Source organism: Empidonax traillii, unplaced genomic scaffold, assembly GCF_003031625.1.
Source record: "Empidonax traillii isolate 1590-97213 ecotype Southwest subspecies unplaced genomic scaffold, ASM303162v1 scaffold177:size1754471, whole genome shotgun sequence".
NCBI lineage: Eukaryota > Metazoa > Chordata > Aves > Passeriformes > Tyrannidae > Empidonax > Empidonax traillii.
Window position 1 is genome coordinate 283,101 of NW_020955370.1, and position 138,533 is coordinate 421,633.

At 49.8% G+C, this 138,533-nt stretch overlaps 5 protein-coding genes across 13 annotated transcripts; 3 read left to right on the top strand and 2 right to left on the bottom strand.

Annotated features, from left to right (window-relative positions):
• Positions 1-305: 305 nt before the first annotated feature.
• On the bottom strand, positions 306-8,955 carry JMJD6 (jumonji domain containing 6, arginine demethylase and lysine hydroxylase). Its single transcript, XM_027886076.1, has 7 exons — positions 8,692-8,955; positions 7,649-8,037; positions 4,487-4,773; positions 3,068-3,203; positions 2,812-2,950; positions 2,109-2,236; positions 306-514 (listed from the first exon to the last, which is right to left on the bottom strand). The coding sequence occupies exons 1-7, from the start codon at positions 8,818-8,820 to the stop codon at positions 478-480; spliced, it is 1,245 nt and encodes a 414-aa protein (XP_027741877.1). The 5' UTR covers positions 8,821-8,955; the 3' UTR covers positions 306-477.
• Positions 8,956-9,409: 454 nt separating this feature from the next.
• On the top strand, positions 9,410-11,078 carry METTL23 (methyltransferase like 23). The gene is made up of 5 exons (XM_027886082.1): positions 9,410-9,490; positions 9,606-9,710; positions 9,787-10,024; positions 10,352-10,436; positions 10,756-11,078. The coding sequence occupies exons 1-5, from the start codon at positions 9,413-9,415 to the stop codon at positions 10,955-10,957; spliced, it is 708 nt and encodes a 235-aa protein (XP_027741883.1). The 5' UTR covers positions 9,410-9,412; the 3' UTR covers positions 10,958-11,078.
• A 295-nt stretch (positions 11,079-11,373) lies between these two features.
• Positions 11,374-15,813, bottom strand: SRSF2 (serine and arginine rich splicing factor 2). 8 transcript variants are annotated; one of them, XR_003571491.1, is made up of 6 exons: positions 15,427-15,813; positions 14,857-15,265; positions 14,047-14,357; positions 13,582-13,685; positions 12,814-12,923; positions 11,374-12,296 (listed from the first exon to the last, which is right to left on the bottom strand). XR_003571491.1 is itself a non-coding variant. In XM_027886085.1 (4 exons), the coding sequence occupies exons 2-3, from the start codon at positions 15,216-15,218 to the stop codon at positions 14,054-14,056; spliced, it is 666 nt and encodes a 221-aa protein (XP_027741886.1). In that variant the 5' UTR covers positions 15,219-15,265; positions 15,427-15,813; the 3' UTR covers positions 11,374-13,685; positions 14,047-14,053. The 8 variants fall into 8 exon arrangements, 3 of the variants coding, with proteins under 3 accessions (XP_027741886.1, XP_027741887.1, XP_027741885.1); XR_003571489.1 differs by having other exon boundaries at positions 11,374-12,923; XR_003571490.1 differs by lacking the exon at positions 13,582-13,685 and having other exon boundaries at positions 15,427-15,809.
• A 2,284-nt stretch (positions 15,814-18,097) lies between these two features.
• MFSD11 (major facilitator superfamily domain containing 11) lies at positions 18,098-35,940 on the top strand. Its single transcript, XM_027886102.1, has 14 exons — positions 18,098-18,334; positions 18,534-18,695; positions 20,160-20,215; positions 21,228-21,335; positions 21,760-21,839; positions 21,938-22,034; positions 22,984-23,042; positions 25,287-25,428; positions 26,243-26,283; positions 27,401-27,466; positions 29,328-29,453; positions 30,408-30,582; positions 31,592-31,727; positions 32,227-35,940. Exons 2-14 carry the CDS (start codon positions 18,600-18,602, stop codon positions 32,392-32,394), a joined length of 1,350 nt encoding a protein of 449 aa, XP_027741903.1. The 5' UTR covers positions 18,098-18,334; positions 18,534-18,599; the 3' UTR covers positions 32,395-35,940.
• Positions 35,941-57,356: 21,416 nt separating this feature from the next.
• Positions 57,357-117,115, top strand: MGAT5B (alpha-1,6-mannosylglycoprotein 6-beta-N-acetylglucosaminyltransferase B). 2 transcript variants are annotated; one of them, XM_027886106.1, is made up of 18 exons: positions 57,357-57,581; positions 63,883-63,995; positions 78,164-78,308; positions 88,102-88,214; positions 89,209-89,282; positions 90,632-90,802; positions 91,614-91,778; positions 92,439-92,608; positions 101,613-101,744; positions 102,629-102,762; positions 103,456-103,586; positions 104,186-104,191; positions 105,728-105,883; positions 106,605-106,751; positions 108,327-108,443; positions 114,635-114,709; positions 115,146-115,420; positions 116,497-117,115. In XM_027886106.1, the coding sequence occupies exons 1-18, from the start codon at positions 57,514-57,516 to the stop codon at positions 116,693-116,695; spliced, it is 2,391 nt and encodes a 796-aa protein (XP_027741907.1). In that variant the 5' UTR covers positions 57,357-57,513; the 3' UTR covers positions 116,696-117,115. The 2 variants fall into 2 exon arrangements, with proteins under 2 accessions (XP_027741907.1, XP_027741908.1); XM_027886107.1 differs by lacking the exon at positions 104,186-104,191.
• The last annotated feature ends 21,418 nt before the right edge of the window (positions 117,116-138,533 follow it).

A 138,533-nucleotide genomic window follows, 5' to 3' on the forward strand; every position in this document is an offset into this window, starting at 1 on the left:
CCTTTCTCCTTCTTCCCAGAATTCCGGTGCCAGATCCGCCGGATAGTCCCATTAGGCCAACAGGGCTGGTGTTCCTTTCCTCAAGTGTACAGGAAAACATGTAAACATATGACAGTGTCAAAGCAAGGCAGGCTTTTATTTACCTGCTGGTTTTAAAAAGAGTTCTTTAAAAACTGACCGTTGTCTTCCTTGCCAGTTACGTGACCCATTAAATACTCGGCGTGTCCTCACCCACAGCTGGGTTATAGTGCACTCACCCGGGGCAGGGGGGACAAAGCATTGCACAAGGACGTGGTGGGGCATTCCCCTACAAGCTACTCAGGAGCCAACCTTGGACAGCACATAACGAAGACAGATGTCCGGATCGAGGAAGAGTGACAAAAAAAAAACCGTAAGGACTGTGAGAAACAGAAGCAGGAAGGGGTAGAACAGAGCTGGCTGGCTGCTAACGGAGCTTCGATCGGGTGGTGTTATCTCTCAGGGGTAGCTGCGGCCTCCACAAGATTCCCTAATCCTGTCAAAAAAAGGTACAACTGCCTTTGAGCATTCCCCTCATGTCAGGGCACGAGATCGCAGCATGCAGATTAATTTCAGGCTTATTTCTTCCTCCAGAATTGTACAAGCAGGGTAAGGTTTCACGTTTGGAAGCGTTTCTATCAACTAATCCATCACACAGCTGGAACAGAACGCCCACCCACCCTCACAATCAACACACAGGAGGAAGAACAGTGAAAACCCAGAATGCAAATGTTCTAGACAAGGTGCTAATTTTTAATATTTAAGGTATTCAGTTTAAAATTTGAACTGCAAACAATTTAAAAATGCACAGGGTTTTCAGAAGAACAGATCTGCATTTTTACAGGTTTTTTTCTAACCCCGGGTCTGCAGTAGGGTTTGTTCTCTCCTGCTGCTTGTTCCCTGCCTGGAGTCACACTGGCTGCTGAAACGGGATTTGACAATGTCGTAACAAACAAATTGTGAAAATCTCCAGGGCAAAAAAAGCAGTCAGTACAGTTCTCCCCAACGTTTAATGATGCTCTGTACTTGTAAATCAATTGTATTCAGTTATGAGCAACTCCTGAGAACCAGAGAGCAGTACAGGAGCACACAGCACTTCAGGCAGTGCCCTACACTGGGAATTTGGGCATAATGCTGGGAATATGGAATTCCGCAGCTAAATTACTGCTGCACACCACCTTTAGCAGGCCACACAGTAAGCCACCACAGCACTTGCATCCATGCCAAACCTGCAGCATCCAACAGCTCAGGAATTAGCCAACACCCCACTGCAGGCAGGCAGCCAGTCCAGCAACCAAGCCGCAAGGAATTTGATTAAGAATTTTGGCAAGCCTTGGCTACACGAGAAAAATGCTTCATTCAGCAGAGAATGTCTAAGTTCCTCCCTGAAGCATAGCCCCAGATTCCCAGTGTCCCACTGTTTCTTAACCTGGCAAGTCCAGAGAATGCTTTCCTCAGCAACTTTACCCTTAAGCATATCTATTCTTGGTTCTGCAATATTAATGATCCCTCCTTGCAGACTGACTGAAATTTGCTTGTTATTTATTTATTTATTTGAAATATAAACACAGACATTTGGAATTTTGGATGAGTTTTGCCTTTAACAGATAAAACAGTGGATCAAATTGAAATAATCAAAGCAACAATAAGAAAAACCATACAACTACTTGAAGGTTTTCTGTTTGAACAAGGCATGGAAACCTGAGTCGTGCCTGACCATTCCTCATCTTGAACTGTTCACTGTTCATTTCTGAAGAACACAGTTAAAACGTTCCAACTCTCAGACCATTAAGCAAAAATAAAATCAAATCCTTACCCTCTATTAAAACAGACAACTAGGAAAAGAAATAAACTGTTTATTAAATAAAACCCCCAGTTTTAAAAAATATTAAGAATATTAGGTTTTCCATTTGAAGCAATTAAAATAACTCATGGAGGGAATATATCACCACTGGCCAACTGCTTTATGTCCTGTAAGGAATCCCTTGCTCCCCATCCCTCTGTCTTGAGGAATCACCTATCTGAAGTCTGCCAGCTCTGCCTCGTATTGTCCTGTGCTTGTTTAAAAACAACAGATGCCATCGGGTCACCTGGAGGAGCTGCGCTCTTTGCTCACGCAGTCATCCTGGGAGGTTGTGTCCCCGTTCCCCATCATGCCGCACGTCCTCCGCTTTTTCCTCCGGTGCATCATCCCCTCTGTCTCGGAGCCAGAGTCACACTGAAGAGTGGAAAGATGAAACCAGAATTCAGAGGAACCTCCCGAGCTGTTTGTGCTGTGGAATTCACCCCCAGAGCTGCCTCGGCAACCCCGAATAACCCAGGTTCAAAGAACGTGCTGTTTGAGGTTGGACAACACAATGTGAATGTGTTCCTTTTGGATCCTTGAAGGATCTCATCTTCCAAGAGCAGACTCAGTGACTCCTGATGGATTTACGTGCCTAGAAGAGTCCCCTGTCATAACTGATCTCTTTTGGATCTTGTTCCTCCTCCCCATTTTTAGAACATTCACTTTGCAGCCGTTTTTTACAAAGCATGGCTTAGCTAAATGAGTGACAGATTCATATATAATATAGACACAGATCAAACAAACCAAATCCATTTAGCAATGCAGAGAGGCTTCAGCAAACAGAACCTGCTAAGACCACAGGCTCCTCCACCATGTGGATTTGCTTAGCTGCTTTCCATTAATTTCTTCCACAAGACAGGAAAATTAGGATTAGGACACATGATCAGTTATGGAAAAAGCAATATAACTTCAGAATATGGATCACTTATTGCAGTAAAAAGCATTACCTCTGAATCAGAGTCTGAGGAGCTGGAACTTGAGGAACTGGAAGAATCGCTTGAACTGTCAGAAGCAATACCAGTAGATTCCTGCAGGTCAACTGAATCAGCCAAGGCTGCCAAGTCAGGATGTTCCTGCTTCAGGATCCTAAACACAGTTCAAATTTCATGGTTAGTCTTCAAACTGTAACACTGAGTGTAAATGGGTATTTTTAGGTTTTGTTTTAAACAAAGAACATGAAAGGAAAGCTACTAAACCTCTCACCTGTACCATTTCCGTGACAGTTTGGGTCTCCCTCTCACTGTCTTGTGCCACACCACGGGGAAGTTGGTACAGCTGGCAAAGTTTTGTGTGATGGCAATAGTCGTGTCAAGGTTTAGAACGACGTGCCACCAGCCACCTGAAACACAACACCAATGACCACTGCTGGCTACGTGGCAGACAGCAAGTTCAACAACACTTTTCCCACAGTGCAGGTGGAAACTGGACATTATTTCCCCCCACCCAGAAGAGTTTGCCACCACATCATCTTTCCCCAGGCTAATTTCAGCTCTCACTCCAGTGCTTGACAGGTTTTGTTACAGAAGGCTGCTCCACACTCTGACCAAATTACCCAGCCCACAAAAAGATCTGACTTGACAGCAACACACTGGCTACTGATGGTTTATTTAACAGCAACAGAGGCCCTTTCTGTCCAGCTGGAGAGCACTTTCCACGCTGATTTTGTAAGGTTCTTATGACTACAGACTAACCTTTCATTTAAAAATAGATGCAAAATCGTTTCCCCACACAGGATAAAAATAGACAGTGAAGTTCTTACAACCCACTTCAAGCCTCATAAAAGACTAAGGTGAACAGTTTAATGGAACCCGACAGCTACAAACTCTTAACAGAAGGTACACTGAGGAGTCACTAATAAGTGCCAAGACAATCACAAGGCACTCTTCACACATGAAGTCAGCTGTATGTTAGAGACAAGCAGTGTGGACACGAGCTATGGGCTGTGCTGCACTAAAATGATGCAAGACTCAGAGGTCAGAATTTGGCACTGAACTCACAAGTTCATCCACCACCACCTCACTCCCCAGTTACAAGAGGCACACAGTGTGCAGCCACTCAAAGAGAAGGGCATCTTTAGCAGAGCTTTCTTTAGCTTTTGATTTCAAATGGAAGATGAAACATAACCACAGAGAGGTGGGTGGAAGGTGTCAGTGCCTTTAAGTAGTTCATTTCCCACAGCTAAGAAAAACTCATATGCAGTCAAACTAACCAGGCTACAAAATTCAGTCATGTATGAATTCAAACATTTTTGTCTAACAGTTACTCGTACTCAAATACCTTTATTTTATGCCCAGACAGTTTCCTGTTACTGCAATTTAGTCCAGGATCACATTCTTGTGATGCTGCCACTCAAGCCCCACTTGTTTTGTCATCATGTGGTACAGATGACAAAAGGCAACAATACAGGCCATAAATGTTTTAGGATATCCAGAAAATAACTGGATAGTCTCAAAACAATCATTGCACTATGTATCCCTTCTAAAAGAGCTCAAGACAGTTTACTTGTAAGAGATAGGGTGTGTAAGGAAGCTGAAATACTCTCTTCACCTCTATAACATATAAATATATTAAAAATATGGCTTTTCTCTCCCAGATTTCCCTGCTGGAGAGATTTGAACATACCTGGCACAAAGACTGTCTCTCCTGGTTTCTGTAAGACTTCCAGGGGTTTGAATTCGGGGGGCCAGGTGGGAAGCTGTGTCCGAGGATAGATGACGTTGAACCAAGTGATTGCCTCATCCTGCTGGTTCCCTCCCTCTTCTCGAGTCACTTTGATCAGCTCTCTGGGAGTGCTGGTTGGGAACAGGCACCAACGCTTATGTCCCTGCACTAAGGCATTCCATGCACTCGTTCCCAAGGGATCGATGTGAATTCCTGTTCCAGATCGAGGTGGGCCCATCACAAACCATCTGCATGGGAATGAAAAAAAAAAAGTCCTTTAGTCACAGAGCCAGCAAGTAGCTCCCTTCCTTCACATTAGACAGAGAATATTCAGTTAGAAATCAAAAACAGTTACAATTCTTTCATTTACATTGCTGATTTTGTTAGATTCACACTACAGCAAAAACGTACCACAGGAGTTTAACCTAAAAGCCAACCTGAATGACTGCAGGATAAGAAAGGGAAGACAACTTTTTATATTTTATAGCTGTATTTGTTTTAAGCAGTTCTTCAGTAAAACATATAGTGATTTCAAGGTTTATGAATGCTGCTAGGTCACAACAGCCTGTGTTAGGATCTAGGCAGGGGGATTCTCCCACAGTTTTCTAAAATTTGCTGCTCAAGCAGATCCAGAACTGCAGAACAATGAGGAACAAACAAAAGGCAACACAAGGAGCAGAGCAAGTTACGCAACCCTGGCCTCTTTCTGCGCCTTCTGCTCACAACAGGCTTTTCATTCCAACATTTAACTACATGGAGCTTGTTCTCCAGTGATCATTCAGGCTTTGAGGTGTATATTCCCATTCCCCACTTTTAAGGTTTATTTCTCCCAACAGAGAACTTTATCTACTCTGTGAGTTCAACTGCAGCAGCACCTTCAACTGCTCATTTCCTCTTAACAGAGCAGTAAGATCTACTCCAGAAAAAGCCGCGTGAGATGACTTAATACCAGGCAACAGCACGAAAAAATGCTTGATTGGTAGCAGGGAGCACAGAAATTGGAGCAACAAGAGCCCTCCATGGTGTGGCTGACAGGCAGGTGATGCCCAGTAACAGGAGTGCAGAGTTCAAAAAATATTGGAATTCAGCAAGTTCTCCATCTCCCCTTTCCAGCGCAGCAGGTGTAAATCAAGCTGGTCTTCAAGTATCATTTGCCAGCACCAATTGTAGGACTGTGAGTTTGACTATCAAGCTGCTTTCTTCCTTCTTCTTCACAATGCAGCTGTAAATGAGCAGGTGTTCATAATTTCTATTGTCAGTTCACTCTTGAGATTCATATTAGCCTTGGAAAGCTGGTTAAATCACAAGCAGAACAGTCAAGGCTTTCACTAAGAAGACAGAAGACATTAAACTCGTGGAGATCTGACTGGCACAGTCAGAAATGCACTGTTCAATACCATTTTTCTGACAATAACCTGAATTTATACATGCAGGTTTTAAAACCCTTACTTAGCAACACTGCCATTTACCAGCATCTTCCTCCAGGCAATTAACTTACAAAGAACAAAACCCAATTTGCCACAAGACATCAAATTTGCCGTTAAAATCTTCTCAACTCCTAAATTCAATTGGAAAGCAAACCCCAAGCCCCCTCCCCAAACTAAAAGAGCTGCTTCAGCAAATGGCTTCCAAAAATTACTGTCTTTACCTCAGAGAGGAACAACCCCAATAAAAATGCTCTGAACAGCACCAACTCTTACTTTAAGGTCTAGACACTGTCACACACCTCTCGATCCAGAGGCCAACTTATACAGGTCATATCCTCATCCTATGATTTGCACCATTTCCTGTCAAATTTTCAATTATGCTCTGAAAGTCCTGGACACTCTTCATCCTTTTCTGTACCCAGATGAACCCTCTAATTGCAGGAGGCATCAGTGAGCTCTCGTGCACCACTCATCTCTCAAAAAAACCCATTAACAGCCTGAAACAAACCCATATTTTCCTGAACAAAGTACAAGAAATGTGAACACCAAGATCACAAAGAGGCTCAGCCTGTGCTTGTAGGTGGGGACAGTGTGGGGGAGAGAGACACCAATATAAGTGAGTCACAACCAGATTATCTTGTTTACCTGTAACTTGGATAAATTATTCCCAGTTCTGTGTGTCCAGCTTCTACTACAGACTACACCTGCTGTGCTTTTGTGTTCGATCACAGTTGTGTGTTCTTAGAAGAGCACTATAAAAAGCATCTGCTACAACACTGTAAAAACACCCACTTCAGTGATCTTAAATGGAATTAAGTTCCTGCTTCACTCCTGCAAAAGCACAACTGGACTACAGACATGTAAGGGAGTGCAGAGGGAAGTATCTTTATTCATGACTTGTTCTATTTTATTTAAATAAACCACATCACAGCCTCGTGTCACTCAGAGGGCAAAAGGCATTGTCTGACAATTATATTGTCGCTGTAAAGACTTTAATTACTTGGGAGGGTTCAGCTCATGCTCATACTGCTATGAACTGTTGCATTAACATAGAGAGAAATGGCTTTTATATCTAACAACCATAATACAAGGTTGTTGCATTTGAATTCATGAACAAAGAGTCCTTTCAATCCTTTTCCAATCTGAAGAAAAAACAAGAGTTGAAAAGATAACGTAAATGTAAAATATTGTTCTCTCAAAATCATCTGAAGGAGAGCTAAGAACCAGTTTCCATAGTAGATCCTAATTTAGCTTAAGATCTTTACCTTAAAAGGACTGACTCGTAATTAAACAAAATTCCACACTGTACATAAGCCACTGGTGCAAAACCCAGGAGCCACTCTAGAGGTGCTTAAAATTTGAGAGCCAGAAGGCACACAGAGCAAGAAAACAATCTTCATATCTGTCAGTAACTATGTAAATTTTAAAATGATGCAAACTGACTTAACAGGAAGAGAAAAAAAAAAAAAGGAAAAAACACCATAAACTTGTAGCAGCTCTGGTGGGAGAAGGAGAATTTGTTACAAACAAATCTCTCCCTCTGGATTACAGATGTACACTCATTTTAAGAGACATCATAAAGCTGTTTCGGGGGTTTTTTTTGGGTTTTTTTTGAAATGTGAAACAATCACAGCTATTTGGGAATAGCCAAGGAGATGAGAAATACCCCTTTTGTCTTGCTGTCCCTGCACCGTACCTGTAAGGTGGCCGCCGTTTCTCTCCTGCGTACTGAAAGAGATCATCCGTGAAGAATTTGGGTACTTTGTAGTCCTCCAGGAGTTTCCTGCGCTTGGGGTGCTCCCCATAACTGCTGTCAAAGATGTACAGGGGGCTGTCATCCCGTGTGGTTTCCATGTACTCTATGTAGTACTTCATCTTCATCTTCACAGAGTAACCGTCATTGTCCTCCCCACACTTGAACTTCTGGTTCCTGTACTTGCGTTTCAGCCTCTCCAGCGTCCACTTCTCCTGGGCAGACCAGCCCACCTGGGCGTTCAGCAACACCACGGGCTTGTACGGCTTTTCATAGCGCTCGACGAACTCCTCCACCGTCAGCTGGAGCGCGTCTGCCCTCTCCACGTTATCCTGGGAGACCGGGGAGGGAAGCAGCACAGATATGAGGACAGGCTGACGTCCTAGGGCCGAGCTTCCCAGTGGGGGAGCCTCACACACCGCCAAGGCGTGTTATTTTAAGCTCCCCGAGGCTGCAGCCCTGCTCCTCCTGGCCCGTTCCCCGCACTGGCAGCCCGAAGCCTTTGGCTCTGCTCGCCACCGAGGCCGCGCCGCCCTCTCGGCTGACACATCCCCTGCCGCATTCCACCCCCTGGGGACTACGGGGAGGGCTCCCGGGAATTACACGGGTGCCGGTCCCACCCCGTACCCCTCGCCACGTGGAGGGAGGAAAAAACGTGGGTGCTGCTCGTCCTCCCCCTGCCCGCACCTCTCCCTCTCAGCGGAGAGCCCCGCCAGCTCTGGGGCAACCCCGGCCTCGGGAAAGGGCCCCTTCCCTTTAGGCTCCCCCTTCCGGCATCCATAATCTTTTCATCTCCCCTCTGACCCTCGATCCTCTCAGGCCACCCCAGTCCCCCTCAGGAGGGTCCCTTCCCCTCCCCGTTCCCTTAGGACCTCCCTATCCCCCTCAGGACTCCCCCAATCCCCTCACTCGTGCCCTCAGGACCCCCCTAGTCCTACCCCATTCCCCATTCTCCCCCATTCCCCCCGCTCTCCCTCTCCTCAGACCTTGCAAGCAGCGGGGTTCAGGGGGAAGGTCTCGCAGTAGTTGTGGCGAGTCCAGTCCAGCGAGTCCTTCAGCTCCGGGCGGGCGCTGCGCTTCGCCTCGCGGATCCGCTTCTTGCTCTTGTGGTTCATGACGGCGGCGGCGCTGGGGGCCGTCACCGCCCGCCGTCACCTTCCCCGGATCCGGATCCCGATCCCAGCCCCGTTCCCAGCCCCGCTCCGGCCGCACCTTCCAGAAATTTCAGCCGGTGCCGCCGCTGTGGCCGCGGCCCCGCCCCCGCCGCGCTCCCATTGGCTGGTTGGGCCGCGGTTTCCGCCACGCCCTGACGCTGATTGGCTGGGACCGGGGAAGAGGCGCCCCCGCGCCGCCATGTTGAGGAAGGGCAGCGCGGAGGGAGCGCGGGCGCCCTTGGCAGCCCCAGGGATCCTCCCCGCAGCCGCCGCCGCCGCTCGCCTTCCCTCGGCGGCCCCGCGCTTGCTGCTCTGCTGACAGCAGCGAGCCGGCCTCGCATCACCCGGCGTCCTCCGCTCTCCCGGCCCGCGGCGGTGCCGGCAGCGCCCCGGCGGGGCGGGCGAGCGGGCGCGGCCCCGTGTCACCACGGCGGCCAGGACAGGCGCCGCCATCGGCACGCGCGGCGGTGCTCCGCGTGACGCCACTGCGGCAGGAGGCCCCGATTGGCTGGCGCGGCCCGGCGCCCACACGTGGCCGCCCGCCATTGGTCCCATGGAGGAGCCGCGGCGGCGCGCGCGGCGGTTCCGCTTCGAGGAGGGCCCGGCGGCGCTGGCCGTGCGCGTGCCCGAGGTACGGGGACCCCCGGGGCACACCGGGACACACTGGGGACAGCCGGGACATCGGGGATACCCGGGCACCAGGGATCCCCGGCACACCGGCCCAGCGCCCCCCCCATGTATTGCAGGTGCCGGACTCGCAGTACGGGCTGTACGCGTGGCCCAGCGCCGTGGTCCTGGCGCAGTACGTGTGGTCGCACCGGCGGAGCCTGCTCGGCAGGCGAGTTCTGGAGGTACGGCCCTGCCCGCACCCCCGACACCCCCGCGGGTGCCCGCGGGCCCGACCCCACGAACGTGCTGTGGTTGCAGATCGGAGCCGGGGTGAGCCTGCCGGGCGTGGTGGCCGCCCGGTGCGGCGCGCAGGTGACGCTGTCGGACAGCGAGGAGCTGCCCCGCTGCCTGCAGAGCTGCCGCCGCACCTGCCTCACGAACCGCCTGGCACACGTGCCCGTCGTCGGGCTCACCTGGGGCCGGGTGTCGCCGGAGCTCCTCTCCCTTGCTCCTCTAGACGTTATTTTAGGCTCAGATGTCTTTTTTGACCCCAAAGGTATGTTAATGCTCTCTCAGGTATCTTTGGTTTGTGACAAGCGGTGGGGAGCTGGTGGCCAAGTAGTGGTGGGAACACCGTGGAGGGATCAGGTGACACTGTGCTACTGACCTTGTTATTCCAGTTCTGAGCTGTCAGGAATACAACCGAGGGGGAACAGAAAATGGAGTAATAACTGAAGTGCTTCAGGCCCCGTTTCTCAGTTCTCCCATACAGATGTAATCTGCTTGTTTAGATTTTTACTTCCCATTTCACAGAACCAGGGAGATTTCTCTATACCTGGAATCCAGAGACTAACCCAGACTGCTTTCTCTCAAAACTGCACAGATTTTGAAGATATTTTAACTACAATTTACTTCTTGCTGGAGAAGAATCCACATGCTCAGTTCTGGACTACTTATCAAGTCCGAAGGTAAAATCTTTTCCATATTTAGGACTCAAACCTTAATTCCTGTCTCAGCTTTTGATGAGTGTTAACTTCTCAGAGGCACCTCTGCTCTCAGAAAAGCTCCTTATTGTGCATCAGGCTGCTATTAGCCCAGTAAATCCTGGGGGTATCAGGCAAAAGCAGCCAAACCTGCAGGTAATGCAAGAAGCCTCAATTTGCTGTTGCCTAGAAAACCCTTACAAACCCATCTGTGCTGTACTGAAGTTTGGTGACAGCCTGTTAAGACACTGCGGCAGTTGTAACCTTGGGTTACATTTTCACATGCTGTCTCTCCTCCCCTCAGTGCTGACTGGTCTATCGAGGCTCTGCTCTGCAAATGGAACCTGAGGAGCACCAACGTTCCCCTGCACTCCTTCGGTGCAGACAAGGAGCACTTGGCCAGCTCATCTCTCCCAGGAAGGCACACAATCGAAATGATGATCATCTCACTGGCACAGTCAGAGGGCACTTCAGTTTATTCCACTTTAGGTTCCAGTACAAGGTGATACTCAGCTGTTCTGATCTGCGGAAAACAGTCCTGTTTACAGCAAACCTCGTGTATATTTCTGGGAAGCAGTTAATTCTTAAAACATGCATTGTAAAAATAAAGCTGTTTGTTTTTTTCCAGCTATGGCTTATGAGAAATTTTTGCTCCTCCCCAAAGCCCATGAAATAGTTCAGAGACTGAATTCCATCAAGTCAAGCCACTACAACAACACAGCTTAACCTGGAAATCCACAAGATCCAACCTAAATCCCCAACTTCAGCAATGGAAAGGTAACTGCACATAAAAAACAGCCCCATAAGATCAGTTTCCCAGGACTGAGAATCCTTCCCAAAGATCCATGTACAAAAACCAGCCCCTTTGTTTGTAAATGAGTGTGTGCAGACTGTGCTAACCTGGAACATACGAACTCCCCAGTTTGTAGAAAAGTACTTTTAATCCTCAACAAAGCCATACTGCCAGCGTTCAGATGTTTCCATTCCCATTTAACATACATGCATAAAATTAACAAGGCATTACAATGACCCTGGACACAGGATGATTGAAGTTACAAATCATTTGGTACCAAATCAAGAAAAATCATCACTGTAAGATCAGCCCCCGTCAAGCAGCAGCCTGGGCAAGCACACAGCAATGCAATTAGTACTGCTCAGTGTGGACCTTCCACAACACCCCAGGACCTGGCTGGGCCAGTGTTCACAGCCTGGTGTGCAACACTTGCCACACAGCATTGGGTTAGTCACAATACTAATTAAAGTCTGCCCACAGTAATTCAAAAGCAACCCCAGTGGATAAAATTTATAAGAAGTAGAATGCATTCAGTTACTATATAGAAGTTAAACATAGACAGTATAATTGCAGAAATCTTTTCAAGCTAAAAATAAGCTGACCCAAGACATTAAGTTGAGAAAAGTTAACACAGAAAAATGTTTAATATTAACTACAGAGACAGTGGGTATAGTACAGAATGTCTTAAGCAAAAAAGATACACCAATCAGTACTTACAAAGGAATGAACCATTTCTTTTCTTAACATTACATTTCTCATATGTAAGTTCGTATATGTAGGTTGGTAAGTTTTACCATTCTGGAAATAATAAGGTGTGTAAATCATCAGCTAGATGTGCTCACTGTATGCTCCATATTTTTTACGCAAGGCCCGGGTGACTGGAAGTGCAGTTGTCAGGCATTTTAATTAACTGGACAGCCATTTGTTTCTGCACGACAAGGCATCGTTACACAGGAGCAATCAGGAGACAACAGGAAACAGCCAAGCACTCTGCACTGCAACACGCCACCTTAACAGCTAACCAGCATTACTCAACTGCTACACAACTGCGCCTAGTGCACAAAAATACATAAGAGAAGAGATTAGAATTGAGTCTGATAAAACAATCCTTTCAAATATCAACTGTCACCTGAAAAGATTTCTACCAATTTTGAATTTGAAGATACTATCTTAATGCAAAGTTGTTTTTTTTCTTTAAAAAAAAAAAAGCATTTACAGTAAGTTTCAAATTGAAGTTCTGTAGAACTTTATTTAAGGAATGAAAACAAAATTGAGAATACTTTCTGACAGTTAGCTACTCGGTATATAATGGCTGCATGATTCCTCAGTATGAAACTGGAGGCAGCAAGTTACCATCAGTTTTAGTTTCCAATAGAAGTCAGCACTATATAAACAGAAATGAAGTTTTACCTCAAATATCCAAGCCAATAATGAAATCGGTAGTCGTTCACTTCACTAAATTACAAGAAATTTGAATAACAGCAACAAAATGGCACATAAAAATGTAAAATCTGCCACTTGAGGCGCAACTTAAACAAGTAAAAAGTAGACAAAATGTTACAAAATAACCTTTTCAACAGCTGGTTGCTCGGCCAGGGTCTCTCCAGTGGGCTGAAGACTCAAGCGATCTTTTCCCCCCAAAGGCGTCCTTTATGTGGGTTCTCATTTAGCTGAAGCATCTAGGTTTGAAGAAAAAAAAGTTCAGCCAGGTCTCTACCTTGTCTGTTTTGGGTGTGGATGACTTCAGGGATACTTCTAGTAGTGTTTCAACTGGCTTTGCCTAAGTTAATTAAGTTTTAGGAATTTCCACAGTGTTCCACCTCCCCCCCTTGTGTCGCTTTACTTCAGAGGCCAAATGTAAGGTTCTGTCAGAGTATTTAGTTACAAAGGAGAACAAGCAGCAGGCTGTAGATCAAGCCACCATTAACTTCAATTCAGCCTGTTCAACAATCGATTATTAAAAGTTATATAAAAGTTAACAAAGCTATTACTTCTTCATAAAGACTTAACTAAACTCTAGATAGCATTCAAAACAGAAAACGTGACTAATTTTGCTACAATTATCTAACTCCAGAGCTAGCTTAGGCCCTTTCCTTTTAAAAAACAGGACCAAACAGTTTGAAGGGTTAAAGACACACTATCCTTTCCCCACCCGGTGTATCCTTAGATGCCTCTTCCAAGATGTCGACTTGAGGAAAAACTAGTTTCCGTGGTTTTCTCGTTGCCAAGGAATTTGCCCCTTTTCTAGGACACTTATTACCTCCAGTCAGTACAACGGCCACTGAACCGATCTTCCGTTCTAAAAGGATAGTGTATCTTTAACAGTGTAAGACAAACCTGCTCCAACACACGCCCACAGAAACTGGTCCCTGGAGGATCAGCCAAATCAGTTAAAATCTGCAATACTGGCCAATATTCTTTTAGCAAACAGGAGACCGCAGCTTTAAAGGGGAAAATGCAGATGTTGGATAAATACAGTAAGAAATAGTCATTTTCATCATAGGTTGCGTCTCATACAATATTTTAATAAAACCAAGGCATTAATCTTGCAATAAAACATTTTCTCTGTAAAAAAAAAAAAAAATGTCCGTAGAAAACCCTTCAGTAATAATTTCCCTATACCAATAACCAAAAAGCACTGCTCAAGAAAAAAAAAAACAAAAACCAAAGCCAACAACTAACAGTGTGCCCCGTTAGGATTCACTTGGTTCAGGCTATTAATGCTCTAAGAACTACCCAACACCCCACCTAAGTGCTCTAATAAAGTAACATGCAACATGTGCTGATCCCGAGGTACATTACCATGTTCCTAAGAGGATACAGCTCCTTCTTCTTCCGGGGACTTGGGAGGGCTCTTAGACCTGGATCTAGAGTTGGATTCCCTCTTTGAAGCAGGGGGAGGGCTTCTAGATCTGGACCGGGATCTTGACCTGGACCGGGATCTGGAGACAGACGAGGACTTTGACTTGGATCTCCTGGCAGACCTGGACTTAGAGGTGGAGCGAGACCGAGAGCGTGTGCGAGACCGGGATTTGGATCGGCTGTAGCGGGACCGACTGCGGGATCTAGAGCGGCTCCTGCTTCTAGATCGGCTGCGACGGCGTCTTCTAGGGCTAAAACATACCAAGAAGGGGAAGGAAAAAAAAAAAAAAAAAAAAAAAAAGGCACGTTAAAAGTTGCTCACGGGCGGCGCAGATTCCAGCGAGTGCTGCGGGACAGGGAGGGAGGGACAGGACGCACGTGGGCAAGAAAATGAGGGTTACGAGGGCGCCATTGTTCAGAGCGAGTGGCCGGGGGCTAAATCTACTACAGGGCAAAACCCTTCCACTCCCAAGGGGTTTACACGTGCTTTTGCTACTAAACCCCTACTCCCCCCGCGAAACTCACCGGGAAAAGGATACAGAATCACAGAACCGGTGAGGTTGGCAGGGACTACAGTGGGTCATCTGGTCTTCACTCCCCGCTTAAGCAGGGTCATCCCGGAGCACACGATTATGTCATGTAGTCGGCTGCCCAAGTATCCCCAATACCGGAGACTCCACCACTTCTCTAAGCAACCAATACACAATCCCGCTACGCCCGCCAATCTACTGCCCTAAGTTCATTGCTCACCTGCGGCTGCGGCGGCCGTAGCCGCTGCTGCTGTACCGGCGGGGCGGCGGCCCGCGGCGGCTGTGGTGCGAGTCGGGCGGGCGGCCGTAGCGGGCCATCTGCACGCGGAGCTCCCGCCCGTCCAGCACCGCCCCGTCCATCGCGTCCATCGCGTCCTCCGCGTCCCGCTTGTCGTGGAAGCGCACGAAGGCGAAGCCGCGGCTCTCCTTGGTGTAGCGGTCCCGCGGGATGTAGACGTCGCCCACCCGGCCGTACTTCTCGAAGACCCTCCGCAGGGTGTCCGGCGAGGTGCGGTAGGTCAGGTTGTCCACCTTGAGGGACGTCATGCCCTCCACGTCGGGCGGCGGGCGGCCGTAACTCATGGCGGGCTGGAGCCCCTGAGGGGCGGCGGCGGCCGGCGAGAATAAACCTGAGGGCGATGAGGGGGGTCAGCAGCCGGCGCGGCCCTGAGGGCGACGCGCCTCACGCCGCGGGGCGAGCGCCGAGGCGGCGGCGCGGCAGAGCCCAGAAACGAGGAGAAGCGCAGCGCATAGGGGAAAAGCCGCGGGGCCCGCAGGGTGCAGCACCCACCTCAGGGTCCGAGGGGCGGCCCGAGGCCGGAGAAAAGTGCCAGGAGCGGCCGCCCCGTCCCGTCCGGTCCCGCCGCGGCGAGGAAATGAGGGGGAACCGCCCGCGCGCGCGGCTTAACGCCACAAAATGGCGGGCAAGGCCCCGGAAGGGAAACGCGGAGCCCCCTCCCTCCCGCGGCACCGCCGCCCCGACCCCCGAACCCTTTTTCCCTCTTTTCCCCGGGGTGGTCCCGCTGGGAGCGCGAGGAATCCGCCCCTAAATTAATAATTTGCCCCTGCGTTGGAAAGCGGCCGTTAAAACGGCGCCGCCGTGACCCGGAAGAGCTCGGGGGGAGGCGGGGATTTTTTTTTTTTTTGAACAATGTGTGTTGAAAACCGCAAGAAAAACAATAATAAAAACAAAAGGAAATAACAGCGGGGCTGTGCGTATGTGTGTGGTGAGGGAGGTGGGAAATCGGCGCGGCGGGAAAAAAAAAAAAGCGATGGTGAAGGGAGTCGGTTGTGGCGCGGGCGGGAGGGGACGGTTTAAAATGGCGGACGGGGAGAGCTGTGGGTGCAGAGTTGTGAGGGGCGGTGGCGGGTCGGGGCTCGGCTCTGTGAGGGGAGCCGGGTCAGGGCGCTGGTCCCGGGTTCTGTGAGCGCCGTTCTCCCGGGATCACTGCTGTGGGAGCTCCATGCCCTTCCTGCTCCCGCTCTGCTGTGCTCCGGTAGCCGCCGTGAGGGACCAGGCGGGCCGCTGCGGGCTCTTCTTCACCTCCTGCCGGCAGCGGTGCCCGGGGAAGCCTCCTCGGTCCCTCCAGCTCTGGATGTGCCTCCATGGACACGCAGCTTATCGGTGCCTGGGGGAGCCCAGCGAGGAAATATCAAAATCCTCCTTACACCAGCCTGCTCTGCAAACTCGTGCTGTGGCAGCGTGTGGTGGAAATTGGAGCAAAGGAGGACACTTGCACACCCCTTGTATGAGGATGACAAGCAGGTTCCCAGCCTTTTGCCCAGGGAATTCTGTGAAAGCTCTTCCCCTGCCTCAAAAGTTCTTGCTGTGTCACTTCAGGCACCAAATAAAATGCCCAAACCCCTTATATAAACTGTAATACCTAGTTCTCATTACACAACAGTGTTAAAAGTTTCTAGCCGTCTGTTTCATGATACTATGTAAAAAAAAGAGTAAAGAAATAAGACGGTTTTCTGCTGATTTGTTCAGTCACAGTATCAATGTGAGAAACCAATTTCTGTATTAGGATTTAAAGTCTTAGTCTTACTGTAACTGTGTTTAATCTTTTTTTTGCAGTGAAAAAGTATAAAAGTAACCAGTGACACTGATACAGAACCAGAAGCAACTGTTTGTTTGCTGCTAAAATGACTTAAGAAATCAAATAAACTAGTTCTAGTTTCACATTTAGTATTACTTCATACTTGTCTCTTTTTTTCCTCCAGAGACTTCTGATTAAAAACTTTGTGATTCATCTGCTGAAACCCTTTTTCAAATGAGGAATTTGAAGTTTACAGTGATTTCCCTATAATGACAGTGTGAGTTTCCTGTGTCCCTTTCTCCCAGTTCTTTTCCCCCCGACCCAGGCACTGTTGACTCAGGGACTCAGGTCCACCAGGACCCCCTACTCTGTCTCCAGAGTTGCTTTTCCAGCTGGTCAGTCCTAGCCTGTGCTGGAGTCTGAGGTTATTCCTTCCCAGAGGCAGGACCCTGAACTTCAGACAGTTCTTCTCTGCCCACCTCTCCCACCTGTCAAGGTGTCGCCTTTCAAATTTTAAAGTTTAAAGCTCTCCCAATGAGCCCTTTTCCCCCTTTGAGACCTGTTTGTTTAAATTTTTACTGCAGACAGCAGAGGTAAAATGTGGTGATTTGTTATTTACTTCAATCAGTTCTGCATTTTCCCCCGTCTTTTTGGTCAGCACTAAAGTGTAGCTGATTTAGCTGAATGCTCCAGTCCTGACCCGGGGGCCCAACAGAATGGACAGGAGATGTTAGGAGGAAAAAGCAGCTGTTCAGTCGAGCTGATCCTCTATTGGTTTAGCTGATGTGCTAACAGAGATCACCTCAACCTAAAGATCTTAAATTTGTTGTTTAGGAATCCTGTGAAGTAAAAGATCAAGGGCATCACTTCCATCCCTGGAATTGTTCAAGGCCAGGTTGGACGGAGCTTGGAGCAACCTGAGACAGGGGAATGGAACAAGATGGGCTTTAAGGTCCCTTCCAGCCCAAACCAGTCTGTGATTCCATGATTCTATAATTCTATGTAATTGCTAAACCCAAAAGCTTTTCTTTGAGACAAAGCAGGGAAAGATTATGAAGACTCTCTCCTCTCCTGAGTCACTGAGACAAGGAAAGGCAGGAGCAGCAGCAGCGAGTGTGTGTGTCGGTGGCATTGAGGTACACAGTTTCTCCAAGATGGGATTCATTTGCCCTTTGAAAATGACTTTGTGTGTTTGAGTTCAGCTAATTAAAGTTTTCTTAGATGAATTCCCCCCCTTTTTTTTAATCTTCCCAGACCTTATTTAGTGGATTAAGATCATAATTTTTAAAAAATGTAGTACAAATCTTTTTTATTTTAAGGACTGGGAGATTTTCACTATTTTAAGTAGGAAAAAAAAAAGTGCTTTCATAAAACTGCATTTCCCATAGTGCACAAGGGCTCTCAGGGCCGGGTCAGCTGATCGAGAGGGTGAAATGTGCTTTATTTCCTGTCCAGTGCATGGAAATGACTCGTGTGTGCGAGTGGCTCATCTTTCCTTCGTCAGGTGATTGAAGGGCCGTGGACCAGATTCCGATTTCAACAATGCCAAGGAGCTGAGCCGATTAACCTGCTCGATATTGGGAAAACTGCTTCGCGTGTGGGAAGATGATGTCATGAAATAACACCCTGCAGGCAGCTCTGTTAACTTGATGGGAACAGGTAGAGGGAATCTTGGTCTTTACCCTTCGTACTAGACCTTTCTATTTTTTTTTTCCAAGTTACCAATTTTGCCGTACATTATTGAAGTTACTAGATTTCTTAATTAATTGAGGGTTGTTTTCTAGCAGCTAAGAAGTAGCCCTAAGTAATCATAATTTTCAAAGCTTTTTTTTTAATTTTTTTTTTTTTTTTTTAATAGAGGTTAAGAGGAAACTTTTAAAAGAAAAAAAAAGTGTTTCCAGACTGAAGCTAAGGACCTGGCAAAATGTCTTCTGAAGGAAAAAAACTTTTCAACATCATTATTTTGGGAGTCTCGTTTATGTTTATATTCACTGCTTTCCAGACATGTGGAAATATTGCGGTAGGTGTGAATTTCTAAATGTGCCACATTTCTATTACAGTTATTTATCCTGTCTTGTCTTTTGTCTATTGTAATGTTGTTTAACTTGTGATTTTCTAATGTGCAAGGTACTGTGGCATTTTGTCTTCCTTTGGTTTAGTGTTAAGTAGATTAACTTCTTTAACTAAATTAGGCAGATTTTTCTTTAAGATAGCATAGCTACACAGTCATATAACTGTGCCAGAGTGCTTAGAAAACAGAAAATTAATCTTATCAAATGTTTGAACTTTAAAATAGTGTCTCCTTTGACACTTGCAATATTAAACAACTGAATTACATTGAACCTTCCATAGTCTATATTCCATATTCTGTACAGTTCCTTTCAAAATATTTACCTTAGTTTTTATTAACCACACAATTATCAACTGTTTTTTCCTAATCTAACATGTTTTTCTGTTCTAACAAACTTGATACTGAGAGGGAATGTGGGGATAACACCTGACAAACAGTCAGACCTGCACAACTGCTAAACTGCCAAGACACCTTGCAGCTGAAGAAGTTATTTCCTGCTTTAGTATCGTGTATCTCTTTGTCTGCAGAAGCAAAATTGAGCATAACATAATCCAAATTTACTGTTACTACTTAAATTTTTAGACTCCTGCTACCAACAGACACAGCCCTTTAACTTCCTGAGTGTTGACATTGCTTTCAGTATTAATTCTGTGCCTGAAGGCAGTCAGATTTCAACATCCTTCTTGACCCTACAGGTCTTACAGCTCTTTCCTTGCGTGGAAGGAGAATCCTTTCTGGGTTCAGACACATAAATGTCCTTTAATACAATATAAATAACTACTTGGGATAGTTTTGGTAAGTCAGAGAGCAGTGTGATGGTGTCTGTGAGCACATAAGTACAGCCCAGTGATCTTAGAAAGGTCTGTGATGAATTCAGCACCTCACTGAACTGGACTTTGTGATCATGCAGTCATGTAGTCTATTGTCATAAAAGTCTTTACAGGTTGCTTTCAACCAGATCTGCCTGCCAGTCCGACTAATTACATGGTCTCATGATCACTAAAGCTGATTCAAGGGGAAAAAAAAAAGGAACAGGGAAATAACGTGAAGCCAGAAAGAATGGAAACTCTTACCAGAAATTCATAGTTAGGTCAAGTTAAGAGTATTTTGAAACTTCTCCTTCCCCCCCCACCCCACTTACTAAATTAAGATAGGTCTTTAGTGAAACAAAAGTTCTGTGAAGTATTTTAAGGTCTCTGGTGAAATAACAATTTAATAGTAAAGTACTACTTACTGCATCTTTGTTGTGGAGGTGGTGTGAGTTGTAGCTAACATTTTCAATTCTTTTAAGTACTTTATAGAGTCTATTAATGATTAATTCTGACGTTTGTTACTGACTTCAAACTGATGCAAGTGTTTTCAAACTATAACATAGATTCTGACAAATTACAATGTATGGTTTTCTCCTCACAGCAAACAGTTATCACAAATTTAAACAACACCGACTTCCATGGCAGTGGCTACACAAGGTAATTTACACAGATTGTAAATTATAACTTATTACTTTGCGCCTTGCAGGGAGATGTTGGTTACAGTTTCATCCAGTAGAGATACACTCTTGAGAGGTTGGAGTGTTCTGCTGACTTCACAATTTATTGACATACTTAAAGCACTTTAAATAAAACGGGCTTCTCACAGCCCCGCTCTGAATTATTTCTAGTTGAATTACACATCTGCTTTGCATGTTTTCCTAGCAGGGGGAAAAACCACCACCATCACGTTGTCAAGCATTTTGTCTTAGGAGATGAAGAAGTTGGAAGTTTAAAAATAAAAGAACCTGCTCAGTCAGGCCGTGGTTGTTTGCCCTTGTACACACCTCTGTGTGTTTGTGTAGAACAGGTGGTGTGGATCAGCTCCCAGGAAACACTGCAATGTAGATGTGAAAGGAGAAGTCAGAGAGACAGAAGCAAAGCCACAAAAAGCCATTCTCTTTGTTGCACTGGCACAGCCAAACCTGCCAGGCACGATCAGGAGCCTTTTGTATGCCAAATGAATTCTGTCATGTAGAAAAACCTGATTGCTGCTTTGAAGGGTTTGCTGTCTTAGTTTAAACTGAAAATACAACTGGCACGAAATATATCTGCAGAAATTCTGTGGTGTGTTTGGCAGAAAATGCAAACCTCAGTCTTAGACAAATGAGGCTCTGAAACATTCTCCTCTAGAAGTACAGGATATAAAATACAGTAAGTGTGTTGTTAAGGCAGTTTGACAAATGCATGTTTTAAATTACCAGACCTGCTTGCCTGCAATAGTTTGGGACTCAACTCAGCCATCCAGGAAACACTCCTGTATTGCCATGTGGAGTACAGTGGGTGAAGGGAACAGAAAAAAGGGAGGAAAGGTTTGACCATGGAAGTTTTATGGAGTCACTTGACTTGTGTATGTGCTTAACTGGATATTTTGAAATCCACTGATCACTCTTAAATGCAGTGATACCCTATATTTTAAGTACTTAATCATCTTTGTTGTTTATTTATACAGCATGTCCATTATTTATGGAGTATTATCTGCATCAAATCTTATATCACCTTCAGTGGTTGCAATAGTAGGACCTCAATTCTCCATGGTTGTTAGTGGCATATTTTATAGGTAAGTATTAATTTTGAATTTTGGGCTGCTTCTTTTGAAATATTTTTCTTTAATTTTTTTTCTCACACCTAGGGCTACTGTGCCATACATGAAATTGTACTGGCTAAGAAAAGCATCTCACAGAGGTACTGTAGATCTGTAACTGCAGAGTACTTCAGCCTACTGAAAACAGCACATTTTATTCCACAGCACTACCAGACATTGCTGACTGTGGAGTTCAGGTTGTGGTCTCAGATTAATGACCACATAAGAAAAGCTCTGTGTGCTTAGTAGAGTAAGATTTTTCATATACAACCTAACCTGTTTTCCAGTGCCTCTTAGGAGAGAGTGGTTGATTTAGAAGCAGTTCAGTGAGATATCTGATTGTGGAAGAGCACTGTCCACTTTAAGTCTGTATTCAATAAACTGCTTTGTTCTGTTCTAGCCTATACATTGCAGTCTTTATCCAACCTACTACCTGGGCTTTCTACACTGCTTCTGTTTTTATTGGCATTGCAGCTGCTGGTAAGCATTGTTCTTACTCTGCTGACTATTTTTTATGATATTTGAATATACCTCTAAAATATTTTTATTTCCTGAGCAATATATTCTGTCTGTTCCAGTCCTCTGGACAGCACAGGGAAATTGCCTGACTGTAAATTCTGATGAAAACACCATTGGAAGGAACAGTGGAGTATTTTGGGCACTTCTACAGTTCAGGTAAGGTTTATTTGTTAATTTTTTTTTTTTTTTGGTTGTGTACACATTCTACTTTTTACATCTTTTTATAAGTGGGAGACTGCATGCAGAAGTACTCCACTGGTACCTTGCAGTCAGTGAACTGAAAGTTTTTACTGCTGTTGTGCATTACAGAGCAGTGAATGAGAGTTGGATACTGGAAATCTCTGCTCTTGAGGTGCTAAAAAGATCCATCTCTGTTAGGAGAGCATTTGACATCTGTAACAGCAATCCTGTTGATTGTGGAGAGCTGTGTTAATTTGTGACAGGTTCCTGAGTTCACTAATGAGCCCTAATGGTCCTGAGCAGCCTCACCTGGCACCTCCACCCCACCCTTCCCATGGGCTCAGGAGCCCTAATTTAAACTCAGCCTGGGGGCCTTCACTCTTCTAGAGCTGGGATGGAGGAGTGGGGGGATCTTCAGCTCAGTTGTAGCTGTGCCTTTGCTTTGGTGAGGTTAAAGAGGATTGGTTTGAAACAGATAAAGTGCTTCTTTATGCAATGGGTGATTAAACTTCTGGAGCTTGCTGCCCCAGGAGGGTGTGCAGTTGGATGGTGTCAGCAAGATCAAAAAGAAACCTAGCAACTTCATGGGAGACAGGTCCACCAGTGGTTCCTGAAGAGGAATCTCTCTTACCCACCCCACTGTGATCCAGCAGTTCTGGATATTGGGAGGTAACAAGGGGAATGAATTTCAGGAATGCTTAGGCTGGTGAGCCTGCCCTAAATGGCATTGCTAATGCTGCTGTGGGGGCAGAATCCTGGATTCTAAAACATCAGCCTGAACCAGGGGCATGCTGGTTCTGTTCCTTAAGTTTTCTTTTCCAGAATTAACACATTCCTATGTTCTCAGAGTAGCAATTTCCACAAACCCAACCTTAATCTTACTACAAAAAACGCACCTCATCTTTGTTGTTCTTTTTGTTTACAGCTTGTTTTTTGGAAACCTCTATATATACTTTGCCTGGCGAGGAAAAACTCACATATCAGGTGAGTACTGCTTGTTTATATGGGAGGCCATCCTTTAAAATATGATAGCAGGAATAAACAGATGAAATGATGATCTAGAAAGTGGCACAAAGCTTTTACAATAGCAGGCATTTCTTTCCCTCAGTTTATTGTTAGGTAGTCTCTTTTTGGAGTACAATTTTGATACAGTGTTTCTTGGCACTCACAGCCCTTGTACTGTGTGTGTTGTTTTCCTGCTGAAATGCAATTTGAGTACCTTTTTTTTTTAGGGTATTGTTTACGAAATTCTTCGGAATGCATGCTGATAATAAGATTTTCCACAACAGCCACTCTGGGATTTTCCCTGTGCAGGCACACTTAGGCCAAAACACACCTATTTGGGAGGAAAGCTCCTCTGGCTGTATATTTAATATTACACATACTATCCCTATCTAAAGTAAGTTCCTTGTGTGGGGAGTCCTTCTAAATCATGTTGGAGACTGATTAACCTGTGAAATAAAGGCAAACTATCCCAGTTTGCTTCACTGTGCTGGCACAAAGCAGTGAGGGAAGACAGAGGCTGAGATGTGCAGCTGGGCTGAGAAGGGGCTGCTGGTGTCTAAACTGGCAGCATTGCTGGCAGAGGGAATAAAGAACTCTCTCTTCCTTTCTTGGCATAGTTTACGAAGACCAACTTCCTAATGGGATTGTAATTAATACTTCGCCTTTTCCATTTGTTACTGTGCTAGACTGGTAAAGAGCAGTAATTGGGGAACAGGGGTCTTAAGTAATACTATTAAGAAGCTCGACAGTGGTTGAGACTCAGTGTTTTTAAAGCAAAGATTTCTGGCAACTATTTAAGCCAGGCGTGTGTGGATATTCACTAAGAAAATTGCAGCGGTGAAAATAGAGCAAAGGCTAAGATTTTAATTACCAGAGATGAGGTCTTCGAGGAAAACAATGTTCTGTAAACAAAGAAGTTTGATTGTCCTGTTCCATAACAACGCAGAATTTTCCTTATTGCAGTCCTAAAGTAAAATGTCTACTAGAATGGTCAGTTCTTTCAACAGATGAGGATGCTTCTGCTCTAGTCAATCAGGAATAAAATGTTGGCTTTAAAGTGATAATTATTAGGCCCTGAAAATACTGCCCCGTTGAGATGAACAGCCCACTTCTTTCTTATGTTAGATCCATCTTTTCAGGTTCTCCTGAAAAGTAGCACAGCAAAGGTTAATTTTACAGGTCATCTTCTGCATTCCCTCACCTTTAGCACAAAGGTTTAAGTGTTATTGAAAGTATGTGAGACACTTTGAACCTGGAGGCCCTGAAATTCTGTGCATTCTAAATTTCATTGCTCTTGCCAACCACAGAATAGGGCAATTAACTGTTACATTTTCCTCTGTCTTTAAATGCCTTGAGATCCCCCTTTATTGAAAAAATTGATATCAAAAGGTTTAACAGCATTTAAAAATCAATTCTTCCTTTTACTACCTATATACAAATATTACAGACGGTTCAGAAGCACTTTTTCTTTTTGTTCTGTAATCACACACAAGTTATTTTTTGATCCATTTTGCATTTGCCATTAAGCTAAGGGGGAAATAAATACAAGCACAGGCAATACCTTCAGAGTCTTCAGTTGTTAAATCACAAGTATTTGCTGGGTTTTTTTGTTTTGTTTTTGGTTTTTTTTTCCCCCTGCTCAATATTGGTAAATGGGAGTAACTTCTGTATTAAATGTGTCTGTGCCAAGCAAGTTGGTTGGTGCAGCAGAGCTGGTGCACAGGGCAGCAGTTGCCACCCTGCAGCTGCTGTGGCAGTTACTGAGGTTTTGGTGGCTTTGAGGCCTTTGTAGTTTCCAAACCCACCAGTTCATGGTGCCGATATTTCTGATGTTGGTAAAGACTTTTTTTTTTTTTTTTTTGGAGAGATCTGAAGGGTTTTAGGTTGTTTATGTCCACTCTGAATTATGTAAGTCTTCAAAGATGTGCTTTCTTCTGCTAATAATTGATGCACTTCCTTTAATTGGCTCCTGCTCGGTCATAGCCTTTGCATGGCAGAAAATGCGAGGGACGCTTTAAAATGCTGATACTTTATTAGCACCATAAAACTTGAGACAGGAATTTGCCAGCAGCTGGGTACCTTTTGCTCCATGTTGAAGGTAAGTTAGAAAATGGGTGTGTGTTAAACACTGTAGTTTGTCTGTATTAGTTGTTTGGAGGTAGCTGGATTGGTTTGATTTGCTTTCTGCACATCTGGTTACGACTCTTGTTTGTTTCCCCACAGAGAGCGATCGCAGAACTGTCTTCATTGCTCTGACTGTTATCAGTCTTGTGGGCACAGTTCTGTTCTTTCTGATTAGGAAACAAGAGGACACAAAAGCTCCAGGGGATGAAGATTCTACTAATGAAATCCTGGGGGAGAGCTCGTGAGTGCTTATGGCAATAACATGTTGTCACATCTCTTTGTTTGTGCTCCTGCTCCGCAGTGGAACGTTGTGCAGTGACTTCCCCCTCTGTGCTGGCAACATGAATGTTATCATCAACCTGTAGAATGTACAGATTTATTAGGAAAGTGCCTGTTCTTTAACAAGTGAGAATTATTGTTCTTTAGATGGCACGTTCTCCAGGGTGGAGTACTGCACGTTAAGTTTTTCCTTTAATAAGTAAGTGCCTTGGGAAAGATACCTTTCACTTCTCAACTGATTATTGTTAAACACTTACCTGCCTTTCATGGTCTGTCTTGCCCTCATCAGTCCCGTTTAAATGCTGGAATAAGCAGAAATTACTGCTTTTTTATGGGTTTTTACAAACTGGAACATGTTTTTCCTGTCTTCTCTATATATGCCACCCTAATAAATACATTAAAAATGACAAGTACACAGACAGATTCTGTGGAGTTTTGCCTGAGGCATCAGCTTAAATATTTTTGCTGTATTTAAAGAACAAGGTAAAAGTTAGAAAAAACCATCAATAATTATGCCCTTGGAAAAAATGTTGGAAGCTAAAAATGCTCAGAAGAAATGCCTGTTAAGCAGGCATTCACCAGTGCAGACAGCAAATAAATTTTGTGATTAGTAGTTTGGATCTCAGAAACTTTTAAGGATATATTGGTATATTCCAGTATATAGTGCTGGGCTAGAAAATGGACAGAAGGTTTAAAAAAAATGAAGGTGCCTTCCAGCATAGGAGCACAATGTGGTTATTCTTTTTCCATCTTGACCAAGTCATTTGTTTACCCAGGTCTGCACGAAACAAAATGATGAGAGCAGTGGCTGCCTTCAGTAAGTACATTTCCACATAAAATACTGGGATATCCTTCCCAACTGCTGATAATGTGGTCATGGAAAAATCACTTGGAACAAAAATTTGTGAACAAGGAACGTTTCGAGAGTGTGTTTCAGTTATTCTACTTTGAATATAGACCTTCAGGGATGGTCTGCTTGGGAAAAGGACTCCCAGATGGCAATGGGTTCCAGCCCAGGGATGACAGGTCACACAGGGGCACAGGACTGAGTTCTGAGCCTGACAAATTCAGATGTCTGTGTGAGCGTCTTGTCAATTTGAACCTTTCCAAAATGGAGCTTGGAAGTGGAAAAGCTTGGGAACCACTGTGTGGAAATTAGTGTGGATGTGGAGCTGGTGTAAGTTGGCTCCCTGCACCTCAGCAAAGCTCCTTTCAGGTGACCATGGGACAAACAAAGCTTGACTGAAAGCAAAAAAAAAAAAAGACTTCAATCATGTACTGGTATAGTCCAGGAAAAATTTGAAGTGTTCCTTTGATGGAGGTTCAGATCCAAGCTGCTTTCCAACAGCTTCCTTCCATAGATGAAGACAAAAAGAACAGATCACCACTGGGAAAGGCACTGTGTGAAAGATTAAAAAAAAAAAAAAAACAAACCAACAAACACAACAAGATAAAAAGTTACAGATTGTTTTATTTTGTCACTGATTGATACCAGTTAACAATTTAGAACTAGAGCATCTGTAGTTTCCTTTGAAGTTTGATGTTCTGCCTGGGACTGTTAAGTTTGTTTGGAGAACGTGGGGATGTTCACTGAGGATTTATTTCAGGAGACAATTGCCATGAGCTGGGAGAGAATACAAAAATACAATGAGCGGAAAATTGCCTGTTAATTGAAAACTGTATCTCCTCTTTAATGTTTCCCCAGTTGCATTTCTTACAAAAATGACTTTTGGATGACACATTTCTTCTAGATGGCATGTCAGGGTTGGTTTATTTAGCACTCTCATTACTGTAATAAACAGTAAATAAAGCTGTAATGTACAGTTTATATAATTCTAACCTCTTTTTGTTTAAGCAAAGGTCAAGAGAAAGTGTAGATTATCTCAGTAGTATTACCACAAGTTAATCTAATTTCCATCATTGTTTCTTTACAGAGAAATCTATTACACTGAGCTTCACCAAAGAGATGCTGCTTCTCAGTGTCACAACAGCCTACACAGGTATGAAGGCATCAGTGTATCATCATGGAGCAGTCAGGGCATTGGCTGGAATTTTAGGGAAAATTTACACAGCTGGCTTTTATGTGATTTGATATTACACTACCAGTAGTTTGTGGGTTGTTTAATACAAATGTTTTAACATAATGTTTGTACATCATGCCGTCATTAAGATGTGATTCTTCATTGCTGATGGCCTTCATTTTAGTCTTGGTTTTATTGGGAACAAGCTTAGCCATTTTCAACCATTTTTGTCATTGTGATTGCTGTGACAAGAGTTTTCCTTCTTTTTAGCAACTTTTAGTTAAACTTGGTCTGCCATTATTAGACCAAGGTATGAGTTGTAAATGAAAAATGAAATTATTTTTGCCATAAACTAAAGCAATTCTTCTGCAAAAATACCATCAAATGTTCAGAATTGTTTCTGAGATCCTTGAATCGATTTTTGTGGGGTTTCTTGCTCCTTAATTGGCCTCAGGTATAGTTTTGTTCATGATCAAATTAAGTTTTTGGAGGAATAAATGCATTTTCAGAACCTCAGCTCTGAGTCACCATTATGCAAAATTGTCAGATCTTGTAGGTGAAAAGAAAAACTTAGAAAAACTTAGATGTGAGCAAACTATAAACAGTGCCCAAAAATCTGCTGAAGTTTCCACTCAGCTCCTGGAAGAGAAATAGCAATAGCAGCTCTGGAGTTGGGTTGTTCCAACCACTAATCTGAGTAACAAGTTACTTCACACAGTTGTGTTCAGCCAGATTAACACTGGAATTCCTCTTGGGTGTTGAGTGCAGTGGGAATGTGGAGCAGGATGACAAGGGGAGGGAGTCACTCAGGTTTTCCCTGAGCGTTCTGAAATTCAGTTTTACAGGTGGCATAAAAATAAATCACTCCAGATTGGGGGAAAAAAAAATGGCTGCTGCCATCTGGTGGCTCAATATTGCCAAGATTGCCACTTTTTGTAGCAAAATACAAAATCCCACAAGGCCAAAAAAAGGCTTTTGTTCCAGAACTGATGGCTGGGTTAAGACTGCTCCAGGTCCACACGAATTTTGAAGCTGTGCAGTTCATCTGCTGTCTCGGCTGGCTTGGAAATGCACACCAGGATATGCTGGGGCCATAATTTTGCTGTAGCAAAAGGCCAAGGAGATAAATTAGAAACAGCTTTTTAATTTTGAGCTGTTTTGCTCTGTTTAGGCAGAACACTTTGCATTGTTTTAAATACACTTCTTTTATTAAGGGGCTGGTATTTTTATGCTGATGGTTGCTTATAGTCATGTTAGTTGGACTGTGCTGTGTCACCTTCCCTCACATTAATGGCAATAGAAAGAAAAAGGAATTTTAAACAAATAGCAGTTCTTTCTCAGTTTAAATTCATTATGTGTGTGTAGAAAAGCCAATTTTTAAGAATCTTAGCATCTCATTAGTTTTTGGGGTTGCAGGGTCTTTCTTAGGAATGTCATAATTTGGGAGAAAAAGATCTTATACTGAAATTGTGCTTTATCTCTGAAGTGTTATTTCACATGGCACTTCTCACTTGGATGAAATTCCAAAGTTCTTGAAAAGTTTTCAGGAACTTTGCTGTTTATAAGCTGTTTAGAGGGATTGTGTCAACAGCACTGGGAACTGAGCCTGAGTGACACCAATTAGTGAAACTGGTTTTCCTAATGTGGTTTTTGTAAGCTGCTGTTGGAGAATATAATAATCACAAGGTTTAAAATTCCCTGTTCGCTTCTGTTACACAGACTTCATTTAAGTTTATTATTTGAAAGATACCTGAGGGCAAAAAGAGCCTTTAGACGTAAAGAATTTTGTCATGACTTTCATAATATTTCATCTATCAATTCTGTTTGGTTTCCTTCAAAGGTTTGGAACTAACATTCTTTTCTGGAGTGTATGGAACATGCATTGGTGCTGTGAATAGATTTGGCAGTGAAGAGAAAAGCCTTATTGGTCTGTCTGGTATTTTTATTGGTGTTGGAGAAATCTTGGGTGAGTCTAAATTTGCTACTTTTTGACCAAAAAAAAATAAAAGGATTAGAGTGATGTAATTATTCAAATTGGCTTTTTTGTATTTAACTGAATAGTGTATCTTCAAGCTTCCAGCCATGATTATGTGAACAAAAAATGAAATAGTAGAAATGTCATTGGCAATGTGGTCCCTTATTGCACTGTGAATTATACCTTGCACTGTGTAAAGTGGGTGCAGACCAGCATGTGAAATCCTGCTGCCTATGAATCCTAACATTCTGCATTCTCTTTGGATTAGTATGGAGAAATACACAAGACTTAACATGCAAGAAACAATAGGCTGCAGTGTTATTAGGGAGCTGACACCGTTTTGCTATTTAAATGTTGTTTTTAAATAGTATTATGTTTACATTTTTATTGCTTTGAGTGATACAGTAACTTCTAATTTTTTAAATAAATTGCTGCCCTAAGGATTTCTTTGTTGTAAAAAATGAACTTGTGTTAAATAAGATGTGATTGGATACAGGGAAGACTTGTTAAGTAAATATTTCTCTTTTTTTCTGTGAACTCAAGAACTGTGATGTTTGACAAAAAAACCACTGTCGGTTCATCAGCAGCTTTAGGTCCATAGAGCTGCAGGCTTTTGCAATTAGGAGCTAAGCACAAGGTTCTCCCATTTCACTTAGTACTGTTGCAGTGCTGGAGTAAAGTAATTGTTAAAAGGCAAACTGTTTTCATCAGCAACCATCTGATAAATCTCCTGCCCCCATTTCTCAGACACCTGTGACAGCCCTGAGCTCATCCCATGTGGCAAGCAGGCCTTGGGAGATCCTTGGGGCTCTTTTCATGTTCGATCTTTTCAGTTCTCCAGTATGATCACATTTATAATTCAAACTGTCAGTGTTTCAAGTGTTGTTCTGTTCTCTAAATCTCCAGTTCTCTGATCCAGTTATCCAATCTCTCCTGCTCCTGCAGGTGGAGGGATCTTTGGTCTGCTGAGCAAGAACAGTCGCTTTGGCAGGAACCCAGTGGTGATGCTGGGCATCCTTGTCCACTTCATAGCCTTCTATTTAATTTTTTTCAACATGCCAAATGATGCCCCTATTGCTCCCATGGAAGGAACAGATCAAGTTGCTTATATGATTCCAAGGTATGTGAGCTTTCTTCTCTGGCTGGTTGTATATAAACAGCTTGTTTCTCCACAGACAATCCCTTGAAGTTGCTGGTTTTTTCTGTGCAGTGACTAACTCCACAGAAAAAGCTTCCAGGAAATTTGGGGTTTGGTAAAGATAGGTATCCTACCAGCCTGCACCCAATTTAGGAACTTAAATAGCATAAGAATAAAAAGCCTGAGGATGACTGGCAGCAGTTCTGTCACTTGACAGCTGATGTTTGACATGCAGCACAATAGTGAGACCAGCAGCTGTTGTAGTAGGTGTTAAGAATTCAGCCTATCTTAAAACAGTCTTGGGCCCAGTTTTACTACATCAGGGAGCCCCAGCCTTGCCCTGTTGCACTCATTTCCAAAGTCTTTCAATGCTTATTGTCAAATTCTAATTGATCTAACTGAAGCCATGCCATGCCTGTCTCTTATAATAATTGGGAAAGAATATGGGGAACTTTATTATCTCACCATTGCAACTGTCTTTTGGGGTGTACTCTTGCCAATTTGTGTGAAAAATACGACTTTTACGGTTTGTGCAGAGCCAGTGATTAAGCTGGAATTCTAAGCATTTGTGCCTGTGCAGGTGACTGGTCTTAACTGGGGTATTTTTCTGCAAAATGAATTGGTATTTCTCTAATATTCCTGCAGCTTAAGAATTCACCTTGTGTCTCAGATTTTAATCACTGCTTCGTGGGGTTTGTGGCTCCAAGCACCAAAATGAGTTCTTTTCCTGATTCTCATTCAGTGTGAATTGACTGCAGGTTAACAGTAACAGAATTCTTAGCATTCCAGAAAGTAAAAGCTGATGAAACTATTCTTTTTGCCAAGCCAGGCATTCCCAGTTCTTTTCCAGTGAAATTAGAAGTTTGATACCTTTTCCATTCTCAAGTTCCAAATAAATCTGCCAGAAATAGTTTGTTTATAGATGTGTGTTTATAGATGTGTGAGCTGTTTGAACAAATGGTTTCTAAACTGGAATCACTTTCTCCTTCAGCAAGGAGGTGGCCATGCTCTGCAGCTTCCTGCTGGGGCTGGGGGACAGCTGCTTTAACACCCAGCTCCTCAGTATTTTAGGATTTCTATACTCAGAAGACAGTGCTCCTGCCTTTGCCATCTTTAAGTTCGTTCAGGTAATAATTAACAATCTCTTGAAACGTTTTGAACTGTTGGGGTGTTACTGAAATACTGGGTTGGGCTTTTTAATGAGCTAAGAAAAATGATGTTGTTTCTGCAAATTATTTCATCCTCAATTTTGGTGTAAAGTAGTTTGTGTGCTGGAAGCCGTTTTCCTGGGATGTGATCTTAGAGCTCTGGCTGTGTTGTTTCTAGACAAACTGGTTTGAGGTACCAGAGATCTGCACTTGCAATGCTGCAAACACTTTTGAGTTTGGTGTTTGTTTTCTACAGTAAACACTGTTTAAATAACAAGTGAAAACTAAATCTCTTGTGTATCACATCAAGACATATGTTGAGGTGTAATGAAGCCTTAAGATTGTCTTTCTCCTCCAGCAGGATTCTACTGAGAGCTGCATATTAAACTCCTGTCAGTTTGATAATCTATGTGTAGTAACATCAGCCTGGAAATCTCCACTGATAATTTTTTTTTTTACTTTTTTTTTCCCCCCTCAGTCCATCTGTGCTGCAGTTGCCTACTTCTACAGCAACTACTTCCTTCTGCAGTGGCAGCTCCTGATCATGGTGATCGTGGGATTCTTTGGAACAATTACCTTCTTCACAGTGGAGTGGGAAGCAGCAGCAGCTCAGGCTGCCCGTGGCTCAGACTACAGCAGCATTTGATCCAGATATCCATGGCTGGTCTGACAGAAGGCACAGCACAGGCATGTTTTTTTGGGAAGTGATGTGAAAAGGTGGAGAAGGTCAAGCTGTTGCAGAGATGGAGGAAGCTGCTACAAAATCGCCATCAGTCCAACTGAATGTGAAATAGGAGGGGAAAAAAAACCACCAAATTCGAAATGCTTTTTTTTTTCTTGCTTTACTCAGCCAAGCATGGTATAAGTGTTCTAAAAAACCTGATATAAAGCATTGAAAGGAAATATATAGATCCATGTGTAGAACAATTCTGCTCTGAGATGTACCTTTCAGAATGTAATTGCCTAATTTCACTCTACCATGCACTACAGGATTAGTTTTGTTTTTTGCCCCCCTAAATTATTTTTCCTGTCCTCTGGTTCTGCAGACACATGAGTTCTGGTATTGAATGAGTGATGTTTTTATAAGGTAGATTATATCACAGATTGTCTGCACAACTGAGAAATCAATTTGGCATTGACTTTTTCAACAATTAGATACGCTCAAGTATTTCCGTGGGAAATGTTGCTTTATTTTGTATCACTCAGCTGCTTGTTTCCCAACAATTTGTTTATTAATCTATTTCATGTGCCTAAGTTTTCAGATCTGTGGGGGGTTTTGTTTGCTTGTTTTTTCTTTTGCTTCACGCTTTTTTGGTTTTGTTTCGTTTTGGTTTTTTTGGGTTTTTTTGGTAAGAAAATGAATCAGGTTATAGTGTGACAGGAAAGATTTTACAAGAATTTAAAGAGATTACCCTTAGCCATCTTAAGGATGGGATGGATCCCTAGTCCTGTGAATTATTGATAGTTGAAAACAGCCTCGTGGCTCAGTATCTCAGAATTGAACTGCGTTGGGAAAGGTGCTGAAACTTCCTCAGGGCTGTGCAATATGAAGGACCACAATCCATGGCTTCCCTCACTGACTCCCAGATAGTTCTTTTGAGTCCAGTGGAGTTTTTATCATAAAATGATGAAAATCTGTGATGGGAACATTGTCTGAGGTAACTTTTTAAAAAGTACGAATAGGCTCGGAATGTGAACGGTCAGAATAATCTTGCAGTGTTTATTCTACTGCATGGGCTGAAAACCCCCGAAATGCTTCCCCTAAGTCGCTTTATTCAGTGTATTTTGGGAAGATTGTACTGTAATCTTACTTCACCAAATATGAAAACAAAGTTTACTAGCATAGTAACTAAATTTTAATCCAAAACTGTTGTAGATGATATAACAGGCAGTGAATGCAGCTCACCCTGACTTTGCATGGCTCTGTAGTGCTTGCAGTGATGTTTCTGTCTGGTGGGCAAACAAGATGCCCCTGAGAGCAGGGCTGGAACACTGAGAAGGTGTTTTTAGACACTCCGTGTAGCTATTTTTAGAAAAGTACCACTCAGCACCCTTTTTTTTATGCACAGTCAGGATGTTGATGTCTTTAAAGATGAGTTAAAGTCAACTCACTGTGTGTCAGGAGCTCCCCTGTGTCATAACTAGGGTAGGTGTACCCAAGGTTAAACTTGGTGAGGGAGGGTGGCATCTCCTGTGACATTTGCTGTCACTTTTGCTCTCGAAGAGCAGTGACACAACTCCTGTGAAGCACAGCAAAACAGCCGAGGGGCATCATTTTACAGGGCCACAGAAAGGGATTTTTAAATTCACTGCAGGGTTTTTTTTTGATGTGAGATCAGTAAGGTGTTAATGGGAGGACAAGAGGGCACCTGAACATCCAGCAAGCAAAAGAAACCTTTGTGGACAGGCAGGAGTGAAAGCCTTTTGTGTATTCCTGGGAGATTTAATGAATGATGTAAAAGAGAATGAGACAGAACATGGATTGGAGCGAGGGGTTGCTGAAGCCATTCCAATTTGTCAGGCAAACTGAAAAGGCTCTCAGAATTGAATCAATATCTGATTAATGTGACCAGCAGCACGCTGAAGCCTCTCTCTCACCCACTCCTGTTATCCTGTAACTTGAAGTCTACTATTTTTAATATAGTGAGCACTATAAGGGTAGAGATGATAGGATGCTGCCAGTGATTAAAATTCTCTTGTTGCTACACATTTATATTTTCTCCAGAGTACCAAACAGGATAAATACGGTTTTTTCAGATAGGGAATTACTGACTTTTTTTTTTCCCCTCCAAATGCTTTCTGGGACCTGTTTTTCCTTATATATCAACAAGAACAGAAAGACTTAAAAGTCTCCAAAGGAGCAGTTTTGTTTTACAGTATATTTGGGGAAAAAATGATTCTTGGGTCTTGTGATGAGAAATTAAATGCTTTTAAAACAGTGTCATTTAATTGTAAGTAGGTTATGGCTCTCATGAGGTTTCTTTTTAAACTGATTCCTTTTAATTGTGAACTTCTGTGATGTTCATTTGCCATATAAATTATATGGACTATTTTATTAGAAATCAAAAATTTGCTAAGTTTATGTGGTTTCAAAAACCATTTTGAAGTCAACTTAGAGGGACAATAATGAACTAGGAATGTGGGTTTTTACTACCTTTGTGAATCTGATGTTTAATAACTTTTTTTTTTTTCCTATTCTTTTTCTCTGTTCTGGCCTGACTCAGTATCAGGCAATGTTGGAAGGCTGCTCAGAACTATTTATTGGGTCATTAAAGGGAAGTCTTCTTTTGTGACAAGTTTTACAAGAAGTTGCAAAATTCTCAAAACTGTATCGTGGATAACTGTTCTTTTTTACTGTTAACAATATAAGTATTGCTTTTGACATTTTGACCTGAAGAGACAGGTTTCAGTTACTCAAGCTGCTGCTGCTGTGATTGCTTTCCACTTATTCATATTTCTTTGGTTTGTCAAGAGGTGAAAAATCCTCTGGAATATACACAGTTGTTAGTTTGGTTAAAGTCTTTGGTGCAGCAATATAAAGAACAGGAATGCTGACATCCATTTCTGATTCCATCTCTAAATCTGTTTATCAGCACTTACCAACCACGAGGCTGCACCCCCTTCATTTCACCTCAGTGGCCTTGTAATGTTAATCTGAATTGGGAGCTTGCTGTTAAATTAAGTGGGATGTTAGAAAAGCTTTATTTCTGTATCTGTGGTATTGTGGGTTTGGTTTGTATCGGTGATTTTATCATTTTAAGCAAAATGACATTTAAGTTTGGGTTTACTAAAAAGACCTCTTTTTTCCCCCCTCTCATCCTTTTAGGTTGTTACTAAGGTTTAATATCTTGACATATCACACTCCCAAGTTTTTCAAACAGATGCTAAAGTGGAAATGAAAACTTATATTCTTGACATTCGAGTGCCAAAGAAGCTGCTAAAAAATTAGTCTTTGATCAATACCATATAAACATATCTGTATTTTTGTCTTGCCAGTTGAGTTTCATTTTTGATACGTGAATGTATGGAAAGAGATATTTCTACACCTGTAGACCTTCTGTGTGTTAATTTGATTAGATACAATCTATGTTGTCAAGTTGAGATAAGGAAGAGAACCCTTTATAAAATGTCATTTATAAATAATTCTAGTCTATAATTTTTGTGCAGATAGTGCTAAACTCAGCAGGGATATTTAAAAAAAAAGCCCCACAGAACAACCAAAACCCCCCCAAAAAACATTAAGCTTTCCCTATCTTAGCAGGAACCCCCCTGTGGTACAGTTATTAAACACTTAAAAAAAAGCCTTTTGCTGGTAAGTTCATAGAGTTTTTGTGACCCTTTTAAAGTATACTGGAAAGAGAACCTCCTGGAGGTGTTTGATGGAACTTTATGAAAAAAATAAGTGTAGAAACCCGAAAGTCAGTTAACCAGACAGAGAAAGTCCCATTGGACTTCCTTTTAATTCCACAAGTTTGCTTCAGATGGGGAATGTGGTTCCCTGGACTCCAACCTGAGTGACAGAGGTGCCCCAGCAGCTGGCTCCTGAGGAGTAGGGGTGGAGAAAGAGAACCCCAAAGATTGCATTTTAGGGCAGGGATTGTTAATACTGTGTTTTCCTTGATCCCTGGCTAACATGCAGTTTAAAGATTATTAAATATGGGATATATTAAAAGATGGGGAAACTTAGATGGAGCTGAAATCGGGAAGTTTGCTGCTCAGCAAGGTCCTTGCCCTTCTGATATGACCAGGCTGGTTCAGAAGTGAGGCTGAGACTCCTGTAGTTTTCATGGATAAATTCAGAAAGGTGCCTCAGTAAGTTTAACTCCAGAGGTTGTACCACAGAGAAGCACTAATGGGAGAGGGGGGAAAATATCCTTTAAGTGCTATAGAGAGCAAATCTGGGAGTGAGAATTAGTCTCAGTGGGCACATGAAGAGGGTGCTTTGCTCAATTGAGTTTGGGCAGTGGCTCAATTTCTATTTAGTTCGTTCTCCCTCTGTTAAGTTGGTTATTTCAGCTGGTGAGTGGGTTCCCCCAAGCCCTCCTTTTCTTTACATTTTGACACTGGCCAGAACTCCAAATGATTGAAGCTTTTTTTTTACCTTAATGAAAGGTGTCTTTGGGTTCGAATTGGTGTTAATTGAGAGCAGGCTCACACAATGATTATCCCTAATGAAAACGCTGATTTCAACTGAGTGTACCGACTGTTTCTTTTCATGGTCACAGCCATGCAAATAAAAGTGAATTACAGACATTGTTTTTGTTAATAGGCTTGTTAAGCTGTCGGAATTGCTCTTGTCACTGTTTTAAGCAGTTACGCCAGAGGCTTTGGAAAAGGGAGAGGGAGACTGAACTGATGGCTCTTGTTAGTGCCTTGTAAGGGCCTGCTTAGGAAAAGGGAAATGTTCGGTTTAGTGCTAAGTAGCCCTTAGGAACCGCTTAATTCTAGTCGTGGTGTAGACTAATTAAGTGTCTCGGGGAAATCAGGGTGGCTGCCTCAGCCTGTTTTCCTTCTCTGTTTGAAAGCCCATCTTATAAAAACTGATGCTGCTGCTGAGAGGAGAACGAGTCTAATCTTAGTTTGGGATTTTTGGGGGGGTTTCTTTTTCAGTGTCCTTTCCCGTGACTTCAGTTACTTTTAACTCAAAGAGTTTTATGTCTGAAAGACTCCACAATATGAGTCAGAGTCGTGGAGTGCCTGGGTCCTGTTTGTCTAAAATTAAACGTAGATTTTGAGGGCCATTGTCCAGGCAGACACTGCGAGGCTAAAAGTCAGGCTTCGGTGCAGGCTTTATCTTGTGATTGAAGGGCATGGAGGGAGCAGCAGGGAACAGCTTTGCTGCCTCTCCTTTGTCTGGGTAATACATGAAAGGATGCGATTGCAGAGGTGAGGATGCCGCGGGAAGGTAACAAGGAGGCCAGTACAGACTCATTCTTCCTGCTGCACTTTTCCCCTCGAGATTTGGTAATTTGCAGATTCGTCAAATCTCACTGTGGTTCTGCTGGTGTGATCTCTGGATGGCCTTGGCATTCTGATTTCTGAGAGAAAGAATCTGTATTCAGTACCTGACTGTACAGTCCTTTATGTGAACAAATAGAAAAGAACCTTGCAGGTTAACTTCTGCTGCTCACGGCCCTTTAAATCTTGGATAAAAGGACATTTACGAGTTTGCACTTCAGAGTCAATCGTGAAGGGGGAGAAAAATAGAAGGTTTATGCCCTAAATGAAGGAAAAAAAATTAGTCATTCTGTCATATGAAAGGGAAATTGCTATTTAAGGTCACTTAGTGAAATTAGCTTCAATTAAGCGTCTTGAGTAGATGCAGTGGTGACTGCTTATTGTCAGAGCCACTCATCTTGTAATGCCTGACCTGCAGAGTTTATGATTATTAATCTGTATAAAATAAAAAAAAAAAAAGGCAAAACACCTAAAAGCCAACAGCCAATTACACAGATAATAACCTGTTTAAAAGAGCTTCACCACCATACATCATTATTTGTTTTGTGCTCACAAAAGTGTAACTGTGGGGGAGAGCATTTGTTTCGCAGCTCCAGAGCTGAGTGACGGTGCTAAGGAAGTATTTCCTCTGCAGCAGGATCTGTGCTGAGCTCCTTTGCCGTGGGACTGAGTGTTAGGTGCTGAAAGCAGGGGCAGTGGAAAGGATCACAAGCTGCTGGAGTGTCTTTGCCCTGTTCCCACAGCGTGACTGATGGAGGGAAGTGCAGGTGGGGGACAGCAGTGAGTGCTCAGCCTTTTCCCTTGCTGAGATTTCTGCAAGTGCACATCTTAAAAATTGCAGGCCAAGCTTCTAAAATTGCCTTTCTTTCCCATTAAATGTACCCCTGTAAAATAGGAAATGAAGTCTCCCATCTATATGGGGTATAAATGACCACTGTCATGTGTTCCTGTGCTCAGCTTGACACAGGGCAAACCCAACGCTGTGCTTCCCTTTTGGTGTGTTCTCTGTGTGCAGGTGACCCAGCCAGGAAAATCTCTCTTCTTCCTCCCCCCAGGGCTGGGATTCAGCAGCCACTTGCTCTGTAATTGGAGGTTCTGGAGAAAACAGGGCATGAGCGAGCCTGAAGAATGAGTGTTCCAGCGTTCACATTCATCTGCCACCCTTACCTCACTGCAGAGCGAGATAGAGCAGCAATCACAGGCACATCTCGATGACATTTATGAATAATTATAATAATTATACTTTGTAAGAGGCCTAATTCTGTGAAGTCTCAGCTGTGCTGGTAAGACACAAAGTGCTGCCCTTCTGCAGAGCGTGGCAGAGGGATAGGGCTCAGCACCCCGTGGGTGTTCATCAGGCTCAGTGTGGGACAGCACTTTTTGCCCAGGCTCTGTGCTTTCATCCCAGTGCTGCTGTGATTTGGTACACACATTAAAAAAAAAAAAAATTACTGTAGGGGAAGAAAAAGGGCATTATGCACACTGGCTTTCATTTCATGCAGAAAGCAATTGGGTTTAGAGTTTGCCAGCGGGTAGAAAAATATTTATGATGTTCTGCAGCAAACAAACCACCAATTGCAGGGATTGGGAGGGAAGGAGGGTTTGAAGTGCTGCTCCATGTCAAAGATTTCATGCTTCTGGGATAAAACACCTTTGTGCTGGGGGGAGATCCTGGCGTGTTGTGTAATGCTGTTAATAAAGGTCCTTGTTTGGGTCCTGTGCCCTTGCAAGGGATGGCACTGCCTTGCCTTGCAGGGTTGTCACTTCTGCTGCTCCCAGACATTGAGCAGCTCAGCCTGCCTTGATAACCGGTGGGTCTGCCATGGATGGAGCTCTGGGCCCATGGGTGCATTCCTGGGGCTGTCACAAGGCCATGGACAACCTGATCCTGGTTTTATTTACTGTGAGCATTTTCCTTTCAGCAGGCAGGGCAAGTGTTGTTTGGCTTTCGTGACCGGGCTGGGGAAAAGGTTCTCAGCCCATAAACTGCTTCTGCTTGGGCAGTTTTAGGCTCCCCGCCCCCAAACTCTGGGGAACAAATATATATATTATATGGGTCTCACTTTGCCTTCCAAGAACAATCTCACCCCCACTGTGGGTCTGGATTCCCTGCAGGATCAAAGCCAAAGATTTTGGCTTGTGAGGGAGCCAGAAGTGGCCAGGTGAGGTTCATCAGAAGCCAGGTGGGAAGCAGAGGTGAGTGATTAAATATGCAGAAGGAAAACAGGGGTTTATTTTTCATATTCAAGCAGCTGGGAGCTGCAAAATGATGATGTGTTGATAGGTAGGGACAACATGGGATGAGCAAACCTCGGGTTCTGCTTGTCTGGGAAGGTGAACCTGTGAGCCAGCCTTGCGCAGAGCTGAGAGAGAGCTCTCTGTGTCTCTTCACTGGCTTTTGATCTCACAGCATGTCGTGGTGTTGGTTGGGTTTTGCTCTGTGTGAACATGTGTCACTTCATTTTAAGGGGAATGAAAGGTCACGTTGCTCCATTAAAAATTAAACTTCTTTTCAGGTGGTGATGAAGCTTTAAGGAGGCAGGTGCTTAGGCTGTGGAATAAAGGAGTGTGAATACCCTGGATAGTTCTACACAGCTGAAAGTGCAGTTTGGTGGTCAATATTTTCCTGAGGGGCTATATTTAGCAAGAATGATAATGTTCCTGAGTCACTGACTGAAACTCTCAAGTGAGAGTTGTTTTGTTTCTGGTGGAATTAAAGGCTGAGGATATCGATAATGCTTAGATGTGGGAACTGGTCAATATTTTCACTGGGAAGTACTGCTGGAGAATATTTGATTTGTTTTCCCTCTATTAATATATTCTTCCTCTCCAAAAAACTTCAGCAGATAAATATTGCAAAACAGGAGAATTTTGAAGTGGAAAGCCTAAGGCAACAGGCAGCCTCAGAGGAGGAGCTGGGATTAGCTGCTCGTTGCTCCCAGCTAATCCAGTTTGCAAATCCCCGGTCTGCACTGCTTTCCTGGGAGCTGCTTGTAGCTGTAAACAGCCCCGGGCTCTCCAACACAAACCCTCTGCACATCCAGGCACTGGCTGTCCTTGATGTGGCTGCAGAGGGTGCTCTCTGCTCGCCTGGCGCCTGTTCCGTCCTCTCCTGCTCTCCACGGAGCCTCCCCAAGGTGCCCTTTGGATCTTGTTCCCACCACCAGCAACTGGTTTTCAATTAAATCCAGCTCAGGTCAGCTTTTGACAAGCAGCCTCCCTTGTAACTCGAGGAGGTCACCAGCCAGCAGATTCTTGAAATGCATCTTAAAAAGAGAAAGGCTTGGGCTGGGAGCCAAGATAATTTTCTTTCTTTCTTTCTTTTTCTTTCTCTGCCTTCCTTCTCTGTAGCAAGTCTTTTGGCAGAGCTGTGGCTCGGCTGGGAGGTCGTGCAGACCAAGAGCATAATGTTAATTAGGTGTTGTACCTGCAGCACTTCCAGCTTGTAAAACCCTGATAGAGACCCAGTTCTCATAATTAATGACCACAGAAATAGCAGAAGGGCTCTCAGACCTTGTGCTGGAGGATTTGAGCCTATTTCTAAGTACTAGAAAACAGGAAGAGACTTGAGTGAGGGCAGGTCCTGTGTGCTTGCAAAGGGTGTCTTGCATCCACCTGAAGCTGCCAGAACTTTGTGATGCTTTGTGGTTCGTGGTGTGGGACAGAGCTGCTCACAAATAAAAGCTGCTCTGATGGTGTTTCTGCAATTACCCAAGTGTCAATAATGATAACTGTTCTTCTTTAAGAAGTTGTTTGATGTGCTACAGCACAGATGGAAGATCTTTTTAGTTTATAATTGAGTCCTCTGTAGCATCTTTTGTACAGAGCCAAAGGAAAGGAGCGAAGTGATGCTGTTTGCTTTGAGGCACTAAATGTGAGCCAACCCCACTGCCCTGCTGTCATGGGACATAAACCAGGAATTGCTGATGGGCTGGGACAGGAGCTGGGTCCCCTGTGATGGGCAAACCAGCATCAGCACCCAGGTGTAAAAGTAACTCCTTGCTCCAGCCACGAGTCAGCAGGAGCTGCTGTCCCTGCTTGAAAGGCTGCAGGGTCAGCTCCAGTGGGAAATCAAGGGAGAAACTGGGAGAAGTGTGGGGCTGACCTCCTCTCCACTGGGAAGGGCTGGATTTTGGAGCAAATGCTTGTAGCTGTGGAGGAGGGAGGTTTGGAGGGGGGGGGAAGTGTAAGAAGAACACAGGAAAGGAGGGGGAGATGATGTGGCACTGGTGGGAAATTCACAGCCAGCCGGTAAAGGGACTGGTGGACAGGATACTGCTCTGGTCAGGCATTTGAGGATGAGGCTCATCCTGGAAAATTCCTCTGTTCTTTGTGCTGTGGCAGCTTCATCCTGTTGGTTCAGGAAGAGCCTCTGAGAATATTGTGTGGAATGGGAGGCGCTCTGGGATGGTTTTGCAGTGAAGTGAATCATCAGAAGCCTGGCTTGGGTGGGTGTTGTGTGTGACCTCCACAGCCCCTTCACCCTCCCAGTGTGATGGCACAGCCAGCCTTGGAGCAAAGGGGTTACAGGGTCTGTGCTGGGCTTGGATGCAGGAGGTGAGATCCCACCTACCTGCCCTGTTCTGGGGATGTGTCACAGCTGGGAGGGGGGAATTAATCCTGTCCCTGAGGCTGGCTGACCAGGGACACAGCACCTCTGGGATCTCCTGACCTCTTTTGCAGCTGAGTGGGTGGGAATAAGCACCTGCAAAGAGCCCGAGGGGAGTGGAGAAGCCTCTTCTCACTGGCTACAGTTGGCAATAAAGTCCTGAGCGTGGCAGCATCTCCTCCCCAAGGCATCATATTCCACCCACCAGGCAGGACCTGTAGCTGGGGTTTAGCTGAGCACTCAGTGCTCACGTCATCCCTGCTGGGCTGGTTTGTAGCAGTTCATTCCTCTGTTGGGCACATCCAGCCCCTGACCTGCATTTGGTTCCCTCTTATCTGGAGGAGAGACAATTCCAGCCTCTGTAATTAATGGCCTTGTTCTTCCAGGGTCTTGGGTGAAGCACAGACATAGGAAATTGGACAGGCTAAGTGGTGCCTGTGCTTGGATTCTGGCTGCAAAGGCAGAGCTCAGCCAGCCGAGATGAATTGTGGCTGAGTTGCTGAATTCATTTTTCATCTTTGGGTCTGAAGGCAGACACAAGAATAGCTCCTGTGCAGCCTGGGCTGTAACTCTGTCACCAGGGGCCTCTGGCCGTGGCCTCGTTTGTTGCAAATATCTGATATGCTGATGGAGAGCCAAGGCTTGTTGGGCTGCATCCCTGGGCATTACCTGTGCTGGGGTTTTGGAATGGCATTCAGGGACCAGACAGTCTGACAGCACTCCCCAGGGAGACAGGGTTACAAGATAAGGGGTTAATTCTCATGGAGCAATCAAGCTGCTAAAAGGCAGCACAACTGCTCTGATCTGGCATTTGTTCATCCCACGGCTCACCCTGGACATTGGTTCTGAGGTGCTGTCAGGCTCTGTGCACTGCATCCCTCCTTTCAGAAAAAGACAATTTCTTGCACTTGTAATGAAGCATGAGATGAAGCACGCAGCAGGGAGACTCCTGTTCCTGTACCCCTGTGCTCTCAGCTCCCTGCTTTCCTCTCTCTCCTTTACTTTCCCCGCTTCTTGTCTGCCTCCCCCTTCGCTGCATCTCATTTCTGCTCGCTCCCTCCTTCCCCTGTAGCTCCAGCTTGGTGGGGAGCTGTGGTCACCTCTGTCTCCAAGGTTCAGCAGTGTCATCTCAGGCCATATCCCTGTGGGATACAGCCTAGTGAGCTGAGCTTTGGATTCCTGATCCTGGCTCCTTTGCTGGCCTTAGGCAGGTGCCTTAGGGCAGGTCTTGGCTCCCTCACCTGCAGGATGGGATTTGGCCCTGGGAAAAGGCTGTGGTGGTGCTGGGGACACACCACCTCTACCCACAGGTTCTCCTGACAGGGGTGCCTTGCTTTTAAGGGGCTTACACTCACTGTTGTTGGCAAATAAGGACACTTTGGATGTTGGATGGATGGGCAAGGGGTGCAGCAGCTTCCCATGGCATTGGTGAAACTGCCAGCTGTGAGGGAAGGAGCAGATCTGCTGGAGCTCCCCTGAGGAGGAGGGATGCTGAGTGCTTTCAGACGAGGTGGGTTTAAGCCTGTGCACATGTGAGAGGGAAAGTGCATTTTGCAGGAGTAGCTTTCCCTGGCATTGCAGTTCATCTTGTTAATAAATCTCCTGTAACACCTCCCCGCAGAGCCCCTCAAGGAACTGGCTAAGCAGGAGAAAGTGGAGATCCAAGAAAAGCCTCCTAATCCATTATCAGCAAATGCAATCAGACTCTCCATCTGCTATCACAGGCCCCTGCAGCCCCACAACTGGGAGCCACAGCCCCCGCTGCCTCCTGCACAGATGCTTGGTCACCATGTGCCTTCGCTGCCTCTCTCTGGATTCAGCCTGGTGTCATCTCAGATTAGTGGGTTTGTGTTCAGAGTCTGTGTCTGCTCTCGAGAAGAGCCAGGTAAAGCTGAGAGGATGAAGCAAACACACACACCTTGGCTGAAAAGCAAGCACCGAGTGGCTTATAGAGCCACGGTAAATTGAGTGCTGTGTGCTCTGGTATGGAAATAAGAGCCCTGTCTTTGGCCAGGATTGCTCTGGAGAGTGTCTGCAGGTGGAGGAGACAGAGAGAAGCTCTTGTGATGGGGATTTCTTAATGACATGAGTGGGAGTGCTTGGTTTCCCTCCCCCCTCCCTCTGTGTCAATCACGGAATCCCAGAGTGGTTTGGGTTGGAAAGGACCTTAAAGATCATCTCATTCCAAACCCCTGACGCAGGCAGGGACACCTTCCACTAGACCAGGTTGTTCAGGGCCCCATCCAACCCGGCCTTGAACATGTTGACCTCAGACCTGTTCAGGGTTGGAACACTGGCAGTGTCTGTGGAGCCCTGGGATGTGTGGCTCCAACGTGTCAGGTCTGCAGATGGTCCCCAAGGGGACAGTCCTGCCTTCGAAGAACTCATGGTCCAAGCTGAGGACTTCCTGCATCCCTGTTTTGCAGCAAGGGCACAAGATGTGATCTGACTTCTCTGTGCCCCAGCTGGTGACCCTCATGTGTCTTGGTGGCAGTGCTGGAGCAGCAGAGGGATGGTGGGATGGAGATCTGTCAGCACAGCACCAGCTGTGCAGCCACGTGGCCACGTTCCAGTCTGTTCCAACCCGGTTGTGTCTTCCCCACCAGCTGCATATTAACATTTGGGGACCCACCAGCACTTCCCACTTTTCTTTTTTTCCCTGTTTCCTTTGAAAAACTCATTATCCAGGATAAAAATCTGTCCCATGTAATTTCAGGATTCAGCAGCACAAAAATGAGAAGAGGAGCCAAAGTAACAGCAGGTAAAGAATGGTTTAATTTAGTAACTAATTTTCTATAAAGTAATTATTTCTTTAAAAACCCGGGATTTGCTCAAAGTATCCCGATTACTTTTTTCATTATGGCTACAGAATGAAGTGCTCGTTTAATTAGTAAACATTTGGCATGCCTTTAAATACATTTTTAATTACATTAAGGGGACACTGTCAAGGTGTCTTTCATCAATTTTAATAGACCTGGGTTTCTTTTTTCCCCTCACAGTCGGATGCAACTCCTTGGGTTTGATTGGCTGCTCTAGACAAAACCTGGAGAAGCCATTTCCATGGAAAAGATTAAAAAGAGAGGCTCATTTGTAGATTTGGAGCTGAGCTGTGGTCTCCCTGCCTCCTGTTTCTCAACTTGCTGGCAGCAGGGCTTGTAGCCTCCTTTGCAGCTCTCCTGCCCCGAGGGTGACCCTGTGCTACAAACCCAGCGCCAAACCAGCAGCTTTTGCCCCAGAAACCCCCCCTGTGTTGCTCCCAACCCTTCCCTGGTGCAGCAGATCCCTGTCCTACAGCTTTACAGCTCGCAGCTGCTCCCAAGAGCAGCTCTCCTAATAAATCACCAGTGCTCTAACTGAGCTTGATGCAAACTCCCAGAGGAAATTTGGTTCTGGGTGAGTCCCCTGGCACCTCCTTGCCTTTGGATTCACAGCGTGCTCCTTCCCTGGGCTGTGGGATGCTGCTGGCAGAGGCCAAACTTGATTAACCTGCCAGTGATGGGGTGCTGCTGGTCCCCTGCCCAGGGAGCTGGACATGCCCGTGGGGTCAGCAGATGATGAATGAGGCTCAGAGCAGCAGCCCAAGCGTGGCAGAGGCTGTTTGTCTGTGTCCCCCCCTTTCTGCCTCGCAGGAGCTGAAGTTTCTGGTCCCTTTTTAGGGGAGATTCTCTAATTGGAATGGATGGAAATTGCTGCAGGCAGAGGCAGCCAGGCTTGAGCAAAAGCTTCCCAGGGTGTCCCCAAAGGAAAAGAAAACAGCAAAACCCAGAGTGTGGTGGTGTGTGACACAGGGGCCAGTCCTCTCTGCCCCCTCTGAGCTGTGTCTCTGCTCTGCTCCCCAACCCTTTTACAGGCTGAACAATCAGACTGAGGCACCTCTTGTTTGATTTCTGCTTGCGTTTCAGATATCCTCGCTCTCCTCTGAGGAGAGGGAACTGCAGGGAATGAAAATATCCAGTGTCTTATCTTTAATAGCGTTGACTTTCTGCTCTGCTGGGTGCTGGCAGGCTTTTCTGTGGCCACATCCTCCTCCAGTATGCTCTGAGCACCTCTTTTTGGTTTCCTCCAATTTTCCCTTTACTCCCATCTTTTCTCCTCTACTCTGTCCACCACCTGCCTCTTCCTGCAGTGACCATCACCCCTTCCCTGTGTGGCTTTCAGTCAAGGCACTGAGTCTTCCTGTCCCTAAAACAGGTGGAGAGGTGGAGCAAGGGGGAGCTGTGGGGGTGGTTCGTGCCCCTCCACAGCCTTGGGGAGCACCAGGAAGGAAGGATCCTGCCTGGCACAGCTTAAGCTGTGCAGCAGAGGAGCCCTGGCCTTTCATCCAATCCTCCCTTGCTGGAAGGAATTGCTGCACAGCTTGTCCACCCACCTTCCCTAAAGAGAAGCAATGTCCTTTCCAGCATCCCACCTCTGCTCCAGTTTCCAGGGAGACAGCCATTGGGAAAGCAGTGGAAGTGCTGGAGCTGGCAGGAATGCACAGCCCACCACCAGGTAGTGGGTACCCCAAGCATCCTCTCTGCCCCAGCCCATATCCCACCCATCAGGGGATGGAGGGAGCCCTGGGAGCAGCTCCTACATTCCTGGGGGACAACTTTCTGGGCAGAGGGGATGGTGCTGTGGGAACTGAGTCTGTCCCAGGTCCCTCCCTGGGGCCATTGAGCCTCTCTGCTTTGTGAGATCAAGGCTGGGGAGGGCTCTGAGGTGGTGGGTGCAGGGTCAGGGTGGGAGTCAGTGTCCCCTGTCCCCTGGAGGTCCTGTGGGGATGGATGGTGGGACGGAGGAGCACAACCAGCCTTGGGAATGTTGCTGCCCTGAAGCAGCTCTGTGCCCTGTCCCCAGTGCCACGGAGAGTTGAGGTCCTTGAGGTGTAACTTGCCCTCTAAACTTGCCCTCCAGCTTCCCACGCCCACCACCGATGGAGATTTCTGGAAGGGAGCAAATTGTGAATAACCATGATCACAGCTTTGCGAGACTGCCATAAAATATGAATGCATGAGAGCATCTGCATAAATTATTCAAGATAATCAGCACGGGGGATATTTCCCCGGCAATTTCATGCGGGCTCCCGGAGCTTGATTGTCCCACCCGCGGGGTGTGTGCAACCCACTACCCCCAGCAGCAGAAAGGGAAGGTCCTGAGCACTCCAGGTCTCCCATCTCCTCCCCTCCCTCTCCTCAGCTTGCCCACTGCTCTCCCTCCCGCCTCGAAGTGCTTTTCCCCAGCTCCCAGCGCTATTAACACCTCTAATTAGAGCTGCTTATTGATGCTCTGCTGTTTATCTAAGTGCAGCTGATCAAGGCAGGGAAGCCTCCGAGCCGAAGTGAAATCGCAGCTCCCCGCAGCCTGCACGCCCAGCACGGCTCTTCCCTGGCCTGGAGAAACAAGGAGAAAAGAATCCAGATGGGAAAAAACCCGTGCAGAACGAGTGTGAGCTGCCTACAGGGGACTCCAGGTACCGGCACTGTCCTCTCTGGTCCTGCCGTGAATGTGCTGGGTGTGCAGCATCCCTCGGGAGAAGGGTGTGCCCTGTGGCCGTGCCTGCGGTCAGTGTCGCCCTATCAGGAGTGCCCTGTGTCAGGAAAACCCCACTGGAACAGGGGGGTGCACCAAGGAGGAGACGTTTTCTTATTCCGAAACACCCTCCCAGGGGGGTCACCCAGCATCTGTGGAGGGAGGGAGGGAAGGATGAGGGGGTGGGTGGGTGGGTTTGTGCTTGCTGCAGGACACCCATGAGCACAGGGAGCGTGTGGGTTTGAGCGCTGGGGCAGGATCCAAATCCCTCAGATCAGCTGGACGCTGGATTTTACCCTCGCAACTGGGGTGCTGGGGGCTGTGATGCTGCTCCCTCCTCCTAGTGCAGGTACTTGGAGGAGCCTGTGTGTTTGCACTCCATAATGCCACCACCCCCTCTTTGAAAGCAATTCCTGGTGCCAGGGCAGTGCTCCAAGGATGTGGCTGCTACTGGGGTAAGGAGAAAAGGGAAGGATTAATGCAGCACTGTGAGAACACGTGCTTGGGCTCTGCCTCCTGCCAGCGGCTGGGCAGGAGGTGTGCAGTGACCTGTGTGTGCTGAGGTGGCTTTTCTGATCTCTTCACCGTGTTTTGAACCCAGCAGCTCCTCCTGGACCACAGGAGCTGACAGAACAGTGGCACTTGGCTGCAGGACCGAGCACCTGGGGGCTGCAGGAGGCAGGATATGGCTCTGCCTAAGCCCCCTGGCACCTCTAACCATCGGAGGTCCCATCCCCAGGACAAGGTAGAGAGGGTGATGCACTCCAGAAGTGTTTCCCTTCCCCCTTGTCATCGGGTTTTATTAATTCCTCACTCGGTGAAGTCTCTATTAATAATGGCTCGAGGATATGGCTGGGAAGCTGGGTAATGAGATTCTCTACCTGCTGTTCCTGGGCTGCTGTGATTGTGTTTGGAGGACAGAATTCTAGGTGGATTAATTAAAATGGAAAACAAAAGGAAAGGAAAGGAAAAAAAAAAAAAGAGAGAGTTGTTTGAATTATTTACTAGTTTCCAGGAGACAAAGCAGTAATTGCAAGTGTCTTATTGCAGGTGTTTGGAGGGGGGATGCTCCCTCCTCCAGGCAAGGAGCAAAGTCTGGTTATTTACTGGTGTTGGAAGAGATTTATCAATCCTCATGAAGGCCAAGTGCAGCTCTGATTGCTCCTCAGTTTGCTAATTCTGATTCTCTCCTCTTCACTTTGGAAATTCAGGAGAGAAGGGCAACAAGACAGCTTTGATGTGGGTAAATGTGGGAACAAGCTCTGCCAGCAGCAGAGTGCTCTTCCCTCCTGAGTAAGGAAATGTAGAGGTAGAAACCTAAACCATCCTGCCCTGAGGAACTGCCTGTTCTTGTCTGACTTTCCATCTCTGCCAGGGCCCCTCTGGATCACAGGAATGCTTTGTGGTGTCACTTTTTGGATGCCTGTCACTCCAGAGGGATGCTGAGCCTGAGGAAAGGGCAGGACAGGAACAAGTGCCCTCTGGGGCTGGCTGAGGTCTCGTCCCTAATGGGCACATTTGTGTCCCTAATCCATGGCTGGATCTGACCCCAGGGAAACCCACCGTGTGCTGTGTCACAGCTGTCCCACCTATTGGGACCCTGGGAAGAAAGGTTGGTATAAAATCAGCTGTTAAAAACCCCATCTTCCTTCCCAGACCCTCTTAGCTGATGGATCAGCAGCATTTTAGGGAATTGCTCCATGCTTTTACCGTTCTTTGACTCAAGTGCTTCTCCCCTTGATTGCCTCCGTCTGTCTCCTTTCAGCCAAGGGCCTCAGGAGTCACCTAATTGATTTCAAAGGGAACAGGACTTACTTAAAATTGAGTTTTGCATTCCTCTCTGCCTCTGTGACAGAGCACCTGGTGGCTCCATCCCCAGCTCCTGCAGCAGTTCACCTTCACTGGCTTTTCTGTGGGAGAAGAACAATAGAAAAAGAGAAAAATGGAGGAAAAGGGTACAAAAAATTCTGTTCAGCATTATAGGGTGTGATCAATATTCCTTTGTCTCCATACTCAAATCCTATTCAGATCCTGCTGAGGAGAAACAAGCGGAGCTGTCTCACTGGAAATGAGAAATTAATCTCTAAAACCACTAAAGATTTAGAGCAGCGTAATTGCTTTAAGGTTTGATACTCCAGACTATTCAAACTTTAAATTTTTAACCCAAGGACTTCAATCCTTGGCAATGGGGATGGTGTGGGATGAGGAGCAGTGACACCCTGGCATCCTGGATGGAGCCCGTGGTGACACTGTGTGCCCTGGGATGGGGACCCTCGGAGTCCCTCCCGGTGGTGGGAGAGGTGGGAGAGCTGGGTGCTGCCTGTCCCCGGGAGCATCAGCAATGAGTAGAGCAGGTGAAGAAGGGCAAGATGGGACAAGTGAGTGAGTGCTCTCCAGGAGATGTGGACCAGCCCCAAGGTTGGCAAAGCATCTTTGCAAAACCCCTTTCCCTTCCCTGCTGGATGGAGGGCAGAATTAAATCCCAATCTTTTCCACTGTTGTGGTTTTACAGTGTTTATATGGGAAGGGAGCACGTTAGCAGTGAGGTAGATCATTATGTGCTTATATTATCAGCAGTAAAGCAAAGTTGCTTTTAATTCCTAATTCCACCATTGTCTGACACATTTCTTTGTGAGTTTCCTATTCATCTGTATTTTTTTTTCCCTGGGTCTCCACTAATAGAAATTGCTTTGTTGTTAAACTCAATTTCACTCTTGACTGGATTGAAATATGCTTATTTCCCTTCTAAAATAATAATAATAATAAAAATCTAAAATTATTTCCACTCATTGTATGTGAAAAGCGAGCATTTTTCTTCGTCTGGCCTCTCAGGTTTGAACGTCTGAGGGTTTCAGAGGTTTATTTTTTAACAGTCTGATTGCATGATCTCAGCCCATAGCTGGGGGGGGTGGGAGGGAGGTTCCATTTGTTGTTTCATGAATTTGGGTAAGTCAGGACAATGTATGATTTCCTGTGTGGCTCCCATCGTGTGTGTGTGCCAGCAGGAGAAGAGCTTTGCCTGGGGTGCACCAGCGTCTGGGGGGAGCTGAGACGACTTCTCTCCCCTCTGATGGGACAAAAAGGATGGTGTGGGGGACGTATAGATCCTCAGCTCCCCTTGGGCTGTGGCTGCACGTGGGGCTGAGGCAGCAAACTCCTTACAGACCCCCCAGAAAGGGCCATGAGCGCCGTGCAAACAGCAGCGAGTCTCCTGCAGTAATTAAAAGGCTGGAGACTTTCTTGCTCTTCTGCCCCCTGACATGATTTTCTTTAATTACAGCTGAAGCTTGACATGTCTTCTCCCTCTTAATTTGGCTAATGGTGGTGCAAGCCTTCCTTCAGCATCCTGCTGGCACTCCCAAGACATGTTGCAGGGGGTGGAAGTGTCCTGCCAGGCTCACTTTGGGACCTGAACCCTGGGCCCATGTGCATGTGGGAGCCTGTCAGGGGGGTTATAACCTGACAGGTTATAACCTCTCCCTTCCTCCCAGCCCTGTGGTGCAGCACTTTTCATCTTGAGCTCAAACACATCTCCACATTGTGCACGTTGATGCCACCAGGTCAGTGAGCTTGTTCAGCTGAGGGACACGGGGGACATAAAATCCGTCCAGTGGGATGGATGGGGGGGGGGGGGCACCTGGACACTCTCAGTCTGGAGAGGCAGCAGTTGCTGCAGGAGCTCGGGATAACGTGCTAACAAGCCTGGAAGGCTCCTCCAGCCGGATTTTTTTTTGCCCTTTCAATGCTAATTCAATGGCTGAGCAACAGTGTCCTCCTGGGACTGCACCAGGCTGGGAACTGCTGCTCAGCTGAGTGTGACAGTGAGGCAGAGAGGGAGGTAAACCTGAACTGGCAGCTCTGAGAAGTCTGCCCGGCAAAGGGACAGATCCAGCCCTCAGAGCTGACTCTTTCCCTGATTTTTTCCTGCTCCCCTTCCCTGGGGGGGCTCTCCAGGGGATTAGCCTCAAATAACCTCACCCAAAGGGAGGAAGGATGGTCTCTTCACTTCAGAAGGAATGGCTCAGCATCTCCCACCCTTCCCTTTACCCCGGGCTTGGTCCCTTCTTTGTTCCTCTTCCCTGCCTGGATTGAGCTGGGCAGAGCTGCCCACGGAGGGAGCTGTTCTCCCCGAGGGGGTCAGGAGTTCCCCCCCTTAATGCACTGCAGCAATACAAATGCATCTCCATTCTCTGCTGCACAGATCTTCCTCCCTCTTTAATTTTTAATTGCTGCTCTTGTTTCCTCTGAGCATCTCCCTTTGCAGCAGGGCAGCCAGGAGCCCTTTCTGACTGATAAAGCTGCTTCAGGCTTTCCTTTCACCTTTTGTGTTTTCTTGGTGAAGCCAGGGTGGTCAGTGGGTTTAATTAACACAGTAAGAAAAATGCACTAGTTTCTTTAACCAAGAAGAGAAAGGGAAATTCATCTTCCTCGCTGCTCTCAAAACACATCATCCTATTGGGAGCTGAGGAGGGATCCTCACCTCGATTATTTTCCTTTGCTCTAAGTGGATTAGCAGCTAATGGAAGTGAAGGATTCACAGTGCTGACAGGCTTGCAAGGGCAAGAGCTTCCCAAATTCCCCATGAGAGGCTGTGCTGACATGGCCCTGTGCTGACAGGAGCTGTCGAGTCCCATGTTTGACATCTGACCTGGCTGTGCACCTCCAGCAGGTACCTGAGCACCAGAACCACGTGTCCTGTGCTGTGCTGCCAGCACCATGGTGATCCCAGGGCTGGAACACTCCTCCTGCTCCCCAAGTGGCACAGACAATCCCGTGAGCTCAGAGAATCCAGCCTGGCTTCTGCAACCAGCCTCTTACCCTGTACCTGGGGGATGCTGCTGGCTCTGACTCTCAGGCGGTGCAGAAGTGCTGTACATCACCACTGCCCCCCCAGCTGCTGTCTCAGGGAAGGAGGGGGCAGAGGTTGGTGTCTGGTGTTACCTGGCACCCTACTGATACCTCAGCCATGCAGACAGCCCCAGGGAACAGCCCCAGGGACCAGAGAACTGCCCTGGGGACCCTCACAGTGGGTAAAACACTCCTCAGTGTAGTGTCAAGTGCCCTCTCACCACTGCCTTTCAGCATCTTCTGGAGGCTGCAGTCCCAGGGACTCTAAGCCCATGGATGAGTCTTCACTCCCTGCTGGTTCGGTGCTCTGTCAGCAGCAAGGCCATTTGTCTGCTTGCTGCTGGAGAGTGTCCCATCAACCACGGTCCCTTCTGGTTTCTCCTGGTCCCTTTCTGCAGTCTTGGAGAGCTCCTGATTATCCCATGCCTGGGGGTGCACAGGTGGCTTCAGGGCCCTGCCATCCCCTCCCTGCCCTTTGCTCGGTGCTCTCTCCAAACACCGACCTGTGAGCGACTTCAGGGCTGTTTTTGCTGCCCCTGGGAATGGCAGAAAGCAGAGGTGGAGCAGGGCTGCCTGTACCAGCCCTCCAGTGCCTGTGGGAGCCCCCAGCACAGTCCAAGTGGCTGGTGATGCTCAGCAGTGAGGGAGGTCAGTGCCAGGCTTGGAGCTTTTCCGCCTCGTTGCTACAGAGATGGGCAGAGGCGTCAGTGCAGCAATTGAGGGTGAGCCGGTGACAGAGAGAAGTTGTTCTTTATCAATAAAGAGCTCCTTGTCCCCAGCAATGTCCCTCGAGGGGCACGGGGAAGTTGTGGTGACTAAGTGATCTTATGCCCAGAGCATTTGGGCATTGCAGCTCCTGCAATCAAATTATCTCTCTTATCTCAAGGGCAAGATTGTGTGCGGGGAGAACTTAAGGAAGTGGCTTGTCGTAGCACATTACAGCTCGGTGGCTTGCTGTGATTCTCCCCCTCTGGCATCATTATTTTTCCATGAAGAACCAAGTAGCTTGAGGCTTGAGAGGAGGCTCCAAGAGGAAACTTGGGCAGATCCATCCTCCAGGCTTTGGAAAGCACCGGAGAAGGGTCCCAGGCTGGAGTGGGGAGTCTCTGGAGGGCCCTGGGATGACTTTGGAGCCCTGGCACACGGGCATCACTCACCAAAAGCCAACATAAATCCTGTCAGTGTGGCTTGTCTGGAGGTGCCCACAGCAGAGCAGTGATGAGTGACTGTGCCCTTTGCAGTACTGTGACATTTACAGCTTTATTTCTGGTGGGTTACAGCCCACCCTGCATTCATAACCTCTCTTCTCCAGCTGTGGTGATCTAAACCTTAGCGTTCTGCCCAGCGATGCCTCCTCAAGGAGCTTTAAAAATTCCCAAGGTCTTTTGCTGGGCCAGGGGTGCAGGGTGAGTCCTGGCTGCCAGAGGATGCTCTGGTGTCGGAGCTGGAACTCTGGCCTGCCCCAATCACAGGCAGTGCTGTGGAGTGGCTGCCTGGGGCCCGTACTGGGGATGCTCCATATCTACCTCTGGCTGGGCAGGGGCTCTAACTGGTGGAACACTGGTTTCTTCTGTGCCAGCTGGCTGCTGAGCTGGTGCTCTCCATTCCCTGCTGCTGCTGAATTTGGAATAACAAACATGCATATGTGTGTGTGTGTGTATGTGTAGTGTGTGTGTGTGTGTGTGTAGTATAACTTCAGAATATTGATTTTTGGGGCCATTGCTTCTCAGCTGCTGAAGAAGATAATTCACTGCTTTATTACCATCCTTGGATTTTAGATTTATCCCTCCAAACAGACAGCGAGCTGGTAGTTAATTAAGCTTTTGTTTCAAGCAGCAGCACAGGGAAAGGACTGTCTGCTGCAGCGCTTCCCCTCAGGGATGAGGGCCCTGGGGGTGCAGTAAATGCCACATTCCCGTCCATGGGGTGATGGATCCCACATGGATGATTCTGGCAGGAGGCAGGAGCAGCAGAGGTAACTCTGCCTCGCTCCCTGGCCAGCAGTGTGAGTGCAATTGCTCCCTGCTGACCCCAGCACCCTGCCAGGATGTGCCTGGAGATTGCCAAGAGCAATTGTATTCAGCGACTTCTGTATTTTACTTATTTATTTATTTATTTATTTATTTATGTTACGTTATTTTATTTGATATTGTTTCCTGGCTGGTGCTGCAGGAGGCACCTGGAGGAAGCCAAGGTAGCTGACATGCTTTCTGCTGCCCAAGAAGCAGCCAGACCCCCAGGGGACCATTTCCAGCCCAGGATCAGCCCTGAGGAGAGGAATGGGGTCCCTTCTCCCCCTCAGTATCACTGACCCCTATACCTTAAGAAGTCAGTGTGTAGTACTCACCATAGCCCAGCCTTTTCCTGCAGTTTGCCTCAAGGAAAAGCTGCCACTCGCACGATCCAGAACCTATGGGATGCACAGAAGGACCTTGGCATTATCCTTGAGGAGGTGAGTGGGGGGATCTCACCTCACAGAGTTCATCCCACACTGGATCTCTGGTAGCCCCCTTCTCTGCATTCCCTGGGATGGGATGATACCTTTTCCTCCCAGCCTCTTGGGAGGGCGCAGCTGGCTCCTGCCACACTGGAGGCAGCGATTTGGCTGCTCCATTGACCACTCCATGCAGTGTGTTTATGTGCATTTGGAAGGTTTCCAGCCCCATTGAGCTGAGCTGATCTCAGAATGAAGGGCTCTGCCTCCTGCTGCCAGCTGGAGCTGGGCTCTTGAGGGCAGCAAGTAGGGAAACACCAGGTTGTAGGTGATTTACAGCTCAGACGGTGACTAACAGTGTCCTGTCAGAGCAGCAGGAGCTGGAAAGTGGGGGAGCAGTCAGGAGCAAGGAGATCAGGAGTGGCAGGATCCCCACAGCCCTTCATCAGCCTGCTGCTCCTCTCCTTGCCCAACGACCAGGTGAAGAAAACCAGAGAAGGCCAGATGTTCCCAATTGCACCTAAACTGGCAAGGACAGAGCTGGATCTGCCCATGCAGTGGTTGCATCCATTAGGTACACACAGGATGGGCTTCAGAGAAGGGTGTCCTTGCCAAGATGTTGGGCTGCCTGTATTGAAGCTCAGGGAGAGCTGACCTGAGGGTTTGGATTTAGCTGGCTGCTGTTCCTGAGCCACAATTCCTGCAAATCCTCTGCCTGTGTGTCCGTCTGCCTCAGCCCACTATTATCCTGCGCAGCCCCAGTGTGGCAATGACTCCTTCCCTGTGGGGGAACACAAAAATCCTCCCGTATTTACGAAGCCCTAAAGAATACGGTTTTGCTTCTCACTTCTGCTTGAAAAAAAAATGTGCTGTTTCATGGGGAGAAAGTGCTGTTTCGTGGTAGATTTCCAGCTGTGGCTGATGATGTTGAAGCACGTGCTCCCCGGAGCTCTGATGACCAAAGCCCCCCGCCGGTTTCCATCAGGGAGAAGGAAGCAGTGTGTCTGGGATCCCTATGGAAATCAGAGTATCACGGCAGCATTTCCTCTTCATCAGCCTTGTGGGAAAACACTAGGATTGTGCACAAGCAAGGGAGCCCACGGTTAGTTTACATGGAGGGGGTTGTTTGAGATGGGGGAGTGCTGAAATAGCTCAGCACTTGGGGGGGTAGATTGCTGAGCCATTCCAGGCAGTTGGGGCTGGAGGAGTGTTACTTGTCCTGGGAGGAACGGATGAAGAAGTGTTGGGAAAGAGGAGAATGTCCAGCAGTAGGGAAGGCAAAGGGGCAGCTTTCCCTCAGTGTCAGCCTACGCTTTGTGGTGGTGGGCAGAGAGGGACAGCCAGCCTTGGGGTCAGCATGGCATGAGGGGGCCCTGTTGGCACCCCCAGACTACAATCTTCACCCCCCATCCTGTCCTGGAGCCTGGCCAGGTGAGCACACCAGAACAGCGTCCTCCTCCCAGCTTTCTGCGATCCTGTGCTCCCCACCCAGGGTGCTGCATCCCCTCCCTCACCCCTGGTGAGGGGGATGTCTCCAAGCTCTGGGCACATTCGGCTCCTTTAAGTCCCAAGCTTTGGGAGGCTTTTTGTGGCTGTCACCTTTCACTGGAGAGCCGGGAACACCTCTGCTGAGCTCAGCAGCTGCTCCTCCCGCCTCAGCTCTCGCGGCCCCTTTGTCTTTCCCAAGGACACCACCCTGGTCCTTTCGGCAGCGACCAGGAATGTCCGGGGACTTCGGGAAGCCCCATCATGGGCTGTGACTGTTGTCCCCCGGAAAGAAAAAGAGGGTGATGGGGCTGCAAAGCCGCAGGCTGATGCTGTCAGAGCCAGAGTCCAGACCCCCCCGTTACTAAGAAAAGAGGTTTGCCCTGCTCCTGAAGTCCCCAAAAGCGAACAGCACCCGCGAGAGTGGCATTTCTGCACCATTTTGCCAAAAAGGGACATCCCCACCTCCCGAGGTCCCCACGCCGGGGGTCCCCCGCACCGGGATGCGACCGCGCTCTCGGCGGAAAACTGGCCATCCTCCCCCCCCAAAACGCCATCCCCTCTCCTCGGGGGGCTGCCGCACGCCCTCCCCGGGCACCCCCCAGCCCGGGCACCCCCTCCGCGGGGCCAGGTTGCCGCTAGATGGCACGCGGAGCTCGGCGGAGGCTCCGCGGGGCGGTGCGGGGCGGTGCGGGGCGGAGCGGAGCCGCTGCGCGGGGCTGCGCGGAGCGGAGCGGCCCGGCCATGGGCTCGGCCGGCGCCGGGCAGGGGCAGGGGTAGGGCGGGCGGGGAGGTGCCCCCCACCCGCACCCCGCCATGCGCCCCCGCGGAGCCCCGCGCTCCGCCCGCTGAGCCCCTCGGAGCGTGTCGGGGGGGTGCGGGGGCCGCTCCCCAACCCCCCCTCCCCGCAACTTTGAACGATGATCACAGTCAACGCGGATGGGAAGATAATGGTCAGAAGATGCCTCGTCACCTTGAGACCCTTTAGGTAAAGTTGCCGTGTTTCCTTCTCTCCCTCGCTCCCGCCTCGCCCGGCTCCTGCGGGTGGGAAGCGGGTGGCGGAGCGTGGGGGGCTGTGGCTGGACGGGGGGTGTCTGTGTGGGTTGGGTGCAGAGGAATGAGGATGGCAGGGATCCAGGCAGGTTTGCCCGCGGGTCAGCCTGGGGGTCCTGCGGCCCCCGCTTCACCCCTCCCGCCGGTGTCTATGGGGTTATCACCGCGCTGTTCGCCGCTGGGTTTTTTGGTACCGTCCTCAGGGATGCTGGCGCTCGGGGAAAATCGGTTCCTCTGGTTTGAACCCGCTGGTGCCGATGATGACTTTGAAACCCACCCTGAACGGGCAGCGGGGCTGGGGTCGATGTCCAAACCTGAACCCCTCCGGCTCCAGCACACCCGTACCGACCCATTGCTTTTTTCCCCTTGGTGTAACTCCTCGTGTTTGCCTCCATGCATTCGCTTTCCCTCTCCAGTCCCTCCTCTCAGCTTTCTTGCTTCGCTGTAGATGCTCTTGGGTTACTCCCAGACTGGAGACACATGGGAGACGGTCGTAGTTGCTTGGTTTTTCTATGGGGAGAGGCACCAAAAACCCCCGGAGCGGATGGTGCCATGGGACGAAGCTCAAGGTGGGATCATCCCAGCCCAGCGGTTGCCGGCGCACCCCGCTGTGTTTGAAGGTCTGGGATCACCGGAGGGATCTGGTCGCTGCCTTTTTCCTTAGCCCAGGCTACCCCCGGAGCTGGCAGGGAGGACAGGCTGTGCTTGTGCCGCTCTCTTGCACTCTGGAGGTGCTGACTGCCTTTGCCCGGGAGCTGCCTGGCTCTGCAGTGCTTGCCTGGAGGGATTCCTGCTGCTGGATCCCGCAGAACTTGGCCGAGGGGATGTCAGTAAGAGGTGGCAGAGGCGTGAGGGTCCCCACGGCTCAGCTTTGCTCTGAGTGTGGAGTGGGGAAGGATTGTGAGAGAGATGAGAAGGGCACACATGCTGTGGGCTCTTCACTTGGTTGTTTGCTTTCTTAACTAGGTTTGAAGTCCATAATGAGGAAGTGACTGGCCTGAGCATCCCTGTCCCCTGAGCCCTGGACATCGCTCCTGGGGCAGGGGAAACCCATCTTCAGCAGAGACCTGGACTCAGGGTGGGGGAGCACAGGGAGTGTGTTACAGGCTGATCAGGGAGATGAGATGTGTGTGGATGAAAGGTCTGTGGTGGCTGGAGGGTCCTTGGTGTCTGTAGCAGTGTGGAGGACCTGCACCGTCCTGTCTGTGTGCCCTGGGCTGGCTTCTACTCTCAAACCAGTACAGACCAGTATCGGTTCCATGGGAACCAGCAGGGCTGCCTTTGTTAACCATCAGGCTTTCCCTGTTTAAGAGGAGAAATTCCCAGGACCTTCTCTTAGCTGTCCCACAGTGTCCAGGACCTCTGCACCTCCTCCATGCTGCTGTCATGGTGAGTGTGACCCTCCCATGCCACAGTCGTGTGTCACCCTGCTCCCAGCCCAGTGTGGGCAAGTGTTGGCACTGCCCTGCTCCTGGCACAAATCAGCACCCCCTGTCCTAAAATCAGCACCCACATTCTCAGCTGATGTGGATCACCTACAGGAGTGGGAGTAGATTGTGACAGTCAGGATGTAAATTGGTTCCTTGCTGCTGGCTGGGCAAAGCCTGGCTGCTCCAGGGAATCCCTGGGTACGATCCCCTGCCTGGTGTAGACTCCTGGCGGCCCTGCCCGTTGTCAAACAGCGAACAGGAAACCTGATCCTTTGCACCAAAACATTTCATTAACCACCCTCCAGACATGCTTAGCAAAGCAATGTAAAGCCCTGAGCTGTGAGAGCTCCTGCAGCAAAGGGGAAGGGAAGAGAGAGCACATTTCTCTGTGCGTGTTTCACGGTGCCAGATTTAGTCACGAATTCTCTGTGGAGCCCTGGTCCAGCTTGCCCAGCTCTTGGCTCTGTAGAACTTGGGGAGTTTAGGCAAGTTTGCCAGCTGGAAACCAAAGCTGGGCTTTCCATCTGATATAACATTGATCAGTAAGAGAGTTCACTCTGGTCCCCTTTGTGGAAGACGATGCCCACGGCTGAGCATCAGTTCAGCAGTGCTGTGATGGTGTTGGGCTCTGAGCAAAAAACGTTTGCAGGAGAAGGATCATCTTTTATTAACTTGACTGCTGCTGCTGGTAGGAATGGTGGCTCAGCTTCTGGGCTTAAGAGACTTGGGTGTTGAAAACTTGTCTGATAAAAGATCTTACCTGTTCTCTGTAGCCCTTGTTTTCCCCTGTGCATCTGTGCAATATTCTTCCTGTGGGTCCCAGCTGGGTGATGCAGCACTGTGGACACAGTCCCAGTGTCACAGCCCCGTCCTGCTGGGTGCTGCTGGCCTTCTCCCCCCCTATTGCCTCCCAGCTCAGCGCTCAGACCCTCCTGGCCACATCCAGCTTTCAGTTCCATGGGCCAAAATCTGCCACGACTGGGGCATCACTTCCAATTTTCACTAAAGGCTCAGGGAATTTGGCTTCCTTCTCTTCTGGCACCAAGCCAGAACCCAGAACTGTGAACATTTCAGTTTTGGGAGGATGTGGAGAGGGACTTGGCACCAGAACTGTGCATGGGAGATGAATTAAACGTGACGTGGGATGACAGGCAAGGCCAGCATGCAGGATAGATGTTACTTGTTCATTGGAGCCTCCATAGTCTTCAGGGAGTCAGACTTGATTTTGGGGCAGAGGTCTCAGTGCCTTTGGACAATTTGGAATATCTGGGGACTGGTATGTTTTACCTACTTCATGGTATTTGTTTTCTGCATGTAGAGTCTGCTCAGTTAAGGCTCGGCCAAGCATTTTAAATCATCTGGAGAAGATCAGGAGAAGTAAAAGAGATGGGGTCCTTGGGCTGAGAGCCCAGCTCTGCATCCTCCCTGCTCCCTGAAGAGCTGCTGCTGGGCTGGATCCACTTCTCTCCCAAACACAGCAATTCCAGTTAGGCTCTTATCCTTTTTTTTTCTAGGGAGAAAGCATCTTGCATCTCTCCTACTCTCTCTGTAATCCAGTCAAAATGAAAAAGGTTTTGTTTCCTAGGGAGGTAGTAGAGCACCTTTATACCTTTTTCTTCCCTTCCCCTTTTTGTTTTCTCCCCCTTTTGTTTCACTTCCCCTCTTTCTTTCTGCTTGGTGTTTAACCACCACTCCTTGCCAGAGTATAATTACGAAGATTAAAAAGCGTAAACAAGGTCTTGCATAATGATGAAGATATTGTCAATAGGAGGGGTGAGAGCAAAGAACAAGATCAGATCTATTTAATCAGGTGATGCTTTGTTAAAATGTCCCTAGAGGGAGGGGGCAGCTGGCAGCAGGACGGGCCTTGAGTGTGTTTTGTACCATGATGTGCTCCCTGGAAGGACTCTCGGTCTCAGGGCATTGCTGGGCTTTGATCTCCTTCAGCTTGTTTCTTCTCCTCTATGCTGCTGTCCTGTCCTGCCAGGGAAGTGCCATAGCCCCCCTCTGCTGCTCTGAGGACAAATTCAGCCCTCCAAAGCCAAGCTGGGTGCTGCAAACCCCTCTATCGTGTTCCTGAGAGCCTTTTCCAGACCCAGCACTGCGCTGTGTGGCTGGGAACAGGGTGTGATGGTGGGGATGCACTAATGTCCCCAGATCACCCCCTCTCCAAGCTATTTATGGGACACCACGTTGCTTTGCAGCATCAGGGATGCTCTGCTGCCTCCACAATCACCTCCCTGCTGGAGCTGGACCACAGCTCTCTGGAAACCCTTCTCTGAGGTCTGCTTTGGGATTGGGACTGAGGTCTGTGGTTATCTCTGTGTGCAGATGCTGCAGCTCGATGGTTTATCAGCATCTGCTGGGGAGGGGATGGCTGTGCTCCATTAGTTACTGCTTGTAGGGCACTCCAGCCATGCCTGCAGCCAGGCCTTTAGGGATGGGAGTCCAGATTAGCAGAGACTTAAGTAGCTTGTTTAAACTGCTTTCCACCCTTCCAGGGCAGGCTCATTCAGAAATGAAAGGGACCTGGAGTGCCTTGCACAGGGGTGTCAGGCAGTTTTAGTGATGCACTTGAGCATCCCCTCTCCCAGGTGGGTCAGATCTCCCGGCCTGGCTGTCAGGGAGTGTTTGTGCTGGTGCTGAGTGTGCTGTCGTCAGAGCTTGTTAATGCTGACGAGCCCAGGGTGTTGCTTTTTCTCTTGATTAGGTGAGAAGGGGGTGGGGAGCTGCGCCGTGCTGCTCCCCCAGAGCCCATGGCCAGGTGCCCCTGATCTGCTGGGGATGGGGCAGGGCTGATCCCTGCGAGCAGGGGATGGACTAGAGTTAGGTTCCTGTCTGCTGTGAGCGAGGCTGATCCTCCTCGGAGTGGGGAGAGAAAACCCTTTGTTCTTGCACTGCCACTTTCACCTGTGTGTGTTATCTGTGCGACAGCAGCGTCGGAGCTGATGGGATGGAGGTAGGGAGCTCCTGGGATGGAGGTAAGGAGCTCCTGGGATGGAGGTAGGGAGCTCCTGGGATGGAGGTAGGGAGCTCAGGGGGTCCTGTGGAGGTGCCATGTCCTGCCCAGGAGTTTTTCCAGGCAAGGAAAGCTTGGCAATGCTGTTCTGGGACAGTAGGGAGCTGCCCTGGGAGCTCCTCCTGTAGATCTCCCTCGGGAAGCCCAGTCCTTCTTGAACTGCTTGACCCTGTACTTCAGCTCTCCACAACATCTCCTGCCGCTAACAAGGGCTTTGAAGCAGGTCACTTTATTTGCTAGCCCTTTTCAGCAGCAGATAATTGCCATGCTGGTGCATTGTAGCTCAGAGGTTCCTAATCCTCTGCCTTTTAACCGTGTAGTAGTGCTTAGATGGGGGACTCCTTTGCAAGCCTTTCTCTGGAAAGCCTGGTTTGGGTGTTGGGTGGCTGTGCTGTGGGTCTGTGTGCACAGCTCCCGAGCCCTGTGGATAATGCTGAAAGGAGACTTGCTGGTTCCTGTCCTCTGTGGTTTGCTTCCCTTTGGCTCAGGGATGCTGGGAGGAAGCAATACCAGTGGGCACCCAAAGGTCTTCCTCAGCTCCCTGTCCCACATGTGATTTCTTTATCAGATGACAAAGCTGTTGTTTCACAAGGCTGCCTGGCAGATGTCTTTCTTCCTTCGCCTTCTTGAACTTTTCCCTGGGTTTGGTGGCTGAGATCCCTGGTGCATCGTGGCTCTGGGAGCTGTTGTACATGGCACCTGGCAGTGGCTCTGCCAGGGCTTTTCCCGTGTGTCTGCTGGAGGATCCTGCTCCTCCACGGAGCCTCGGAGATGACGGCAGCATCTCTGAGCAGTGGAAGGAGGCCAGGCATCCATCCCTTGGCACAGTGTGCTCTGCTTTATGCTCCCTGGTGCACAATGAACCCTCCTGCTGGCACAGAGCTCTTGCCTTCAGCCTTTTAACTCTCCAAAAAGTTACTGGCCTGAGCAGGAGCGGTGCTGAGAGCTCCTGCTCCTCGTGCAGCTGGAGGTGACCGCGAGCTCGGGTGACATCCCGACCAGTGTGTCCCTGTGGGAGCTGCTTTCCTGCCAGCCAGGATGAACAAAGCAATGATGGGATAGTCCCAGGCCACGTGTGTGCTGCCAGTGCAGGTCTCTCCTTGTGCCCCTGTGCTCAGGGCTGCCCGTGCTGCACACACCGTGCCAGACACAATGGCGAATGCCGGTGGCCTAGTTACAGAGCAACAAAAGATCTTACTTAAAGAAAAAAAAAAAAGGTGTTTTCTTTGGGTTTTTTTGAAGATCCTTTGGGAGGAAGGGAAGGTACAAGGCCTTTCTTTACTCTGGACTCTCCCAGGAGAACCATGGGTATTGTTCATTGTAGTGGTTCCTGCAATTGAGGTTGTAGGGCTGGATCTAGTGGAGCATCGTGGGGACAGTTGTGGTCTGGCTCAGCTTCCTTCACTCCCCCTTCAGGGCCTGCCTGTCAGGGCAGGCTGCAGGGATTTTGGAGGGTGTTCTCAGGCAAAACCTGCCTGCTCAGTGCCCGGTTTGGGCAGAAGCCCCCTGGGGCTCTTGGAAAGCCCGTTTGGGTCTGGCTGTGGTTGGGGTGAGGTGCTGGTGTGCTTTCGTGGGACTGGGGCTGCAGAGATACTCCTTGCCTGTGCTGAATGGAGTGACCCATGGGGATGGAGCAGTTGGGAAGTTGGGATGGTCCCAGACACCTCAAAACGAAGTGGCTCCTGCTGCTGTGCAGAGGGGTTACCCCAGGGGTGGAGGGTGGTGGAGCTGCTCCAGGAGTGAGCTGGTTTCTCATCCCACCTCCAGCTCTGCTTTCTCTCCCGCAGGATTTTCGTGCTGGGCATTGGATTTTTTACCCTGTGCTTCCTGATGACTTCTCTGGGAGGGCAGTTCTCAGCCAAACGCCTGGGGGACTCGCCCTTCACCATCCGGAACGAAGGTAAGCGCAGCTCCATGTCCATCCTGTCCCGTGGGGTGCTCCGTGACCCTCATGTGCCTGGTGCCAAGGATGCAGGAGGATGGTGCTTGAATCCTCCATTCCCACAGGTCTCTCCTGGCCCGTTTCGGGAACGTCAGGATGGCTCAAGGTCCTGTTGGCCCTTCTTGCCACGGTGTGGGGCACTTTGCAGCCACGTGTCCAAAACCTGGCTGTGTTCACATCCAGAGGTGTGACACAGTGGGGACAAGTGCTGGAGTGTGGGTACCGACCCTGGCTCGCAGCAGAGGGATGGGGAAGCAGTGGGATTAGACCTTCAGCTGGCAGCAGTGTGGGTTGCATGGGCTGCACCTGGTCTGGCACGTGGAGGATTTGGCTCAGGTGCTCGGATGGGTCAGTGGTTTTGAGCAGTTTTGGTCTGCAGGGAGTGGAAATTTTCTTAGGGAAGGGAAAATGAAAAGGCCTTTGTGGTTTTGTGGATCTGCTGAAACATAGAAGAGAATAATCCAATTTTTAGCAAGTGTGTGTTCTGTTTCGTTTTTTAAAACATCTCTTTTGGCGAGGCATGAAGTCAGCTCAGCAGACAGCTTCTGTGGTGGGAGCGTCATGTCCTGCCCTTGCTCTGGGAGGACGCTGCTGCCAGCAATTGAGCTTCCCCCTGACTTTTCCTCTGCGATTCCAGTCGGCTGAACTGCTCAGAGGGAAATTCCCAGCTTGAACTCCACTGAGCAGGGTGAGACAGGCTTGGTTAGGCCACCACGGTCTTCTCTTCCTCTGTACCAAAAGCATGGAGGGATCTGAGCTCCACAGCCTCACCTGGAATGTGATTTTGGGACATTAAATCCTTTCCTTTTGGTGCTGGAAGAAGTGCTAATTGCTTCCTTACAGGAGTAGAAGCCCCCCCGACCACCCCCTTTTCCAGGGCTGGCTTTTCAGGAGCAGCATCCTGCAAAGATTCCTGAGTTTGAAATTAAAGGTGTCACTGTTACAGCTGCTCCCTCTCCCAGGAGAGCTCCAGTGTCCCCAAGGAGCTTGCAGAGAACTCGAAGAAAGGCAAAGAGGGCCTGATTAACTGTGGGGCCAGCATAGCTGAGACGAGGCACAGGTTGTGCTGCAAAGAGATACCTGCAGAAGCAACTGGTGTCACCCCAGAGGACCTTAAAGTTGGAGTGAAATGGTGACAAAAAGACAGTGATTCATCTCTTTATCCCCTTTCTAAACGCCTTGGAGTGGAGTAGTTTCCCCATCTTTATTCTTGTCATCAATTTAACCCAGACCTTTGAGTGCACTGATTCCATCTTTCCTTTGTCTCGTTCATGGGTACAATGTCAGCACGGTGCTGGAGCTGGATCACAACAAACCTCCTTTTTCAGGCTCTCACCTTTGAGTTCTTCAGGCTTCCTGCTTCAGGTGGTTGAATCAAGGTGTGTAAATGGGTTCACCTTCTTGCACCGAGCCCCTTCAGCTCCGCTGAGGGCTGTGAGCACCAGCCTGGCTGGTCGGGGGAGAAGCTGCTTTGCTCTGAGTTGGTGCAGGTCGAATGTTGCTTCTGGTAACACCTGGTTGGTCTCATTTAAAGAAGAAAAGAAATAAATCATGATTTAGGTCCTCTGATTTTTCAAGGTTTTGGTCTCTTAGGTTTCTATCTGGCTAAGGCAAGTCCCGCTTTGTTAGAAAGCTCAAAAATTCAATGTAAACCCAGGTTTTTTTCCTTTATTCTGTGGATTTGCCAAGCAAATTATTGCTTCCAGATAAATTGCTGCACATTTGGCTGTTGCTGTGTTTCTCATTGGGGAAGATATGGCTCATTCATGGTCTCACACACTGTTTTTGAACACAAAGCATCCTCTCTCCTGTCTCTGGAGGAAGGATGCCAAATTGGAGGAGGGTTATATTCTTTGTCCCCAGGACTTGGCAGGTGCAACCTGAAAGGTTTTGTTCCAGCTCTTTAATACCAGTTTCAGCCTTTCCTGTGACACTGGTACATAGGGACTGGCTGTCCCACAGGGGGGTGTGGAGATCACATGGAGGAGGGTGGGAATGCACATCGAAGTCAGGGGGATGGGAAAAAATGGATATGCTGCTTATTAGCTCTGTGAAATCTCAAAAGGTCTGTTTTAATAACAAACTGGCATTTAATTAACATGTGTTGTGGATCCCAAGGAAACCCAAGAAATATTCCTGGTGGTTACTGTGGCTGTTAAATGCAAAGGGCTGGGCTGAGGGTGAGCTCGGAGGAGCAGGTTAATTTTGCTGGGCCGATCAGCCCTTGGTGTGGGGAGTGGTGGGAATCGGGCTGGTATTCCCACAAACCTGGACAGGTTCAGGGCTGATGGCTTTGGAGGAATTCCTGGGTGTGTGGCCTCACTTTTGCTATGCCCAGGCTTGAGTATCTCTTGGGACTGGGGTCTCTGTGGGGAAGGAGCCTGACCCTTGCTGCTGTTCCCTGCTCCACCTGGACTCATGGAAGCAATGGGTTTATGGGCCCTTCTGAGCATTATTCATTAGCTGCTGGATGTTGCAGGGAAGCTGGCAGCACCCTCTCCTAGCCACTCTGAGGTGGGCTGCTCTACCAGCAGAGCTGGTGTCCTTAGCAGGGTAGCCTTGTGGCTGGTGAGCGTCAGGTCCTGTGGTCCTTCCTGGGGCTGATCCCAGCTTTTAGGGCTGGTTGTGCTGCTTGTTGTTTCCACGTGTCCTGCCAAGCTCAGCAGTGCAGGGGAAGCTGCCCCTGTGCTTCAGTGCCTGCAGGGTTGGGGTGGTGGCTGCAGAGTAGCAGGAGGTGTCAAAAAATCACTTGCTTAAAAATCATTTGCATGCAAGAGATCCTTTGTGTTGTGGGTAAATGCTAAAGCTCATGGTCCAATTTAGGCTGGGGCTGTTCCTATTTCTCCCTGGGTGTCCTGACCACCCCAACCCTGAACCTCAGGTGTTGCAATCCAAGGGGAAACATGAAAATCCCCCCACTTTGCCCAGAGCTTTCTTGGCTTCTGAGCTGCGCGAGCAGCCGATCATAACCAAAATAAAGATAGATGTGAGGCAGAAGCATGAAAAGGAGAAATGGATAATGTCACAGTCCAAAAGTTAATCCCATTTAAAATTTGATTTTTTGTATGTGAATCCCTTTCTTGGCAGTTGTCTCCAAAAGCCAAGTTTCTCGGTGTGTGCCAGAAATCATTCCTCAGATGGATTCTCTGCTTGGTGATTCGATGCAGCAGAGGCTTTGCATCTTGACAATAAATAAAAAAAGCCTTCTGAAATGCAAGTTATTTTATCCTAATCCGCTGCTGTCAAGTAAACACAGACAAAGGTTCCTTTGTTTTGAAATGGCCACCGAGAGAATTTGTTCTGCAAACAAAGATGTAGATAAAAAAGGGAACAGATAGGTCTATAAATTTTCAGTGTGGGAGATGTTTTGGGAAGGGCTCTAGACTCAAGAGATTGAGTTTTTTGTGTCCTCTTCTCTCCTGCTCTTTAGAATTTAAGATGTTTTGGTGTTTCTTTTTTTTTTATTTTTTTCCCCACGCATCTTTCTTGGGGTTGTTTTACTGCCAGAGTTAAGGGGTGGGGGGCTGATCCTGAAAAATCTGTAATCCTGGTGCTGGCAGTGCAACCAGGAATGATTTGGCAGTGGTCCCCCTGCCCGTGGCCGTGCCCCAGGCTGGATTTGGTAGGGATGTGCATCCTGCTGGTGGAGTTTGCTGCTGCAGGGGATTAGCAGAGGAAAATAGGTTATTAAGTGTTAAAACGCCATTAGATGAGGCTGGAATATTGCCTGGGACGGCTGTAGCTCGTTCAAAAAAATGAAAAGCCTCTGGGTTCCTCCTGCTGTTGGTTCCTGTCTGGTTGGGTGTGAGGTGCTGGAGGGATTTGCTGCAGACCCAGGGGATGTGTAGGACGGGTCCTGATATCCTGAATCGTTTGGAACTGAGCTCTGCCCTCCCGCTGGGCTTCTGATTCTTGCCGGGGGGTGGGGTCTGGTTTAATTTCAGCTGACCTTGGTGGTGCTTTGGTACAAGGGCTTTGAGAGATGGAAGTGTTTGGGGTCTGTGAGAACTGCAGCAGCTCTCGTGCTGAAGTCCTTGAATCTCGATGCCTTTGGGAAGTGATGGTTTGCTGAGCGACTGGAGTTGTGTGTTTACTGTCTTTCTAACCTGTTTTCAAGTGTTTCCTGCTTCTCAGCTTGAGAGCTCAGCACCTGCCTTTTCCCACCCCCAAAACAAGCTTCCCAGCAGCATCTTCAGCTGTTTTCCTGTCAATGACCACAGCTGGGCTCCTGCACTGTGCTTCCTCAACGGCCTTGGAAAAGGGATCTGTGGGGATGGGATGAAGGAAGGACAAGGGTGGTGGAGAGCTGATTTTAGAGCGTAAACTGGAAAATATAAACAAGCAGGGGTGAAGCACATCCTCTGCAAGGCTGTTGCACCTTTTCCTAGGTCGCCAAGATGTCTTTCGGGGTTTGATCTACTCAGGGCTGCAGGATATGGAACCTGATGGGATAATAACCAGCTTGTGGACTGGGACAGGGGGTTTCCCAGTCCTACACCACTGGGACTTTCTGCAGCAGGGCAAAGATAACTTGACCTGGAATCTGTCTGGGGGTGGCCAGTGCAGCAGGGAACAACTTCTGCTGCAAAACCTCTGAGATTGAGCATTCATGTTCACTTTTGAGGGAACAGGAAAACATCTGGAAAAGCTGTGAAGAAAATCTGTTAGGGAAGTTCCCCTTACTGGCTTGCAGTGCCTTGTCCTGCATGCAGGCTGTGGAGGAAACAGCACTGCAGCTTCCTTGAGCTGTCAGAGTGGCTCTGGTTTGCCATGTTGGGCTATCAGGAGAGATCCAGAGACAGCAGCCAAGGCATGTTGTGCTGGAAATGGTGTTTAACGTGACCTGGCAGGAATCCTGCCCTGTTCTCCACAAACCCAGCACCCTTCCTTGTATTCCAGCTACTGGAGTGCTCTGCCTCTCCTGCAGCTGATGCTTGCTCCAGTTCCTGGAATCTCACCTGCTTAAAGCGATTTCTTCCATCAGTGAACACAGAAGAGGTGAGAGGGAGACTGTTCAGGGCTGTGCAGCACAGCTGAGTGCTTCGTTGTTTGTGCCTTTTGTTTCTCTCCAGAGCAGGGATGTTGGTGAAGGGGTGGGAATTGTGCTGCAAAAAAGATAATGTTGAAAGTTGCCCAGGGTTTTGCAGGGCATCTTCACTGTCTCAGAGCTGTAGCACTGGGAAGCAACAGGATCTCATGTTATTTCAGTCCCTTGAATTGCTCCCCGAGGAGCAGAGCAAAGAGGCCAAACAGAAATGTAAGAACCTGCATGGTCTCCTCAGAGGGGTCCTTTGCTCCTGCTCCTGTCTCTGCTGCTTTCCCTTCTGCTCTAGCAGCAACCCAGCTGGGTTAACATGGCCAGGTAACGTTGACATTTGTTCTCACAGAAGATGCAGAAAGGTCAAGCTTGGATTTGCCAGTGCTCGGAGTGAGCTTGAAAAACTCCCTGTCCTCCCTCACAGTCAGCTGTGCTGGGAGAGGAGGAGGAGGAGGAGGTCTGTGTCCATGAGCCTGACCTGCTGTGTGTCCTCTCTTCATGAGGGTTGACAGCAGAGGAGGGGACAGCTTGGCTGGGCTCTGTCCTGGCTGCAGTGAGATGCTGCTCAGCCTGAAGGAGCTTTAAAGCAAAACACAGATGTGTTCACCCTCCCATCCCAGTTCCCTCTCTCTTGGGAAAGGTAATTTCAGGACCCATTTGCAAACTTGAGTCGCTGCCACTTGTGACAGATCCCAGTCTGCTTCTCTCCAGAGCACACACTTCTTTTTGCAGGAGCTTGAGTTGGGCAAAATACCCAAAAGTTGCTTTGTGGTTTTGAAAATCCCTTTTCTTACCTGACCTGGCCGGAGAGAGCACCCAGGAGCGAGGGCTTCGACCGCTCCTTCCCCGAGACACGGTGCACAGATGTGTAATTCCAGGGATGCTCGTGTTCCCTTTGCTTTCAAAAGCTGTGTGAGTTATAAATTTATCTTGCAAGCTTTAATGCACAGCAAAGGTGGCAGGAGAACCAGTTGTGAAGGCTCGTGTAAGCAAGTGACAGTGATGGGGGGCATCAGCAGAGGAGGGAGGGAGCTGGGCAGGCTCTGCTCAGCAAACTTGGTGCTAATTATTCCCAGTTTCTTCCTGAGTGAGTTATAACCCTCTCCCGGGCTGCCTGTGTCATGTTTTGATGTTGTCTGCTGATCAGCCCTGGGTAGCTGCAGCGGCTGGTAAGCAGCTTGTCAGGATCAGTGGATGCTGGAGCGTGTCTCGCCGGATGGCGCTGGATGCTGGTCCAGGCAGGGGGATGAGGCTTCTCTCAGGATCTGAATCCAGAATTTGCTCGTGCAAAACTCTCTCTGAAGGCAGCAGGGGTTTTCCCTCTCTGATCACCTTTTCCTGCAGTGCTTGTGGGGCTTTATCCAGACCATTTTCCCAGGTCCCTGTGGAGAGGGTGTGGGTCAGTGGGTGTGTGTCATCTCCTTGGCTCCAGCTGGGACACGCAGATCCTGCATATCCCCAGTGCTTCATTCTTCTGTTGCTGCATCCAGAGCTGGATTAGAGTCTCCTGTGGGTGCCAGCCAGGGGGAACCCAAGGGGAGGAGTGTGCTGGGCAGCTCTTCAGTGCCTGGGGCTCGTTTCCAGCCTCGCTGCATCCATCCCTTCCAAAGCCGCTCCAAGCTGCCTTGGAGGCTGGAGCAGCTGATGCTACGAGAAGTTGGCTGGTTGGTGCCAAGTGGAGGTGGTTGGTTCTGGGAGGATCTCCTTGGTGAGCAGCTGTGCTGGGGGGGCTGATGGACTTTTGATTTTCCTGGGGAAGTGGGGGTAGCTCTCTGGCAGCTCCCGCCACTTGGCACTGTTCTCCCTCGTCCTTGTTGTCCAAGAATTGGTGGGCAGAAGGGAGTTAATGGAGAACCCAGGGTGAGGGCTTTCTGCCTCAAACATTGCCTTTTGCCAGCTCCTGCTGGATGCTTGGTTGCTCCAAGAGCTCTTTTAAGTGGGTAACACAGCACTCGTGAGTGCCATTGGCTCTACCGTGCTGGGGTTGCACCCCCATGACCAACTCAGGGATGTCCTTAACCTGCATTTTTTGGGGGGCAAGCTGTTGTTTTGTTTGGGTGGAGAAAGTGGGGGTTGATTAAAAGTGTCCTCTCCTGCTGCTGCTGGTGTGCCCCCTCAGGACGTGCACTGTGCTCCCACCCCCAGCCCACGCTTGGGAAGGGAGTTACAAATGGAAATGTTAAACTTTACTGCTCTTACTAAATTGCTGTTGCAGGCAGGGAAATGATTGCTGTCAAAATAAGGAAAGTAAAGGCATCTGCGGGGGTTGCTGCCCACTTCTGTGGGAATATGCTGGGTGAGCAAAATGCATATTTGGGGGGGTGGTAAAAAGAAGTGTCAAGGCTGCTGTTTCAGTGGTTGAGACTGAATCCACCCCGTGAACGTTTCTCTCACTGAAGAAGTGCCTGTTTGGTAGAATTGCTGCTCAGAATGTGATGCCTGCAGGCTTAAAGAGAAGAAAAAAATCATGCCACCAAACCTCTTGGAAGATGGGAATGTAAATTCCTGAGTCTGGGTGGAGCAGAGGTGAAGAACTCGGTGCAGGGATGTGCACTGGCCCCTTCCCTGCTGTCCCCAGATCGGAGGAGGCAGGAACAGCATCCTGCTGCCCTGGCACTCTGTTATCTCCGTAAGCAACGACTCCCAGGGAATGATTAAATCAATTAATTGATTTTCTATAGCTCATAAGGAAGTCAAATGGCATTTTCATCAATGCACGATGAGCAAACACCCCACCATGGCCAGGAGGAATGTTAATGGCTCTTTATGCTTTTATTACCCCTTCTCACTCCTAAATCAAAATTCATCTGGAGCCTGGGAGGCAGCAGGTACTTCAGGAAATAAAACTAGCACAGTGGGAACCATAGCAGCCTCTGTAAAAGCTGGGTTTTCCCATTGATTTATTTGTTTCTCTGGCTTAAATGAGAGTCCAGGGCTCGGTTCAGCTCGAGCAGAGATTAGCTGAGGCTCGTCCTACGGGCTCTGCTTGGGGCTGCTGCCCCACTGCGCTGCTGCCAGAGGGATCCAGCCACTGGGCTCCGTGGAGATGGATGGGTTTGGAGGAAGGGGATGATTTATTAGCCCCTGGAAGCAGGGTGGCAGGATGCCCAGCACTGTTTGGCCAGTATTTTTGGCTGAAGGAGGAATGGTAATCATTTTGGAAATGTTAAATGAGTGAGTTCTGCTGTTCCTGAAGCAGAAGTTTTTTGGGACAGCTGTAAATGCAGCTGTGGGCTTGAGTGCTGGATGTGCAGAGCTGGAGGAGTGATGCTGGTGCTAAGCTTCCTGAAACCTTCCTCTGGCTGCTTTTGGTGTGTGCAAATGCTGGTTCAAATCCTTCCTTTGTGCAATTCTTGAGGCATTGGCTCCTGATAGCAGTTTTCTCTGGATCAGCAATGGGGTGTTAGGAGAAGAACCAGTTGAGTCAGTGCTGATGCCCTTGTAGAGAAGCCTGTCTTGTAAAGACCAAGAACCCAAAGGAAAGCTGGTCCCTGTCCTGTGTGTGTGCTGCTCCTCACCTGGAATTGGGGGTCCCAGGTGCAAAACCAGGGTCTGGTTTTGCCTCTCTAGTGTTGCCAACAGCATCCAGCCCAGTGTGGGGTCCAGCTGTGCCCCAGGAGCTCCCGTGTCCTCTGGGCTTTGCTCCAGCAGCTGCCCTTGATCCATCCCTGTGCTGGAGCCCCTGTGTTTTAGGAAGCAATTTAAAATCGATGTTAATCTTGTAATTTGGAAGCCTCTCCTGCGGTGTGAGGTGTTTGAAGCACTGCAGAAAAGCTTAAAATGCAGTTTAAAATAGTGCTGGCTGGCAATGGAGAAGCAACTAAAAATTCCCTGCTGATACTTTTTTAAAAAGAGAAAGTTCAAGGATTGGGATGAAAAGGAGGAAAAAAGATGGGCTAAGAAAAATATTAAATGAAAGCTGAGCTGCAGCTTGTGCTGGGGTTGTGTGTGTTCATCTCCTCTTCCACAGGTCCCCCAGCCCATCTCCTGGGGCTGCTGGGGAAAGGAGGAGATGATCCTGTGGGACTGTCCCCATGTCCCAGAGGCAACTCCAGGTGTCTGGTGTGTGTGGGGAGGTAAGAAGTAGTAAAAGCTGGGGGAAACAGCCCTGTGCTCTCCTTTGCAGCAGTGAAACGCTCCTAGCTGGGAGTGTAAGTGTCTGTTTGTATTGCTCAGCTTTGTGCCTTTTCTTATTTGTATGGAAATAGGAAGTGTTTGGGTGGAGATGGAGCTGCAGGCTGCTCCTACAGGCTTTTCATTTCAGATGCTGGAACAGCAGGAGCTACTTGGGGTAGAGAAGCATCAGGAGCTCCTTCTTCAGGCTCAGCTTGGGGGGTCCCACAGCTGAAGGGCTGCCCTGATGGAGGAAGGAGACCCCAGACCCAGCAGGGTTGGTAAAGGAACACCAGAATCCCAGAATGTCCTGAGTTGGAAGGGACCCGCAAGGGTCATTGAATCCTTGAGGCATCTGGCATTGAACTGAATTCACCCTCACATTCAGGTCAGCACATGCAGCAAAACTCCCCTGCACACTCATCCTAGCTCCCGTTCCTGGAGGTTCCAGTGGCAGGTAGTGGCAGGGGGGTGATGCCTGCCCGTGGCTGTGTTCACTCCAAGAAGGTATTTTAAAGAGAAGTGCATCATTAGTGAATTCCCTTGGGTTTCAACCCATCCAAATTTGAGCATATTGGCTGTTGACTATTCCACTGGTTTCAGAGATACTATTCCTTTTTCCACAAGACATCACCCTTAGGGGATGCTTTCCTTTTTTCCCCTGATTTCATCCAATTACTTAGCTGTATGCTCTTCTGAAGCACCATAAATTATTCTCCTCCCTCTGCTGTGTTTACCAGCATGTCTCATGAAATCCGGTAAGATATGATTGATTGCAATCATTATTTCCTAGTGCTGCTATGAAAACCTCTGTCAGTTCAGTGATTGCCTTGAAAGCGTGGCTGCCACTCAGGAAAACTGTCAAAACCCTGTCACACTTTAGCAAACTCCAATTAATCTGTCGATCGGGTTTACTTGAATTTTCTTTCCCATCGTTGCTGATTATCAAGGGAAATTAGAATATTTCTCCTTAGTAATTAGCAACTTGGTTAAAGGAAGTGGTTTGCAGGACTGTGTTGCTGGGGTTTCGTGCTGTTGAGTCAGGTTTGGGTTTATCCTGGCTGCCTGCAGTGCTGTTTGGAAGTCTCTTTGGGGATCTTCATCCCTGGCTTCAGGGAGAAGCTGGGGGTCCTGGCTGGGCTTGTTTTCCATCCTCTGAATCCCCATCGATGGCTCAGGCAGCTGAGCAGCCCTTTGGCAGGTGTCTGGCTCTCTGCTGCAGGTTAACAAATTAATCCTGGCTCTTGCATTTTTAAAAGGGTCGCTTCAGCACTTTTCCTCCTTTCTTTTGCTTTTTAATGAGACACACTTTCCAAGAGATGTAATAATCATTGCCAAAAAATGTCAGGTCGTTGTTAGCCTCCTTAAGCTGCTGGAACAACAACAACAACATCAACAAAAACCAGGAACAGAAAGAGAGGGGTGTTGATGAGGGAAAGCTTCGACTTCATCTCCAAGTGCCGATGCCAGGGGAGGGCTGAGGGGGGATGTGCCCCTCCACAGCTCTGCTTTTCTGGCAGGGTGCCCCGAAAGATAACGCAGGGAAGGCTGGGATTTTTTTTTTGATTTTTTTTTTTTTATTATTACTATTTTTACTTTAGGATTTGGTTGGGGTTTTTTTTAATTTCTTTATTGGAGAAGGAATATCTCGTCTCACTGTTGACAGCCAAGCTCAGAGCTTTGCTGTTGAAAAGCATCCTGGAATCGCTCGAAACCAGCTGGGAAATTGGATGGTGGCAGTGACATGAAGGGAAATCTCAGGGAAGCCAGTGGGAGAACTGGGGGGGCCAGGCTTGCTGCTGGCTTCTCTGGGATCCCAGGGGAAATGGTTTTGTTCCCCAGTGGGAATATCCTTGTTCCTCATTAGCGATTTGGGAGCAGAACTATCTTGTTAGCTGTGCTTCTGTGGTGAGGACTAGGAGCAGGCATCTTTGCCTGGAGTGTGGATGTGGCCTGAGCAGCAGGAAATCTCCATCTTCATCCCCTGGTGATCCCTGGGGAGCTTAATCTGGGCAGTGGGGACTTGGCACTGAGCACCCTGGGGTGCCTGGCACAGACATCAGTTCTGTGCTGCCTGCTAGAAATGTTAACTCCGTGCCTCAGTTTCCCTGTCCCCCTGCCCAGGCCAGGATTGGGCTCCCTTGGCAGGGCTGGAGAGGCTCCTGGAACCCATCCCAAACCCCTCAGGACCCTCCAGGTCTCTTCTGCAGGGACCAGCTCTGCCCAAGCTTTTAGAGCAGCCATTCAAAATTGAAATGAGCTGCACCACTAAACAGGCCTCTGTGACTCACAAAATGCAGCCTGCCTACAGATTGGGGTGACAGCTCAGTCTGAGCTGCTAAAGCAGCTCTTGGTCATCTCCATTGCCTTCCCAGGCATGATCCTTGTGTTCTCCAGCAAACCATCACAGCCTGATCCCCCCACCACAAGCTGGGATCCAAATCCTTGGGCCAGGGGTACTGCTCTGTCCATGGAAACCTGATGGTTGTGTTGTGTCAGGTCCCTTTCCTGACCTCCAGCTTCACCCACTGGCACAGGAGAATCCAAGAAGGATGAGCAATCTCTGTGTCACTCAGAAACTGAGTTCAAGGTCTCATGGTCATGCTGGCCATGCTGGGATGTCAGAGCAGGAGCAAATTCTGAGTGGAAATCCCCATTTGGGGGGTGGTCAGTCCTGGGGTGGGCAGAGGGTGCTGGGAGCTGCTATCCATGAGCACAGCCTGGCTGTGGGAGGGATGTCACTGGAGTAGGTTCAGTCTGTGAGCAAATAAGTAATGTGGATTTTCTGACCGAAGCTCGTCCTGGAGCTTTTCTATTTTCCTTGGCTGTGCCTTTGCCTAATTTGCTCAGCTGTGTTTGGGGTGGCTTCTGTCAAAATGGAGCTCCAGAGTCTCCCAAGTTTCCGTGCTTTTCCCCCCATAGCATCTTTTAATTGCAAGTTCATTAGTGCTGCTCCTCTTCAGTGGGACAGGCTGTGACTCGGATCTCACCCAGGGGACTGGGAGACCTTCCTTGTGAGATAGACAAAGGTGGCTCCTGCATTCCCAGAGCCACCTAGGGAGGTGTGGGCACCCACCAATTCAAGTAGAGGCCACCGACTTCTTGCCATGGGACTGCAGGGATGTTTGGGGAAGAGCCCAGTTTCGGTCTCCATGAATGGTGGTGGTGTTTGTTTGTTTGTTTTTTATTTTTTTGAGGAATTGCTTTTGCTCTCCGCGTTTCTGCCGTTTGGTTAGACAGTGTCAGGAAGAACAACGTGTCACTGATAATCTCAGCCAAGCATGGGAGGCAGCCCTTGGCAAGGTCTGGCTGGCCCGGTGTCAGCTGCTTGGAGGGGGTTAAGGGTTGGCTCCTAAGCCTGTGCTCGCGTGCCGTGTGTCCGGCGGCGACACGGCCGCGATGATTGATCCGACGCTTTCCCAGCGCCCGCAGGGGGGAGAGCCAGGCTGTGTGGGTGCTGGAGCCCCCCGTTCAGCTGCAGTGCCAGTGCAGCCTTCTTCCATCAGAGCTGGAAACCAACCCCCGGCTCCAGCACTACAGCATCTGGAGCTGGAGTTAGTGGGTGAATTACTGGGGGAATAGGGATGGAGATGGAGCTGGGGCTCTGCAGCAGCTGGATCCTTCCACAGCCATACACCGCTCTCATCCCACACCCAAACCACTCAGGCCTTTGTGCTATTTGATGTTCTCAGCAGCTTGAGTCAGCTCCTGTGATGAGGAGAAACCCATGCCAGGGCACACGATGCCGTGGGGGTGCCCATCCCACCGCCTGAGCTGGGTGCGTGGGGCTGTGCCAGGGTGGGGGATCCCAGGGATGCGCCAGCACAGCCACACTCTGGCTCTGCGAGACTGGTGGTGCCTCTGTTGGGGGATGCAGGAGGTGTTCCTCGGTGCTGATAGTCACCTGATAGCCACCCAGGGTGTCCAGCAGGCGCTCGCCTTCCCAGCGCTGCCCGCCCGGCTCCTGCTGCTCCCTAAATTAAATATGTGCTGCCTCTTGAAAAGCACATGTGAGTGGCACGGTGGAGATAAGCTAAACGGGAGAGGTTCAGGGGATTATGCACTGATTAAGTTATTACCAACGTGAAATGAGCCGCTCTGAGATGAAACAGGAGCTTTATTTTCCGTTCCCTGGCTCCAGGCTCAGGCTGCCTGTCACTAGATGGCAAATCAAACTGGGAGCCAGGGGCTCCTGTGTGTCCCCAATGCTTTCAATGCAGCAGCAGGTCAGTGCCATGCAAACCCACAGGACCCAGAGTGGGAAATGGGGCTGGGAACTGGGGGCCTCTTCTGCTTGGGGGGGGGGGGGGAAATTGGGTTTGCTGAGATGCAGTGTTTGAGACAGAGCTATTTCCAGTGCTGGACCACCCAGCCCACAGCAGATTTGGGTAGGAAATAAATTCTTCTCTGTAACAGGAAAATCCGGTGCTGCTGAGAGGATGTGTTGGGGGATGACCACCTATTTGCTCAGTTTCCCATGCTTTTCCTTAAGCATCCCCTGCAGGCTGCTGTCAAAGGCAGGATGCTGGGCTAGGTGGGGTCTTGGAGAGTGGAAAATAGAAGTGCAAAATGAAAGGTTGTTTGGTTAGTGCTTGGGAATAAAGTTAGTTTATCATAACCCCTCGGGACAGGCTGGATAATTCAGGAGTTCATACCTGGAGAGGCCAGTGAACAGGCTGTGTCTGGGGCTAGTATAACTGCTGGCTCTCAGGAGCTGGCTTTGGGCACAGACAGGGATATTCACCCTGCTTGGGCGGATGATGGGCTGTGGGTCTGTTGGCAGAGCCAGGGAAGGGAAACTGGAGACAGCAGAGCACTGATATGCTCCATGCACCACCGAGCCCACCTGTGGGGCTGGGGAGCACAAGACCCTGGGCAGCTATGGAGCTGAAGCTGTGGGGAGGGGGGTTTTCTGGGTGGGACACAGCAGTGCCCAACAGTGACCGTGTCTTGCTTGCTCTTTGTGTGCCTGCAGTGATGGGCACGCTGGAGTCCCGAGGGCTGCTGCGGAGGATGAGCGACATGCTGGAGATGCTGATGAAGAGGATGGACATCCTGGCCAGGCTGGAGAATAGCACTGACTTCCACAAAGGGGATGAGGCACGATTCCCTCTGGACAGGTCAGTTGGCCGATGCCCCGTGCAGACCCTGTGGAGCAAAACACCCCAGTGTGCTGAGCTGTTGTGTGCGGAGGGCAGAGCCCACCGGGACAAGGGGTTGATCTTGTGTGGTCTTGTTGTTTGCTACTCCTGGAACCCTTTTCCTTTGGGATTTCTCAATTTACAGTGATTTTTTTGAGGTTTCTTGAAGCATCTGTCCTGGCTGCTGGTGTTGCAGTGTGGGAGGGTGCTGTGCTGTGATGGAGCTGGAGGTGGGACTCGCTCAGGGTTGGAGCAGCACCTGCTACATGGGCTCTGTTCCCTCTGTCATTAAATCCAGAGTGAGCTCAGGACACTTTATTTGTGTCCATACCCTCAGGCAGCTGTGGAACTGATTGTTACTTGAAGTCCAGGGCTGAGATGTTTAGCCTTGGAGTTGAACTAGGATTAAAATGTGCAGAAGGGCTTATAATAGTGCCCTGGCTCCCCATGACACACATCTCAGCCAGCAGCTTAAGAGATGCCACCAGACCTTCCTGTTGTGACGTGCTAGTTTGCTAAAGAGTCATTTCCCCGTGCTTTGGGAGCCTTTAAACATTTATTGATACTAATTTGAGTGTCATGCCAAGACCTGCAAAGATGGTGACTGGAAGGGCAGTGGAGCAGAAATGAAAAAAACTAAGGTGGGCAGCACTGGGGACAGACTGCAGTGTGTGGAAGAGACACCAGAGTGGGTTTTGTTCAGGTGGAGTCACAGGTGACACATGAGAGCTGGATGGCGGGGATGTGACGTGCAGTGGTCACTGCTGCCCTCTGTTACGTGCCACCAGTGCAGGAGCTGTGGTGCATCCCAAAGGCTCCCACCTGGCATTTCCACCTCCACCTCCTGCCATCTCTGTGCTCCACAGTCCATGGGGCTTCCCGTGCCTCCCTTTCCCCATCACCATTTCCGTTTCTCTCCCTCGCTTTCCTCACGAGTCTCTTCTGCGCCTGCAGTGGAAAATAGAGTAAGTGAGCCTGTAATTAGGGGCTGAGCTCTGCCACGCTGCCTGCACACCTGAGTTAGAGCTGCACAGGCGGCCGTGGAGCGCCTGGGCTTGCCTTTTATGTAGCATCATTGCAGCCACTGGAAAAAAACCATGATTTACCTTGGTAATGGCAGGCACTGGGGATTTTGTCATTATGAGTCTGGCTGGTGCCCAAGTGTACGAGATCACCAGTAATCCCGGAGAGGAATGGCCGGGGCTATTGCAGCAGCCACTGCGAGGTGCTTGCTCGCATCTGATGTTTTTCTTGGCCAGTCTTGTGTTAAAAAGAAGCAGTAACTTCAGGTGGTGGTAATTTCTGTACATCAGCAGCCAAAAGATAAACTTAAAAGCATTTGTGAGGACTGGCAGCAGTTGTTGGCAGGGGGGGTTTTGGTGTTTCAGATCTGCTGTGTGGCTGGTGACTCCAAGGCCATCACTTAGGGAGAGCAGAGAGGGTGGGAGCTTATGGACCCACATCAAAACAGCCTCGAGCTTTGTGTGTGTGCTCAGATGGGCCTAAGCAGTTGAGATTAACACGTCTTGGTTTTCAGGTATAGAAAATCAGAAATCAGTTACTCACTTTTTGTTTTTTATAAATCACGTTTTGCTTCTTATAAGTCAGTTGAATTCAGGTCCCTTCACTCGATCCTGCATCTGAACAGAACTGTCACCTCCCTTTTTCCTCCCATGGCCTCTGAAGATCAGGTTCTGGTCATGGGGCAGAGCATCTCCAGGGGAAGCAACAACCGAGATGGGATTTCTTGTGGGTGGGTTCTTGCTGTGACGGTCTGTAAAGCACTGGCAGCATTTGCAAACACTTGTGAAGCCTTTCCCAAGCACTTCCCTCCTTCCCTGCAGCCCTGTGTTGGTCTGTGCTTGGAGGAGATGTGTTGGAAGTGTTACAGCTTTGCTGGGTTTGAGCGGATCCATCTCTGCTACCGCTCCTGCTCCCTCGTCCTTAATGTCCTTTCTTGGCTTGTCCCAGCCCCTGCCACCCTTTGCAGGGTACCTGGGGCAGCTGAAAGGGTGTAGAGCCAATACACCCTGTCTGCCAGCCTGCTCTGAGCAGAGCCTGGCTCCATGCTGACCCTGCTGGATGCTCTCCAGAGCTGAGTGGAGCATCCTGGGGGGAATCAAATAGCGTCTGGTGCAAAACCTGGGCTGAGACCCTGTGGAATGGGGGTGCTGAGGTCCCTGTTCCTTTGGGGGTAACCTGGAGATCCCCTCTGCTGAGGAGGAATGGGCACCTCCAACCACCCTGGGACTGAGCAGCGCCTCCTGGGCCCCGATCAGCCCCACGGAGATGCCGGGGTGCTGTTCGTCATTAGGACCTCGGGATTCCACCCAGGGCTTCTTTCCTTCCCTCCCCTCTCTCTGTCTCTTTGATCACCAGTGACCGACTTGAAGCTGTCAGCGAAAGATAATACAATTAAAGGGTGCTAATTTCAAAGGGATTTTAGTCTTCAAAGCCTCTCTGGTTTGCACGGGGGCCGCCTTCGTGTCCTTCCCGCTCAGCAAAGCCGCCAGCGGGGGCTTTGTGGTTCCACTTGCCCAAAAGTGGATTAATTCTTGTTTTTACAAAGCGCTCCCCTGCTTAGTGCTGGATCTCCGACAAAATCGGAAGGGCTTGGTTTTGCAGAGCCCTGGCTGAGAGGAAGGAGGTGAAGGCTTTGGTGGGCTTTGTGGAGCAGTCTCTGAGCGCTGTAACCACTCCAGCAGAGGGCTGGGGTGGCTTTACCCCTTGGAAAGCGCAAGGAGGAATTTAAATATACAGGGTGGAATTAATGACCTTCCTCGGAAAACCTCCCAGCTGCCAGGGCAGGCAGCTTCACGTGTTGCTCTAAGAGCTTTCTTGTTCCGTGGGGGGCTGTCTGATTGAACACCAACCACACAGGTGCCCACCAGCCTCTTGAAACGCTTCAGATAAAACCCTCGGAAAACCCAAATGTCCAACATCCTCCTTTGAAGAGCCGCCCCAGGGATCTGTGGGATGTCAGGCTGGGATAAGGACTCAGGCTGCACCTGTGAGCCCCGGGTGTTGCTGGATCCCTTCTCCAGCCCTGCCTGGGCTTCCTGCTGCCTGCATCCTGCCTGCATCCTGCCTGCACCCTGCCCGTGCTGGGAAGGGAAGCGATGGATTCCCTAACGAGGGTGAGCAGCCTGCCAGTCAGCTGCAGAAAAATCAATACTGCTGTTAATTGAATGCAACCCTCGTAAATCATCAGAGGGGAAGGAAATTAGGAGTACTTATGGAAGCCTCCTGGAGAGCTGTTTACTGGGCAAGGGAAATATTAGTTTGCAGTGGAAGTGTTGATCTCTCAGTGGAAGGTGCTTGGGAGGGAGGAAGGCGAGCAGGGGGTCTGAAGTGGCTGATCCCAGCTGGCACCAGAACCTGACAGTGTTGGGGCTCAGAGAAGCCCTTTTCCAAGAGTTGGGCTGCCCCTGCCCGCCTCATCCCACAAGGATGTGGCAGAGGGAAAGGCTGAGGTCTGCAGCGCTGCCATCCCTGGTCGTCCCTCTTCCCCATATAGTGGTTAGCCTGCAAAGGGTGTTATTTGCTAACGACTGATTAATCTTCAAGCTTAATTACTGCTGAGGCTCAGCTAATTTCCACACACTTTAAGTATTTGTTCTTGTAATCATTACATGGCTCCATATTCCCCCAGTAATTAAAAGTCTTGCAATATGACACTAAATGGATGATGTTCCTGCATCGTGCCAGCCTGGCTCTATTAATTCCTGAATTGTTGCCATTGGTAAGCTGGCTGGAGTGAAATCACTGCCAAATGCCATGATCTCTGGCTACCCAAGTGAGCCTAGAGTGGTCTTAGACCCCCCTGTGCATCTTCTCCCCATCTTTTCAGTGCACTGTGGGGCTCAGTGAGGGCACTGGCAAGGGGAGGTGGTGCTGCAGGGTGTGAAAGCTGTTTGGAGCAGCCCATGAGAAAAGTGAGAGCTGTCCTGTGATGAAGGTCCAGCTTTGCTGGGTGTTTGTTCTGCTGAGCAGAGCTTACCTACAGGAACAGCATCAAGGGTGCATCAGGAGACAGGAGCCATCCACCCTGGCACTTGCTTTCCTCACAGGTTCCACAACCTATTTCATCCTGGCAGAGGCTGTGAGTTGTTTCTTTCCAGCTCCTGAGGGCGACTCCAGCCTTGTCCTGGATGGTTTCAGTGTTAGCTTGGAGGGGATGGGCACAGCTCAGGGGGTCACTGAGGGTCTGGGGTCCCCATCAGGGTCGGGAGAGGACATCAGGACAGTGCTGAGGGACTGGTGGTGTGGGGTGGGGAGCAGTGTGGCACCTCTGTGCCTTTTCCCAGGCTGTGTCTGCTTTACCCTACAAGGAAAACCAGATCCCATCAACCTTCCCTCAGATGTCCCTGATCTCAGAGCACCTGGGAGCAAACAGCCCCCTCCAGAGGGATGAGCTTGGGGGTTTCCCAGCTATGGGGCATGGACATGATGGAGGGGGGTGTCTGGGGAGGCTGCAGTGCTGACAGTGGAAACACAGGCTGCCAAAATAACCCTGCTAAAATTAAACAGAGCGTGACCACGAAACAGCTGGCAAAGGAGATGTGAGGCTGAGGGCTGTGTCTTGCCCAGGGATGGTGATCAAAACTAGTGGGTTTGGTCTGACTTTTGGGCATGTCCCTTTTAGTCAAGACTGTGAGGCTGGCAATGCCTTCCCAGGTCACTGGAGGTGGTTTCTCACAGCCTGCATCAGGCTACTCAAACCTGTAGATAAATACATCTGATTTATGTCCCAACAAAGTGACAATCCCTTAACTCTCCTTTTCATGATCCCTTGTATTCCCACAAATAAACTCACTGTTGTCCAGGCACGTGGTTCAGTTTGGTTCTGCTCTGGGAGTCAGAAGGAAAACGAAGATTTGGGCTTGTGGCTTCAGCTTTGTGTTCTACCTGGGAAGGATCTGTGATCACTTTGTAACATTCATAAAATATTTTAGCTAATTATATTGGTTATACTTTTGCTGACGATTTCTCTCTGTGTTGTTGAGCTGCAGGGTTTGCTTGGAAAGTTGGTTTTCATCATTTTTTTTCCACAGAATTTATTGCCAGCTCTCTAGAATGTCAGTGTCCTCCCCTGGGATGTGCAGCTGTGGGCTTTGGGTTAGCTCTGGTCTGGTTCTCTGAGAAAGTATTTGTGTGAGAAACATCACCCACAATCAGCTGAAATGAGAATAAATGGAAGTACTTCAGTGAGTTAAACGCTCTGGTATTTATTAAGTGATTTATTATGGAACTTGGTGTTGGAGCAGTTCAGCCAGGGCTCTGCCTATGCATCATCTGGTATTTGCTTTAAATGAGTTTCCAAGGAATGCTCCCATCCCAAATCCGCTTCTCTGGGATATTTTCCCTGTGAGCACAAACATGGCCAGAGTGAACTCAGGTCCTTTTTCAGGTGTTTGTGGAGGGGAAATGGAGCTGTTTAACTCAGCCCTGAGCTGGAAAACATTGCATTATACAGAGACCCCAGAAATTACACTGGAAACCAACACTTTTCTCTGACTTTTTACAAATATTTTAATTTCACTTTTAATTTTTCATCCAGCTGACTGGCTGGAGCTACCTGTGAAGAGTAAACCTAGGGGAGAAAAGCTCTTAATTTGTCTATCTTCTTGGAGATTTAAATCACTTTTTTTAGTTATCCAGCACTTGTGAGGGCTTTTCCCCACATCCCTGTGACTTTTCCTCGGCTTGTCCCCCACAGGCTGTTGGATGAGTCTGAGCTCATGCCATCTGCATGGATGAATGGATGGGCAAAAAAATTTAACGCATTTAGAGAGGTAAATGGCAGTGCAGACCTTGTAACGAGCAAGTTGAAATCCTGTGGTAAACTGCTCTGTGTGAATGTTGAATTTGTTGACGTATTATCTTCAGAACATCTGCTTTTCTCCATCTGTATTGGCCTTCCCAAAGCCGTGGCTTTCACCAGTTAATAGCGAGAAATATCGGATGAGCAAGCAAATATGTTTAGGGCTTGTATTATGAAGACAACACACAAATAGAAAGAGATTCATCTTTTCATAATGCCACTTTTATAAAAGGCAATAAAAATACAGTGGCTTGTAAGGGGATAAACAGGCTGAATCCGAGCTGGTGCTGTGTGGTTGGGGACAAGAGACAAAGTGAAGGCAACCAAATTAATGCATAAAAAAGTGGAGGAAAACTCAACCTCCGGCTGTATTATATGGCAAATGATCTGCCAGTGGGGAAAGATACATCTTAATAGCAGTTTTTGAAACGAGATGAATACTGTATACAGACCATTATAAGGCACAGTGTGCTCTGAATCTTAATCGAGGCGGGGAAATATAAATCCGAAAATAATAAAGACGAAATCAATATTGATGGTTAGGAGTAAAAGTACTGTATTTGCTGTAGTAAACGGTTTTAAGGTCCCAGGTAAAAAATTGTTCTAGAAAAGCCGTAGTGATTCAGTGTAGTTCCAACAGCTGGCACAGCGCCAGCGCCTTTTGGTGGCATTTAAAGTGTTGCTGTGAAAGAATTTAAAAAGCAAGAGGGGGGGAGAAAAAAGGCAAAAAATCTACTCCCTGGGCAGTGGTGGTGCTGGAAGTGAGGAGTTCTTTCCGCTGGCCGTGCTTGGTTGGAACCACCTGCTGGGATATTTCCCCTCTGCTTAGCTGTGACTGAGCAGAATAAACCACTTTTCTCGTCCTTCCCACTGTCTCCAGTTACTCAGAGTGAGGCATCAAGTTCCTACGAGGCACGGGGAAACCTTTTTACGTTTGAGATTTTGCTTTCGGTGTCTCGTTTCCTTGTCCTCTGCCCGGCTGACAAATCGCTGTGCTCATGGGTGATGTAACTTACGCTTAACCTGCCCGTCACCTCCTCACTCCGTTACACGAAATTTGCTGCTCCAGCGATGGCCTTGTTACCCAGCAGGTACAAGCACCAGGCCTGTCAGTGCTCCTGACGTGGGAGCTCTTCACCCCAAGCGTGAAATCCCTCGCTCGAAGTCGCGGGGGTTTGGGCAGAGCAAGTTTGGCAAGGTGATGAGCGTGCAAGCGCTGGGAGATTTTGAAGGGATATCTTCTGCCTTTCTCCACCTTCTTTAATTGCATGCCAAGAGCCGTGATGGATTTTTTTCAGTCACTGTGCAGTAACTCTCTGTGTTTTCTGGGGAAAGCCCTGCAGAGCCTGTGCAAAGCAATTGTCTTGTTTGGGAGAACTGGAGGTGCCGACTGTGATGCTCAGGCGTACATTTTACATCTAAGGGCTCTGAGGTGAAATCTTTGTGTTTGGGCAGCATCTGTAGCTTTACAAGAGCTGGGCAAGCTGTCATAAATGCTAGGCCAGATCCATCACCCAGTGGAAACCAGCACCAGAGCTCTGGCTGTGAGGCTGAGCCTGGAAGAAAGCCATTTATTTAGGATAATGGTCCTGATTTTTGTTTGAGTGTGTTTGTGGGTGCCCAGTGCTCAGCCCTGGCTGAGCTGAGGTGAGGAGGTGAGGACCAAGGTTGCTCTTGACTTTTGAGGTTCACCTAATTACTTGAGCGTTGGGGAGCAGGTTTGGACACAAGTCAGAGCTCGGATAGCTTCTGGGAAGAGGCAGGAGCTGGACTGTGGGCTAATCTGGGTGCTCTGAAGTGTGGGAGCAGCGCTGCCATGCCTATGGTCGTACCCTCTCATTGCCATAAGCGTTAGAGAAACCTGGGGAACATCTTCACCAGACCAGCATCCCTCTCCTGTTGGAAGCAGGAGTTTGGGCTCACTGGCTCTAAATTCGCTGCATCCGTGCAATGTTTGCTCCTAAATTGCCCTTCCCAGCTGTTTACCGAGTGCCTTTGCATCACTTGCAGGGTCTGACAAGCTGCTTGCCGGTGGCAAAAGGGTTGCAGAAATGGGGGTTTGCAAGCTTTCAGGCCTGGCTGATCCACACTACCCTCAGAGCCAGATAATTTTGTCTCCTCAGAGCCGTGCTGACAAGCAGAGCTTCTCACAGGTTATTTTTGTGCCCATATTTTCCCAGGGCCTCGGGAGCAACCTGCCTGCTGCAGTGGTTACAGCGGGATACCTGGGGTTTATTCTCTGCAAAGGTTGGGAATGACTCGGGGGCAATGGTGCCCTCTGCATTTAATTATTATTTCTTAAAAGCCCAAGATGGGTGGCTCCCTGTGGAGTTGTGCAGCCTGAATATTGATGGTCGTAAACCACGCCAGGAGGAAAAATGTGGGCTGCTCGCTGCTGGCAAATGGACTTTAAATCAACAACCGAAGCAGCATCGGTTCATAAAACCGGGATTTTTTTAGCCTTGAGGACAGAGGTACTTTAAATCCCAGCCTTCGGGTTCACTGATCTGCTGGAGAACAAACATAAAACTCCACCACGGAGGACCTGACATCAGCACATATTTTCTGTGCCACGAGTATTCAAGGTAGCCCTTTTGGTTTTGCTCACTGCAAACGACGCTTCCTTGTATTATAATGATCTTGGCAGCAACAGGAGGGAAAACTTACGACCCAAATGCTGCAGGAGGGGAAATTATTTACTGTGATAACCACGCTTGTCGAGACGGGGTGGCTGTTTGTGATGGAAGTGGCAGGAGAGCTCACTCCTTGTCGAGCCTAGCAGGACACCACTGCTGATGGATCGAGTTCTCTTTGCCCTTTTGCAAGTTACACCAGGTTTTAATTCCCACCCAGCCTCTTCACAGCACTCTGTAGTTCAGTCTACATGGTGTGTTATGTGGATGAGTTTAATGGGGCTGTTTACCAAGGACGGTATTGACTGCCAGGTTTGATTCCATAGAGGCATGTGCAGCTGTTCAAACTGGTGGCATCTGATCACAAGGTGTCTGTGGGCTTTGCTTGGGCTGTGATCCCCAGCTCAGCCCCAGGTCCTCCTGTGCTGCCCTGACACCCTGTCCCTGCCCTTGCTCCTTGATGGGCTCCTGGAAATCCGCTCCCCTGAATCATGGAATCATTAAGGTTGGAAAAGACCTCTCATATTATCAAGTTCAACCATTAACCCAGCACTACCAAGCCCACCATTAAACCAGGTCCCTAAACACATTTATATGTTTTTGGGCTTCCCTGGACGGTGATTCCTCCGCTTCCTTTGGCAGCCTGTTCTGGTGCCTGACCACGCTTTCAGTGAAGAGATTTTTCCTGATATCCAATCCAAACCTCCCCTGGTGCAACTTGAGGCTGCTTCCTCTTGTCCTAGTTCTTGTTACCTGGGAGAAAAAACTGCCCCCCCCAAATTTGGTGGTTGGGCTGGCTCAGGCCATCCATGTGTCCCGTGTGTTTTGCATGAGTCTGCTCCAGGCCCATGAGCTTACTCAGCCCTCCTCGGTTTTACCTTCTCTCCTCTGTACTTTCATTCTTTTTCTCCTTTCCTTTTTTTTTCCCCCACCACGGCTTCCTACGTGCACTGCAAAGCCAATAATAACAGCAGAGGGTTTTCAAACACAGCTCATCTGAAATACGAAAACCAGGTTTTTTTCCCAGCCTGTTTAACATTCCCCCACATAAAATGCACGGGCGCATCCGTGTTTATCAGCACGCCGTGAAGAGTGGCACAGTTTATATATAAATGCTGATTTACATACATTTTAAATCAAACCTCTTGGAAGGCAGAGTGACTTCTTTGCCTGTTATATGCTGGACCAGGAGTTCCTGTGTTGCATCCTGGAGCTGAGTTCAGCCTGCTGGCAGCTTCCAAGGGCTTGAATTTTGCTCTGAGTGTCACCAGTGTGAACCATTAAATTTTCAGGGTCAGTTTGTTTTCCTCCCCAGGTTGCAACCAGCAGCAGGGTTGATGGAGAGGATCCAGGCTATAGCTCAGAATGTCTCGGACATCGCAATAAAAGTGGATCAGATCCTCCGGAACAGCCTCCTCAACAGCAAAGGTGAGTGCCCCTGGGGCTCCTCCCAGTGCTCCAAACCTCTTATGTGTTTTGCTGCTGGAACAGGAAGATCCAGCCAAGCCTACCATGAAAAATTTGGTAACAATGCTAGGAATGGATGCAGGTATCTGAGGTTTAGCTTCCTTGGGAAGCTCGTGCCTACAAGGGGGAGGAGTGGTGACGAATCTGAATGGCTGTCAGGTAGAAATGCCACGGAATTAAACGCAAAATTAAAGATGAGGAGCAGTGCCAGCACAGACACCTGGGCAGAAAAATGTGGTGGTTTGGATCCAAACTCCCAGAGACTGATGGGACTTGGCACCAGGAGAATTCCCATCCCACTCTGGCACCGCTGGGAGGGCAGCTGGGTTCTCCAGATGTTTCTCCACGTTGCTGTACGGTTCCTGGGGTTTAGGTAGAAGATCTTTCCATTGCCTCTTCCACCTCAAGCCTTTTCAGTTATGGGCAAAGGAGGGTCTTGTAGGAGGGGTGGGAGCTTTTATTAACCCAACCACAGAGGGAGAAAAGATCCTATTACCTTTTTAGCCACTTTATGCCTTATTCTGGAGCTGACCCTGGGGGCTGAGTCTTCTTTCAACAGCTCAGCAGGACAATTTTTATTGCAAGTTTACAGCATAAAGGCTGTTGAATGCATCCTTTGATCCTGCTTACAGGATAGGTGGGACCTGGGGTCTGGACCAGGCTGAGGGCAGCAGGGAGGTGCTATAAATGGACCTGCTGAGATTTAGGAAAGGGGAACACTCTCTCAGCATGGAAGCAGGGTGTATTTCCTCTGTTTCCTCCCTGATTTTGGGGAAGATGCTTCATATCGTGGTGTCCTGCTCCACTCAGTGGGATGGGGCTGGCATCTGCGGTGCTGATGAACATGCTTGGGGGCTGCCAGACCCACCCCATCCCATCCCCTCCTCTCACAGCATTTCTGTCTGCCCCACTGGTACATCCCAGCTCTCCCCATGCCCAATTTGTCTCTCTGCAGTGATGGAAGGCAGGAGGGACCAGTGTGAGGTGCCCAGGGACCCCAAGTACCCTGACTGTGCTGGGAAGGTGGAGGTGAGTGTTCTGTGTCCGGGAGAGGGTCTTGACCTGGAATAGAAGCTGCTGGGAAGGGCATAAAGCAACAACCCTTGGGGTTAAACTGGGAAGGGCAGTGGGAAATGGGATGCTTTCCAGAATAAAACTGGTTACTTTAATGTGGTAAAGGTGCAGGAGGAGGAGCAGAGCTAAAGATGCAGAAAAGCAAAGCACTGAGGCCACGGAGTATCCAGAGGTGTTCAGGCAGCAGCAGAATTAGTTCTGTGAGACCACCTCTACCTGTAGCCCTCCCTGCCTGGAGTTTCTGTGTTTAAGGCCAGAAGCACAGCGAGGAGGAAGCACTGTCACACCGTCTCTAAATACCTGGAACATTCCCTGGTGTCTGGGGAATAACCTCAGCACTGCACAGAGCAGCATCTCGTTCAGGTGGCCAGGACCTCCATCTCAAGTAGGATGTCCTGCCTGACCCAACCTGCTCTTTACACCTGAATGCAGCCTGGCATTTGGCCCAGACCATGATGAATTTGTCAGAGAGCATATTTACATGAACTAATTAAAAACCATCTCCCTTTTCCCTCCCCTTCCCAACCTCCTGCTTCAAGCTCAGCCTTCTGCAGGGCTGAGTCTCGCTGAAAAGATGTTGAAGGGTATATGAAAATGATATAGGGGGGCTGTATTTTTCTCTTCCCCTGGTGCTAGGCATCCTCTCCTTCCACAATTTGAGTAAATTCAGAATGTAATGTAATTCTGGAAGGCTGTAATCCCATCTCCTCTCCTGGTGATTGCTGTGCTTTACATATTGGGCGCAGCGACCTGTCTCTGAGTAGATTTGTTTTTGTAGTTGAATTAGGAAAGGGCTGGCAAGAGCCATGGTGGGGGATGATAAATCACTGCTCTGGTCTCTGGTTCTTCTCCTCCATGTGAAATCATCCTTGGGGACTGCCAGCAGATCTGTCTCTGTGCCCCGCTGTGCCCAGGGCAATGAAATCAGCAGCTCCTCTTGCTCCCTGGCTAAGCCAGCGGGAAGAAATCCCTGTGGTGTATTATTTCCTGGGGATTAATGGCTGTGCCCACAGGGAAGGCACGTGTTGGTGCTGCAATCAGTGCTAGAAACCCAGGGAGCCCCCAGCAAACCCTTCTGGCTGTTCCTCTGCCCTGTGTGCTGTGGAGGCACCAGGTGGGTCAACACTGACACTGAGACAGGTGCTGGGTTCGCAGCCTTTTTTCCCCTCTCTGCCCTTCATTTCCATCTCCCAGGTAAAGGGGATGGAGAACAGAGGTTTCCCACAGCAGGGCCAGCTGGCAGGGCTGCTACATCCCCTCCTGACCACAGCACGAGCCCCACGTGTTTCTTTGCTCCCTTGCAGTGGATGAGGGCTAGGTGGACCTCTGACCCCTGCTATGCGTTTTTTGGCGTGGACGGCACCGAGTGCTCGTTCCTCATCTACCTCAGCGAGGTCGAGTGGTTCTGCCCTCCCCTGCCCTGGAGAAACCGGACGGTGGCTGCGCCTTCGCCCCCGCCGCGGCCCCCCGTGCAGGTAAGGTGGGGACAGCCTGTGTTCTGCCCCTCTGGGGGGGTCTGGGGGGAGACATCAGCTGGAAATAGATGTTCCCAGAGCAGCAGTGTCAGCAGGGGCACGATGCCTCTTGTGGGTTTTTATGGGATCACAGGATGGTTGGGGTTGGATGGGACCTCTAAAGGTCATTTAGTCCAACCCTCTGCCATGGGCAGGAACACTTTCCACTAGGCCAGGTTGCTCCAAGGCCTGTCCAACTTGGCCTTGAATGTTTTCAGGGATGGGACATCTACCGCCTCTCTGGTAAACTTGTGCCAGTGTTTTATCACCCTCATTATAAAAAATGTCTTCTGTAAATCTAGTCTGAATTGACCCTCATTTAGTTTAAAGCCACCACCCCCTTGTCCTGTCACAGTAGGCCCTGCTAAAAAGTTTGTCCCCGTCTTTCTTACAAGCCCCCCTTCAGGTATTGAAAAGGCTCAAGAAGGTCTTCCTGGACCCTTCTCTTTTCCAGGCTGAACAACCCCAACTCTCTCAGCTTGTCCTCATTTCTGTGTCCTCCTCTAGACCCACCCCAACATGCCCACGTCTTTCCTCTACTGAGGAATCTGGGATATTATGAGGTGGTTGCTCTGGGTGCAGTGAGGCCTTTGGGATTTGGTGCATGAAGTGGAGGGGCTGTGGTGGCTCTGGGGAGTGCTGTCCACGCAGGAAGGACCCGCAGCACCCGAGCTGCGACGGACGAACCTCCCGCAGCCCCTGGGGCGGCCCGGGGGCTCCTCTCGCGGCCGCTTTCCCTACACTCCCGATGCAGAGCGTGTTCCTTTCCTAGGCAGCTCTCCGGAGCGACCTGGCTCACCTCCTGGACCTGATTGGCACGGGCAAGGAGTCGCTCAGCTTCATGAAGAAGAGGATCCGGCACTTGGCCCAGCAGTGGCTGCGGGCGGCCCGGCGCCTCGAGCAGAAGCTGAAGGGGCGGCAGCGGGACCAGAAACACGTACGGGCAAATCGCACAGCGGGGGGTTTGTGGTGTGGAGATGGGAAAGCTGAGCCCTCGGGAGCACGGAGAAGTGGAGACAGCTGGGATGTGAATGAGCTGGAAGGAAAATTCGTTTATGGAAGCACGCGGGGCTGCGGGGTCGGTCTGTTGCCTCTGGACGCGGCTCCACATGAATTCGGGATGTGGCAGGACTGGGGCGGCTGAACAATGGGGTGGATTTTGGTGTTGGGTCCTGGTGGGTGGGAGACAGTGTCCAGCTGGCAGCCAGCCATCAACAGGGGGCGGGAGCCTGGCACGTCTCCTCCGAGGACGTGCTGAGGTTGCTGGTGCTCCCCTTGGTGCATTTGTGGTGCCCTTCCCTTCGGTCCCTGTGTGCTGGGACATCTCCCTCCAGTCTGTGGTTCAGGCTGTGGTGTAAATCGGGAATGTGAGCCTGGTCCCAGGACACAGAGCACCAGACAAGGGGAGCTGGCAAACTCTGGCCATTTGGTCTTTGCTAATTGGGCACAGAGCACTTGCCTTCATCCCTGACTGATTTCCCTGTGTAATTACAGTGTGCAAAGGACCTGGAGGGACTCAAGAGCCAAAAGTAATTTTGAACTGGAAAGCTCAAATTGTCTCTTTCTCAGGTGCTGACCCCTCTCCTTGTTTCTCCAGATTTTGATCCACATTGGCTTCCTGACAGAGGAGTCGGGGGATGTTTTCAGCCCACGGGTGCTGAAGGGGGGCCCGCTGGGCGAGATGGTGCAGTGGGCTGACATCCTGGCTGCCCTCTTCCTCCTGGGACACAGCCTGAGGGTCACAGTCTCCCTGAAGGAGCTGCAGAGGTGGGTGCTGGGTTCTGTGGGTGCTTGGGCCCCCCCAAGAGGGTCTGCCCCCTGCATGTGTGTGGGTTGCCTCGTGGTCTGGTGTGAAAGCACGAGGTCAGAACAGGTTGCATGTGGCTTTTCCCTGACTTGAATCTCAGGCAGTGCTGGTGCTGTACTGGTGACACTTTGCATGGGGCTGCTGTGGACATGTCTCAGGAAGGCACTTTGGTCCTGGCACTGGATGTGAGCGGAATGATCCCCTGCTGCCAGCACACAGCATCCTGTCTGCTGCCTTCCTGGCATCCTGTCTCCTGACACCTGCCTAGAGCTGGGCATGGGAAAGGCTCCCTCTCGCCCATCATTCCCCAGGGATGCTCTCTGTGCGGTTGCTGGCCCTGTGGCTGCAGGATGCAGGTGTCCTGCAGTGGCTGGCTCTTCCCACTGTACATGGCTGCACTCAACCCCCATGGCTTTGCTGGTGTTGTTTGAGCAGTGACTGTGCTCTCTTCCTTCCTTCCTTTCTTCCTTTCTTTCCCTCCCTCCCTTCCTGCTCTGCCACAAGGCAAGCAGCTGGTGTGGCTGCCAAATAGAACCTGCATCCCTTGCAGGGGGGTGGCAGCTCCCAGGGAGTTCCTCCTCAGGAGGTACTGGGGGTGGCCTGGGGACCTGCAGGGGAATTTACTGCTGCTGGAGGCACTTCCCACAGAGGGATGGGCTTTTTGTGACGTGGGACATGGGGCGATGCAGCGTGAGAGTCTCCAAGAGGGACCAATATTAGATGGAAAAAGTAGGAGGGAGAAGCGAACCACATGCCACCTTCCTCTCTGCTGATGCAGTTTTGGTATTAGCAGGCTGACACTGCTGCCTCCTGTAGCCTCACAAGGTTTTCTTGTCATCCTGAGTGGAGGGCAAGTGCCAGAGAAAATGCAAATTAGATGGGTTATAAGTCAAGAAGAGCCTGAAGCTGCCTCAGGGACTGGCCAGGCTCTGGGACATGCTAAACCAGCATTGGCCACATGATGAGCCGTGCTGAAAAGGGAGTGAAGAAAACCAACAATCCTGAAAAAAAACACAAAAAAACAGCAAAAAAAGAAACCCAACCCAGCCCCTGTGGCACTCAGAATTAATGAATGGAATTAGCTCCCGACTAATTAACTCCAAAAAATAATCCTGGTCTTAATGCAAGAGGCAGCAGCTCCTCAAAGAGGCGTGCCCGCGTCACAGCGATGTGCGAGGTGTGCTGAGCTCAGCTGATGTGCTAAATAATACCCGTGCACTCAGGGATGAAAGAAGTTAATGGCTGGGAGGGTTGTGTTGTTGTTGCGTGGCTCTTGTTTGTGGTTTTTTGATGAAGAGCCTCGTGGTGGTTGTTGAAGGAGGGGAAGGAGCTGGTGAGTCTTACAGGCGGTTTCGCAGCGCCCAGTTCCCTCTGTGAGTGACTGGAGAGCTGCGTTGCTGCCTGTAGTATTTTGCTTTTCTCAGAAGTGTGGAGCTTCAACGTCAGTTGGCAGTGATGAGATCTCTTCTGACGTGGGTTTGGATGTGTCCCCTGGGATGCCTGGGAAAGGCAGCTCTGTCTCTTTTTGTAGCTGAGATGGGAAGTGAGCGAGCTGGGCTGGGACCGCACATTTCACCCTTCTCCGTGTCCCAGTGATAGAAACTGTGTCCCCACCTCCCCAAGAGCATGTGCTGTACCTGGCTTTGATAACATTATAAATGCTGGACACCCATGTTAAGTGCCCACTTTCATGTTGATGGGGCTGGGGCCAGTGGAGGCAGGACCTGGGGCTGTAGCCATGTCCCCTCTGCCCCTTTGAAGACTGGGCCCAGCACTCACTGGGACCCTCCTGCAGCCCACCAAGAGATGGGTTAATGTGGGTGTCAGAAGGGGGGCAGAGGTGCTGCCCAAGGGGAGGACTGAGTGGTGCCAGCAATCCTGCTCAGTGCCTGCAGATCTCTCAGCAACATCCCTGCTCTCAGGCTCATGGCTCTAAGGAGTGTTGGGGAAAGCTTTTGCCTGACCAGGAGCGAGTGGGAGGCTTAGCAGAACATGTGTAATTAATCCTGAGTCATGCTAGTAGTTAATCTTTGGCTCTTTGTTAAAGCCCAGAGGGGACTTTACCTGTAGCCACAGCTTTTGGCAGGGCTTATTTGATGCTCAAGGGGCTGGAGTTTTGCCTTGCTGTAGGCTGGGGCTGAATTTGTCCTCTCCCATCCCAGGTGTCTCTTGCTGAGCTTGTAGCAGTGCAGGCACCAGTGCTGAGATGGGCTCAGGGATATTTTGCTCCAGCAGTGTGAAATGTTGAATCCACTTTCTGTGTATTTTTCCTTTGGCAACTCCTGATCCTTTCATGGCTGGGAGCTGTAGCTGCTCCTGCCCAGCACAGCCTTCACTGGCTCTCATAAATTATTCAGCATGGATTAACCTCTCTGCTGGTTTGTTTTTTCGTCTGTTCACATTTCTGAGCTGATTTTTTTTCTGTGAGTATTGATCATTGGCAAGGGATCGCTGGAAGGTTTTGCCTGCATACACTTCAGCCAGCGGTTATCTGAGAGCTGTTCATTATTAGCATCTGTATTGATTGCAATGCAGCAGTGCCTGGAGGGGGGTGGTCAGGACTGGGTCTGGAATGCTGGGGATTGGGCAGATGAGGAGGCCCTGGTCAGAAAAACTGGTGATGGAGGTCTGGGGATGAAAATAGGCTATGAGTGTGACTGGGCCTTAAAGATCTGTGAATTCTTCTGTGTCCTACCTGGGGCTAATTTTTCTCCTGTAGCTGAACTAAGTTCAGGTATTTGTCCTCTTTTGCATTTCTCAGTGAATTTATGAAGTGCTTTTGATGCATCTTGAGGGGCAAGGGGTGAAACACAGGGTTATCTGGTCCCTTCCAACCCAAACTGTTCTGTGGCTCTTTGTGCAGCTCCCTGGGAGGAAAGCAAACCGCTGAGGTGGAACAGGGAGCCAGGAGCTGTTTTCCATCTGAGATTTGTGCTGGGTTGGGAGCCAGCAGCATTCTGAGTCCTGTCTCGAAGCAGGGAGGGAAGAAACATCCGGAATCTGAATGCAAACACTTTATTCTTGCTGAAGACACCTTGTCTTGTGTTGGTAGCTCAGAAGTGCTTGCAGGGAGGTGAGAATCGAGGCCGGCATTTGTGTGTGCTGCTTGGTAGGGGTGGAGTGGGAAGTGCCTGAAAGCCCTGAGCTGGGTTGATAATGAGGCAGCTCATGAGTAGATGTTGGAAAATTACAAGCAGCACTTTCGAGCAATGGCTGTGCCAGCACAAAAGCTGCAGTAAGCCGAGGCTTCTCCTCTGGAGCACCCATGCCGTGGGGTCAGGCATGAAGCATGTGCTCAGCCTTTGTCCCCAGGAGAGGGGGCATCATCACAGGCAGTGCTGGGACCTCCAGCTCCTACTCCCATCCTTAGGTCGTGACAGTGGACGTCTTAGCATCTCCAGCTGCTTTTGTGGGACTAAAGGAGAGGCTTGGAGGGAGACAGGGCTGTGGTGCTGCTGAAACCACGGGAGTGCTGATCTCAATGACGCTGAAAGGTGCTTTCTGCAATGGTCCCCTTGAAATTAACTGCTCATAAGGCACGACAGAAAGTCGGAGAAAATGGGATTTGATGCCTTGTGGGGTCAGGGCTTTACAAAGTGTTCCTGGAGCTTAATTGCTCCTGTGTCGAGTTCTGGACTCGTAATACCTTCCCTGGCAAGGTACTTGATTTTCAGCACATGCTTTTATCCTGTGCTGGCAGCCCTTTCCCTGCCCAGCAGTAGCTGTGGCCAGTGTGTGTCCTGGGTGACGAGCCACCCTCCCTGTGCTGGGCTGGTGTGTCTGGGTTGCACCAGGACTGGCCCCACGCTGGTACCAAGCTCAGCTCCCGCTGCCACCCCTGCGCCTGGCACACAGTTAGAGCTCCCATTTTCTGCACTCTCCACGCTCACCGAGGTGTGTTCATGCTGCAGAAAGAGCCATTCAGATGGAAACACGATGTCCAGGCAAATACATTTCTAATTATTTCCTGGCAGATAAAAGCCATCTTTCTGTCTTGCATCTGCTCGCGTGAAAACCTGCGCCGTGCCCAGGCTCCCGGCCTCACCTCCCCTCGCCAGCTGGCAAACACAGCCCTGCTGTTGTGTGGGAGAGACAGGAATTGCTTGTGGAAACAGCCAGAAGTGACCAATTGCATGTGATCCTGGTGGGGCTGTGTGGCATGGCTGTGGGATTCATCAGCTCTGCACCAGTGGGCAGGAACCTTCAGCCTTTAGAGTAGCATCAGGTGCTCCTGGTACTTGAGAGCGAGTGTTTCTGGAAGCTGATGGGGCTACTGGGTTGTTCTTTTTCTGGCCAGGCATTGATGTTCTTGCTGTGTAAGGGCTGTTGTGGGCTTTGGAAAGGCTGGGTGTTTGGTTACAGGGCTCAGGGGGAGCTGAAGATGGTGCTCATGATTGTGGGTACTTGACAGTGCAAACCCTTGCAAAGACAGGGATGATGAAGACTGAACCGAGAGGTTACGCAGGCTCTGGGCACAACACTGTGTGTCTGAGCTTCCTTGGCTTTTCCACTCTGTAATTTAATCAGGACACGTTTCCAGCAGATATATCTGGTGGGCTGGAAGGGACCCTGAAGCTCATCTCTTTCCACCCTCCTGCCTTGGGCAGGGACAGCTTCCACTAGCCCAGGTTTCCCCTAGCCCAGTCCAACCTGTCCTTGACGCTTCCAGGGATGGGGCAGCCACAGCTTCTCTGGGAAACTTGTGCCAGTGCCTCAACACCCTCACAGGGAAGAATTTCTTCCTTTTCTTTAGCTGTGAAGCAGCTGGGACAGCAGGAAACAGCCTGTCTGTCGCAGGGTCTGCTCAGGCACCACGAGCATCTGACTGTTCAGTTCTGCAGCTCTCTGAAGGAGCCCAAGTGTTTATTTCTCCTTTTCTGGGAAGTTTCTTCATTATTTGCTGAATCTCTGACCAGAAACAAAAAAATGTTTGCTCTGGCACCCTCCTGTGCATCTCCAGGCCTTGGAAATAAAGAAATGGATTCGTGAACTACCCCCCCCTTCACAGATGGGTAGGGCTGTGTCATACAAGATCAATGATGGGCCAGAGAACCAGTCCAGACACACCTTGCAAAGGTGAAACCATTACAGGTGCCTTAAAAATCATGCTGAAATTGCTTGAAAATCCTTGCTTCTAGCAAGTGTTCGTTCTAGCAGGGGGAAGAGCTGGGAGCAGAGGGCAGGCAGCAGGATGTTCATCTTGTAGGCTTAGATTTGCACTTTAAATTGGTTGTGATGGGGTTGTCACAGACTCCCATGAACTGCTCAGGCTCAGCTCTGGCACTTTTCACCCCTGGATAACAGCCCTGTGCTTGCTGGGCTCTTGCAGACATGGAGAAGGTGAGTGAGCAGCGAGGGCAGGAGCTCTCCTCCATTCCCCCCCGTCTGCCTTGCTGATGGCAGCAGATGCGGGCAGAGGAGATGCAATTAAATATAATAGAGGATATTGGCCCAGGCTGCCCGGAGATGCCCACGAGATCCATTTAGTGCTGGACTTTGCAGCGCCAGGAGTGATAAAGCATGAAAGAACGTTGGGTTAATTTGAAAATAGGTCAATGGGATGTAAAGATAACCCCGCAGTCATCTGATTTCTGAGCGCCTGCACCGCGCCCGGGGAGGGAACGGTCCCCTGGTTTGATTAAAGTACCTAGAAGAGGAAAATAGCAGGACAAGAAGCTGCTGTAGATTTATTCTGGAGTAGGCACAGCTGGTGGAGGCAGCTGGCGGTGAGGCGAGCTCGGCTCTTGCATCCACTGGATTGAAGCTGCCTCGGCTGCGCCCGCCCAAAGAGGAGCGATGCGCTAATCCGGGATGGAACGAGCCACTGGATCACCATCTGGGGCTCTGGAGGTGCTGAGCCGTGGCCTGAGCTGGTCACCACGCTTGGCTGGTCTGGGAGGGGAGGTTTCTCCAGGAGCTGGGATCAAGTGACTTCCAAAACAGGTCTCTGGGCTGTGCCGGCTGAGGAAGCGGCATTTGCGCTCATCAATTTTATTTGCGTAATTTCAAGCGCCATTAATAGTACATGGCACGAGGAAAAATCAGGGAAATTGCACTCCAACCATGAGTGAAATTGGGTTTAGTAGAAAATTAGTTGACTTAACTGGCAAATGATGAAAGCTTGAATAAAAAATGTTTAAATAAGGAGGAAAGGGAAAAAAATAAAAAATCCCCCCCTGCCATCTCAGAGGTGCAGCCTGGATTTGCATGACTGGAATATTAAAATCAGCGGTTATGAAGTGTTTAGGGAGGATAAGAGGGGTAAATGGAGAGATGCTCTGCTCAGAGACACTGGTCCTGCTCTTAGAGCTATTCCTACCACACATCCGTGGCACTGAGAGTGTAAATGGATGTGGCAAGTCCCAAGCACCTGGGGAAGGGGATGTGTGGCAGATTGCAGTTATGAAAGGAGCTGGGGGAGCCAGACCTGCTCCACCTAATTGGTGGAAAGTTTCTGGAGGCTTCAGAATTAGTTATGCTACTTGCTGTCTCCCACAGCCCCTCATGAAGCTTAGTTAGGGCTTTCTTAAATTAGAGGTTATTTTGTAATGGAGTGGCTCGTGTGACACGTACCAGCTGGAGGATGGGGTCTGCTGCAAGGAAAATGTAATGGTTTGGGGATTTTCAGTTAAATACAGTGTTTAGAGATTGGCTGAGTTGCTTCGGCCACAGTTGCCATGTTGGTGTAAATCACTGTTTCGCTGATGACTGAGGAAAAAGCAGCATGTATGTTAGCAAATCTGATGTTTGGAATTGCATCTCTATAAAATCTTGGGGTTTTTTTACTGGCTTAAAAATTGCCCTTCAGCCTCCCCAGGAGGGTGTCTCCTCATTGCCCTATTTATCGTAGAGAGGTGGCTGTGGGAGGTGAGAGCGTTTCTATCCCTGCCATCTTCCCAATCAGTCCTGTCGTGTAAAATTGTGCATAAAAGTGACAGAACTGCAACCTGTTCCCCCTGCGGCCGCCCTGGCTGGGCTGCCCTGAGCTGATGCTGATATTCCTTGTGACAAGAGCAATGAAGCAGCTGCAAAAGCAGCTCTTTGCCCTTAATTGAAATACTGGGTTTTTCCTGGCTTTGTTGGTCCGCATTTACACACTTTCTGTGAGTCATAGTCAGAAGTTTAGGATGACCCTTCACTGGTCTGAGGTTGGAATGGGGCTGGAAGAAGGTGCTCAGAGCTCAAGGGCTTGCAAGCCATATAGAATCATGGGATAGTTTGAGTTGGAAGGGACTTTTTAAAGGTCTTGTGGTCCAACCCTCTGCAATGAACAGGGACATTTTCCCTAGATCAGGTTCAGAAGAAGAGGGGGATACAGCCAGGAGCAGACCAAGAGCCCTTCATTAGTATCTCTTCTGGCAAACCCACTTCTGATGTTGACGAAGTGTATGAGAGACTGGAGAGCAAATGCTTGTGATAACTGTGTCCCTTGGCTGTTCCCCAGGTGGAAGAGCCATTGATTTCCTCTGGAAGCAGCCATGGGATTGAGAGATTAAATGCTGAAGGGCTAGGGAAGGGATGAGGATTTTATGGAAGTGCTCATCAGAGGATGGACCCTTGGGCTGTGGGTTCATTTGAGCTTCAGCTGAGCAACAAATAAAACCCAGGTAGGGCTGGAAAGAGGATTCTCATGTTCAGAAGGGAAAATGCAGAGAGATTACAAGAAACAGTAAGAGAGCGTGCATAAGAGGGAAAGATTCAAAGCCTGGGAGTTTTAAGACCTGGCCAGAACTTTTATTCCTAAGAGAAGTAAAAATACTTACAGGCGTGGCTGGGATAAATTCCCATCTCCAAATAGGTGCTAGGAGTAAATGAAGAGCCCAGAAGAAAACAAAGACAGACGTCTTGGCAGGCAGGAGTGAAGGGTGAGATTTCACAGTGTCTGAGCTCAGACTTGTGAAATAAAACAGGAATTCCTCAGCCCTGCTGGAAGGACTGAGAACAAAATGGGACAACTGCGTGGGGAGAGTGAGACAGTCTGGGTGGACCAGATCAGCTCAGTGGTCTGGTTTTCCATGACAATGTTGCTGTTGCTTTTTGGGTGTTTGGTGTTTTGGGTGTTTGTGGGGTTATGAGGGTGAGGAATTATTGTCTTTAGGGGGAAAAATTATAGAGCATTAAAACTGAGGAGTGAACCATTTGTATTTCTGAACAAACTGGCACTTGGAAATCACAAGTACATGTAACTAGGATTTTTGAGAAACCTGCTGAAGCTGGAAGGTGTCACAGGTTTTTTTCTGAGAAGGTGGAAACGTGGTCCAGATGGGCTGCCAGTCTGACATCAGTGGTACACTTAGTGGAACAGCTTTGGAGAGAGGGATTCATTGGTTCAGAGAGGTAACTGAAAATGGAAGGAGACACACCGCGAGTTTACCAGCCTTGTATCTTGCTGGATTAATCACATCTCACCCTGGCAGTGAGGTAACTGATGGTCTTGATAAAGAGACTGCAATCAGTGGAGTTTATCTGGGTTTTCTTCCACTGGAGGAGGGAAGAGGGGCTGAGTATGGCTGTTGTAAGGAACTGGTAGGGAATTTTAGGCTAAGCTGGGAGCCTTGCAGGCAGAGAGGCGAGAAAGGATGTGGTTTTACAAGTCTGTCACTGATATGATAGCAATGAAACCAAATGAAATCTGGTGTCTACAACAAGAGACATCCAAGGGAGTGTGTGTGGTGACTTGAGATGGTGGTGAGCCCTGTCTGGGATTGCTGTGCAAAAGCCTCGAAGTCCATCTGGGAGGAACAGGAACTCAGCTGGAGCAGGTGCAAAGATGAGGAGAGACCATAACTCCCCAGATCTTTGGCCCAGGAAATAAAAGCTGGGGGAGAGGAAAACCATCTGCATCCCTGTCCATCAAAGAGGGAGCTGGTTGGTGGCTCCTGTTCAGTGCCTGGCAGGGAAATGAGTGTATGTGTTTCAGGGCTTTCATGGTGCTGGGCCCTGATCCCTCCTGCTTTTCCCCAGCCACTTAGGGGTGCCTCCAGGACGGGGAAACTGCCCCTTGACCAGCCCTTTGCCTTTCGACCTGATTTACACCGACTACCATGGACTCCAACAGATGAAGCAGCACATGGGGCTCTCCTTTAAGAAATACAGGTAAGCAAAGCCTGTGCCTGCTCTTATTCTCCGTTTCATTAATTAGCAAGCAAAGACTAATGGTAATGACCTCGAGGGATAGCCCTCCCCATCTAAGGAGCCAGACCCTTTGATTTTACCTTTGATTTTTGCCTGGCTGGTGCCTTGCCGTGTCCCCTGCTGCCGTGGCACGAGGCATTCCGCTCACTCCGGAGCCTCACGTGTTTAAGGTAAAAACTCATTAAAAGAGACTGAATTGGGAAGAGACCAAACCCTGCATGTGCCAGGGGGGTGTGTGTGCTTCCAGTTCCGTGCCTGCAGCCGGGGGTGGGCACAGCTCAGCGGGAAGTGTGAGCCTTGTGGATTTGTACGGAGCCCTGTCCATGGCTCCTTCAGCATCAAGACAAATGTCATCATCCCCTGGTACATCACCAGCCAGGAAAATATGCGATTTAATTTAGTGCTGATAGTCCTGCTATTTATTATGGTTTTTTCCCATCTCTTCCACTATCCTACACAATTTTATTAGAGAGAAAAATGACAGGCTGCGTTATTGCTTTTATTATAAATGCATTTGCTCTCGCATTCAGCTTGTTTTGCTCTTCCCTTGCTTGTTGTTCCCCTTCTCTCCTCAGTCTTGCGCTGGTAATGCCTGCCTCAGCATTCCCAGGATATTGGGAAAAGCATTAATAAGTCTTCAAGAGACTCATCATTCTCACAACTGCCGGGGAGTTGAGAGTCCTGCAAGGCAAAATTGCTCCTTGCAGGAAGGAGCAGTGAGTTGGGAAGGGCTCCTTGGGATGCTCCAGGGTGCAGACAAGGGACAAGCTGCCTGGGGCCACCGGCAGTCCCTGGAAGCGGGACTCTCTCACAGTGAGGTCCCGGGGTCGTGTTTGCTCTGGCAGGTGCCGCGTCCGGGTCATCGACACCTTTGGGACGGAGCCGGCCTACAACCACGAGGAGTACGCGACACTGCGCGGGTACCGCACCAACTGGGGCTACTGGAACCTCCAGCCCACCCAGTTCATGACCATGTTCCGTGAGTGGAGGGGCAGGGGCACGGCGGGGTGGGCTGGGGGGTCTCACAGGTACCACGGAGGCAGGTCTGACCTCCTCCGGGAGGTGATGCACGGGCAGTGCCGTCCTCCCTGGCTCTGCTTCTGCTTCCTCCCATCTGCAAGGAGCTCCCAAGTCTGCTTGGCCACCTCTTGGGCTGCAGAAATGATTCCAGGCTCCTTCCACCATGGTGGGTTGCTGGCTCCAGCACAGTCAGGGCACAGCCAGCAGCTTCCAGCTCCAGGGAGGGGAAGCGTGGGGTGGTTTTGTTTGCAAAGCCTGGTTTGATTTCAGCTGGGATGCTAAAGGTGAGAGGCAGCTCAGTGATCTGGATTTGCCTGTGGCACAGTCAGGAGACGTGCTTGTCTAAAAGGAGCCCAGTGACCCGTTGTCTGCTGGATGAATCGAGTGTTGCTTTTTCCTGGCTGGATAAAGCCCCTTTGGCAGCCTTAAAAATGCCTCACTTTGTGAAGAGCCACTTGAGTGGCTTCTAAAGCCTGGATTTCATGAGCTGCTTGGATGGGGATTCATGCCATTTTTCCTCCCAAGCTCCAGCAAGGCTCTGGAGCCGGGCTCATCCCAGCCCCTGTGCTGCAATGTGGCTGCATCCTCAACCCTGGGGAGGTCCCAGAAAGCATCTATCCAGCCACGTGTCTTCTCCCCTTGGTGCCCACAGCTCACACCCCTGACAACTCCTTCATGGGCTTCGTGTCAGAGGAGCTCAACCAGACAGAGAGGCAGCTCATCAAGTCCAACAAAGTGAGCAGCATGGCAGTGGTGTACGGGAAGGAGGCCAGCATCTGGAAGGTGGGTGTCCTTGGGATGGTGGGGAGAGCCCAGGCAGGGGTAGCTGTAGGCACAGCTGGGAGGCAGCAGCAGCCTCTGGCTTATCTCAGTGTGTTTGCAGAGGGCAGTTCTTGTCCTGTTCCTGCAGGAGGGATGTGACACATCCAGTGCCTCTGAGCAAACAGGGAGAGGCTGGTGAGACGCCACTCCCTGCTCTTTGCTCTGGGCGGTGCTTGCTCCCAGCAAGCTGCTGAGGTCGAGGATTTCATATCAATGATTTTATGTAATTAATTACAGTGATTGCCGTTAATTAATTGCAGTGATTGCTGCGTTATGATGGGGATGGGTTGTCTCTGCTTTCAAGTACCCTGTGAAAAGGGATTGTGCTCCCTCCATCTGCCCGTGCCTGTAGCACCTGGGGGAGAGGGTGGTGATTGTATGGGGACAGCACCCCCAAAACATCCCCCCTGCATCTCTTACAGGGGCTGTGTGTGCTCCCCCCCCTTACCCAGAGCCAGCAAGCTTCTCTTCCTTCCAGGGCTTTAGAAAGGAGCTCATTCTCGCTGTCTCTTGATTTATTTCTGTTTTTCCCCTTCATGCACTGCCTGGGGCTGCTGCAGTTGCAGGTACTGTACCTCACCAGCTGCTGCTGGGCTTTATCTCTGCACGTCTTCTCAGGAGTCGACTTTGCCTTGACGTGGGCTTGGTCCTCTGGAGCTGCCAGGATGGATGTGGGTTGATGCAGTGGGGGCTGTATCTGCTCCCTTTCCCCATCTTTCCTGATTAGCAGCCGCTAATTAGCAGGGATGCCTGTGGTGGGCCAGGATCCAGCCACACTGTCTCCCTAAAAGACCTGCTGAAACCCACTAAATCTCATTTTAGGGGAACTGTGATATCTTATCTTATTTTTCTACCATTCCCTCGCACTTTGCTAACCAGAAGTTGCATTTGAGCTCAGTTAGGTTAATTTAGGAAGGCACTAAAGAGAGTTAAAACCTCAGAACGGACATTTCCCTCCACCCTGGGTGCTACAAGCATTTGTTCCTTTTAGTCAGAATTCACAAACAACATCAGTTTCCACAAAACTGCATATTTGGGGTCATTTTTTACTGTGTGAAGGGGCTGGAGCTGGTTCTTGCTGGTGGTTGGTCCTTGAGGCCAGGCTGCCTGGGCTTTGCTTCACATCTTGTGCCACCCCATGGAATAAAATAAGGGCACAGAGGGATTTGTCCTTATTTTGAGTGATTTGAAGTCTAGGAAGGCAAAGAACACCTCCATCTTCTGGAGCCAAACGCTGTCTTCCAGAGCAGGATGGTTTTGACATTTAGAAACATTTCATTAAACCTGCCTTTCCTATATTTCTCATTTCCTACCCCTCTGAACTTCTCACCTCCAGCTTGCAATAGGAGCTGAAGTTTTAATAAGGTGAGAAAGGCTTGGTTTTAGCCTTGGAGAAGTCCAGGGATACATGGCTGAGGGCAGTCCAGGGAGGCTTTAAGGCAACAGACCCAGTTTTCCCAAATTCCCGATTTATAATTCCTTATGCCCTCCTGGTCCCTGCTCTTTCAGAGCCCATTGCAGCACTGGAACAAGCTGAAAATGCAGCATCCAAGGACTGGTCCCTTTGTGGGTTTTTTCAAGCAGAAGAAGTTCTGCAGTAGAGAAATTGCTAAAAGGAAAGGTTGCTTTGCAAAGCAAAAGGAGGAAAGGCTCCAAAAGAAGAGAATTGATGACCCCCTTAATTTTCCAGGCAGTGAAACAGGATTAAACCTGAGCAAGAAAATCCTGGGGACTCGTTACTTGGAATAAGAGGCTATTAGCAAGGTTTGGTCTTTGCAGACTTCCCTCTGAAGTCTTTAATTCAGCAGCTCCAGAGTGGAAGTTGCCCTTGGAGGTGGCAGGGAAGGCAGGAGCTCGAGGTGCTGATGTTCAGGGTGTTGGATCCTGCAGTCGTCCTGGCTCTCTGGGAGCGTAGGGAGGTCCAGGATGTGTTTCCAAGGAATGAGGAGGGGAGGGTGTGGATTTTGCTCTGCTGTGGGTTTACCTGAAGCATCTCAGGTGCTCTGGAAACAGCAGTGTGAGAGTTAAATCTCCCCCCACAACCAGTGCAATAGGTCAGGCCCATCTTCTGGTGCAGTTCACACCTCTGCCTTCCTCCCCAGGGCAAAGAGAAGTTCCTGGCCATTCTCAACAAGTACATGGAGATCCACGGCACCGTTTATTATGAGACACAGCGGCCGCCCGAGGTCCCGGCGTTTGTGAAGAACCACGGGCTGCTCCCACAGCACGAGTTCCAGCAGCTGCTGAGGAAGGCGAAGGTGGGGGAGAGTCAGCTGGGGCATCCCAGGACCCTGCCCCCCCCCCCCCCCCCCCCCCCCCCCCCCCCCCCCCCCCCCCCCCCCCCCCCCCCCCCCCCCCCCCCTCAATTACCTGCCTTCCAACCCTGTAGCTGGGATAATTAGCTGTGAGCCTCTCAGCCGGGCTAATTAGGCAGGAACGGAGCAGAACTCATCCTTCCAGATCAAGATGTGCCTGATGAGTTTGTCCTTGCAGACTGTCCGCTGGTGGAGCACAAAGTTTCCCGATTAATTTGTTTATTGCTGAATGGGGTGTTGTTTTTTGTTGGATTTTTTTTTTCCCCCCACCACATAGCTGTGATAAAAATAAACGGGTTTCTCAGAGGGAATGTGTGGGTGCGGGCACATCCCAGGTCGCCTTCAGCTGGTGCCTGGGGGGAATATTCTTGATTCACCAGCCCAAACAGCCTTGGCAAAGGAATGTTGCTCCATACAGAGGCAGTCTGGTGGTTGTGACCACCGTGGGGGAACTTGCAGCTCCTGGACACCCCATGGCTGTGTACAAATAAGCTGTAGAGCAGGGGGAGTTTTGAGCATATTGAGCTGTGGGGCGTTGAACTCCTTTAGAGGCTTGGTGTGCAGGGGCACAGCAGCAGAGGGGGGTGCTGGTGGGTTATTTGGGAGACCTCCCTGTGGGGTCAGCCACATCCACTCACCACCCCGTGGTTTTTCTCCCTGGCAGCTCTTCATTGGCTTTGGGTTCCCCTACGAGGGTCCTGCCCCGCTGGAGGCCATCGCCAACGGCTGCGTTTTCCTTCAGGCGCGGTTCAACCCCCCGCACAGCTCCCTCAACCACGAGTTCTTCCGTGGCAAACCCACGTCCAGAGAGGCAAGTGTGGCAGCAGGAGAGGGGATGGGACGGGATGGATGGAGCCACCCCCTTTGCACCAGGGTTTGGGCCAGCTTGGGGAACAGCAGTTGCTAAACTGAGATTCCTTTGGGGTTTTTTTTGGCAAGGTTTCCTCCAAATATGCGGATACCTGCAGGTGGGGTACCCTCTCCTGTCGTCACTTCATCTCCATCCAGAGCACTTGGGTGCAAGGGGCTCTGCTGTGGGTTTGGGGTTTCCAAGGAGAAGGTGGTGCAGGAGCCTTCTGCAGACCGCAAACATCAGCTCCTTCCCCACCAGCCCAGATCCACACACACCCCACACCCTGCTCCCAAACCTGGGCGATGCTCCCTTGTCCAGAGGGATTCATCCAGATTGCATTCATCCCTTTGTCCAGAGGGAGGGACAGCAAGACCTCCATGTTTTTGCAGGGGTATAAAATCCCTCCCAGGCTTGCTCGTCTCAGGGAATTCAATCTAAGTAGAGCAGGAACTCTTTAAAAGTTAAAGGCTTGAGAAAATTGCCTCTTTTATTATTAATAAAGTGGATAAAGCAGTGCAGTGCTCAGGGAGCGAGCTGGGGGACCAGGCAGCTCAGCCCTGCCACAGCCCTGCTTGCCAGCACTACCATGGGGTGGGGGGCACTGGGCTGTCCTGGCCCCCCATGTCTGCCCTGTGAACCCCCTGAATTAGCTGCTGGTGTTATCACCCATCCCTTGGGTGCTGTGGTTGTGCTTCAGCCTGGAGCTGGGGTGGCAGCCAGGGGCGAGGGCTGTGAAGTGCCTCAGGGTGTTTGTATGCCAGAGGGGAAGGAGGAGATCAGTCTGTCAGGAAGGAAATGAGAAAGGACAGCAAGCTGGAGAATAAAACACAGAGCACACCCTGCTCTCCTCCTCCAGCTGCCAGGGTTTCAGGCCCCTCTGCCATGTTTTCATGGTGCCCCCAAAATACCTCCTCTGATCAGCAGCCTCTCTCTTCCCTTCCCAGAAGAGATCAGGGCTCTGGCTGCCTCACAGCCATGTGGAGCTGAAAAAAAAAGAAGTAGATCCCAAAAATCACCTGGGTGGGTGGCTGTGGGGTATCAGTGTGGGGGCTGCCTGTGGCATCAGGGCGATGCAGTTTCCAGCACTGCTTTCTCCCAGTGCCAGACTTTCCCAGCCTTCAGTGGTGATGGATTTTCTCTCTGCCTTGTTTCTGGAGCTGGCAAACCTGGGAGACATGGTGCCTTCACACACCTTTCCTGCTTTGGTCTGTTTTTGCCATCCAGACCCACAGGTGGCTCAGGCCAAAGTTAAATTGTGCTTTTATTATAGAGATATCCAGGGCTGTGGAGGGATTGTTGGGAATGAGGCATCCCAACCCAGTGGGAATTTTAGCACATCAGCTTGAGGTCAGGGGGGGCAGCTGGTTTCAGAGGAAACCTTTTCGCAGCAGCACCTCCCTGGGTGCAGTGACTTAAAACTCAGTGTGTCCGTGCCTGAGCGATTGCTGCTTCTCTGCCATCACAGCTGTGAATGGGACAGAGCAGCTGTTCCAGTAGGGATTGCAGAATCCTGCTGACACTGCTGTGTTTTAGGTGTCCTCCCAACACCCCTATGCTGAAGACTTCATTGGGAAGCCACATGTGTGGACTGTTGACTACAATAACTCTGAGGAGTTTGAAGCTGCTGTCAAAACCATCATGAGGACCCAGGTATGGCTCAGAGCAGATGTTGGGGTGATCTCCCTGCTGCTGGGTTTGGACAGCAGCAGCAGTTGCTGGTGCCTGGCTCTCCCTCTCAGACATTAATGGCTTTTCTTTCCTTCCTTCTCCTTTGGAATTATTTGCACGTGCAAGGCAGAAATCCTCCTCTCCTGCAGCCTCAGGGGGACATGTGCTCCCACCTTGCTTTGGTACCAGGTATCGTAGGCAATTCCCTGGGGCAGAGCTGAGCCTTTGAGGGATCTTCTGGGCAGAGCTGGAGCAAGGGGGAGCTGAAATAAGGCAAATGAGATTTGGGAACAGGAGGCTGAGATTTCTAGAGATGTGCAGCAGTGCTGGGATCTGGTGTGATTCAAAGAAGAACCCAGAAAGCATCTCCCTGCAAGTATCCAGAGAGCTGCAGACCCCTGTGCCCGCCATTCCCCCATTTCACTGCTGATCATTTGTGTTCAGATGGAGCAAATCAGTAGGAATAACTTCGAGAGTTGCCTCTGTGAAGGATGAAGGGATGTAGGGAAGGGGGGAACGTGAGGACCCTCAGGGAAGGCAGCACTCCCGCTGCGCCCGCTCTGGAAACGCTCCCTCATGAATATTTACCTCCTGCCCTGTGGCAGGAGCCTTTCAAGTTGTCCAAATTATTAAAGTCAATTTTCCTGCAGGGGAGAAAAGTGCTGATAGCCATTTTGCTCGCAATTTGCTTCGCCTGGGATGAGCCCTCCCCTTGTGAGGACGGGGATGTGCTGTGAAACCAGGGCTGTGGGGGCTCAGGATTCACAGTGCTGCGTGGGGTGTGAGGGGGACAGGGGTGATGCTGGTTAGAGAGGTGACATCCTAGCTTTTCTCTGCACTAGAGGTGGGTGTCTGTGACAGTTTGGGGGCTGTGTTCAGCTGCTGTGGCCATGCCATCAGCCTGGGTCTCTCACCTTATCACAGGCGATTGCCACAGCTCTTCCCCTCGTGCTCCTTTTCTCTACGAATTCGCAAAGGCAGAACAAACCTAACTTAGGAAAACAGTTGTTGTTTGGTGCATTCATTCCTGTATCTCGATTAGAATTAAATTAAAAATAATTACATCCCTGCTGCTGTGCTGCTGGGCCAGCTGTCAGCGCTTGACCCTCCACCATCTGGGCTGGAGACGGCCCCGAAGCAAAGGCAGCGCTGTGGGCGGGCGGCCGAGAGCTGTTTTGGGAGAGGGAAGGAGGTTTGCAGCCTTTCCAGAAAAGAAGAAAGAAAATAGTGAAGCCTGGTGCTGCCATGCTATTAAAATAATTAAAAAATGACTGGAGAATTAAGGAGAGGGCGGGGGGAAAGGGCTGTGCTGGCTCCTGAGCAGCTGCGCTGCGATGTCGACTGGATGTGCGCCAGGTCATTTAGGTGCTTAATGATAATGTCTGGTTAAAAATGAAAGAACGAGAAAGGACTTCAGGGAAGGATTTGGTGGTGTGATGGGAAGAGCTGGTGTGGGGACCCACTGTGTCCATCACCGGGCACTTGCCAGAACATGCCATGCCCATCCCTCTTTAGCCCAAAACCAAGCTCTGTCTCAGCTCTTCTCCCCATTCCCACTCTTGGACCGAGGACCCCCACCTCACAGTCCCTTCCCACGAAGCATCCCAGATCCTGGAACTACCATCAACAGCTGAAGGTCAAAGTCCTAAATTTGCCTCAAACAAATAAATCCAGTTGCTGACATCCCCCCTGCATTGTGACACACAGTCACTCTGGAGAGGAGTGATTCCTTCCCTCCAGGAAGTTAATCCCACAACTCACCTCTTTGGGGTTTTTTAAGACATTGTAGAAATACTCCCAAAGCAGAGCAGGGAGTGAGTGTGAATAACTTACAGCAACCTCTTTTTCCTGCCCCCCCCCCTGCTTTTTATCTTTTAAATAGAAAGGTCTGCTTTATTAGAGATGCTGTCAAGGCAATTAAGCCTAAATATTGACCTACCTTACAGGTTTAAAAGCCTTATTATGGGCTTTGGCTCCAGGAATCCCTGGGTATCTTGTCTTTAAAATACTGTTTGCTACAGCAGGAACTGAAAACAAGGGCATTAGCAGGAGGAACAGCAGAAAGCTGGTGGCTGGACAGTTTAATGTTGCTGTTCCCAGCCAGGTATTGGAACTTGGAGAAATTATTTTACTGATTCCTTTTTTTTCCCCCTGGAGGTTTTGTTCCCCTGGGGTTTTGTTATTAGAATATCTAACAAATTTGTCTATGTTTCAGAATAACCACCATCCATTTATTTTTTGTTTTCTGTCAAAACATTTCATTTCAAAATTACTGGAATGAAATACTATGGGTTTGTTTCCCATCTGCCTGCCTTTGTTTGGAAATACCCTGCCAATTTATGGAAAGGAATGCTCGTATCCAAAATGATGCATTTCCCTTTGCTTCACCAACTCAGACAGATTGAACCTGAAACAAAACATTTTTCCCCTCCTTGATGGGTAGAAACATTGGAAATTGAAAACTGACCTGAAATTGATTTTATTTAGTTATTTTTTTGTTGTTGCACGGCTGAAAAATCACCCCACAGCTGTGGTTTTGCATCTTCCAGGCCAAAACCCAGTAAAACATTTTTGGGGGTATGGGATGTTGTGGGAAGCTGTGAGATGATCTGCCATCAGCTTTTCCTGGTGGCAGTCGTGCTGGGTGCTGGGAACCAGAGTGCCAGGGACTGGGAACTGGGATGCTGAGTGCTGGGAGCCACTTTGGGAGCTGATTTCATGAACCTGGCAGTAATTCTGATACAGTCAAGCTGACAACGAGCTCCTGGTTTGGTTCTGGGTGGGATTTGCTGACGCTCAGGAGTATTTTAGTGTTACCTGTGGCTGCCCCAGGCTGCCTGTGGTTCTGCAGCCGGGTCACTGCTGGCAGGGCTGTTCAGCACCCCAGTTGATAGTGCTGACACCCAGGGTTGCAGCTCGGGGTGGGATGTGCCATCCCCCAGCTCCAGCCCTGCCCCAGCTCCTGCTGGGCTGGCAGAGCTTCCCGTGGTGTGTTTGTGCAAACAGAGCAGTTGGGATGCAGATGGAATCCTTCACCAACCTAGTTTTGCCTGAAAGAAACTTCTTCCTTCTGGAGAGGGAGCTGAATCACGGCTTGGACGTGGCTTGGGTTTGCAATATGTGTTTTTTTTCCCCCCAGTAAAGCCCTTGTGCTCCCCTCTCTTGTCCTTTCGGAGGTGGCACCTGCTCAGGGTCACCCTGCAACTGCTGGGGAAGGCTTTTGGCAAGCTGTGCCTCTGCCATTCATCCCACTTGGAGCAGTTCTGGGTTTCCCTGGTGGCTTGCATCCCCGACCTATTTATAAGGAAAATTGAAAACGTGGAAGCACCAAACCCCCTCTATGCCAGAGATCAAATCCTGGCACGGTGACACGGGGCAAAGAGACAAATTGTGTCCCCCTGGGAAAGGTGATGCTGGGAGGTTGTCCCAGTGATGGATCACAGCCATTATCCAGGGGTCACAGGCTGGGGAAGGAGAGGGGTTTGCAAGCACCACCATTTTCTGGGCCTTCAGCTTTTTCCACTGTCAAAAACAGTCCTCGCACAAGCAATTTAATAGACCCAATATTCTGGTGTAGTGAAGGGAGAAGGCTTCATTATATTAAAGTCAAACATACAGGACTATAATGGAAAATTATACATTTCAGACTATGCCTGAAAGAGCAGTGCATTAAACATCACAGCGAAAATAGCTGGTTAAAATGTTCCAGCCTGCTGTTACGTGCCAGCAGAGAATTGCATTATTTTTCTACTTATTTGTCTGATGACGTTGGGATTTTTTCTCCCTTTTTTCCTTTTGAGTGAGAGAGACTTACTCCTCCCTTCCTGCTGGGGACTGGAAAACCAGGGCTCTCGTGGTGGTATCCCCATGGGACACCATGTTTGGCTGATGGAGAGTGCTGGGGCTGGAAAGTTGTGTCTCTGTGTTCCTCACCTGGGGCAAAGGGTGACAAAGTCCATCTTCACCAACCCCTCCACTCTCTCCTGTGCATTGTTGTACCAGGTAATTGTCTCCACCTCAGAATCCCCCTCTTCCCCCCTCCCAGGGCTCTGGTGACATCCTGAGCTCCCAACACAGGGAATGCCATTAAGGATGTGGCTGTCAAGAGGAGGCCAAGCCCATCAGATTTTAATTAAACAATTATCTTCTCAAAATTGGCATTTTCTATCAGCCCTGGATGCACGAGCTGAATCCTGATGAGACCAGGAGAGGGGAGTAGGGGGGAGTGAGAGGCTTTGGGGGCCCCCCCCTGATGGGGGAGAGAGGCTGGAGGAGCAGGGGCTGCAGAGGACTCTGCCCACAGCCTCCTGCTGCTCTTGGACCCCACAGGACCCACTGGAGTCTGTGGGCAGATGGGATTGCATGTGGAGCATCACCTCTGCAGGCACAAGGAGGTTTTCTGCCTCCATCCTGCAGTGATGTGCTGTGTCCCACTGGGTACCACAGTGGGGTTTTGGGGGAATTAGGCTGATTTTTGGAGTTATATCTGCTCTGTGCCTGGCAAAACGGGGTCCTGGGAAAAGCCCCCCAGTGTTGCAGCCATGAAAGCAGCGCTGAGATGAGACTGAGCACTGGTGATGCTGAGCAAGGGGTGGGTTGTCTCCCCCAAATTGGTGCCAGGCAGGATCGAGCCCCCAGCCTGGCTCTGTGTGACTGAGATGGGCAGTTTTTTTTTTGTTTTTTTTTTTTTTTTTTGAGGACTCTGTCCCAGTTAAGTGAGAGCCCATCAGGAATTCAGAGGCAGGATTGGTGCCTGTCACTGTGTCAGCTCTGATTAGCGTGCACATCTGTAATTAGGCAGAGCAGCTGTGATTTCCAGCCTGGCTGAGATCTCAGGTGGGATATTTATGGCAGGGAGATGCTTAGAGGGTTCTCAGCAGACTGAGCCTTTGAGCTTGGGTTTGACGGGTACTTCAAAAGGAAATAGCTATTTTGGAGGTGCAGAGCTCAGAAAATAGAAGCAGCAGTGTTTTCTGGATTAATTATCTTTGGGGTGGTTTTGCTTATAATCCTTTTGCATGAAGCTCTGCAGAGATACACGGAGGAAAGGGGGGGTCACAGGACCAGCTCCTTCCGTGCCCCAACATCCTGCAGCTCATGTAACATCTCTGGAAAAATAAGGGAGCGTGGGAAAATACGTCTTCCCAGGGCAGAAGGTTTCTTAAAAATTAATTTGTTCCAGAAGGAAGCGGGGCATCAGTGACACAGCCCTTGTGGCAGTGCTCTTCCCATGGGGGAAAATCAGTCTGGACCTCGGGGCAGTGGCAGCAGCGTTTCGTAACCCACACTAAAAATACTCCGTGGTTTAAGTGCTGGTGACTCTGTAAATAGCATTTATCAATGTGGAGGTGCAGTGACAGTGCTGACATCCACGTGGGCATCAGTGTTTGCCCCATCCCGGTGTGCAGCCGGCTGCTGCCTCCCTGCCCCATCCTGGCCCGTGCCAGCAGGGACTGGCAGATACAGCTTCCACCCCATCACAGCCACCTGTGCTGGGCAGCAAACCCTCAGCAGAGTGGCAGAGGGAAAAGAGAGATGTTTTTCCAGGTATTGTTCACAGCCAGTCCCAGCCCTGGGCTTTTCCCTGGCCTGTTTTGGGGGTTGGAGTGCCAGGGCACCGAAGCCTGGACTTTTCTCTCTGAGCAGGCTGAGCCATGTTGAGGTCAGAGGAACAGAGGATGCTAAACCAGACCTGAGGCATCACTTGGCATGGTACTTGGTGTCCAGTCCTACCTACTCCCCTGTATTTTAAAATTGCTCCCCCCTTGCCCCCAGTGCTGAGTGTTTCTTGGGCTGAAACAGTTCATACTTGAGTTCAACGTGACTTATTGCATGAAAACTGATTTGATTTGATTTGATATGATTTTATAACTTACCTAAAGTGGAGAAAAGGGAGACTAAAATGGAACAGAGGGACTTTATTTTCACCACTTCACAGGTTGAACCCAAAGTACTCGTTCTCCCTCTTTCTCTTGTGCTTTAATGGCTTGTGAGCTTTTTCCAGCTCTAGGATTCTTCCCTGCTTGCTTTGGTGGACAGACATGAGCCGTGGGCTTCAGTGGGTGGGAGAGCCATGCCCAAGGCACTGCTTGGACTATGCTGGGCCACTGGGCTCAGGGGCAGGGCAAGGCTGTCCCTGTTTGCTGCCTGTGCTCTGCTCTTCCCCTTCACAGGTGGACCCTTACCTGCCTTATGAGTACACCTGCGAGGGGATGCTGGAGCGGATCCACGCCTACATTCAGCACCAGGTTGGGGGAGAATCCCTGTCCTTGCTGGGGAACCATCTCTGTACTCCTGGCCAACCTTCCCTCTTCTCCCTGGGGAACATCCCTGCCCTCCCATGGGCACTGTGCAGCCTAATTGCAGAAAGCACTCGGGAGATGGGGCTAGGGGAGGCTTGTCATGAACCAAAGATGCTGGGGCCTGGTGGAGGATAATTGGGGGTGTTGGGGCCGAGTCAGGGCCTCTCTGCTGCAGAGAATAAGGCATCATTAGGAGAAGAGGTGACCAATGTGTTTATCCCCCACAGCAGCAGATGCCATCTATGCACACAGGTGACCTCAACCTGATGAGCAAACTCATCATCCCAAGTGTCCTCCTGTCCCGCCAGCAGGCTCCCTTCCCCTTCCTTACCACCTCTCCCTGTCCCTCAGCTCACTGACCCATTGTCTTCTCTCCCACTAGGATTTCTGCACCACGTCGTCTCCTCCTCTGCCTCCCAAGACCAAGAGTCCTGCTATGCAAAGCCCTCCGAGCCCACTGGCACTGTCCCCCAATGCCACTCACCTGGTGTGGTCACCCAGTGCCAGCCGGGACCCCCAGGCCTGGCCCCCCGTGGACTCCCTGCAGGTGTGGGTGTCAGAGAGCCAGCACACCTGCACCGAGACGTGCCGGCGGCACGGGCTGGTCTGTGAGCCCACCTTCTTCAGGTTCCTCAACAAGGAGGAGGTGTTTCTCCAGTGAGTTGTGACCTTCTCAGTGAATTTTGGGAGGGGACCGACAGCCAGAGAATGTTCCCTTTGCTCCCTCCATCCCCACCACCCATTTTCCTCACGTGCCCCCTAATGAAATCCCACTGAGGTGCCTTCTTGCCCAAGGCACTGCACGCAGGGAGTTGCTTGTCCAGCTTCACACAGCGACAGCCTTTCCTGGCCCGGTTCCGCCTCTCTCCCGCCCTGTTCCTCTTCCCCCTCCTCTGTGCTCTCTGTGTTTCTCTCATTTTTAATGTCTCTCTCTCTGAAAAACTGCATTTTGAACACACAGCGGTAAAGTTTTAATAGCATATAAATCTGCCACCGGGCTCTGTGCTGCTCTGTGGGCAATTAAAATGTGAGCCTTGCCGGTGCTGTCACACTGGTCAGGCAGGCGCTGCGCGTCCCACTGACATTTTTATATGATAAATTAGAACTGGGGCTTGGGTTTCACTCTCTCCCCTCCTTGTCCTCCTCCAGAACTTAAAATGAGCTGGGTCAGGGACTGAGCAGTTGAGGGGGGTTGGTGGGAGGGTGATGCTGGTGCTGCTGCTCCGTCTGCATCTGGGAGGGGAGGGATGTTGAGATCTGCACTGGGCACTTTTGCTGCTCCTTGGGGCATTTGCTGATGCCCACCCCACTTTTCTGGCTAATCCCAGCTAGCAGGGCACATGTGGGCACCCACTGAGCTCCTGTCCATTTTGGAATGTTAGCTGCTGTAGGTGGTGTCCATGGAGAGTGGACTGACCTGTTGGTCAGCGAGGGGCTATAAAAGAGTCATAGAATATCCCGAGTTGGAGGGGACCCACAAAGATCAGTGAGTCCAACTCCTAAGATTTATGTGGGGTTTTGTGGGTGATCCTGAGCCACCCACTGCCCACGCAAGGGTTGAGCTGCAAGGTCATCCTTTCCTGTGTGGTTTAGCCAAGGGGTGCCAAGCATAGATCAGCAAAGATCTGCCCCCACGCTTCGCAAAGGAACCTCCCTGGGAAGGACAAAATCCCTTCAGTGAACCCCCAGGCAGGCTCCTCACTGAACTGACCCACCTTTGTCCTCGCTGCCAGGCTCAGCATCACCTGCGACAGCACCGAGTACGAGATGAACCATCTGTACCCCGCGGTGGCCGAGAACGTCCACGAGTGCTACCTCCAGAAGGAGCCTCTGCTCTTCAGCTGTGCCGGCTACAACACCAAGTACCGGCGCCTCTGCCCCTGCCGTGACTTCCAGCAAGGACAAGTGGCTCTGTGCCGGGACTGCTTGTGATGGGCGGTGTCCCCACCGCGTTCGTGACGTGCACCGAGTGGCTTTTTCTCAAAGCTCTGCAGCGGCCGAGGAGGTGGGACAGGTCCCTCCCGGGGGGTGTCAGACTCTGGGGGTTGTTTTGTCCACCAGCCAACTGTGAATGACCATCTCCTGAACTTGGGTTTCATTTTCCTTCCCGAGGAGCATCGTCCGACTGCATCCGAACCCACCTGGACCTGGTGGCGCTGGGGTGGGGTGGTGGGGAGAGAGAGGGGGTGGGGTCACCCTTCCCCTCCCTCTGGCAATGGGACAAGCCGCCAGCAGACTGCAGTTTCAGGGTTTTCATCCTCTTCAAGCATCCTGAGTTGTTTTATTTATTGATTTATTTTTTTTTTAACCCTCCCCCTGACAAGTGGTAAATTAAAGGGGAAGCAACACCCAGCCCTTCTGTGGGAGTTCTTGGGCAGAGCTGTGTTGGGGGGGGCACTGGGGGGCTGCTGGTGCCTGCCACGAAAGTGGAAGCTGGGGAAAGACAAAGCCCGAGGAGAGCAGCTGGGTTGGATGGACACAGGGGGGTGTGCACCCAGGGTGCCCCCAGGAGGAACCAGGTGGGCACTGGGTGGCTCTCAGGTTGTCCCTGGGGAGCGAGGGGTGGCATGGGCTCCTAGGAAGGATGCTGATCCCTGGGGGGGTAAAGGTGGCCAGAGTGAGTTCCCCCACCCCTCAGGCTGCTCTTCACCCGTGCACAGAGCTGTAGGTCCCTCCAGGGGTGATGGGAGGTGGTGGTGGTGTTTGAATGAGCAGGCAGGGAAGAGGTTGTGCTGCAGCAACCAAAAGGAATTACCAAGGGGAGAGGGAGCAGCTCAGCAGCTACAAAAGCAACATCGTGACTGTGTGCTCCAGATGTTGCCACCACAGGAAGCTCCAAGCAAACATCTTCCATGCCTTGTCTTCACTTCTTCAGCTTTCCTGCCATTCATCTCGCTTTGGGGGAGTTTTCCCTGCTGTTTCCCCTCCCAGCACGTCCCCTGGCTGGGTTGGTGCTGGCTGGGGTGACCTGGTTTGTTTTTGTAGGGTTGCTCAACAGAGCAGGGTGTTGCTGTGAGGTTGGTGCTCAGCCTTCCTATTGAGTGGAAGCATTCCATGGTGAGACTTCTGCATCCTGTAAAACATGTGGCACAAAAGTTATGGGCTGAAACCTCCTTCCCCTGTGACCCAGCTGCTCGCTGGAGCTGGACCAGGCAGCCCTGGCACCTCCAGCCTGTCCTCTCCGTGGCAGGTTTTGGGAGAACATCCCATCCCTTCAGCTGTGCTGCAGCCTCAGGCAGAGCCCTGCTCCCCTCACCATCTCCCTGCTCTGTCCCCAGTGAGGGTGACACCACAGAGTGCTCGTGTCCTCTGGGCATCCCACTGTCTGAGCCTGCAAGCCTGGCCCAAATCCTGTGCTGGGTGAGGCAGGAGGTGGAGACACTGCCATTATCCCAGAGCAGTTTATCATCCTCAGCTCAAAGCTGCGTGGGCAGCCTCCATCCTGCCTGTGACGCCAGCCAAGGGGAAGGATTGATTAAGTAATTTCTGTGTCTTGCAGCCAGCGTGTGTCTAAATAAAAGCAGCGCAAACCTCTCTTAGCAGAGCTGAGCAACAGCACCTTTCTAGGCACCTCTCATCTCAGCCTCCAAGAACCCTCTGGCACTGACTCCTGCACCACCCACCCCACCTGCTGCGAGTGCTGGGTGGGCAGGAGCTGGCCTGGGGGGCTTTGCCAGCAGGAGCCACCAGCAATTCACCTCCCAGGCTTGTGAGGACCAAATAAAACCAGGTTTTATAGGGGATCTAAGCAAGTTTTAAAGACCAAGAGGCTCGGGATGCCTCTGGAGGCAGCGCTTGTTACACATGAGCTCCCCTGGCAGCTTTTTCCTCCGTTTCTGCTCAGCTGCTTTTAAAATAGCCTTCACCTTTCGGCAGTCCAGCGCTGCCTCCCACCGCAGAGAGTCCCAATTATCCCCTGGCAGGAGCATTTTTCTCCAAGCTGAAATAAAAGGCGGCTGGTTCACCTTCGCTGCTGCCATGGGAAATAATGATCTGTCTGGAGCCTTGTTGGAGCTCAAGTCAGCCTGTAAATTTGGGTGATGGGGCTGAGAAAGGCTCTGGCATTGCACGTCGTGTCTCTGCCCCATCAGTGGGCACCGAGTCCTGGGCACTCTTTCCTGGGGAAAAGCCTCTCTTGTTGGTCCATCAGTGATTGCTCATGGATTCTGGATGGCACAGGGACTGGAGTGTGGTTGCTGGGGGCAGCCCCTCCTGCCTCATCCCACGTGGAGCCCCAGCTGGGAGCAGGGGGATGCCGTGGTCTGTAAAATCCCATGTAGGGGCAAGGTGGGGGCTGGGCTGTTTTGGGAATGCCAGTGCTGGGTGTTAACACCATCTCTGGGGGCAGAATTGCCACCAAAATGTTACGTGGGGGTAGGTGCATCAGGGCTGTGGGGCATTATTGGGTAATTATTGCTGTAAAAGAGAAGGGACTTACTTGGAAATACTTTTCTCTACCTGTTTCTGGCCCTGGCTGTGCCTGAGCAATCCCTGGAGCATCCCACTGCCTTCCCAAGCTCTTGCCCAAGCAGGTCTCCAGCATTTACCCTGGTCTCTGTGGCCAGGACACGTTTCCATTTGGAAGGGAGACCTGAGGATGCAAACATTAAATTCACTATTTATTAAGTAGGAGCACGAAAAAGACTTAAAGGGAAGCAGAGCCACTGCCATGTGAAAGAGATTCTAATTCCCACAGCTAATTGCAAGGAATAAATCCCCAATTGGGAGGGGGGGAAAAGGGGGAAACAGTGTCAAAACTATGAATAAAACCAAACAAAAATTAAATGAGGAGCTGTCAGCTGCACCCTCCAGTGCTGGTGGATGGGACAGTTTCTTGAACAGCCAGTGCGTGGGGAGCCCCTGGGGTGGCCTTGGGGTTGGGGCTGGACCTTTTGATGGCATCTCTGGTGGCATCCAGGCAGCAGAACCTTCTAAAGATTTGCAGGTGTGGGTGTTTTTTTTTTTTTCCTAACCTGTTTTCTGGCAGCTGTGAAACCAGGACAGGCGTGTCAAAAGAATGATATTGTTCCGGAAATCCATTTTCCTTACCTAGAAATGGAGCCAGGGGCAATTTTTGTTTCTGAGCCTCGCTCTTCTTAGTAATTCCACTCAGAACTTCCTTTCTGGAGTTGGTTGTTTTGTTTGGGTTTTTTTTAATCCTATTTTGAATGTTGATGGCATCAAAAGCTTCCCTTGCCAGGGGAGCAGGGGGGATTCTGATGGGAGGGTGGGTGTCCCCTCACAGCATCCTGCTGCCAGTCGTGCACCCCTCCCTGCACCGGCATCCTCCCCTGTGGAGTCAGCCCGGAGCAGCAATCTGGGCTGTAAATCACGGCCGGGGGAGGTAATAGCGCTGCTCGGCTCTTATCTGAGGCTTTATTAGGAAATCGTTAAAGTGGCTTTTCCCTCCTGATCCTCTGCTTATCAGCAGCCGGGTGAAATGGCAAAGCGCGTCCCCGGTGTGGACAGTCCAGGCAGGACAAACCCATTTATTTCCCCTAACGGGTTTATCGGTAGATCAAGGAGCTGCTGAAGATGTAAGCACCGGCGGTTATTTCCCCAGGTGATGGATCTAGCTGCCACACAGCCTCCCGGAGCCAGAGCCTGCTGCCTGACAGGGAAGTCTGATGGACCCGTGGTCGGAACTGCTGGCTCATGTATTTCAAGGTCTTGCTTTAATTGAGTCCTGTCTCCCTGGTATCACACTTTTTTTTTTTTCTTTAATATTATTTTTTCCTCCTTTAGAAAGACTTCTCAAAATAAACTAATGCTTTTAATCTCCTGTCCTTTTCCCTCATCCATTCCTCCCTTTGGTGAGGCCAGAGCCGTAAAGAACGTGAACAAATTGGAAATCTGTCCTCGGACTTATTGAGTGAAAAGAGCAGTGAAATCTTTTGTCTGTTTTTCTTTTCTCCTTTTTTTTTTTTTTTCCCTTTTTGTTTTGTCTGGTAGAAGAGACTTGGACTGGGGGTGAAACGGCCTTTCAGAGCTGTGGGGCTGAGCGTTCCCTTTTTTATCAGCGGTGCCCAGTGACACTCATTGTGGCTCGTTAGTGGAAAACCGTTAAAGCTCCGGATCGATGTTTTCTCGGGGGAGATAAGGCCCATTCAATATTATTCCTCAGGCAGGCAGAGAAATATCAACGAGCCATCCACCAACCAGAGCAGAACTGCTGAGGGTGCAGCTTCTCCCACAGGTGCCTGGGGTAGGGGGATGGGATGGGACATCCCCCAGGCCAGGGAGTGTGGAAGCTGAGCCAGCCCTCAGCATCCAGATCTTCTGGAAAGGGGGGGAAATTAAAGCTTGGGAGGATGGGGAGAGGGCACAGTGTTTTGGGGGGATTAGGTGCCTCTGTGGGGCTTGGCCTCTGCCAGGACCCCTTTGGCACAGGTGCCACTTGGCAAAGGACCTCAAGAGGGCAAAAATGGATGAATAAAGTGCCCATTCCCCACAGCAGGGAGCTGGCTTTGGAATGTTGAAGGACAGGGGCTGGTGGGGAGTTCAGCCCATCTCCTCACCATCTCTCAGAGGGCTCCCACCACCTCTCACCCTCTGGAACTCGGCTCCCAGTAGAAACCAGTTAAAAGCAGGGCAGAGGTTTGATTTCAGTGTTAGAGCGAGCTGCCAGAGGTATCAGCTTTTCCTCTAAATATAAACCAGAAAACAGGAAATAACGATCTGTCCTAATTTAGTTCCTTTCATCTAAGGATTCAAAGCATCTCACAGCATCGCTAAGAAACAAGGGAAGGCTTCGCAACCTGCATGGAAATGCAGCCACTTCAGAGCTTTGTGTGCAGCTTTTTGCTGAAGGTTGCATTGCAGCCCCTCCTTGCTCACCAGCCCCAGTTCCTTCCCAAATTCTCCCAGTTTCCTGTCACTGAGACCAGGACCTGGAAAGTCAGCCTGGGAATGGGTGATGTTCTTGCAGCTCGACACTGTGCACAGCTGGCTCAGCGCCACCGAGCGTGGAGGAGTGTTTATTTAATCAATTAATTGAATTAATTAATTTTCAGGAGAGTGTTGAGAAAAATAATAGGAAGTGCCAGCAGCTCTGCCAGCTGTCTGGCTTTGCAGCAGTGGGAGCAGGGGTATGATCCATACATGGGGCTCAGGGGAACACAGCGAGCCTGGCCATGCAGTGCTGAGGCAAATGTGAATCACAGAATCATACAATGGTTTGGGTTGGGAGAGATCTTTAAAGCTCCTCTAGTCATGGGCAGGGACACCTTCCACTAGACCAGGTTGCTCCAAGCCCTGGCCTTGAATGTTTCCAGGGATGGGGCAGCCACAGCTTCCCTCCATCACCAGCCCCTTGGTGCCTCAGCTCCAAAGCAGCTCCAAGGAAGATGTTCTTTGGCTGTCCCCAAGCTCTTGCAACATTTCTGTCTCTCTTGCAAAGGGTTTGGTTTCGAGGTCTAAGCCCCCCCTTGGTTCCTGTCCCCACACTTTCCCATCTCTGCATCTGGGTCAAGCCAGGAGTGGTGACTGGGTGCTGAGGTGGAGCCCAACCGGCTGTCGCTGGCAGTGCCACTGCAACCTGTGTGTCATCACACAGCAGTGACAGGCCCCTGCCCTTCCAGCTGTGCCCAGGTGTGGCCAGGCAGGAACTGACTGGGCTTGGGAGCAAGAAGTTCATAAAAGAAACGTGGGAGGCAACGGATTTCCACACTTAATTAACTCAACAAATTAATCCCAATTAGAAGCTGTAATTGGGATTATAATGGTTAATCATCTTTCCCTCCAAGCCATAACTGCACTATCTGTCTTAACTGAGTTTTAAAAGGGGAGGACATGGAGTGACGTGTCCCTGACACTGGAGCTGCCACCTGGGCACACCCTTCGAGGGGTTGGGTCTGGTCCCCCTGATATGCTGCTCCCCAGGATGGGGGACAGGTGAGGGGACACCACTGTGTGACCCAGTGACCCCCCTGTGATTGGATTGGACCCCCTGTGATTGGAGGGTTCTCCTACCAGAAAACTAAACTTCAGGGAAACTTTATGGACTTCTCCACTGCTGTTTTATGCTAAAAGGAGTCTGGCTGAAAACATCTGCTTGTTGTTTTTCTGAGCACATTAACTAGGCAGTGTCCTCCCATGACGGGTTGGTCTCAGCAGGAATATGGAGCAGCCCTTTCCTCCTGCTCCACTCTTGGTCACATCTGTTGTCCCAGTGGTGCCAGTGGGCTCTGGACCCCAAGGGTTCCAGTGGCAGCTCAGGACTATGTCCAGCACTGGTTCCAAATTGTCCCTGCTTCCTCTCCTGCTCCCTTAAGCCCACTCAGCAAAACCCCAACACCTCTTTCCTGCACCCCTCTTCTGCTCATGAAAGCTTCCATCAGGGCTGTTACCTCAGGGAATCTGCTCCTGGAGCCATGGGATGAGAATCATGCCCAGAAGCTGTGACCCCCCACCTGGGCACTGGGAAAGACGCTGCCAGTGCCAGTTTGGCTGTGGGTCCTTTCCTGCCCTACTGAGCACTGGCCAGGGGGCTGAAAGGTGGACTCTTGGAGAAGCTTCACCCCAAGGGCTGGCTCCCAGCATGGCCCCAGAGGGAATATTGGATTCCCAGTGTCCAGGATGCACCAAAGCAGTCGGGCAAAGCCCTATTAAACACCCCAGAGAGGACAAACTCACTGACGAAATCACTACTGCCAATATTTAGCAGCGCAGAAAATACAGGATTATGCTCCTTACATTCGGCTCAGCATTATCCAAAGCCGCAGAGAACTTGTGCTCCGCCGATCCCGGGGTTATCTTCCATGAAAGCCTGTTCTGCTGCAGGGGGAGGGTGATGCTGTTGGCATCCTCCTCCTCCGGCCGCCCCGGCACAGCCGGTGCCTTCGCACCCGCCCACCTCCAGCTCCTCCACCTCCCACCAGGGGCTCCATGGGCTCCGAGGCTGCTATTTCAGTTGGGTGTTTTTGTTATGAGTGTTGTCGAACGGGAAAAATAAAAACCCGAGGCCCCTGGGAGGTATTTTTAGTCCCCTACCGGTGACGAGCTCAGAACCGTCAACAGGACAGTAAATTAAAATTAATCTGCATCTGCCCTGCGTCATTTTTTGCCAAGCTTGTCTCCCTCTGCTACCGGGGGGGGGGGGGGGATGGTTTTGCAACCCTCGGTTTGGGAGAGTGCCAAGTACCTGCCAGGCAGCCCCAGAACAGCAGTGGGGAACTGGCAGGGACGGGGTGAGGGCGGGCAGAGGGAAGAAAGTGGGATTCTCGTTGAGTTTGCAGGGAGCTCGTGCCTCATCTGGCTGCTCACCCACGGGTGCTGTCCGTGCAGGTGTAGGGAGCTGCACTGGTTGTACTGGTCTGTCTGCAGAACTGCTGGGGGAAACTGGGCAAGCTGCTGGGGACGGGGGGGATGCCCTCAAACAGGGGGGAGCTGCTCCCTGAACAGCACCCCAACCACCCTGGATAGGGAGGGAGAAGGCATTGCCATGGAGACTGATGGGAGAGTTGGAAGCTGGCTGCCATAGAAACCAGTTTGGGAGTCTGTGGGGGCATCCCACCAGGCTGGCACCCGGGTTGTGGGGTCGGTGATGCGTGTGGCATGGGATGGCTGGGACAGTTGGATGCTCCAGAGCAGTGCTGAGCCCCACTGCATCCCCCAACTGGGTTATCAAGGGCCAAACTGGAGTAACACATCCCCAAACCGAGCAGCCCAAGCTGGAGCAGTGTGGGCTGGTGGGGGAAGAGCTGATGGATGTTTCTGGCTCTCGGCCACACAACCTGCCAACACTCAGGGCTGTGAATTGAGCAGAAACACGAACGCTAAAGCAGCTGAGGGTGGAATTGCAGCACGAGACACATTTCCCAAGAGAAGTTACACAGAGGCAGACAGGGAAAAGTAGGATTGGGATGAGAGGCCAACAGGAGCAGTGGGAGGGATGGGGGATGCAGTGGCTTGGCAGCAGTGAGGTGATATGAACAGCACTGATCAGTTCTTCCTCCCAACCCAGTAAAGCATCTTCTGCTTGTTTGGGTTTTGTGTTTGTTTTGCTTCCTAAATCACAACTTTGTGAAAACAGGAGAGGCCTCATCACCTCTGGGCTGAGCATCTCCTTTTCAAGAGGGAGGTGTCCTCAGTGGGGACAGGGGTGGCTTTTGTCACCCTTCCACGGGCCATGCTCACTGTGCCTCACAGCAGTTTCAAACACCCCAGGTTTTGCTTCTGGCCCTTCCACCTTTGGCACGGACCTGACTGGCATTTGTGGGCTGGCGGGGTCTGAGGGTCACCTGCCCAACACCCCCAGCACAGGAGAAGCAGCTCTGTGTCCCCTCCACACCTTTCCCCTGCATTCAGCAGCATCTCCCCACCAGCAGCTGGCAGAGGGATCCTCCATGTGCAAGTGATGAGCACCATGCCACGAGCTGGTAGTTCTCCAACCGCCCACTCACCTATTTTATGAGCACAGAAACACTCACTGACATTTCCAGTCATTATTTTCTGCTCTGCAGCTGCCAGAGCTGCTGAAGCCAGGTCAGATATGACACTGGCTGTGTCCCCTTGCTCCAGGGAAGGAAAAGCTGCCCTGGATCCGGACATCCTCCCACCCCAGACATGCTCTGCTGGGCCAGAGAATGCTCTGGCTGTGAATTCCAAGACTGACTATCTCCACCTGTGATGGGAGGAATTGATGGCAAAGGGATGGGAGCACCTGCGACCTCGGAGAGGAGATGAGGGTTCCTCCCAGCTGTGGTTCTAAAAGCATTTTCTGCCCTTGTTCCCTATTCCCAGCAGTCTGGACACAGTAGACTGAGACCAACATGGTCTCTAATGAGCCCACCCCATGGAGAAGAGAGGCTGGGAGCACCTGAAGCCTACAAAGGGTTGTTAGAGGTTAGATTTGGGCTGTGCTGCTGAAGATGGGGAGGGGGGGTGGGTCTTGGTTGTCCTGGAGGTTGGCTACAGGAGGAGGGATTGTTATGGGGCCTGAGGCTCCTGAGTGAGTTCATATCCCCACCCCTGTGCCCTGGGGGGAGGGTTGGGGTGGTGTTGGCAGCACCATGGGTGATGGTCTGGGGGCTCTCGGGGGTCTCCTGAGTTTCAGGAGCCAGGCTGAGCAGGGCAGGGCTTGTGGCCAGGACCCCAAGGTTTGGGAGGTGGGTCCTTCTGTACATTCAAGGGCTGTGTTCCCCTGACACCAAGTGCTGGGCTGGTACCCAAGAGCTCAGTTTCCCCTTGCTGGGGCCAAACTCAGCTCTCGTGCTAACTGCAACCTCAGGATGCCCTTTAATTTTTAATGCTTCAGTAAAACAGTAATTACAAACACTGGAATGGGTGTTTTTTAAGCAGAAAGTATTAACTTCGTGGGGTTTAATTATTCAAGAGGAATTAATGAAAGTGGGGCTGGGTCCTGCTGGCTGTCTTGGTTTTTCCTCGCAGGGCTGGTACCCATCTGCTTTGCCGGGAGGAGGGCTGGGGGTAGGATGAAGCCCATCACTGTTGCCTCAGGGCTATCCAGGGATGACTGGGTGCTTTAGAAGCCAGGGCAGAGGTGTGTGTGTGACCAATAAACTGGGCTGGGTCAGGGAGAGGAGAGGTCTGGGGAGGCAGAAGGACTGCCCCCCCCCCAAATGGCTTTTTCTCTATGCCTGCAGGATTTCCAGCCTGGACAATGCAGGATCCCAGCTGTGGAACAGCTCTCTGGGAGGTCAGTGACTGCTGTGGGCTGAGAGATGCCATTGGAGTCTGTGCATTAGCCACAGTGGGGAAGCTGAGACAGGAGGCAATTCAGGAGGGGGTGTGACCCTGTGGTTGCCCCCTTGTGCCCAGCACCAGCACCCATCCCCTGGCTGGGAGGGGACTCCAGAGCTCCAAGTCTGTGTTTTCTGCAGTTCTCTGAAGCCTGAATTGTGTTCCCTGGGAAGGTTTTGGGCTTGCTTTTAATTACTCTGCTCAGGCACAGTGTAGTTGTAAAGCACCTTTGCTGGGGAATGAATGGTCTGTTGAGACTCAGAGAGCTCCCAGGGCTGCTTAAATAGAGCAAAACTGTTGGTGTCTTGGAAAACCTGGTGGATTTGAGCTGGCTGATGTTGGGCCCCCTCCCTGCACAGGGTAGCAGTGAGGTTGGGAAAGCCTTAATGGAGGAGGGCAAGGGAGGGGGAAACAGGGGGATAAAATACTCCCTGGGAGGAGGGAATGGGGGCTCAGAGGACTGTCGTGCTGCGATGGAATCTGTTGGGGTTCTCCAGGTCCTTGCACCCACATATGAGACCTAAGTTCTTTTCCCACATCCACAAAGCCCCTTCTCCTTGTAGACACCAGCCTGTCCCCTCATCCTGTCCTGAGCAGCATATCCATATGGTGATGGACTTCAGGGGCTGGCATCAGATGAGGTCTCAGGGAACCGTGTTTGCTAGAAAAGCAGGTTATCCTTGTTAGTATTAACAGTTAACTGTCATGGCTTCATCAGTAAATAAACCTGTGGGATGGTAAGAAGACAGTGAGAGTGAGGGCTCCTGGCGAGATGGAAGTGAAATGCCTGTTTGTCAGGGCTGGGGGAATGAGCTGAAGCAAGTTGGAGGAGGTGAGGGCTGGTGGGGGGAGTAGGGTGAGGCTGATGGCTCTGCTGATGAGGTGCTGGGGGTGGGGAAGAAACGCGGAGTCATTTGCAAGGGAAATGAAATTATCACCTGCTTCGTCTGCTGTCCTCACACCGAGGAGCCTGATGAGCTGTGCGGGGAGGGGGCCGGGCTGGGTGGCCCTGGGAGCCCCCCAGCACCCTGGTGTGGGAGCAGCTCCTCATGCAGAGGGGGCTGCTGTGGCCCTCGAGGGGTCTGGGGTGATCTGCTGCCCGTGGGATGGGCTTTTTATCTGCTTTGCCACCTCTCTCCTCATCAGTCTCATCTTGCTCCGTTCAGGCTGCATTAGGGGAAGGTCACAGCAGTGAAGGGTGGTCATTCCAGTCACTCCTGGAAGTGGGGGGATGAGGGGAGGAGATGATGCTGATCAAGATGAGACCTCTGCTGAAGGAGGTGAATCCTGGTGTGGTGATGCCCTTGGGCTGTGAGGTTGCTGTCACACAGATTCATGTCCCCAAACGGGTCTCATCACATCTGATGGGTGGTTTTGGCTCCCCTGCATGTGCTGGTAATGTGGGGAACTTCTGCCTGTGGTGGGGCAGCAAGACCACCCCTTGGGGCACAGGGCAGTGCCTGCAGCCTGTGCTAAGGGCAGGGTATAACCAGCTTCAGCCCCCTGCTGAGGGTGCTCCTCTTCTGTAATGCAAATATTCTCCCATTCCCATCCCATAAATGGGCCATCAGTGGTTCCTGGGTAAGAACACAACTCCCTGGTCTCTGTTTCTCAAGGTGATGTCTGCTGGACTGGGAATAGAAGGGCATTTGGCTTAAACGAGGAGCACTGGTGAGGGAAGGGGTGATTTAACTGTCTCAGTTATAAGTTGTGGCAGGGCTGGCCTGGGTGAGAGACCCGCCTGCCCCCCGCCGGCTCCACAGAGAGAGTTCACAGCTCTGTCACCAATCATTTGGGGCATTTTATTTAGGTCTAACTTTGATTTAACTCCAGTAGATTATAAAGACAAAAAGTCATTCCAAGGCACTTTACTCAGAGGGAAAAAAAAAAAAAAAAGGCCAACACAGAGTAGTTTGATGTTGTCAAAATGATTTTCCACTCCTTCAAAATAATCTCACAAAACTAACCCAGATTCTACAAGGCACTGAGGCTTTCAAAGAGCTGCCTGTCTGTGCAGGAGATGGATCTGTAAAATATATATTATTTTTTTCCCCTTAGTACTTCCACAGAACCTGTGCCTTGCCTCACTCCTGTGGGATCCGTATGGGTGTGATGCTTTGTGGGATGCAGGATCCAGCCCCACAGCTCATCCCAGGGCTGTAAAGCTGCTGTGGTGCTCCCAGGAATGCAGTGAGATGCTCTGGGGAGAGGCTACAGCGTGTCCTCATGTGCAGGAGGAATGGAAAACCCCAGGTCCCAACCAGGCCTGACAGCAACACCCTGTCCCAGCAGCCTTGCAGAACAGTCTCTCCTTTGTTTTTTGGGAAGCTCAGGCTGGCATGGGGTCTGTGTGGAAGAGAGCAGAGGATGAAAAATCGTTGGTGATCTTGTGCCCTGGAGCTGCGTGGAATGGCAGGGAGAGCTGGAAGCTTTCATTTAAGAGAGGATTGTTAGCAGGGTGATGAAGAGGCCAGCACGGGGTTAATTGCTGCCTCCTTGTTTATTTAGTTAATTGGTTGGGTTCTGGAGAAGAAGGAAAAGGCAACCCTGTGCTGTGTTTCCAGAGAACAAGCAGGGCTGGCTGGCACTGTGCTCCCAGGTGATGGACCCGTGCTGGCCCCTTGCTTGGCTCACCACAGTTGTCCCTGTTTTCAAGAGTTAATGGTGATTGTGAATTAATCTGGCTGATCATCCCACAGTCCTACAGCTGATGGAGGTGGGGATAGCTATGGGAGCAATGATCTCTAAGGTCCCTTCCAACCCAAAGCATTCTGTGATTCTGTGATATGATTCTGCCTTCAGCAAATGAAGATGCATGGATGTTTCCAAAGGAGGCTGCTGTAGGCAGGTGCAAAGTAGGCAGTTGCCTTCCAAAAATGGGGAGGTGAGGAGAGAGAAAGGGAAAAATAAGCCAGATGAAAGCAGGGACTGTGCTGAAAGTGCCTTCTATTTATGATCGCACAAGGTCAACAATAATCCCCACAGCTACGAGCACATAAAAATTGATTCTTTCCTGAAGAGATTGATGGATTCATGGTCAAAGCACATTCCTTGATCCTGCTGCCCTCGACACGGCTGGAATTTATGGAGATGGTGTAGTTTCTCTGTGGAGGACTAAACAGCTTCTCAAAAAGCAACCACTTTCACTTCAGACCTGAGGTCCTGGGAGGTTGCTACAAATAAGGGAAGTGCTTCTTCCAGCTGCTGGGCTGTATTTCCAGAGGTGAGCAGCTGCCTGCTGCGGGTTGAGGCTCTTCATCCTGCCCCAAAGCTTGCTGTGAGGTGAGCAGGGTGATGCTCACCCCGCAGTACACACACCCCTACTCTTGCCCCTCATCACCTCGGAGAGGTGAGATTTATGGAGGTCACGTCCCACCCAAGCCCAGTGCAGGGGTGTGAGAGGCAGACCCCATGAGCATAAAGGCTCTTCCAGTTTGTCCCAATGCTGTCATGGCAGGGAAGGAAGGACAAGCATTTCTAAAGCCTCCAGCTCCTTCCCCAACAATTCCCAAACAAGCTCATCTCGCCACTCAGATGTCAGTAGGAAATCTCCTTCATTTTTTTATTGTAAAAATACCCAGCTTCAAAGCCACAGTGCTTGAAACCACTTTGTTTTCCACAAGTGGCAGGAAGCTCCCAAACAAAGCCTGTTTATTTTTCACAGCTTCCTCCTCTCAGCTATTAAATCCTGGGCACTGCTGAATTCCTGAGAAGTTTGCTGGGGCCTGTGCACATACAGCACAGGCAGCTGTAACATCCCCGTGAGTAGTTTGTGCTCTGCATCTCTCGAGAGCAGCTTTAGGTGTGCTCAGAAGGCGTTTCTGTGAGTCCTCCTGCACAACTTCATGTTGAGTATGTTATATAAACTGCTGCCACACAAAGGGATCCAGGCACTGGAGAAGCAGCAGGTTTGGGAGGTCAGGCGGGGATGGGCTGGTGGGGATGTGCAAGGAGAATCGATGCCAGCCTTTTTAACAACCACGTGTGTGTCGAACAAAGCTCTTTAAAAGCCTTTCAGACAGCAGTGGGTTCCCCCTGTGTGTGATGGGGTTTGCCCTGCCCGAAACAGGGATACGTGGAAGTGCTGGCTGCCACGCTCAGAGAGTACTTGTTATGTGGGTGAGGGGCTCTCCAAGTTGAGGTGAGAGGTTGGATTGTGACTCCTGGCTCAGGCCATGCAGCCTGTGGTCCTGCACTGCCTCCCCTGCTGAGGGCTCTGCCATGACCATGGAGGCAGGAGGGTCCCAGTGGGCTTCCTCCCTCTCTTGGTGTCCAGACATCCCCTTGTGTTGCTGAAGAGAGATGCATCCCACTGCTCTGCCACCACAGGATGAGACAGGCAGCAGATGGGGTCAGTTGGAAAGGAGCAAAGGAGCTCGCAGCCAGGAGAGGTGAAAATGAAGTAGCCCCGAGCATGGGCAGAAAAGCCCTGTTCAGAAATGTTGCTGGGGGATGTCAGTGTTGCTTTGTGTCGCTGGCAGCGCTGGAGCAGTGCCACTCACCTGCCAGCTCAGGGTGGGATCCCTGGGTCTGTGCACATGGAGCTCCATGTGCTAGGGGGGAGCAGTCCCCGTGATGTGTCCCCCAAGCTGCCCTGGAGGAAAGGTCCCTCCCCGTGCCCAAGGACCCTGCAAACATGTCTTCAGGTGGAGGGAAGGCAGGCAGTTGTCTTGATCCCCTCCTTGACCCAAATTTCAGCCTCTTTGGAGCAGTGCTGAGCTTCCTCTGCGAGGGCTGTGCAGACACTTGCTCTCCTCTCGCACGCAAACACTTGCTTGGAGGCTGTTGCCTTTTTGCAAGCTTTCCCAGCTGGAACACGCTGCTGTGGGGTTTGTTGTTGCTTCCTCCTCGCAGTGGTGCTGAGCAGTCCCTGCAGAACATCCCTCACAGAGGGATCACCTCCTCCACACAGCCAGCTGCCCTTTGGCTTCATGCTCTTGGGACCCGCTGGGGGGGTGAGAAGCACAAACCAGGATTACAAAGCAGCAGTGAGAGGGAAATGCCAGGGAGCCCTGGGCAGCCTTGGGCATTAAAATGCCGTGGTTTTTCATCCCCTGGTATCCCCCTGCAGTGCCTCAGCTCATAACAAACCCTTCCGCTGCTGAGCAGCAATCCCACACAAATCCTTTGGTATAAAGCTGCTTCCCAGAGGGGTTTAATAAACATTGGATGAAGTCTGGTGATGTCTGCTCTAGTTCCCTGTGCATCCCAGCACCAAAGAACCCCGTACTTTCACCTGCCCTCAGGGAGCAGCTCTGGCAGCGGTGAGCGGAGGTCACCGGTGCGGCTCTGTGCCCCCTGCCAGGCTGACAAACCAGCACGTGGTCCCAAATTAACCTCATCCTCCTTCCTACAGGCGAGTAAACAGAAAAACTATTTTCCCCTTCACCTCCAGCCCCGGCTCCCTGGGCTCCTGCTGCCAGATGGCAGTGAGCAAAGGCCTCTCTGCCCGTCCCTCCCGCCGGCCGCGCGGCTGCCGACGGAGGAGAAGCTCCTTCCCAACCATCTCTCCAGTGCTTTGCACCATCTGCAGCAGCAGCCCAAGGGGCTCAAGGCACTGCCTGAATGAGCAGCAGCCTTCCTAAGTGTAAAATTGGAAGCAAGAGGAGCCGGATCAGAGGCGATGGGTGTGTTTGAACCTGCTGCCTTCCCTGTGTGCAGCCGGGGCGGATCTCCGCAGTGTCGGTTCTTTTCTCCATCTCCCTTCGCTTTTTTTTTTCCAGTGTCTTCTGATGGGTGTTAAAAGCAGCCTGACCTCAGAAGGCACGCTGCACGCAGCTTTTATAGGTGGCTGTAAGTTACCTGCTGGAAGAGCCCCAACACGGATGTTCGCTGCCTGCAAATGCTCTTTTGCTCAGTTTTTTTGAGGCTGTTGCATCTCTATAGTGTTTTAATTGACCAAGGAAAGCTCAGCCTTGGCCAAAGAGCAGCCACGAGCCCTTCTGGAGAAGGGAAAGGGGCACAGGAAGGTCCTGCCCATCCCCTTCCACTCAGGGATGAGCCCTATGACCATTCCTAGCTGTTGGAATGCTCACGTGCACTGTCACCCTGAGCCACATCAGCCCAGGAACGCCCAGGCTTGGGGAATCTGTATCCACCTTGGCTTATTTCCAGAAGGAAATAATCCAATTTTCCCCCTGGTTTTTTTTTTTTTTTCTATTTGCTTTAGTTTTGAACAGTTATTTTTTTCAAACTGGGAAATAGGGGAAAGCATCCTGCAGTGTGAGGGGGCAACTGATGGAGCCCAGAGCAGGAAATGCTCAGGAAATACACTGTATAATGTGTGAAAATGGAGAGTTTCCATTCCTAGAGCTCAGCTCTTGCTCTGTGAGCAGCAAAGGGACCAGTCCCTGTGTTGCAGAGAGGATGGGGGGGGCTCTTCCCTGCTGTTCTCCCAGTTTTAAATGAAAGCTGGGATGCTACAGACGACAGAGATGGTGCCCATGGCTCTATGCAAAGTGCTGGTTAGGCAGCTCCCACAGGATCCCCAGCTTGAGGGCTGGGACACATCACAGGAGGAAAAACAAAATCGTGTCTGTGTCAAAAGCAGGAGCTGAATCTGCTCTGCTGATTTCCCAGGTGAGATCCCTGCCAGTGTTTAAAAAGGATAAATGAGACGACCTGGATAATTACAGGCCTGTCAGCTCCACTTCGATCCCGGGCAAACTGATGGAGTGGCTGATGTGGGAATTGATTAATAAAGAATTAGAAGAGAATAACATCAGTAAATGAAAGGGAAGGCGTGAGTGTCTATCAACAGGTAGGTTTCGCAGAAGAAGCTTTTGGGGGCAAAGCTGGCTGGTTTGGAGAGCGGGTTTGTGTGAGGTGTTTCACTTGAGAGACAAACAGAATCAAAACCAGAGCAGGCAGCCCAGCAGGGCACGGGATTTTGTGACACCCAGCTGGATGCCACTGTGAGAAACTAGTTTCCTGTGCCTGTTGTCCCCATCCCACCCCAGCTTCAAGCTGTGTCCCTCTGGACAAACAGAGTCCCATCCAGCATCCCACTGGAGTCACATTCTCCTGGCCATGCACAGAACTGCTGGGAGGTAACCAGAGGACAGAAAACACCAGGAGAACACGTTCCTGCCCTGCTCATTCCAGCACTGCGTATCCCCCCACGTTCTTTTGGCCTCCTTGCTGCCAGAAAGAGGTGTCAGCATCCATGCAGGATCCATCCCAGCGCTGGCTGCAGTGCTTGCCTCCTTTTCCAGTTGCCATAGGAACAGACAAAGGCCTCTAAAGCATCGCAGTGGGGTGCGTGTCTAGGTCATGCTGTGGAGCAGGCAACCATTTTATAGTGATAATAAATTCAGGGAATTGGGAATTTGGCCGAAGTAGCACGCAAGGAAAAGGACTTGAAAAGGCAGAATGGAGATAAATGAATGAAAATAATTTTATGACAAATGGCCAGACGCTGTGCCAGACCCAACTGAAATGCTTCTCCAGAGTTCAGGCAAAAGGGTCCGGGAACACAGATTGTAAGGAATTATTTGTCCCTCATGCCTGGAGAGAGAAAGGCAAAGGCAGCACCTGAAGGTGTTTAGGGACTATTGGATTTCAAAAACCTTCGTTATCTTCAGTCCCTGCGCTGTCAGGCTGTGAATTACTGCTGGCCAAAGATTTGCCATCTCTCCATTTGCATGACAGGAACCGTAGAGGCACCAAACCATCGGAGATGAGAGCTGGCCAAGCAAAGCCAGCCCTTTGAAGGTCATGGAGAATCTGCTGGAAACCTCTGCACGGGCAAGGAGGTGATGGCTCAGAGGAGCTCTGCAGATCCCCAAAGGTCTCCCAAAGTAGCACAGGGCTGCGGGGTCTGGGAGGTCCCTGGGTATTGTGGGAAGTTTCTGGGTCAGCTGATGTGGGCAGAAAGTTGATTTCAGGAGCTCTCACCCATGTGTTCATGCTTGGCTGATCCTCTCCTGCATCGTGGGGTGGAGATGCTCTCATGCTCCAACCCGGGATGCTGCTTGGGTGCTCCCCACCACCCTGGCACGCTTCCCCCCTTTCCTGCCAGACCTATGTGCTGTGCAGCATCTTCCTTGCTTGTTTCCCCCTGCCTGGTGAAGCACAAGCAAACTCTTTGCCAAGTCACTCTTTGCTAACAGAGCCCATCCCCTCCGTGTTCACACCAGCTTTAACACATCCAGCTCCTGCAGCAAGTGTGGCAGCAGGAAAACAGGGGGGCATCGGTGTGGGAGGTGGTGGCAGATCACTGACTAGAGCTGGCACCCAGGGCAGCAGCGTCCTTGCATGCTCCAGTGAGGACGAGGGGGCTGAAAATGGGTGGAATCGGGTGTATTAGGCAATCTGTGTTTTCCCAGCCCTCAGACCACCAACAAAGGAGGCTGTTGGGTGATGCAGCCCCTTGTTCTCCCCAGCCTGGCACTGCTGGCACGGCACAGCAAGCTCAGTAAAGCCCAAGCAGGCATCCCCCTCCCCAAACCCTTCTCCGTCCTTCCCCCTAATTGAGATTTGAAATGCATTTTATCTCACCGTGTCCTCTTGGCTTCAAGAAGCAGAATTTCTCATGCTGATTTAATCACCTCGTTATGTCAAACAAGTCCAGGTTATTGCGAGGATGGCTAATAGGTGCCAATTTGTACCTTCTGGCAGCATTAGGCCTGTGCTTTGCCTTAGCACTTGTTTTTTGGCAAGATGAAGAAATCCTTGAGCTGGTGCTTCACACGGCAAACAAGACTCAGATGGGACCTGGGGCAGCTGGTGCCGGTGCTTTTGCTTTAAACTGCTGCCCAGTCTGGTTTAACAAGGAGGTGGTAAAGAACTGGGAAATTACTGAGCTGGGATGTGGCCAGAGCTCAAGTCAGGCAGGCACCAAAATCTGCAGCAGCTCTTCCTGTTGCTGCCTCCTTGGGCAGGGAACTGGCCATGGGGTGGGGTCTCTTCCCTCCTGAGGTGCAAAGGTGCCTCTCACCCTTCCAGAAATCAGATTTCCACTTGTGTGTTCCAGCAAGAAGGGATTAGACTTTCCCTGCCCTTCTGTTGTCCCATCCACAGCCCTGGCTACAGGGCACCTTTCCCTGTGCTGGCTTGAGGCATCTCCTCTCTTTTCTGGAGGCAAGAGGATGATGAGGAGAAGGATTGGAAAAGACCTCTAAGATCACTGAGTCCAACTGTTAACCCAGCAGATGCTCAGCTCCTGGAGCCAACGTGGCTGTTGGCATGTGGGTGCTTCTCCCAGAGGAGGCAGTGGCAGATTTAGCATCTCTTTCTCTGGGAGGGCTCAGAGGGGGCCCTGGGTGACAAGCTCACTCTGCCAATGATCTTCTTGGGTGGAGCAATTGATGCCAAAAGGATGGGCAACATGTGAGTAGGGGAGCTGGAGGGACCCCAACTTCTGAAGCAGATGTGACCAGGGAGGCCCAGCCCTGGGGTCTCACCGCTGGCTGATGGTGGTAGATGCCTCTCTGAAGCCTCCTGCCTCTTCCAAGCAGGTGCTGGTAGTTATTCCCAACCAAGCTGAAACACAGGGCATCTCATGCTGCTCACAGCCAAGCCCTCTCCTCAGAAGAGGATTAGGGAAGGGGAATGTTTGCTCTATTTCAGGTTTTGCTTTGTTCCGGAAAGCTTCTCCTACTGCACGGAATGTCTGAGGCTATTTTGAGGTCCCTTTCCTTCCCTGCCATCCCCAGAGGCTCCTCGCTGAGCACTGGAATAGAAAACAACAGATTATTGCTACATCTTGCTGAGCTTCTCTCGTTCATACGAAAGAAAGACGCTCTGGCTTGCTCGGGAGCGGGGGTGTTCCTTGGAAGAGAGTCAAAGCCAGACATGCCAGGAAGGAATTGGATTTTTTTCCTCAGTGTCTTCCCAGGATGCTGCCACAGCCAGTGGGAAGATGCCCCACCACGTCCCTGCCTGCCCTCTGGGCTGCCCCAGGTCCTGCTAAAATCCAAACCCTTCTCTCCAACTGCTCCAAAAGGACGAGGATTCCCCGGGAGCAGCGGGAAGGAGCACGGGAGCCTGGCATGGAGGGCTGCGGAGCCCTCGCTGCTCCACAGTGGTGGGAAACCTGCAGGTGATGAGTTCCTGTGAAACTTGCATACCCTACCCATAAGAAACTTGGGAAGGGATGGATTTGCTGGCTGCAGGGAGTCAGGATCCCACGTCTCCACTCTGTGGCTCCGTGTCATCCATTGTTTCCTGAACATTGTGGGTTGTGCATCTAAACGGAGCATCAGCCATCACTCTGATTCTTTCCTGGTACCCCTGACTCTCCTCAAATCCCAGTTTTCATTCCTTGACATGTATAATCAGGAACAACTGTGGGATAAGTGTCTTTCCAGGCACGTGGAGTTGGATGGAGCCAGGACAGGGAAAGGTTGAATGACCCTGGGCAGCTCTTGGCACTTGTAATTTAGATTTTTGTAATTTAGATTTTTTTAAACCCGCCCTTGGCACTTGTAATTTAGGGTTTTTAACCCATGAGAGCTCAGCACCATCCTGAGAGCCACAAGGTGGGTTGAGACCTGGCAGGTCCCCTGCCACTGTCCCATCATGTCCCACCACTTCCCACTGCATCCCTTGGAGCTCCAGGGATGCCTCCCACCCTTCCCCGACCCTTCCCAAGGGAGGGAAGGAGTTTAAACCTGAAGACTTCAGAGACAATTTATTTCAGCCACTTATTTTAATGATGATTTAAATCAGCAGAGCAGAAAGCTTGGTTTGAATGATCCATTTTAATCTTGTTTCTCATTTGTAGGTTTTATTTACCTTCTTAACTTGATCCTTCTTTGTTGGTGACCTGTAGCCTGCAGGTCTTATTCTTCTACAACTCTTCTATTTTGCTAAACAGAAGAAAACACTTTATGTGCGTGAGGTTACTTAGGCAATTATGCAGCTTAATGCACATTTATAGCAATTCTTTGTGTTTGCATTTTATTATGTTATAACATAGGGAATGATGCATTTCTTTTTTATGAGATGATTATTAATTTTGGACTCACAGCGTGTGCCATGGTCTATTTGGATGGAAATTGGTTTTCAATTTCAGATGCCCAGAAACAGTGTCAAAAATGGGTTTTATTAGTTAAATAGAACTATTTAAAATGTGCTAGCTACAGATGAAAAAATTAGCTTATCTGAGTGTGCATTTAAAACTGATTTCCTAAATAAGATAAGCACCATCCTCTAGGAAGCAGCTGAGTGCTTTGGTCCCAATTTTCATATTCTTTATGGGCTTAAAATTAATATATTACTTTGGTTTTATTCACAGGCAGGAAAGGGCAAATGAGCTTTTCCATTTTTCCTCATCCCAAGTTCCTTGGGTTTGCAATGACTAAATTAGTGGGAAATGTTGATGCAGAAGGTATTTATTTTGCAGAGAGGCTTTTATTTTGCCTGCAGTTTCGGAGGGTGATAATGCTGGTTGGTTCTGAATCCATCCCTTGATCCACTAAAACTTCAGTGATTTTAGAGCTTCTTTATAGAGCTGACAGCAACCATGTGCTGCTTCATGTTTTTATACAAGCTACTAAAATTACTGTGGGTTACATCTCAACAATAAACTCGATTTTTGATAAAGGAGTGTGCTTAAGGTAAAGAGAAACTGCTCTAAAACTAGAAACACTCCAAAAATAAAGGTGGAAACCTAATGTGGCAGAGCAGGCAGGGAGCACTTCAGCCTCTAATCTTTCCAGACACAGAAATTATTACTATTATTTGCCTTGCCATGGCACTGAGTCCAGTCCATAACTTCTATTTCTCCTTCCCAGGAAAGGGAATTTTTCCCCATTTGCAGGTCAGAGCCGACAGTAATTGCCCACCACTGCCTGGCTGGGGTTCTCACTTTAGCAATCCCACACAAAATAAATGGCCTGGTGGTGTTATCAGCAGTTTTCTGCACACCAGGTCTGGTGGGTTATATTATCTCATAGAAAAGAATTCAGTGGATTGAGCACAAAGAGGGGTAGGGCCACTTCAATAAAAATAATGGATTATTTGCATCATGCTAATAAAAATCCCCCCTGGGCGGGTGAAATCTCTCCTTTTTGGAGAGGCTGGACCTGTTTTCAGGGCACATCCTGTAGCTTTGCCCCTAAAG

Excerpts from the sequence above, each read along its gene's own strand:
- JMJD6 (XM_027886076.1), bottom strand. The coding sequence starts at position 8,820 with ATGAACCACAAGAGCAAGAAGCGGATCCGCGAGGCGAAGCGCAGCGCC. Across the intron at positions 4,774-7,648 it reads AAACGGCGGCCACCTTACAG|ATGGTTTGTGATGGGCCCAC; the intron begins GTACGGTGCAGG and ends ATTCCCATGCAG. Across the intron at positions 2,237-2,811 it reads CCTCAGACTCTGATTCAGAG|TGTGACTCTGGCTCCGAGAC; the intron begins GTAATGCTTTTT and ends TCCACTCTTCAG.
- METTL23 (XM_027886082.1), top strand. The coding sequence starts at position 9,413 with ATGGAGGAGCCGCGGCGGCGCGCGCGGCGGTTCCGCTTCGAGGAGGGC. Across the intron at positions 9,491-9,605 it reads TGGCCGTGCGCGTGCCCGAG|GTGCCGGACTCGCAGTACGG; the intron begins GTACGGGGACCC and ends CATGTATTGCAG. Across the intron at positions 9,711-9,786 it reads TCGGCAGGCGAGTTCTGGAG|ATCGGAGCCGGGGTGAGCCT; the intron begins GTACGGCCCTGC and ends CTGTGGTTGCAG.
- SRSF2 (XM_027886085.1), bottom strand. The coding sequence starts at position 15,218 with ATGAGTTACGGCCGCCCGCCGCCCGACGTGGAGGGCATGACGTCCCTC. Across the intron at positions 14,358-14,856 it reads TACGGCCGCCGCAGCCGCAG|CCCTAGAAGACGCCGTCGCA; the intron begins GTGAGCAATGAA and ends GGTATGTTTTAG.
- MFSD11 (XM_027886102.1), top strand. The coding sequence starts at position 18,600 with ATGTCTTCTGAAGGAAAAAAACTTTTCAACATCATTATTTTGGGAGTC. Across the intron at positions 21,336-21,759 it reads GTTAGTGGCATATTTTATAG|CCTATACATTGCAGTCTTTA; the intron begins GTAAGTATTAAT and ends GTTCTGTTCTAG. Across the intron at positions 27,467-29,327 it reads TGTCACAACAGCCTACACAG|GTTTGGAACTAACATTCTTT; the intron begins GTATGAAGGCAT and ends TTTCCTTCAAAG.
- MGAT5B (XM_027886106.1), top strand. The coding sequence starts at position 57,514 with ATGATCACAGTCAACGCGGATGGGAAGATAATGGTCAGAAGATGCCTC. Across the intron at positions 78,309-88,101 it reads GCACGATTCCCTCTGGACAG|GTTGCAACCAGCAGCAGGGT; the intron begins GTCAGTTGGCCG and ends TTTCCTCCCCAG. Across the intron at positions 91,779-92,438 it reads GGCAGCGGGACCAGAAACAC|ATTTTGATCCACATTGGCTT; the intron begins GTACGGGCAAAT and ends TTGTTTCTCCAG.